This window comes from Marmota flaviventris, chromosome 11, assembly GCF_047511675.1.
Source record: "Marmota flaviventris isolate mMarFla1 chromosome 11, mMarFla1.hap1, whole genome shotgun sequence".
Classification (NCBI taxonomy): Eukaryota; Metazoa; Chordata; class Mammalia; order Rodentia; family Sciuridae; genus Marmota; species Marmota flaviventris.
In genome coordinates this window covers 28,730,431-28,852,326 of record NC_092508.1, presented here as the reverse complement: position 1 = coordinate 28,852,326, position 121,896 = coordinate 28,730,431, and the positions used below count along the sequence as shown (strand labels likewise).

Below are 121,896 nucleotides of genomic sequence, written 5' to 3'. Positions count from 1 at the left end.
AGGTTTAAGGTATAAGGGAAAGAAAGCACTGATGTAAAATTATCTTCATTTAAATTCAGATGGATAATTAAGAATGCTTCCGATTCAACATTCTAAACATGAAATCCAGGTATGACCTATCTGGTGCTCACTTTTCTATTTGAAGATGAACTCAGCAGTTGGTGAAAAGATCCACACGCTAACAGAATGGCAAACCACAAAACAGTTGTCCCCGTGAAAAAAATCAGTTACTCTGCGTTTGATATTTCTACCTGGGCTCATTCTCAACTGTTCAGGATGTGGATTCCTGAAGGTTTCTTCAGCATTTAACTAATTCTTTGTTGGATGAAGGGGCCGGGACTGTTTCTCCACACATAAATTGATCTTTGTCATAAATCACTTTTATAATGAGAGAGCAGCTAGGACACGTTGCCACGTCTTCCCCATTCTCCAAATCTTCCTTGGTGATGGAAAAGTTATCCCCACATGGACAGGGGTAGAAATACGTTTCGGAGTCCTCATCATGTTGGAAGTCCTCCATCTCCACCTCGTCGTGAAACACTGCTTTGGGTTCGTTGGGGCCGGCAGAGGGCAGATGCCCAAGCCGTCTGACAACGCCTCTGTTGGTCTAACTTCCCGAAAGCCGGCTGGGCGGTAATTGAGTCTTTACCTTCTGAAACAGCTCCACCTTGAGGAAGCCAGGAGGAATAGGGTTCAATCTTCCTCTGCAATCTCAACTTGGCCTGGTTTAGACATACAAATTCCACACCAGCCAGAAACTGGGCCACTGTCCTTATTGTGCATGATTGTTTGAGGCTGCCAGGGTTTTGTTCATGCTCTGATGGATCCTTACGCGTGAACATGTTAAGATCATAACTTCTGAGAGAGAAAGTGTAGCCTTGATACATTATACCTAAAAATATGTAGGTAGCCCCTTATGCAAATGCCAGGATAATTTTATGTATATATTTACATATGTGATGAACAATTTCAGAGGAAAATTTAAATAGCTAAAATTAACTTAAGAAAAAATAGAAAACCAATACCAAGGAAGATATCTCAAATGAACTAAAAATATAATGTTCTGAGCCCAGATAATTCCCTGTGTCAAGCCTTTTAGCTTTAAAATACACAGATTCTTAAGCTATGAAAATTGTTATGAAGCCAGCACAACACAATGCTGAAATAAAGCATTATAATTTCTCTCTAGTTCATAATATTTTCATAAAAATTGTGGGCCAATGTTATTTATAATATACGTAACAGATTCCTAAACAAAGAACCTAGAAACCATACATTAAAAGACCAACTAAAATACCGATCCAATTGAGTCAGATTTATTCTAGGGACAAAAGCAAGGATGCTTGACATTTGAGAATTGATAACATAATGTAATGTATTGATAGGTCCCCAAAGGGAAATCAAGTGATAATTTCAGTTGACATTGTAAAGGAATCTGAGAGTTATTTAAAAAAATTAATTGGTAATTTTTATTGGCAAGATTACCTATACTTTGGTACAACATGATGTCATAAGATAGTACACATTGTGGGGTGCTCAGTAGAACTAATTAATGTATGCATTATCTCACATCCTCATTTTTTGTGGTGAGAACAAAATCTACTCTTAGTGATGTTCAAAATATAACACATTGTTATCAGCTGATGATCACCATGTGATTTAAATCTATTATAAATAGGTTCCTTGAATTCATTCCTCTTATCTAGATGACATTGTGTATACTTTGACCAATATCTTCCCAACCACTCCCCCATCCCAGCCCCTGGTAACTACCCATTCTACTCTTTGCTTCTGAGTTTAACTTTTTCAATTCCACATATAAATGAGATCATGCAGAATTTTTCTTGCTGTGCTTGGCTTATTTTAGTTTACATAACATCCTTCATGTTCATCCATGTTCTTGCAAATGACAGGATTTCCTTCTTTTTGAGATCTAAAAGTATTCCATTGTGTATATGTATTATATTTGCTTTATACATTCATCCATTGATTAACATTTGATTCCTGTGTAGTATCTCTATCTACAGATATCTCTTCAAAAATGTATTTCATTTTCTTTGGAAATATACCCAGTAGTTGGAATGCTGTTCATATGCTAGTTTTATTTTTAAAAATTCAAGAAACCTCCATACTGTTTTTTAATTTACAGTCTCAGTGTGAAAAGGTTCCTTTTCATTAAGATTTGTTTTCTTTTTCTTTTTGATAGTAGCCATTCTAGCAGGTGTGATATAGTAATTCAGTGTGGTTTTAATTTGCATTCACCTAACAATTAATGATATTTAGCATTTTTTATAAATGTTTGTATGACCTCTTTAAAGAAATGTCTATTGAGGTCATTTGCCTATCTGTGTGTGTGTATGTTTGTGTGTGTGTGTGTGTATGTGTGTGTGTGTGTGACTGGAGATTTAACTCAGGAGTACTCTGCCCCTAAACTACACCCCCAGTCCTTCTAAATTTCTATTTTGAAACAGATTGCCCAGGTTGGTCTTGAATTTGCAATCCTTATAACCGTCTCTGGGATTACAGGCGTGTACCACCATGCCTAGCCCAACTGCCTATTTTTAAATCAGGTTGTTTGCTTGCTATTCAGTCATTTGAGCTCCAATGTATTTTGGAAATAAACTCCTTATCAGATGTATGGTTTACAAATAGTTTTCTCTCATTCTGTAGGTTGTCTCTGCCCTCTGCTGATTGTTTCCTCTGAGACTATTATAACCCTGTTTGTCTGTTTTTGCTTTTGTTGCCTTTGCTTTAGAAGTCATATAAAAAAAAGTCGTTGCCCAAACCAATGCCATGGAACTTTCCCCCTGTGTTTTCACCTAGTAGTTTTAGTTTCAGGACTTATATCTTTAATTCATTTTGAGTTGTTTTTTGTCTATGGTGAGAGACAGGGTCTAATCTCATTGCTGTGTATGTAGCTATCCAGTTGTCCCAATAGCGCAAACACTGCACTTTCCCTATGGCATGTTCTTGGCAGCTTGGTCAAAAGCCAATTGGCCATGAGTATGGAGATTTCCTTCTGGGCTCTCTCTTTTGTTCCATGGGTCTGTGTGTCTGGCTTTATGGCAGCATGTGCTGTTTCAATTCCTGTAGTGCTGTAGTGTATTTGAAAGTCAGGCAGTGAGCTACCTCTGCTTTTGTTTAAGATTGCTTTGGATATGCATAGTCTTTTATGGTTTAATACATATTTAGGATTATTTTTTCTATTTCTGCAAAAAATGTTATTAGAAGTTTGATTGAGATTATATTGAATCTATAGATCACTTGAGAGTAGTATGGATAGTTTAACAGTATTAATTCTTCCAATCCATGAACACTAAATCTTTCCATTTATTTGTATCTTTTTAATTTCTTTCATCAGTGTTTTGTATTTTCAGTGTACAAGTCTTTTATTTCCTTGGCAATAATGGCATTATTATTATCATCATCACTGTTTTCTCTGTTTTACTGAAGATTTATTTATTCTAAACTATACCAAATGTGTTTTGGGGGATTTACTAGGTGTATGACTTGTAAATAATCATAGTTTTATTTGTTTCCTGTTGTTTTATATCTTCTGTTTCTTATTTCATGGCATTGGTCATAGTTTGTGGAATAAAAACATTAAAAATATACCAATGATCCAGTTAGAGAATATAATTAAAAATTTAACTCACAGTAGGACAAATATTGTAAAATATTTAGTTAGAAAGATGTCAGAGGCCATGATTTCATGGCTGAGCTTCTAAACTATGTATCAAAATCATTAGTGACCTATATATTGCTAAATCCAAAGTATATTTCTCTGCCTTTCTCTTAGCTTTTTCTTACTAAACTTTTGGTTTGGCAACTTTAAAATACATAACAGTTGGAAGAACATGACAAAGAAGTCCTATATACTCTCCATCCAAATTCACAAACTGTTATTGTATAAATACACACATCCACATTCACACACAGACTTTTTTTTTCCTTAACCATTTGAGAGTAAGTTACAGACATTTTCTGCCTTTACCCTTAAATGCTTCTGAAGGACAAGCAGATTCCCTTATATAGCCACAGTATAATTTTTAAAATCAGGAAATTTAGCATTTAAACATTACTATTATCCAATGGATATTATTCAAATTTTGCAAATAATGTCTTTTATAGCATATTTTTTCCTGATCCATGATCCAATCCAGAATTACACATTTTCTTTAGCTTTTGTATTTCTTTAGTCCCCTATAATTTGTAACAATTTCTTAATCTTTCTTTGTTTATTATAACATTGACATTTTTTAATAGTATGGGTCGATTTATTTTGTAATGAATGTCTCAAATTGGGTTATATGCTGTTTCCCCATAATTATTTTCAATTTGTACATGGAACAGGGTATGGACACCCTACAGGATGTTTTATTCTTTTCAGTGCCTTATAATCAGAAGACATAGGCTCTCAGGTTATCTAATTACTGCATGATATTAGCTTTGTACACTTGGTTAAGGTGTTATCCTTTCAAGCAGTGTTTGTGGTTTTAGGTATGTCTCATGCCATTTTTTTTTCTTTTTGACATTTTCTTATTTTCTGACTCAACAAGATATTCCAGACTTACATACTTTTCCTGTTCTAGAACCAGTAATTTCTCTACCTACCCTCCTTTTTATGTGGGGAATGTTTGTTGAATCTCAAATCTGTGTGCTAAGTATGTTCATTGTTATGGGGATACCACTGTTTGCTAGGCCCTTTTATAAGTTCATTGTGATATCTTAAATTCCAATCCAATAATCCGAAACCAAGGGTTCTTGCTTTCCTTTTCCTATTTTGTTTTATCCTTCTTTAATATTGATTATCCTGGCTTCCAAAACTATTGATATATTTGTTTATTTGCATAGTATTTATCTTCTTTCCAACCTGAAGGCTATTTCTTCTGAGTTTCTTTCATTGGCTTCTCCCTCTAGATCAGGACTTTATATTACTAGAGTAGCTCCAGAATAAGTCTTTGGCTTCCTTCCTTCCCCTTTCCTTCCTATGTATGTTATACAGTATGTAGTTCTCTTAATTACCTTAAGCAACTAATTCACAAATTGATAATTCTAGACCTGGCCATTTGTCTAAACTGTACATTCATTGATAACCTGGCACCTCAATTTAGATGTTAAATTTGACATGCTACTGATGTTCTATATAATCTTCACATCTGTTCCCTTCATCCAAATTTCTGAAAGAGGCACCACCATTCACCCAGTTGTTCAAACCAAAACCAGGTAATCTTTTTTTCTCTTTTGTATTTAATCTCCTCACTACATTTATTCTGTCTTCAAATCCTATAAAGGCTTCTTATAAAATATTTCTCAAATTTTCTCCCTCTTTCTATCCCCATTGCCACCTCCCTGATCTGGGTACTCAGCATTCCTTGCTTGGGATACCACCAGTTTCCCTGTGCATGCTTTTATCTACTCTTACTTGCCTCTAATCTTCACAGGCACTTGCTCATAGCTTCAAAATCCAAATTACTAACCCAGGCTTAATAAAACTGTCCATGATCTGCCTCTTTCTCCAAACCCATCCTATATCTCTCTTGTGCTCATTCTGGTTAGCTTCTTTGCTGTTTTTAAAAACTTCATAATCTCCATGTCAAATGCTGCAGATAGGTCAAGAAAGCATGACAATTGTACTAGTCCATTTTCTATTAGTGTAACAAACCCCTTGAAGATGGGTTCTTTAAAAATAAAAGAGGTTTATTTAGCTCATCATTAAAAAAAAAAGTCCAAATAGCATGGTGCCAGCTCTAGCTAGGGCCTTCCTTGCTGCATCATATTAAGGCAGATGGCATCACAGTGTGACCCTGTGAAAGAGGGAGAGAGCACATGGCAAGACAGGAAGCCAGAATGGGAGGAGAGGCCAGACTTGCTCTTTTTATAACAACCCTCTTTAGAAAACTAACAGGCTCCCATGAGAACTATCTCAATCCCTTCTGGGGCAGCACCCCCAACTGACCTCCCACTAGGCTTCAATTCCTAACAGTCTCACCATCTCTTAACATTGCCACATTGGGGACCAATCTTGCAACACATGAAACCACATATAAATCAAAGGAAAGACTGAGAGCTTGTCTTATGATTTTGCAAACATGGAGGTAATTTTGTGTGTGGATGAAATTTGATTTGAGTGTGATGCTTGCATGTTGTTCTTGAGCATGATGGACTTGGATTTGTGACCTCTTTTCCAGAGATAGGAAGCACGCCTACAAGGAGGGAGGAGATTGTGCACACTCTGCAAAATCCTTGATTATGGCTCGTTTATATACAAGCCATGCTTTTTTGTACCAGTGAAATGAGAGATTTATGATTGGTGATTTCTGTGAGCTCATAATTTCTGCCCAGAAAAAAATTAGTCTGAGGGCAGAGCAGCTGCTCACTGTTGGGAGGGTTACCAGTTTGCTTCCAGAAGCTCAGCTGCAAGCTTGGGTAACCTTTCTCTGTCCTCTGCAGACTGAGTAAGCATTCATCTCTGGATCAGGATCATTCTGGAGTTAAGATGCTTACTTTAAAGCCAGCAGAGGGGCAAACAAAAGTTTCATACTTGTAACAGGAAGTAGAGGAGGGGAAAGTGATTTATCCTACTTCTGTCTCTTGGAGTCTTATAATATGTTTCATTTCCATGAAATAAAAAGAAAGAAGTAATGATTTGACCAATTGAGAAAAGACTGCTCCATAGTGTCAGACCTAAAAAGACTCCAGTGACATAGATTTTGGGACACTCTGTTTTAGTCAGCTTTTTCACTGCTGTAACCAAAGGACTTATTTTATTTGGGGACTCACATGCTTCAGAGGTCTCAGTCCAAAGATGGCTGACTCCATTCCTTAGGGCCTGAGGTGAGGCAGAACAACACACGAAGAGTGTGGTGGAGGAAGGCAGCTGGGAACATGGTGCTGGGAAGCAGAGAGACACTCCACTTGCCAGAGATAAAATATAAACCCCAAAGGCACGTCCCCAATGACCACTTCCTCCAGCCACATCTTAACCTGCTTTTCATTACCATTCAGTTAATCCCTATCTGGATTAATTCACTGATTGGATTAAGGCTCTCATAACCCAATCATTTCACCTCTAAACCTTAATGCACTGGCTCATGCATGAGCTTTTACGGGACACCTAATATATAAACCATAACAATCCAAGTAGGACAAATGATATGTGCAAAGGAAAGGAAGCAGCAAATCTGAATCTTATACAATTGAGCATGGACTACAGTGGATGGTATTAAAACCCTAAAAGAATTTACTGGTATGTTTAGAGAAGAATTCTGTGGTCAGAAAGTGAAATCCAGACTACAATATCTGGGGTGAAATTAAGGATAAAATGAGTTAGGGAGTGGTTGATTTAGGGGGTGACTGCCTACAGCCTAGGGCAGTGGTTGCCAAAGTATGATCCCCAGAACAGCAGCATCATTATCTATTGGCAACATGTTACAAATGCAAATTCTCAGGCCCCCCCCAAACCTGCTGAATTGCAAGCCCTAGGTATCATAAACTCAGCTATCTGTCTTAACAGTTGGTTCTGATTTATTCAGTCCTACTGGTCTAGGAGTGAAGTAGGTTGATGGCAGCAGATATCCTGGCTAGAATTGGGGAGAATATTAAAAATATGAGTTAATGCAGGTTTTTAACCTGGCTAAGCATAAAAAGTCATCTTTTAAAATTTTCTAAATATATTTATTGATTCCCCATAAAACAAATGATTGAAAAATGCTTTTCTATCAAGTTATATAGATGTTAGCTCAAACCATAGAATTATTCATTTCACAGAAATTCTAGAATTGATCCTGGATTAGTCAAAGGCTCTTTGAAGTCAGGCCCAGGTACTAGGCTTTTTTCTGTCTTTCTGCATTTCCACCTATGCCAGTGATAATTGTTCCCCACGGCCACAAAATGGCTGCCCAAAATACAAGCATTACATCTTGGCAGGAGTCATGGTTTCAGCATTAGGTGTCCCCTAAAAGCTCAAGTGTGAGATAATGATCAGAGTTTAAAGGTGAAATGATTGGGTTATCAGAGCTTTGATGTAAATCAGTGAATTAATTCCAATAGGGATTGATTGAGTGGTAACTGAGAACTGGTAGGGTGTGGCTGAAGGAGGGGGGTCCCTGGGGGCATGCCTTTGGGGCATATATTTTTCATATTTTGAAGTCTCTCTCTGCTTCCTGGTGGCCTGGTCTGAAGCCACTTCCTTCCACCATATTCTTCTGCCATGATGTTCTGCCTCACCTCAAGCCCCAAGGAATGGAGCCTGCTGCCAATGGACTAAGACCTCTGAATCCATGAGATTCCAAATAAACTTTTCTTCTTCTAAAATTGTTCACAGGAGTAAAAAATAAATAAATAAAACCTCTAACACTGTAGGATATCATTTTAAACAGGAAGGAAGGAAGCAGGGAGGACCCATATCTTGCATACAGATCTCCAAAAGACTTCTCTTTATGTGTCATTGTCCAAAACTGGATAACATGCCTAGACCAATCACTGTCAAAAAGGGACTAAATTAGATATATCAATATTTATTCCCTAGTATTAGGCTCATCCCAACAAAATCAGAGTTCTTTAGTTAAGATGATAGGGCAGGGATGTGGGAGGAGCAACTGATTCCTGCTACAGTAACAAGGATTTATATACACTTAACTCATTTTTCAGTGATAATTGTTTTACACACACCACCTTTCCCCAAATCATGCACTAATTTTTCTACCACAAATCCCTCTCTCATGCCTGTACCATGTCAATTTTAATAACAGAGAATTTTTAAAAATAATCTCACACTTAAGTTATTTCTAGTGGAGAAACCAGATGTTTCCCAAATTGTAACAGACTACTCTGAGAATCAGTGCAAGAGTCAAAAAAACTAAAATCTCCCTGAAAATTATTTTTGAGATGGCACTGTCATTATTTTTAAATAAATAACAAACATGAATACTCTTTTCCCAGGGTAATATTTTATATTAATTTGGGACAAGGGTGTTGTAGCAGATGTAGTGATTAAGGTCAAGTTGTTCCATTTGCATATGGGAGTCTTTCCTAGGACATGCTATATAATAGTTCATATTTATGCTAGAAAGTACAGAATGCTAAGGATTGGAATGAATGTGTCTCAAGAGGACAAAATTGCCTGTCTCTCTCTAGTTTGATATTCATCAATTGCAGAAAAAAAACATTATCTGATTGGCTCGAGCTTAACAACTATTGGAAAAATGTCTCTAAGTAGCAGGGCCACTGTGATGAGAGGTAATGTGTGTTCATGGTTATATTCTGGTTCAGTTTTTTCCACTTTGTCCTGAGTGTTCTGTAATTCACATAACTGGTTCAAAGAAAATGGAACAGGAAGCTTTTCTTTGGCTTCTTGGTCTGAATCACATTTTTTAACCTAGCTCACTTTTACCATGAAAAAGTTCTGCAGCTAAAGAGCAACTGTCATGTGCCCAGCTATGTGTAGAGAATTCATTCAATTATTGTTCTTTGAGGCCACACTACTTTGGCTAAGGAGTCCACAAAGAAAGGCAGGGGAAGTGCCAGTATATTAGAGCACAGACTGATGTCCTTAACACAGACATTGAAGTTTTCTTCACAATAACATCAAATAAAGTGCTAACCTTAAAGACAAGCAAAAATTAGTCATGGTTTTGAAATTATCCATTTCACTATATGCTGGTACAGAAACAATGTAGAGCCATGTGAACGTCTCCTGATTTTCAGAAAGCAATCTGGACCTTAAAAGCTGTTTGAAAGTATAGGAAAAGCACAGAAAACTTCAGTCTTTTATAATAAGAGTCTTGGACTTTCAAAAGTTTCTACCTGGCATTTGTTAGAAATTTTTAATAACAATTTTTTATTTCAAGCATGCAATTTTATGGTCAAAGTCTATTCTTTTCCTTCAAAATTCAGCTTATTAAGGCCATATCTGGTGTCAAAAATAAAAACCTATTCAATTGAAGCTAAAGACAAAAATACAATTTGTTGCAAAGACACTCATCTCAAGCAAATCCCAGAGAGCACAGCACATAGACAGGTCTGAAAGTACCAAACCTGACCAGCCCTGAAGATCTCATAGGCAGAATTTTGTGGTCTTTTTTAGTTCACTAATATTAATATCACTCAGACACAAACTTGCTCATTCATTTGTCTCAGTTCAAGTGTTTTTTAGAAAAGAAAGATCAAGTTAATAAATAAGTGGTCTCCTTGATTCTCTCCGGGAGGATATACAAGCAAAGATGCAATGATTGACAACCGTTTAAATGTTATTTAAAAAAATAATATTTAACACCAAACTATTTGAGAAAATGCAAATATAAACAAACATAGTAACGGATACAGGTACCACAAAATGATTGAACTCTTGACATTTTGTTCTATCAGTTTTATTTAATTGCCTAGAATAATATTATCTAAGACTGAAATAAATTCTTCAAAATTATTCTTTCTTAAATACTGACATTCACAGGTCTTTTTATATTTGTTGCGGTACCAAATAACTTCATTTTGGTCTAATTGAATCTGTTATAGTTCTGCAGTTTTGCCTTTGGAGTATGTACAAGAAAGAAAAACAAAAGATGTAACAATTTAAAAAATATATCAAGTAGGCTATGTTTTTTATTAGTTTTTCATTTTCTCCTCTCTTCATTCTATTTATTGGATTACTGTATTCAATCTGATTCAATGGCCAAGGGAGTCCATGTGTCAGGTAGATTCTATGGGGAAATAAAACCAGAAGATCATCATTAGATATTTTCATATATTTTTTTCAAAATATATTTTCATATATTTCAAAATGTATTCTGGCCTCTCTCCTGACCTTACGCCATTTCCATGTGCAGTCTCTTTTGGCTCCTTTGTTTCTCATTGTGAATTATGTATGCAGATATATTCTCAGCTCCATTTCATCTCTAGGTTCTGCTTCTCCTGAATAGACCAATTCTAATTCTCTGTGCTTAACTCCATTCCAAAGTCCATCAGAATGAAAGGTGCACTAGATTGTGTCCATCTTATTGAACATTTGCATAAGTGTGGAGACTTGGGTGAACATCCTGATTGGTCAACTACAAAGAAATCTGTCTGCCTTGTTTTCATAAAATATCAGGAGAACTCAGTAACTTACTTTGGAAACTGGACTTGCAGATATATCTGGTCTGTTTTCTTCCTTATTCAGTCATTCATTCTGAGGGAAGGATTAGGGCTCTTGCTGTTATAGCTTTGGTTATAAAAGAGGGAAGCTAGGTTCCAGAAGAGTGGGCAAGTCAGGCTGAGTGCCTGGGGATGTGGGAGCAGGAAGAATTTAAAAAGAATTGCATAACAAGAAAACTGGATTTTCTATTGCCCAGTTCTGTTTGTAGAATAAGAAAATACTAATGTTTTGTCTACCCACCGACCATTTATGGGTTCTTGATTCTGACTTTCAGAGACGGTTTGAGGAATCAAATCTAAAAACTCAACTGTAGTAAGTAAAGAATTAACAAAATAGGTTTTAGCATTTAAAGCACATTGAGTTTTGCAGTTATTCTCATTTTCACCTATATTGTTCTTTTCACTCAAGTTTCTCTCAGTGCCTTTCCCTGAGAGGAGTTGTATGTTGTTAGACCACTTTTTTTTTTTTTTTTTTTATGGAATCTCAATCTAAGACTATGGCTTGTATCCAGCCAAATAGCAGCTTTTAGCAACTTCCTGTGAAGCCATGGCCTCACAACAGAAATCACTGGGGAACATCTCAGTGTTTGCCAGCTTCTTTCTATTCAAAGAGGTAAAGAAGTAGTAAAAATGGAAGCAGACTAGATTATTATTATTATTTTGACATGTGATTTGTATAGGAAGATTCAGAAAATATGTGATCCTCTGCATACATATTTGCAAGTTATATATGTGATATAGACATTTATATGACAGAGAAAGGGGGTGGGCAATCACCAGATTTCCTTTCTTAGGAGAATTCTAACTTGGCTTTCTCAGTCTGTTCCTCTGACCCACTTTCCGAGAACGATCCTGTCTAGCCATATTGGCTATTTCAGCTTTGTAAAGAAGAATTAAGTAGAAAAAGGAAATGTGAGAAGGACAAGACACAAGGGGCCGGAGCTGAGGTTGGAGTATTTTGGGAGAGTCTGAAGTGAGTCTGAGATGGAAACAGTTTCAGTCTTAAACATAATTATTGACATTTTTATCCCCCCATTCAAAGTGTTTATGAAGTGTAAGAAAAGTAACAGAGAGCTTTTCAAAAATTGTTCTGGTTTTTTGGGCATGTTCTTCTGACCACCACATCTAAGACTGACTGATATGAGCCGTGAATATGAGCACCACAAAGATTGTCCACAGCCTCAGTGACTTACCGTCTGACAGCACTGCATCTTTTTCGTCATCTGGGGCTTGATCAGAAAATATGCTATCTTGATGGTCTGAAAGTAACATTAAAGAAAACACATTGGGTTTAGAATATAACCAACAGCCTATGAGATGTTCTAAGCCAGTGTTTTTCAAGGGTGGTAGACCAGGATCCACAGTCAAGAGTACATTTTATGTTATAGACCAGGACATACACTTTTATACATTAAAATGAAACAAAAATTATATAAAATAATATTATCTAATCTATACTTGTTTATTTTTTTCTTAAAAATCTTAGTTTGTTGGGGGCAAAAAGGACCTGGAATTTTTACTATTTTCTTATCAATTTTACAATATTTAGATGAAAAAAAATGCTAGTAATGAAATTGATTTCATTAGACACTAGTTTTTTTTTTTTTTTTTAAACAACCCAGTAAGGTTATGGAGGTTGTTTCCACAATATGGAAAGTATTATAGTAAGTGCCTCTTGATTTTCAACAAATAGCTCCCAAATCAACCTGAAATCTATGCTACTTTCTTTACTTTATCACTAATGAAGCTTTTGAGTCTTCATAAGAATATTACTTGGTACGAATTCTTAGTGCCTAGGATTTTAACTGGTAACTTAAATTCTATGTATTCTATGGAATTCACACTCTGAAATTTGGATTTTCTTCCTCTATCCTGGAAATCTGCCAGTCACCTTCCTTACAACAGAGCTTGTAGTTTCTCTCAGTTCCCTCTCAGTCCTTTCCTTGAGTGTTGCTTAATACCTATTGGGTCAACTAGAATGACAGTGCTGTTACTCAGATGCCCAGACGTAGCTCTAGCTAACGGGCCCTCTTGAGAGATCTCCTCGGGTTAGGACTGAGTTTACCAAGCTCATTTGGACAGTGATTTGGGATATGTAAAAATCCTCTATAGGGCCGATGATGCATCCAGAGTAGTTCTGTAAGCCATCTATCTCATGCTTTGTCCTGCCGCGTCCACCAGCCATACTGATAACCATACAGCTGAATAGTACATGGCCCCTCCTTATCTTACCGACTCCACTCATCCTTTTTACATTCTCTGCTTTAGCCCAGCTACCCTACTTCATATCTTCTGGAAACCATTTTATTTATTTATTTATTTATTTATTTTTACAGCTCTAGGTTGGAAGTTCTGGTTAAGTCTTGATTTCCTGAAATGCCTCCTTTGCCACATTCCTTTCCCCTGGTGGATACTTTTACAACCTCCTAAGAAGAAGGTTCTCTCTAAATCAAATGAATGATCCCTACTCATCTTTCCAGAGCAGGTCTCATGTCATCTCTTCTGGAAAAGCTTTCCTAATATTATATTAGGAGACCCTAGGTCCTTCCACTTCACCCTGGACCTCCTACCATTTGATAGGATCTAAATGCTTGTGTTATCACTCCACCCCAATTCCTATATTGAAACCTTAACCCCAATGTACTATACTAAAAGTGGGGCCTCTGAGAGGTGATTAAGTCATGAAGATAGTCCTCATGTATGGGATTATATCCTTATAAAACAGGCCCAAGGGAGCTTGTTTGTCCTTGTCTACCATGTGAGGACACAGTGAGAAGCACCATGTATGAACTCAGAAATGGAACCTAATCACACAACAAATGTGCCAATAAGGTTCTATTGTTACAAGCTATCCAGTTTGTTTATTTATTTGTTTATCTTTTGGTACTGGTGTTTGAACCCAGGGTCATTTAGCCACATCCCCAGGTCTTTTTATGTTTTATTTTGCGCCAGGGTCCTGCTGACTTGTTAAGGGCCTTACTAAGTTGCTGAGGCTGGCTTTGAACTCATGATTCTTCTGCTTCAGCCTCCTGAGACACTGGGATTACAGTCGTGTACCACTGCACCCAGCCAGCATATGGTATTTTGTTATAGCAGCCTGAACAAACTTAGACATCTCTCAGTGAGGTAATTTTCTCTTAGCTATTTCCTATGCTCCATGGTAAATACTTTTTAGGGCAGATGTTAACGTTTATTTTTATGTTCCTATCATATAGCACCCCTTCTCCCTCCCTCCCTCTTTCCCTTCCTTCTTTCCTTTCTTCCTCACTTTCTCCCTCCTTTCTTTCCTTCCTAAGGGCAAAATACATATAACAGGAAATCTGCCTTAAAATTTTAAGGACACAGTTAACTATGTGTACATTGTGTGCAGCAGATCTCTGGAAGCTTTTCAACTTACATAACTGAACTAGCACAGTTTCTGAATAAATAAATGCCAATTTGTTTATCTTTAGCCATCTTAAGTCCCAGGTAGATTTCAAGTTTCTTTCTCCATCTTACATAAAGGATCCTTCCTTTCCTTGTGAGGTTTTAGAGAGTTACTTATTATGTACTTTCTTTCACCCTATGGTGCCCCAACTTAGTATGTTTTCTAATTCACTGAGTGTCCTGCACCTCAGAGTCTCAAGGCTCCTTTCCTCTACAGGGTTTGTGTGGCCAGCTTCCCTATTGTGTCCCCCAGCAACCAGAAAATAGAAGATGCACCACAAATTTTGGGTTATTTCCTCCAAAGTTTTAAATAAATTTTAAATATGATCTTATTTTTTAGTATGTGATAAGGGTGACAAATGACTTAACTCCCTTTTTGTAGTTAATGGATGATCAAATTCCTTTCTTTAAAATTTAATGTTAACCTTTAGATTAAAAAAGGCACCTTTTCCCTTACGTGTACCTACCATTTTGTTCTTCCTGTTTGTCATCTGTGCTGGCTAAGGAGAGCCTTCTATCTCTTAGGGATAATTCAGTTTCTAAAAGTCAGAAAGGTAAGCATTAAATTAATTGAAGAGATTAAAAAAAAAGTCATACACGAATTATATCAGTGATAAGTTACTAAGCAAAGATCTCCAAACTGTGAGTGTGCAATGCTCTGATTACTTCAATGCTCTAAGTTTGGGATCCCTGCAAAGGTCCAAAGGTAACAGAGTCAAGGTCAATCAAATACTCCTGCATGCACGCCTGCGCACACCAACCCACCCACCCACCCACCCCTTGACCTTTGTTAATAAGAGCACAGCATATTATCAGGTCATTTTCTTTTTCAAGACTTTCTATAAGGCAAATATAGATGGGAAATGTAGGACCAGCTACAAGTCAATGGAGTCAAATTTAGGACAACAGTTTTATAGCCCTCTCTAATAAAAGGAATTTGAGTTCTGGTCTGCCAAATGCAGAAAGCCACCCAGAAAGCCTCTAAATTCTGGGAATAAGAGTTCTACACAACCCTCTGTGCCTGCACTTTCCACCTCTGCTCTGGGCTGCTTGGTTTGGACTGCTTCTTACTTGACCAACGGTCAGAATCGCTTCTGAATTCCCAAACCTTTCAGGAAATCCACGAGTTGTTTAACCAAAAGAAGCCAGAGTCCTCTGGGACTCCTCAGAGCCAACCCATCATCAAATCTTGATAATCACATCTAAAGATCTCTCCAATTGCTTTGCCTCAAGTCTTGGCTGTAAAGCTCTCTTCCTCATGTCACTGTGCCACCTCCTAACACCAGTCTTTTTGCAGACAGCCTTGCCTTATTCCAGCCCATTTTCCAAACGAATCCCCACATGAGCAATTCCAGGGGCTCATCCTTCTCTCAACTACCCCTCTCTCATGCTCCTCTGCCACCTGCTCATGATCATGTTATTCTCTACCCAGAAGCCTCCCACAGCTCTTGGGTCCACACCTTATGGCTCTCTCCGTACCACCTCTTTAGGTTTTAGCCACATAAGCTTTTTCGCAGTTTTTTTTCCAAACAAGCTGATCTTTGCTTTTCTGCTTCAAGTTCTTTCCTTTTATCCCCAAGCCTCTCACAGCACAGCACTCTGTACTTCTCATTCCTAAGATGTACCACAATGGAGTCATTTATACATGTGGCCCCTTAGTGGACTGTAGGTTCCAAGAGAGCAAGATCATGTCTACTGTATCTATTATGTATTTCTAGCTCCTAGCACTGACTTACAGTTGGTAATCCATAAGTGATAGTGGAAGAAAATGTTGGACTCCAAAAAACATTTGGCTAAAGCTCTTCATGTACATTAATTTATTTCTACATGCCTATTTCCACAGATAAGGTGGGATTTTCTCTAAAGTAAAGGAAGAAAAGAGAGATGACAGCACTTCTTATGAGTTTCTGATTAGAGAAAATATCAATGAAAAAAAATAAGCTTATTGAAATTTCCTGAGTTTAAATTAAGTTATCTAAAAGTAAATATGGTGGTGTGGTTTAACTTATGTTTCCAAAAAGGTATGTTGCCGTTCTAACCCCTGTGAATGTGACTTTATTTGAAAATAGGGTCTTAGAAGATATAATCAATCTAAGATGTGGACTTACTGGATTAGGGTGAGTCCTAAATGCAATGACTGGCGTCCTCATAAGGAAAGACAGACTTAGAAACAAACACACAAAAGGAAGACACACATACAAGGAAAGTCAGGGATTAGAGTGGTACAGCTACAAGCCAAGAACACCAAGTGTTGGATCAGAAGCTAGAAGAGGTAAGGAAAATTCTTCCTAGAGCCTTCAAAGGGAACATGGCTCTACTGATGGCTGAATTTAGGTGTTCCAGTCCTTTGACTGTAAGCAAATAAGTTCCTATTGTTTTAAGTCACACAGTTTGTGGTAGTTTGTTATAGTAGTTCTCAAAAACTAATTAATATATTATTCCCCAAAGTTATAAGGTCATGGCATTTTAAAGATATGATTTTCTTATCATTCTTCTGTTTTATTTCAAAAGATATACTGAACGTGGCAGTTTATTTTGTCAATAATTTGGTTTAAAAATAATAAAACATGGATTAGAGTCATCTATATTAACAGTAATTGTTGTAACAAGTATTTAATACTTTTTAATAGCAGTGCAACACAACACCACATTCAAGAGGTTACCTGAATGATATGGCTGAAAAGTCAGCATGTCTCCAAGTGCAACAAGTTTCTCCTGTTGACAAATTTTATAATCAGAGAATTAAATGACCATACTTACTTACTTATTATTTAAAGAGAAAAATGCTTTGATTTTTCATGTTAAATAAATGGTATTTTTAACATACCAGACGTTATATAATCAGATGAGTAGTGTTCTTCTGCAGATTTCTTCAAACTTTCATTGCCTCATTATTTTTAGGAATATGGTACAAACTGAACCCACAGAAAACCAATGTATGCTTTGCCCTGGGGGAATCAGTTTCAGCACTGTCAAAGTCAGTTTCCTTGAATGTACTCTGGCATTACCTGAATTAGATCACTTGTCATTCTGGTCATTATTTGTTGACTTATTTCAACATCTGGGAGATCTGTAAGAACCACCCATGTTCCATTCTCAAATTTCACAGGCATAGAAAAGACAATCCCTTCGGGAATACCAAACTGGCCTGTAGTGAGTAGATACAAAGAAAAGCAAAACAAAAGCATTCAGAAAAACAAACCCTATTAAGTGTTATAGAAAAGGACACACATAATAGACAACTTATAATGAGAATGGTGAACTAAATTTCTAGAAATTCCTCAAGGAGGACTGAAGCACTCACTTTCTAAGTATTGGCTGAGCACCTGTTTAAGTGCTGACAGTACTCCCATCTCTAGTTCGAGATCTCCTATCCCAAGGGTTAATGCACTCTTTCCTTTCTAAATCTTGCCTGGATTCTTTGTATCTGTTTCCTACAACTTTTCCATGGCTCCCTATAAAGCCCATGAGCAAAGTCATTTTTCCAATCTGGTCTTCCAGTCTTCTAGCCTACGATGGCCGTCTTATTGCCAGGGTAGAAGGACAGGGAAAGGAAAGAAGTGGGCAGGAAAGTTGGCTATTTCCTTGCAGTTTCCAGGACCTCATTTGAATGTGCTCTCTATAAAAAGATTGACATTCTTTATTACTAATTGAGCACCATTCAGATAAGATGACTACCTTTCTTTGATGCCTCAAATAAGAAAATGATTCCTGCCATTCTGGACACTGAAAATGTAGTCACTAGGATATCTTCTTCCCACTTTCATTTTTGAATGAAATTCCTAGAGATTAATTCAACTTTATTTCTATAAATAAAGCGTTTTAAGTACCCATTTTCCTACAAAGTCACATACAATGATTTAAAATCACACTGTGGCAATGTTCATGAATCTTAACCTCAATTGAATAAGATTCACTGAGTGTTTTCCATACAAAATGCTCCTATAGGAAGGTGTAGAAAGATGACCCAGACAAAGCCCCTGCCCTCAGAGTGCAGATTCTCAAGTAAAGGATACATATATAACTAAAAAGGCAGACTACAATATGCTCTCTGACAGATGAACGGAATACTACATGAGTATAGAGGAGAAGACAGATTAATTCTGACATGGGGAATTTGGAGAGATGTCTTCAAAATGCACTGAAGTCACTGGTACAAGGTGGAAGATGGTGATGATTCTGCTAATAACACAAGGAATGCAAGAGGTAGATCAGATTGGGAAGGAAGACAGTAAGTTCAGTTTGGTGTACGTTGGGTTGTGTTACATATGACAGCATAGTTACCTGCTAAACAGGTAGCCATATTTGGTAGGCTAGAACTCAGCAGAGGATCCCTGGCCCATAGCATTGAAGAAAATAAGCTTGCTAAGGGAGACAGGAAAACACAAAGGGAAGACATGCTTTAGGTAGAACTATAGAGGACAGAATATTAGCTATTCTCTTTCCTGTTTTGTAAAAATGACAGAAGATGGTTTTAGCTAGTGTTTATCTGCTAAATAGGTTTTAGTAGATTAAAACATTAAGGCTGTTGACATTTCTACTTAGTATTTGTGGACAGAGAGCAACCTTTTCACATTCTAGTGCTGCCTGGTCCTCTTGCACTCATTTGTATCCTACTCTGCATCTTTCTTCCCAGGGCTTCCCATAACCAGTGCTCTTGTCACTCTTGTCTTCCAGTTCAGCATCATTCAGACTTTGTGGCTTCCTGTAGTGAAGATGTCCATTATGAAGATGCCCTGTTTCTTCCTGTTCCCAGCCTAGAACTGACTTTGCTTTCCCTTTCTTGCCTTCATAAAAGTGAGTGTGTCTGGCTGTCCTTTACTGTAGATTTCCAAGGAAGATGCCAGGTAAATTCCTAATGTGTTTCCAGTGCAGTCATACAAAATATTGTCAAGTTTTTGAATGAATAACTGTACAATGAATTATGGTAACATAAAAGTTCACAGAGGTTATAGACCATTTTAAGACCTAGACAAGAGGTTTTTAAATATTACAAGAAATGAAAAACCCAGATTTACCTTCACTCAGTACTCCTAAAGACACAATCTCCCCAGGTGGTGAGCCATGGTACCAATATTTCAACGTAGTGGCTATACTGTGTGAAGCTAAAATGCGTCCGAATTGTTTTCCCGTGGAGGTCAAACTTTTAATGGTCATCACAAATTCTCTTTTTACCCACTCACTGTAAGGAGAAAAAGAAACGATTTTACAATGGAGAGAGGAATGCAAATTACAAAAGATATTCTCTGGTTCAATGAAACTAAGTACTAGGAATTATATACATACTCAAGACTGAAATATGACTTCATATGCCCTTTCTTCAACTGACTTCAGTCCCCATAAAAAGTTGATAGAAAAATAATCAAGCATAGCAGAAAGGAATCCCAAAATTTCAAACTAACACCATGATAATATGAATATGGAACACAGAAAAGTGGCCAAATACTGCAGGGAAAATTACTTTCATTACAAAGAATTTATTCTATGTAGATGTTATTTTGGAACCAGTGATATCCTTCATTTAAAATAAAACAATTTCATGAAGCACTGAATTATTCATCTTGAGATTTAGGGAATAATTATGTTTTTATGATCTGAATCTAAACTCAGGGAATAGCCTAGCTTGGCTAGAACGAGTGCTAAAAGGCTGCCCCTGCTAATGGGTTAGCACATGACACAGCTCCATGCAACACTGGCCCTGTGTAGGCAGCACACAAGAGAAATCTGGCTCCAGAAGGGCAAACCGGGGACACATCATTCCAAGACACAGACCAAGTTCCTAGGTTGTGAGGAGGGGAAAGTGAGGGGAAATGGAAAGGATATGAGACAACTGGGAAAGTGTTGTAGAGTTTAGAAAAATGCTTCAAAGGCACTCCTGCTGGTGTCTCCTCTTCTGCCTCATCACAATGCTGGTGTTTCTTGTGCTTTACCTGGATTAATCCATTTCATGTTCCTAGCATTCCTGTATGGGCTATCTCATGTTACTGTTTCCATTTTGCAGATGGAGAAACTAAGGCATAAAGAGATTAAGTGATTTCTCAAAAGCCACACAGCTGATAGGTGGCTGAGAGTTCCAACCCAAGCAGCTTGATCCTGGGATTATGTGCCTCACCACCTCTCAGTTCTGCCTCTATTGGGACACAATACCCAGCATGGCCTGGTTTGCTTATTATCTTTAATTCCTCTTTCTTAAAATGCCTCAAATAATTTAAACTTGGATATATATCTGTCTTTACACTAAATAAGATTACCTTTACATATATTTGTTTTAGAGATAAGTTTAATGACGTAAATAAACTACTTTAAGGATCATCTGACATAAAAATCATAATTTCAAAATCAAATAAATTAGGATTGGGAGGGGCTGGGGATGTGGCTCAAGCGGTAGCGCGCTCGCCTGGCATGCGTGCGGCCTGGGATCGATCCTCAGCACCACATACAAAGAAAGATGTTGGTCCGCCGAAAACTGAAAAATAAATATTGAAATTCTCTCTCTCGCTCTCGCTCTCTCTCTCTCTCTTTAAAAAAAATTAGGATTGGGAGCAACTTGATGATATTCTGTAGAATTTTCTATGTTTGCCTTAAAAGAAAGCATGAACAAATATGAGTAAAAATATGAGTTAATTTTGCACAAAGATTTATGGATGCTTCTAAAGAAAGTAACAACTATCATACATTTATTTAACATTGTTGGTATACATCACTTAAAAATATACTGTACCTATCAAAAATCACATCTAAAACAGGGCGAGAAAATTCAGGAGGTCCCCAAATGGCACTGTCATATTTGTAAACCCGTGTTTTCCTCAGATCAACATAGTTATTTCCACTGATATTACCCCAAATTATCACATCTTTGATGCCTGGGAATAAAAATAAAAATAATCATAATAAATAATATCACAACATTAATACAAATATATTAACATAACATTATATAATATTAATATAAAAAATTACCTGAATCCTACTTTTGTCTATTTTAGAATGCTCCATTGGCTGTAAAATAAACTGGAGGGGGCTGGGGTTGTGGCTCAGCAGTAGAGCACTCACCTAGCACATGTGAGGCCCTGGGTTCGATCCTTAACACCACATAAAAATAAATAAATAAAAAATAAAGATATTGTGTCCCAAAAAATAAATAAAAAATAAATAAACTGGAGAGTATATTGCAAAAGGTGTGGATCATCTCCCTAATTATCAGCACTTGGCAATCACTAATAATGCTCTGTGAAGGTGTGGTATATGATTAAAATCAAGGAATACTGAAAGTTCCCTGAAAGAAACTGCTACTGAAAATTATATCACTGGGGTTGGTCCTGGATCTCTAGCAAGAGACAGGCAGGGAAGAAGAAGGTGGGAATGGAACTCAAGTAGACTCCCATCAATGCCTATCTCATCCTCTGACATTCTCTTTTATACCGAAATGGCTCATGACGTTGGAATAGCTACTTCTCCCTTCACTGCCCTACTCCCAAGAGATCTTATAATATGCACTTGGGTCCATCCATTAGCTGTATGATGTAGGAGCTTGGGTAGGGTAGGTAGTCAGGCTTTGGAGTTCATGATCCACACAGGAAAATTATTCTCTAGCCCCAGGTAAGCATAAGGTAGATTTTCTTCTTAGAGATTAAAGAAGACTTTTAATCTCACTGGGTCTCATTTTTCTTATGGCTCTGAGTCTCTTTATAGCTCTAAAAACCCTAAATTATGATTCAGAAAATTAGTGAACATCTGCTGCTTTTTGTCTCTCTTCCTCCTTCTTTTTTTCTTTAACAGTATCCTGGGTTTTCTTTAAATAATTACCCTTTCTTCAGTCTCAGTCCATATGGTTTGGATGGGGCTGTTGTTATTTCTTAGATCCAGCAATAGACATGAGATCCAGATTCTACTCTCTTGGACACAGTGACTGATTCAGAGATAGGCATGTGGTCTGAACCTGGCCAATAAGTTTGTAGTCTTTTTGTACAAACCAGCAAGGAAGAAAGTCCTCTTTCTACTGGCTAGGTAAGTCATGAACTTGTGAGTTGAGGATGCCAGTGGCCATGTTGCTACACCTTAGAGCCTACCTTACAGTAAAACTAACTGAAGGATCAGCCAGAAAAAGAGACCAGCGATCCTGATGTCATCATTGGAGCCGCAGTGTTCAGCTATGCCTTAAAAAAAAAAAAAACAAAACTATCACTTCAGGCACTTTGAGTTGACTTTCTATCACTTGTAACACAGGAGTACCAATTAAGACTACACATGGTCCGAGAACGTGTGAACTGAACTTAGGGATACGCTGAACCTGGTTTTAAGGAAAGGTTTGCCACTCTCTTGGCAGCTGCAACGATCCCTGAATGATTTCCTTAGTGGTTTCCCTCTTTCACATCATTTTGCTTAAGTGTTTTTACTTTTACTGGGTTCTCCTTGTTGTTTCACTGACAATTCCACTTCAATTACTATTTCTCTAATGTTTCTCCTTCCTCTTCCTGGCTTTCCTCTATTTTTATTTCTTTCTGCTCATCACATGCTTATTTGCTTTAAGTAGAGCAGAACTTATAATTATGGCACCAGCAGACCCACAAGACAGCACCTTTCTAGTTGAAAGCCTAGGCTACCAGCCCCCAACACATATGCCTCATTTAAAATTTTCTATCACTGCCTCTTCTTGACATTTTTCATCAGTGTATTATGAATCTTTTGTGATAAATCAGTGTCTACATATATAACTATAAGGTCAATGACAGAGATAAAATGGTTAGGAAATGTTTCATTTCCTATTGAATAATTTTAGCATTAGTCTGGTTGAGTTTTATCATGGAGGTTAGATACTAAAGATATGTATACAAGAATACAAGGAGTTATACTTCCTGGGGTTTCACTGGGAATAAACAGATAAAGCAGCACAGACTCTAATATCAGGGGCTCATTCAAGTCTTCCATGGCCTGGTTTAGGCATTCCAGGTTCACACTTCCTTGTGTTTCATTCTTATAAAGTCTTGTGCCTCCTTCCATTCTCAGTGTTGCAACTGCTTCATCTCTGGGCACAAAGAACTAAAATATGTCAGATGTGTTGTTGCCTTGAAAATATAACCATCCATTTTGTGATCCAGTTTCATCTTCAGATGGTTCTGATGTCTACCAGTTCAAAGATAATAGGAGCACTGACCAGATATTATAAGCCTACTGATAAAGTTAAACATCCTTGCAAATGTTACCATGTGCCAGGTATTCTTGCACACAGGTACTTTAGAAATATTATCTCATTGGATCCTTACATCTATTCTGAGAGGGAGGTGCTGTTAACATCCTCATTTTACATATGAGGAAACTGAGGAACAGCATGTTTGCTCAAGGTCACATGGATGGGAAGTGGGGCAAAGCCATTTTAACATAGCTCTAAATTTTTTTAAGCATTGATTACCTCAATTGACCATTATTGAGGAAAAATTGAATATTAGGCTTCAAATTATTATTTGACTAGTATAGGCCTTATATCAAATATCTGTTCATTAATTTATTTTATTTTATTTATTTATATGAGGTGCTGAGAATTGAACCCAGTGCTTTACACATGATAGGCAAGCGTTCCATCACTGAGCTACAACCCCAGCCCATGTTCGTTAGTTTTTTATAATGAAGGACCAGGTCAATTGTAAAAGCTGGTTAAAAAAAAAAAAATGCCCAGTACAGTTGTCTCTGTTATCCAAGATTTTACTTTTCATGACTTCAGTTTCTCTCAATGAACTACAGTCTAAAAATACTAAATGGAAAATTCCAGAAATAATTCATGTTTTGGAGAACTTTTATTATAATATATTGTTATAATTATTCTATATTATCATTAGTTATTATTGTTAATTTTTTTACTGTTCCTATTTTGTAAATTACACCTCATCAAGTATGTACATATAGAAATAAACAACATATGTAGGGTCTAGTACTATATGTGGTTTCAGGCACTCACTGGGGGTCCTAGAATATATCCCCTAACTAAGGCAGACTACTGTAGTTGGACTACTGTAGTTAAATAAGTTGTTAGTATCTACTTTCTACTTTTATTCTAGCTATCCAAGGGGATGCACCTTCTTCCTAGCTGCTTGAAATCCTGTTGTTTCAAAGCACAAACACAAACATCAGCAGGAGTTCACTCACATGAAGCAGTTGTTTTCAATTTTCTGGCTACTGCCGCTTTGGCTTGGCCTTCCACCCCCAGAGCCACCGCGATAATGTTGTGAGCGATGCTTGGGGCATTCATCATAAGCAAGACCGTTTTAAGATTCACAAAGGTTTTTCCTCCCACAATAACCCTGACAGATTCGTGAGCATTTTTCTCAATCAGGTGCCCGTAGAGACGACACAGTGGCACCTTGCTTCTCAGGCACTCTTCTAGACCATACACCTCCTCCTCGGTGCTGTCGTCAAGGACGATGACCACATGGGCCTGGTGGAAGGCGTATTTCTCCGTAGTACAGCTAGAGACACTGCGGAGGACAGGCGACGCCAGGTCCTGGGTCTCCATCACCAGGCTTTTGAGTAGTTCTTCCGACTGCTCCTTGTCAAACAGAGTTAGGCTAATTTCCGTCTGCATCCCAAACACTTCACCACTCATCAGTATGGGAAGGAGGTTGTAGCAGGCAGGAGAGGTTGCACTGATAAAAATGCAGAGTTGAATTGTGAATGGTTAGATCCTTTGCCCTCTTAAGCATTTATTCTTAATAGATATTTCTGCATTTGCATTGTGGGATGATTTAATATTTTTTAAGCATTCTACAGCTTCACAGATATTTTGAAGGCTAAAAATTGGAAATAGAACAATAAAATTTTCATTAATAACCCCTTGCTCTGGGTATCTGAAAACAATCTCAAGTAAGACATGTACCTGTGTAGTATGTTTTTCAAATAAAACAGAATTCCCCATATGCAGAAAGCAAAATTTCAAAGAGATATATCACACAATTTCAATTACACGTTTACATTTCTTCTTAAAAGAAAAAGACCTAAGTTTCAGTTAGCCACAGCTTTTTAAAATTTTATACACTTATCTATAAAGTAATGACTTTTTTTTTTTTTTTTTTAGAAAGGACCATCTTTTCCAAATTTCCACAAAGACAAATCCTTATAAAAATGGCTAGGATCAACACAGGCTGTGTATGGTATCTTTTTAACTGTATTTTGCAAGTATCTGGGTCTTCTATTTCTGTGATAATCAACTGTAGGGAGTTTGGAATTGCATCTGAGAATTTCTGGTGTTCACAACGGGCTTGGGGAGGGGTGCAACAGGAGTTTCAACAGTATCTATATCATTTTGATGCTCTTTAGATGTGGCATTTATTAAAGCTGGGTTATAGGATCATAGATGTTTACTAAACAATTTTCAATTCTTTGAGTATTTATAATATTTCAAAAAAACATCATCTTTAAAGTAAGTGCACATGTTAGGTACACACATACTTCTTACTCTACAGAAGGATAATGTGAGAGTCAGACTGAGGGGTGGGGAAAGGAGAGGGGGAGAGGGAGAGAGCAAGAAAGACAGAGACAATACAGAGAGAGAGTACAGATGGATGGAACTGGAGAACATTATGCTAAGTGAGATTAGTCAGACTCAAAAAGTCAAGGGTTGTATGTTTGCTCTCGTATGTGGAAGCTTGAGAGGAAAAGGAAATAAAAGGGATCTCATGAACATAGAAGGGAGACCAGTAGACTAGAGGAAGGGGCTGGGGAGGGGGAAAGGAGGACACAAGAGAATTAAACAGACTAAAATGTGAATTGTGCATGTATGAATGTATCACAATGAATGCCATTATTATGCAAAGCTATAATGCACCAATAAAAATCAAATTAAATCAAATCAAAGAAAGAGAGACAGTGACAGCAAAGACTGGATGTGTCCCAGACTGGGAGCAATGGCAAGCAAACTTGAGAAGGAAAAAAAAGAAGAAGAAATAAAGTGAGGGGAGTGGGGATACAGAAGGGGAGCACAAGAGGAGGAACCAAGGAAACCTAGCAAGTGGCAATGGTTAGAGAGGACCAGTGCCAGAGACAGAAATCTGGCAAAGCAGTCATACTATACAGTTGAGTGAGTGTGTGTGCATGTGTGTGTATGCACGCATATGTGTGAAATCTAGAACTCATACATGGGGTTACAATGGAGGACACACACACATATCTAACCATAAATGTGCATGCATGCTCCCAACACACATCTCAAACTTGATATTCAGGTCTTCTTCCATCATGAAATTAATCCCATCTCATTGTTCTTTCTAAAAATAAAAGCCAATCTCCTAAATCCTAGTGTTTGACTATCTCACCTGGTGATCCAGACCTGCAAGGGGCTGATGAGATCTTTCTGGGTTTCCTTCTCCAGCTCTTTTTCTATATGTGCCTCCAGGTTCTCTTGAGCAATTACCATCATTAGCTCAGTCATCATGTTAGAGGTGACATCATAGTAAAGCTAAACATGGAGAATGAAAAAGTCTACCTCAGAAAATAGATCATCACCCAATAATGGTCATAATGGAAAATTTTTGTTCTAACTCAAAATAGACTAGAAAGAGAGAAGACAGAATATCCTGAAAATAAAACATTTAAAACATATAATAATGTAATACAATGATATATTTTTTGAACAGACAAGTTAATTTATGCACCTGAGCATGCTCCAGGAACTCATTATATCCTCCCAAAAGCAAACCCTTTCCTCCACGATCCAGCAGCTCTCTCCAGATAATGGGAGACTTTTTGTGATTCCACTTATTCTTTTCACACACACCTTTCAGCCATTCCTGTTGAATGACACTCCAAGAAAAATCATATATTAGATCTGCCCAAGAATTCAATTCAATACCAATTTGGATATCTTTAAACAGTAAAAAGTAAGTATAGAAAAATAATGATGATTTAAGTCACAAATTAATAAAAAAGAAAGAATAAATCTTCAAATTAATTAGTCAAATAAAATTACTGAAAGTTGGTCTTTTGGAAACCTGGAGTACAAATTTTTAATTTAAAGAGAGGCCAGATGTTCTAATTAGACTTATTTTTTAAAAGTGACTTATTTCCTCTGTATTCTTCTTATATATGACCTACTTCCAGTTTTAGGGACACATAAATTTTGATATTTATTTTCTGTGAACATTGTTTATATGGTTCAGACTGAATAAGCTAAAAGTCACTTGGGAGTATCTGCTAATATTTATCAGAAAAAGCTTAAATTACCATTTTCTGGTTTATGTATACTAGGCCTCCCAATGATAAGATCTGAGAAAGCTGGGCAGAGTGGTGCATACCTGTAATCCAGGGGCTTGGGAGGCTGAGGCAGGAGGATAGCAAGCTCAAAGCCAGCCTCAGCAACTTAGTGAGGCCCTAAGAAACTTAGGGAGATCCTGTCTTAAAGGGATAGGGATGTGGCTCAGTTGTTAAGTGCTCCTAGGTTCAATCCCAGTTCAAGAAAAACCCAAAAAACAAAGATCTGAGAAGGCAGAATAAAACATCTACTGTTAAAGAAATACTATAACTAACGCCAGGGGATGAAATAACAGTTGCAGTCTGCTCACAGAAGAGAGAAGTTATACAATAGCTCAATAGAATGGGCTGCCACTCAGTAAAGTCTACCTAGTTATTGTGCTGCTAAATGTTCAGCAACAAAGACCAATGCGCTTTCACGGCAAATTGATCACACTGAACTCCTATCACCCTAAAGAGAGTAATGATTTATTTAGAATTGCATTTACATGTATTCTGGGTAAATAACTCCCTTTTCTACTCTTAGATCTTTGACCAGTATGGATTAGAGCTTGCAAAATTACTTTGAATGAAAGGACTCAGTTTACAGCAGAGATGCAGTATTTAGCATGTAACCATGGGTTCCACAGCCCTTATCATATAACATATCACCCAGAATAACAGAGGGCAGGACAGGCCACCAAAGGTACAGGTGCTAGCTTAAAGACCGATACCTTGGAAGGATGGGGCATCTCTTTCAGGATGTTATACACATCATAAATCAATGTAATGTCTTGCCCTAATATGTAGAATACCTGAATCCAGGAACCAAGGAGTAGAATTAAGAGTGATCCTGCTTACCATCACCCCCAGGGACCCACTTGGGTAACCTGTGCTTCCATAGACTCTATTATTCTAGACTGTGTGAGATTCTAAATCCTAAAGGGAGACTGTTTTTATCAAGGGAAACAGGAAGAGTACCACTAAATTTAAGCTATAGCTTCCATTAGTCACATTGAGCTCCTGTGCCAAGCAGCAGGCAAGGAGAGGAGTTGCCATGCTTGAAGGAATAATTACCCTGCTGCTGATGAGCATACAGAGCAGCCATTCCCCAGCATAAGCAGTAAAAGAATATTTAGGATCTAGGTTCCACTGGGGTGTCTTTGTTACTTCCCTGCTTGATTTTGACAGTAAATGAAAAAGTGTACCAATTCTATCTTGAAAATGGACTAGGAATCAGATCCCTTAAGGACACAGATTAGGTCACCACACCTAATAAGTCTCCTACACCAGTAGAGGATGAAGGGAATATATATGGATAGCAGAGAAGAGAGGTGACAAGAGTCAGTTTGGCTCTGAAAACTATGTGCAGTTGAAAATATAGGTCATTTGACTAATATTACTCCTGAAAAGTTTCTCTGGGGAAAGACATCAACCAGAATCCTGGAGGACCGATTTATTAGATGGCAAAAATTATTACATGGATCATATGGGTCCAAAGGCATAATGGGTGTATAAAGAGGATGCCATTGAGTCCAGCTTCTATCTTCATAACCAAAGCACCCAAAGCTTCTTCTCAAAGTCTGCTTATGAGGCAACTCAGTCACAAATATGGGTATTTCAAATAAATAAGTCCTCCTCCTATTAAGAATCAGCTATATTAAGAGGCTGCTAAATACTATCCATTAAGCATTGGAAGAAAATGTACAGTTAACAAGTGTAATTTAAGCTAGCTGAATTCTTGGTTGGGCTAGTGATGGAAGAGCCAAACTTATTCTACTTATGGTTAGGTTTCATTTGTTCTACTAGGTATTATGGAAAAAGCAATGATGTTTTGAGACTGATAAGTAAGAGCTCGTTTTATAGTATTCAAACATCATTAGTACATGAACACTTATTATTGGAGGTCAATATGATACACTAGCTAATATTTAATCAAATTAAAATGTAATTTTATGCACATACAAGTTTAACAAATTAAGCACATGGGAGGTCCTGGGTTCAAGTCTTCTTAAAAAGACAAACAAGAAGAAGAAGAAGAAGAAAAAAAGGCATTTTACCTCCCAAACATCAGGATGTTGTGTAATTTTATATATCTGAAAATCAGGAAGATTCTTCTGTAAATAGTCTGCCAGAAGTTCTGTTTTTGCATAATATGGACAATCTGCTCTACCTAAGAGAGTTCAAATGTTTTCTTTTATCACACAGAAATTATCATGAAATTATGGAATTAACCATAGTTATAATTTTATAACAAAATTATAGTATAAACTGCTATGACATAAATTTCTGATTTTTATTATATTATATTAAGAGGCTGCTAAGTACTATCAATTAAGCAATGAACTAATCACCAGAAGCCACTCAAAGCCAAAGGGTGAGGAGTGGTAATGAGGGAGGGCACCTGTGGATTTCATGTGTGACCCACAGTTAGAGGGGAGGGAGAAACTGAGGGAAACAGAAGAGTGTGGGATAACTTCTATTTTCTGATTTGGATAGAGGATTGTGGCTTTACTAGAGATAAATTATGGATAAGAAGTTTAATTTCAGACACGTGTAATTGGAGATATCTGTAATGTATTTAAGTGGGCACAACCAGCAGTTTGATATGTAAATCTCAAGTTCATGTGCTATATAAGGGTTTCAGACACACATTTTGCAGTCATTAATGGGTTAAATCCACCATAGGAAATAGGTATGGGTTTAAGACAGAGCAGGAGGCACAGGTAACAGGTGCTGAAACTTCTTTGTAACATTCTCCCTTAATTAATTCCAGTCACTAGTTTGTCAACAGCATGGGAACTCCCAAGTTATCAAGCTCCATCTGTCCATTAGCCTCTCTGTCTAGTTCAAATACCTTGCCCATCATTCTAAGGCTCATGATTTGAATAATCTGGGTCTTCTGTCCCAGGAAATCAGCTTGGTAAAAGTCCTTCACCTTCAATGAACTCAATTACCTGCCTTCTCTGTGCCTGGGTCCCATTTGCTAGTCACCACTGGAGAAACATGGTGGAACCAAGGAGAGGGACAACATTATAAATTCATGGTCACCAGACTTTATTAGCCCTCAACTCTGCCTGGTGAGCTTTCTGCTTCCCTTACAAACACTCATTTCTGTTCTCCACAGTGACTATTCCAAATTATGTCCATTTCCTCCAAATCTCTTCCCCAACCCCACAGTTTCTCTGCACTATCAGAAGATAGGGGCTAGAGATAAGGCCCAGTAGTGGAGTGTGAGCACATGTGAGGCCTGGGTTCAGTCCCCAGAACTGCATCAGAACAAAGAAAAAATAAACAGAAGGAGGAGGAGGAAGGAGGAGAACACTGACAACATTGATGATGGTAATAGACACCTTGCTTTCTACTTTATAAAAACCAAACCAAACTAAACAAAATGGACTCAGTGGGGAAATCCCTCAGACTTCTGCCATCACACCTGCAAGCCAGTCTGCATTTGGACTCCTCCTTTCCTCCTTTCTCCTTTTCAATGAAAAAGGAATCCCTTCTCCTCTCTCTGTCTAATCCTACCACTTGAATCACTGCATCTTTTGCCCTCTAAGAAACCTTGCTGAACTGATTATCTTCCACAGATAGAATCTTATCTGTTTCTAATGCTCCCTTTACGACATACATACATATATTCAAGTTGTTTCTTGTGTGCTAAAAAATGCAACGTTCTATATGCCCTTCTATTAAAACTTCTTTTAAAAACACTGCATACTTGCCACCCTCAATTCTCCACTTTCATTTAGTTCTCATCCCACTGCCATCTAGCTTATCTGACAGTTCTCTCGGTTACTAGGGTCATCTGTGCCCTAGTATTTTTAAAATCCTTTTCTTGTTGTTGACCCTTAGGAGCCCTCACTACTGATACCCTCCTCCATTCTTTGAAAACACTAAATATAATGGGACATTCTGCAGGTTTTCCTTCTATCTCTCTGGCTGTTCTCTATACTTTGCAGGTCCTTATTCCCTTATTGACCCATTAAAAACATCAGTCTTCAAATGTCTTATCTTTGTACCCTACGTATTTTTCCTTGGTTTCATGTAGAAATCTGTATTTTCAGCTCAGACCTATCCCTATACCTACCTAGATGTCTATATATATCCTCCAGTATTCTCCCATCTCCTTCTAAATGTCTTATAGGTACTCAACATGTCTATGCTAGCTCCCTACCAAATGTGCTCCTTCTCCTATGTTCTTTTTATGTCCATCTCCCCAATTACTTAAGAATATTAAGACTATCTGGAGTATTAAGCCTATTCTTCTGCTCAATTTTTTCAAATGATTCCTAATAGACCCAGTTATCCAAACTATTGCTTGGGAATAATTTTTATTATTTCTTCTCCCTTACTTGATCTCCCCCAAACAATTAGACAATCAGTTGTATATTCTGCCTCCCTTATCTCTCTCCATTTCCATCTCTCACTTCTCTCCATTTCCATTGTCCACGGTGCTAGGGCAGGCTACCACCAATGTTTTCCTGATCTATAGTGCCAATCTCCTAATTTGTCTGTGGGCATTCAGTCTTTCTCTCTCACACCATGTCCATAATGGTCAAACAGGCAAAAGGCAAATAGGCATGTTCTCCCTTTCCAAAAATCTTCCAGTCACTTTGGATAAAATCTAAACTACTAAATGTGGCTCAGAAGAATCTACATTATCTATCTCAGGCCTCAGCTTGAGACAGTCACTTCCTTACTCTTTGCTCCAGTCCTACTAAACTTATTTCAATTTTATGCTAATTGTATATTCTCAAGTATCACCAAATTAGTTCTCCTCACTCCCTGATACCCATGTTTAAATTGCTCTGCTCCACCCTATCTCTTCTCTTCTAGGTGACTTTCATCTTTCAGCTGTTTAAAATTGCTCCCTATGGGAAGCCCTTACCTAAGATTCCTTGCCACCACTACTGAAGAACACTGCCTTGCAACTGTCATACACAAAACACTTTCTGTAAAATTTTCACTCTTTCAAACATATAGTCAATGCTCAAAAATATTATTTTAATGAAGCAAATGAAATAGATTTTAGGCAGATGGTAAATGTCAATTGTGTTCAATGTATCAAAGAAGTTGAATAAGACAAAGAATGAACAGCTTTAGTAAAAGTCATTGGTGACTTTGGTGGGGCAGTTTCCATAATGATACAGATTGAGTAAAGACAGACTGAGTGAAATGAAGGAATAAAAATAGAAGAGGAATCTACTCTTTTAAGAAACATGCTGAAGGCTCACCCGTGTAATTCCAGTTGACTTGGGAGGCTAAGGCAGGAAGATCATTAGTTAGAGAACATCCTCAGCAATTTATTGAGGCCCTAAGCAACTTAGTGAGAGCCTGTCTCTAAAAGGGCTTGGGGATGTAGCTCAGTGGTAAAGTGTCCCTGGGTTCAATCCACACTCTCAAAACGAACAAATTAAAAAAAGAAAGAAACTTGCTGAGAACAGGAGGAAACAGGTACAATATAAGCCCCCTCCATGGTTCTTTGCTGCCAGTCCACACTTCAGTCCCTCTCTCACCTTGCATTGCTGCCAAGATGGACTTCCTAAAATGCAAGCCTATTAGGATTCTCCTGTCTAAAAATTTTCATAACTTTTTTTGAACTCCCCATTCGTTTCAAGACACAGTTCAAACATGTTTGCTAGGTGTATAGGAAGTGCAAAACAATTGCCCTTACCTGTCTAAGTAAGATTGTCTCTTGCTTCTGTAGATCTAATCCCAAAGACCCACATTCAGGTCCCCCATTAGACCATGAGGCTCTACCCTCTGCTTTTATCTGGAATGGCCTCCCTATCCAAACCTTCACAACTCAGTTCCCCTAGTGAGTTCCTTGGGTCCCTATTACTACCACCCCCACCTCCAGATCTGGGGTGTATTCATCCAGAGGTAAGTGTACCACTCCCTCATTACATTAGTCACACCATATCAAAAGTACTTCATTATGTGCTTTTATCTCATGAGAACGAATACTCCCCGAAGAATGCCCCCCTCCCCCCCAAAAAAACCCCAACCAAAACCCAAACCAAAAACCTGTATTCCCTGTGTTCAGCTGTGCTTGGCAAACTGTCACAATCCAATAAACTCTTTGAAAAGCACAAGAAAGCCTGAGGTGGTCCGTAGAGGCTGGAGTTGTTAAAATACAAGCCAGTAAGATCAGTGTTCAATGAACTGAGGAAGTTGAATAAGACTAAGACGGACAGCTTTAGTAAAAGTCACTGGTAACTTCGGAGGGGACAGCTTCCATATGAGGCAAAAGTAGAAGTCAGATTGAGTGGAATTTAGGAACGAAGACAGAAGAGCAATCTACACTTGGGAGGAGAGTTGTTGGCACTTTGAGTCATCTGCGGGCGAGCGCGGGGATCACTCACCCGCAATCACGAATTTGGCCATGTTTAAAGAAACCTAGAGCCAGGGACCGCGGCGGCACGGTTTCTGGGCAACTCGCGCCGCCAAGAGTGGCGCAGGCGCAGTCTGAGGCTGCCGCATTGAACTCGGCCGCCCAGCCAGATAGTTGGGCGTTCAAAGTTGTGACTTGAATGGGTTACTTTCAGTGTACGATCATATATTATCTTTATAAGCTCGGAGGTTTCTTCCACTCCTAGTTTCCATCTCTGCCTTCAATAAAACTAGTCATTCTTTTTGGTAGCCTTTTTTTTTTCTCTCCAAAACATACCCTTCTGCAACCGCCAGGAACATATCCTTTTTGACCTGTAAGGGAATCCGTAAAATCTCGCGATCCGCACGCTTGTCGGCAAAGTTGTCATGGCGGCCTCCGGATAGTGGCACGGGTTCTGCTATAAGGTGACTGGAGGACGAGCACAGGTGGGGCCACTGGCAGTATAACACCCTAGACTTTTTGCCCTACGAAGAAAGGTCTGAGGAGTAGCCCCGGCAGTGTTTAAGGAGGTAGGTTAGTGCTGGGTGTCCCAGCTGCAGGAGGACATTGACACGGTTGTGGGGTCCGGTGAGTGACATCTTGCAAGCGTGGGGCACATCATTTTTGTTTCCTGCTTCCTGTCCCGAGCAAGTCCAACTTGTCCAAGTCAGTATTATTAACAGTCCATGTTCTGTCGTTGCTAAAGCATCATGTTGGAAAGTATCCATCAAAGTTAAACTTTTTATTTCCATTGAAGATATTTCAAAGGCAGTACTAACAAAAATTTCTTCCGCAGAGGAAGCTTTATGGAAGAACTTTTCATCTGAAATCTTTTTTCTTCTTCTTTTTTTTCTGTTTCTTTTCAAGCTAGTTTTTGCAAGAATTGTTTCTAAAGTGGTTGACCCTGAGTACTTTAAAACAATGCACACATTGTGGTAAAAATGGGGGACGCCTGTATTGGTGAACTAGTTTTACCTTTTAAATGTAAATCCGTTGGATTGGTAGGTTCCCACCTTAGCCTCTGTTAAATGTATTGTGTTTATTTAAATAAAAGATTGGTTTAATTTTTCTTTCTTCCTTTACTCTGTTCCTTACAGGAAAATGACAGCGTGTGTTCTCTTTCACTAATAGGAGTGAATTTTGTTTTATACTGGCAACTTTAAACCCATTTGAAAGTGTTTCAGTGGATAGCAAAATGAACAACAAAACAAGTTCCTTTCTATGGAACCTCCGACAACTCAGTACTTCAGTTCCAAAAAGCAGAGTGAGGCAGTATTCTTTGGGATTTCGCACACCAAAAAATGCTCATTCAAACCAGAAGCTAAGAAACCTTCTGTTAAATGACTTTCATGATAGAATGCAAACATCCATTAGATATCTCTTTCAGGGTCCATTCATTTTAAAATCAGGATATAGTGGCTTTCAAACAAAAGACCTAAGCAATGTCACTGTCTTTAAAGTTGACAGACTACTTTGTTCTAGAAGCTTATCCGTTGACTCAACACATTCTCTTGTCTCTGTTGGTACATCTGATAATGGATTGAAGAAAGTAAACTTCCATCATGAGGCCTCTGGTGAAGATATGTTTACCAAGGGAACAAAACCAACCCCTGTGACCTTTAGAAAACTGTCTGAGGAATGTAATTCTCTGTGTGATGTTTTAGATATATATTCCAAAGCACCTACATTTCCTAGTAGTAACTATTTGTCAGCAATGTGGACAATTGCCAAAAGGATGTCCGATGACCAGAAACACTTTGAAAAGCAGTTGATGTTTAATCACCCTGCGTTTAACCAGCTGTGTGAACAAACGATAAGAGAAGCCAAGATTATGCACTATGACCACCTACTGTTCAGTCTTCATGCTATAGTGAAGCTTGGAGTCCCTCAGAATACTCTTCTGGTACAGACGTTGCTGAGGTTTATCCAGGTAAAATTTAAGGGCGACTTAAATGTGTTTTTACTCAGTTTATCATATCTCAAAATAATGGGGAGGGAAATTGATGTGTAGCTACCAAAAGATCAATCATTTATTTTTGCATTTCTTTTTTAGAGACCTTAAGTTAGGTCATTTCTTTTGATGTGGAAATCTGTGAAAGTCTGCCCCCTTTACTTTCTCCAGTGTTGTGAATAGGTTAAAATGGGGAGAGATGCAAGATTTACAAAGAAAGGTTGATTAGTTGAAGGAAGGAGAGAAGGGAAGGGAACTGATGTTTATTGAGCATCTTTCCCTTTTACTTATATAATTTATTTAATCCTCTTAACCTTATGGGATCAATGTTATTTTGAGGATGAGGAACCAGTCCCAGTGATATTAAGGTGTTTTCTAACTGTTCTGAACACTTGGGAATACAATTGTAAACAGAATGCTGACTGTATAGAGCTCTCAGAGAAATAAAAGAAAAATATGTTTTATGAGAGGGTATAACATAAGTTTTCAATCTAGTTTGTCTTCATGATGGTAAGATGAGATGGATCAGTGTTTGAAGCAGGATATAAAATTTAAATACAGAATCGTCCCATGTAATCCTTAGTATAGCCCTTTAACATAGGTATTATTACTCTTATTAATGATTAGGAAACTGAAACTTAGGTTAATTATGTGGCCAAGACATGTACCTGTTACTGTCCGTATCTTTAGGTACAGATTGAGTATCCATTACTTGAAATGCTTGGAATTAGAAGTGCTTCCGATTTTGGAGTTTTCAGATTTTGAAGTATTTACGTAGACTTTACTACTTGAACTTTGACCATTTTAACCCAACATCTGAAATGCTCCAAAATCCAAAAATTTTAGTGCCAATGTTTAAGTTTCAGATATTTGGGTTAGGGATGCGGTACCTATACTTGGTAAGGTACTGATTGAATGAACACCTAATGCATGGTAGAATTGGGATTCAAGCCCAGTTAGAAATTATGCCTAAGCTGAGACCAAGGGATGACCAGCAGTTGAAGGGATGTCCTGTTGAAGTACAGAATGATGTGGCTATGTGTTTGAATGGATGGGAAGTAAGTTGTGCCCATTGTGGCCAAGCGGGATAGTAGGGGCAGCAAGTAGCTTGGTAGTAGAACATGAGGCTAGGAAGAAATAAGAGCAAAGTTGTAAAGAACCTTTTATGCCTGCTTCAGGGGTTTATATTTATCTTTTAGGCAATGGGAATTCATTGAAGGATTTTAAACCGAAGATTGACATGCTCAGATTTGTATTTCAGTCTCTGAATTAGTGGAAAATGCATTGGAAGGAAGGATGAAATTGGATAGGGGAACTTTTGGTTTCAAACAAGGGTGTCAGTATTCGGCTTGATGTCATTGACCAGATGTCAGGAATGATTAGCTCTTTAAAATAATCATTTAATCATTTGTAAACACCTCAGACTTCTAAACTGAAATTATAGTAATAAAATAATGTTTATTTTAAAGAAAGAAGTTCTTGAAGATAATTTGACACATATGTTATCTAGCTGTGGAATTTAAGAATTAGGTTCATAGGTGTATGAGAGTTTTTAACTTTAACGTTCTACATTACTGTGATTTCCTTATGTCTGCAATTAAGAACTAATTTTTATTTTGTGTGTATATATATATATTCATTTCAGCCACAGAATATCCATGCTTATTTGGTAGATTATACATTAGTTTCTTGTGTAGTTACTTAAAAGTGATTATAATAAATCACCCTACCTAGTCAGTGATCCTCTTACTGGTACTAGATCTTGGACAGGTATTCACATCAGCATTGCATTTACACTGGTGAAGTAGAAGCCATGGATATTTGGAGTCAGAATATCTGTGTGTATGATTATGTCTCACTGCCATCAATGACTTTGCCCTTCATTCACAGCCAGATAGACTTTCCTTTTAGAGCAGGTACTGATGGAGTACCACAGATTGTCTCAGGGTAACAAAATCTTTTTTTCCTTTCAGACTTATTCATTTTTATCATTATCTGGTTCTGACTCAATATATTATAACTGATTAGTGATGTAATTTTAGCAAAGAGTGTACCTCTTTTGTCTTGATTTCCTCAAATGTGATCATAATTAACCTTATGAGGTGTATAGGGTAGTTGTGATTAAATTGTGGAGTACCAGGTAAACTTTTTTCTTACTATTCGTTTTCCAAATTATGCTCACTGCCATTTCTGGAATCAAAATTAGTACCCTAAATAAAGAAACCTCAAGGAAGGATTCTTGGAGCCTGGGCTCCCTGAGACTCAGATAGCGGTAGTAAAATGTGGCAGGAGATTTACAACTGAAGTTAATAGGTTCAGGAAAGATACTCAGGAAAGGATAGAAAAATTATAAGAACACAGCCTCCTAAGGGTCTTTAGGAAGGAGAAAGTTGCTCTGTGTACTTCAGTAGGTCTTATATTACTGTATCATATTGCCTTCATGATAGTCTTGGGTGCTAAGAAGAGGTAAAAATAATGTTTGACAGAACTTATCATTTAATTAAATATAAAAATGTATGGATGCATAAAAGAACATGCATCTATTATTTGGTAAATTCACTTAAATATGATGTCTTCTTTCCCAGAGAAGTTGTTTATTATTGACTGACTATATTGACTCAGTTTTGTACTTAATCCTTTATAAAGACATCAGGTCAGTGGTTTTGCTTGACGGAGATAGTCTACTATGTGCTCATCATCTTTAGTGTTTTTTAATTATATTTCAATAGGAACGTATCAATGAGTGTGATGAGAGATGTCTTTCCATTTTGTCAACTATTTTAGAGGCAATGAAACCATGCAAGAATGTGCATGTTCTTCGAGCAGGATTGCGGTGAGAATTCTCTTATGCTTTCTTCATGTGGTTTTTCTCTTTTCTTCCTCTTACACTGGAAATTAAAAATTGAGATGAAAATGAGCAGGAGAATAGAGGGTGGGAAGGCACTGTTGGTAAAGTCTTTACTTCTTTATTGAACTTAAAATCCTGACTTTGTATGAAATAAAGTTAGAAATAATACCTGTTTTTTTTTTTTTAAGGGTTTACCATATAAAAAATTGTGGGCAACACTGAATTCTAAATTATTGTGTTTTAAAAGAAAGTAGAGTGCTTGCTTAGCAGTAAGTTCTATCTCCAGCACTACAAAAAGACTGAAAAAATGAAAAAACAGTACCAATATGGAATGGGGAAGATTGACATGTATATTCAATTCAGAATGGTTATTTCGGCACTGTGTAGGGGTTACATGACATTGACTCAGCTTGAAAGGGGATTTATAAAATCGATGCAACTGATCTAATGGCATAGATTATTGAGTATAATAGTTAATTTTATATCTTTGTTGGCTATTCCTAGGATATCCCAGTATAATCTCCTGATGTGATTTGCTCATTAATAAAGAGCGTAATAATGTGAGAGGAAGTGGGGCTAGACTGGTTCTAGATCTTTTACTAACTACTTACACTCTCATAGACAGATTCATGTCTATGGGCTTCATGTTTCTTGCCTGTGGGAAGGGAGAGCTCGACCAAATGAAATTTTAAGATTTCTGTTCTGGTTTGAAGATTCTAGGATTATAACTTTTATTGTGTTTAATTATAGGATACTAGTTGATCAGCAGGTTTGGAAAATAGAACGTGTCTTTACTTTACAAACTGTGATGAAATATATTGGAAAGGATACACCAGTTGCTCTTAAAAGGAAATTGGAGGTAAATAGCTGAATTTTCTCTAGAAGGGTAAGATTTGAGAAAAGTCTTATGATCTGCTATCACTTCCTAAAGTCAGTTTTTTAGGAAGACATGGCTGTGCGTTTGAGTTTGGCTTTGCTAAAGTGAATTAACATATTTACTTGTCTATTTGAATTATTTTTTCTAAACTTCATCCTTTTTATTTAAAAATAAAAGTGTATTTTTCTACAAATGATAAATTAAATATGAACTTATTATTATTATTTTTTTAGATGAAAGCCTTGAAAGAATTAGACAGATTTTCTGTTTTGAATAGCCAACGCATGTTTGAGGTATTAGCTGCTATGAATCACCGTTCTGTTATACTCCTGAATGAATGCAGTAAGATGGTCCTAGGTAAGAGGAATTTTTTTTTTTTTTTTTTATGATTTGTAGCATTTTACCCACTGTTTTATATGTGTTATGTTTTTAAAACTTTATGTTGGTATGAAGAAAATATGATGATATGGTTATATCTAAACTTTATTTTTGTTGTAGTGTTGTTTTTTGACAAAATACATTGCTGTTTTTTTTTTTTTTTCTGTTTTTTTCCTAAAGAAACAAAAGTATTGAGCATTGTGAATCTTATATCCAAAACTGGTAATTTTGGTTGTTTATTTAACTCATTCTTAAAGATAATATCCATGGATGTCCTTTTAAAATATTGATCAGCATATTGCAGTCCTGCAAAGACCTCCGATACCAGAATTTAGATCTCTTCAAGGGAATAGCAGATTATGTGGCTACAACTTTTGAAATCTGGAAATTAAAACAAGTGAGTATATTATCAGTTGAGAATAAACTTCAGAAAATTTTGAGAAGAATATTAGTTTATTTAGCATTTTAAGTATTTCTCTTTCTGCTTTTTTACCATTTAAGATATCAAAATATTTCAGTGCTAAATAGACTTCTGAAAAATAAGCTCTTTATTATTTCTGTCTAGCAGTTATTTGTTAATATACTGTTCAATCTTTTTTTTTTTTTGGTACCAGGGATTGAATCCGGGGGTGCTTTACTATATCCCTAGCTCTTTTTATAATTTTTTTAATTTGGAGACTGGGTCTCACTAAATTGTTTAGGTCCTTGCTAAGTTGCTGAGGCTGGCTGGCTTTGAACTCAGGATCCTCCTACCTCAGCCTCCTGAGCTGCTCCTGTTGAATCTTTTTTTTTTTTTTAATATTTTATTTTTTAATTGTAGATGTACACGATACCTTTATTTTATTTATTTATTTTTGTGTTGTGCTGAGGAGAAAACCTAGTGACTCATATGTGCAAGGCAAGTGCTCCACCACTTAGCTTCAACTCTACCCCTCCTGTTCAATCTTTTAATCTTATTTCTATGTGAAACAAAAATCTAAAAGTCCAAAGTTTTCTCTTCTATTTGGTTTTCAAAAGGTTGTATGGTACTTTAGTTAGATACTTGGCATTGTTTATACATCTTCCTTGTTAGATTTTGAAACATAGAGATGGGTACTATGACAGGTATGTAGTTTTTGAAGAATAAAATGTTATTACTTAGTGATGATGTCCATTGTTTCTTTCTGAGTAAAAGTTTCAATTTAAGTGTTTGATAACATACACATCTAAATAAATCAAACTAGCAGAAATTCCTTTTTCCAGTGAAGTAGGTGGTAACTATAGTGGACCACAAGGTTCAATTTACTTTGGAGAGTAAGATGAATATGGAATTTACTATGAAACTGATTTCAGAAAGAGAAGTAATTATTGTGATAAAGACCAAAAAAGAAATTGGAGGCAAACTGGAAATTTTATTTTAATAATATTGCTCCATTCTTTTAGAAATTACTATTAAATTTAGAAATTTTTTAGTTATCACATGTATTAGAAACTAGGAATTATTTAGGTTTGGAAGTGGGAGCAGTTCAAGATTGAGTTGGTCATTTTGAAAAGCTCTAGAAAAGGTGTATTTAAAAGTAATTTTCAGATCAGTAGTATGAAATACATGTTGGAAAGAATTTATTTTTAAATGGAATAAGAAGTAAAGAAATCATTGTATGCCCTAATTCTCAACTTATAAAAAGAGATTGCTTATTAACTTGATATCTCATTCAACAACTAATGAAACAGATTTTATGAGGAAAAGATAATTTTTCCTTTTTAGGGAGTATTCTGTGTGACAGCACATTTCTGTTTTTTTTTTTTTTTTGAGATTAAAAAATTACTAGTAGCATAATGTGCCTATTAATTAAGGAGTTTCTCCTCAATTCTTTTTAAGGTTCTTTTTCTCCTCCTTTTATTTGAAAACTTTGGATTTCGACATGTTGGATTGATGGACTTGTTTATGAAGAAAATAGTAGAGGATCCTTCATTCTTATGCTTGAGGAGCATTGTCTCTATTCTTCATGTATATTCTTCTCTCAATCATTTCTGTGATTCCCAGGACAGAGAGTATGTACTTTTCCTTTTTATCTCTTTTTTGTCATATTGCATACTTACAGAAAAGATTGCCAACCAAATGTTTAATCAGTTACTACAAGGGAACATATCTACAGCCATCATCCATGTCAAGAGATTAAACCTAGTATTTCTTACTCAGTTATGAAGTTAAACAGAATTTTGTTTTATTTTTGTTGTTCTTTATTTTGTTTGTTTCTTGGTTCTTTATATTTGTTCATTCAATATTGGAGTTTTCATTTTGAACTCTCAGTTTATCCCTTCAGCTCCTAAATTCATAGTTCATTTTTTTAAAGCTTGATTGAGAAATTGGGAATTTTTAATTATTATTATTAACCCCCTATCAGATATATTTTCTCCCTCTATAGATTGCCTTTTGATTCTGTTGATTGTTTCTTTTGCTATGCAGAAGACTTCCTTGTCTGTTTTTGCTTTTGTTGTTTGTACTTTTGGTATCATAGCCAGAGCATCATTGCCTATACCAGTGCCATAAAGCTTTTCCTGTCATGTTTCCTCCTACAAGTTTTAGAGTTTCAGATTTTAGGTTAAACTATTAATCCATTTTGAGTCAACTCTTGTGAATAGTGTAAGATAAAGGTCTAATTTTATTATTTTGAATGTGGATATCGGTTTTCCCATCACTTTTATTGAAGCGACTATGCTTTTTCCATTGTTCATTCTAGTCACCCTTGTCTGTTTTTATGCCAATACCACACTGTTTTTTAAAATTAATGTAGATTTGTAATATATTTTGAATCCAAAAAATGTTACGGTTCCAGCTTAGTTTTTCTTTACCAAAATTGCTTTGACAATTTTGTGACTCCCATATGAATTTTAAGGTTATATTTTTCTCCTTCCATAAAAAATGCTGTTGGAGTTTTGATGGAGATTGCATTGTATCTGTAGATCATGTTGAAATAGTATGGACGTTTTAAAAATATTGTCTTACAATCCATGAACATGAGATGTCTATTTATTTATGTTGTCTTTAATTCATTAAAGTTTTGTAGTTTTTAGTGCATAAGTCTTTAATTTGCCTGATTAGTCTTATTCCTAAATATTTTATTCTTTTTTTATGCTATTATAAATGGAATTGATATATATATATATGTGTGTATATATATATGTATATATATATGTATATATATATATATGTATATATATATATGTATATATATATATATACATATATGTATATGTATATATACACACACACACACACATACATATATATATATATATTTTTTTAGATAGTTCATTGTATGGGAATAAAGCAAATACTTCTTTTCTTAGGTGAATGCTTCCTTCTTTTCTTTTTTTTCCTATTTATTTATTTAACCTAATTGCTCCAAGTAGGCATTCTTGTCCTGTTTCTGATCTTAAGGAGAAGATTTTAGTTTTTCACCATTGAATATGATGTTAGCTATGGGCTTTTCATATATGACCTTTATTATGTTGAGATATATTCCTTCCATGCTTAATTTGCTGAGATCTTTTATCACAAAAGACTGTTCATTTTTTTTTCAAACTATTTTCTTTATTAAGATGATTGTATGATATTTATCCTTCATGCTGTTAATTTGGTGTATCACATTAATTGATTATGTATGTTGAACCAACCTTGCATACCTAGATAAATCTTGCTTGTAGTATACGAACTTGTAATGTGCTGTTGAATTTGGTTGGCTGGTATTTTGTTGAGGACTTTTGCATTTATGTTCATCAAAGATATTGACCTGTGATTTTTTTGTAGAGCTGTTTGTCTGGCTTTGGTGTGAGGGTAATGCTGATCTCATGAATTTAGAAATGTTCCCCCTTCTTCAAATGTTTGGATGAATTTAAGAAGGACTGGTATTAATTCTTCTCTCAATATTTGGTAGTATTCATCAGTGAAGCCATTCTAGTCCTGGCTTTTTCATTGTTTTCTTTTCTTTTTGTCGTGCTGAGAATTAGACCCAGGGCCTCACTCATGGTAGGCAAGTGCTCTGCCACTGAACTACACCCCAGTCCTGTTGAGGTTTTGATTACTAATTCAGTCTTCTTATTCCTTATTGGCCTGTTTAGACTTTTTATATATTTCTAGGAATTCATCTATTTCTTCTTGATTATCCAATTTGTTGTCATGTAATTTTTCGTAGTAATCTTTTATGATCTTATTATTTCTGTGACATTAGTTATAATATCTCTTTGTTCAAAACTGATTTTATTCATTTGAATCTTCTTTTCTTTTCTCCTGCTAGTCTCCTTAGGGGTTTGTCAATTTTGTTAACCTCTTCAAGAAACCAAGTGTTAGGTTTGCCACTTTTTTTCTATTCTTTATTTCTATTATAATCTTAATTCTGCTAATTGTAAACTTAGTTTGTTCTTTTTTTTAAGTTTTTTGAGGTATAAATTCAAATTGTTTGAGCTCTTTCTTTTCTTTAGTAGGCATTTATTGCTTCCTTTTTTATAGTACTTTTTCTGCATCCCATAATTTTTTTGTGTTCATGTTTTTGTTGAAATATTTTCTGATTTTCCTTTTGATTTCTTCTTTGACCCACTAGTTAGTTGTTCAAGAGTATATTGTATGATTTTCACATATTTGTGAATTTCTTTCTGTTACCAATTTATGATTTTTATCCCATTGTGGTTTAAAATGAGAACCTGATATGATTTCAGTTTTCATAAATTTCTTAAGACTTTTTTTGTGTGATATAACACTTGAACTGTCCTTAAGAATGTTCTGTGTGCACTTGAGAAAATGTACTCTGGTGCTATATGTTCTATATGTATTTGTTATGCTCATTTAATCTATAGCATTGTTCAAGTTCTTTATGTCCTTATTGCTTTTCTTTCTGGATGTTCTGTCCATTATTCAAAGTAAGGTTATTATGCTGCAGTCTATTACTCCTTTCAGATCTGTCAGTTTTTGCTTTATAGGTGGGTGCTCTGATGTTGAATCCATATATTTTATAATTGGTGTATTTTCATGATGAACTAACCCTTTTATCATTATATGATAACCTTCTTAGTCTATTATGAGAGGTTTTAACTGAAAATCTATTTTGTCTGATACAAATGTGGCTACCCCTGCTCTTATTTGTCTATTGTTGCATGGAATATATTTTTCCCGGTCTGTTTTCTGATTATTTGTGTTCTTAAATCTAAAATGAGTTTCTTGTTTGCTGCATATATTTGGGTTCTGGGGTTTTTTTTTATTTTTTATTTTTTTAGTCCATTTAGCTACTTTAGTCTTTTTATTGGGAAGTTTAATACATTTATATTTAATTAATTATTAAGAGAAGGACTTACTATTGTCATTTCATTATTTTCCAGTTTGTGATTCTTTTTCTTTTTTCCTTTCTTGCTGTCTTCCTTTATAATTGGATATGTGCTATTATTCTTTTTTTTTTCTTTTGTGTATTCTTGATAGGTATTTTATTTCTGGCTACTATAGGTCTTACATAAAACATCACTGTAGCAATGTATATAAGATGGTAGCTTTAATCACCTACAAAGACTGTACACTTTCCCCCCCACTGATGTTTCAATTTAGTAGGATTCTATTAATATATTTTTATAATTATAGTACTCTTAATACTTTTATTCTTTAACTTTTACACTAGAATTAAAAGTGGTTTACATACTATTCATTACAGTATTATAGTCTTCTATATTTTTATATATTTACCTTTGGTGAGTTTTCTACTTTCATATATATGTATATAGTTTTCCTTTTTGTGGTACTGAGGATTGAACTGAGGGGCACTTTACTACTGAGCTTTTATTCTGAGACCTTTTTTATTTTTTTATTTTGAGACAGGGTCTCACTAAGTTGCTCAGGTGGGCCTTGAACCTATTATTCTTTTGTCTCAGCCTCCTGAGTTGCTAGGATCACAGGCATGTACCCTGTAGTCCAGCAACTTTCATATACTTTTGTATTTCTATTTTGTGTCATTTCATTTCAACTAGAAAAATGCCCTTTAGCATTTATGTATGGCAAGCATAGTGGTGATATTTTCCCTCAGCTTTCATTTGTTGGAAAGTCTTTGTCTCTCCTTCATTTTTGAAGGGCTGTTATCCCAAGGATAGTTGGGATATTGTCCCAAGAATAGTTGGTTTTTGGTTGGCACTTTGAATATATTATCCCACTTCATTCGGCCTGCAGGGTTTTGCTGAGAAATCTCTGATAGTGCTATGGAGGTTCCCATATATATGTATATGGTGATACACTCTTCTCTTGCTTCTTTCAAAATTCTGTCTTTGCCTTTTGAGGTTTGTTTTTTTTTTTAATGTTGAAAAAAAAGGGTATATTTAGAATTAGACAGCTGGACTCTGTTTAGACGATCCCAATTTTTTGGCAATGTCCAAAGCATCATAATTAGGAGCCAGTCACACATATGCCTTCTTCTCTCCATCAGGCCTGATCAGGGTGTTAACCTTGGCCAGATCAATGTCAGAGCTTCTTTATAGCTTGTTTGATCTGGTGTTTGTTGGTCTTGACATCCACAATGAATACAGTGTGTTGTTGTCTTCTGTCTTCTTCATGGCTGGCTCTGTGGTCAAGGGGAACTTGATGATGGCATAGTGGTTAAGCTTGTTTCTTCTGGGGGCGCTCTTCGGAGGATGTTTTGGCTGCCTCCGGAGCCATATTGTCTTGGGTTGCCGGAAGGTAGGTGACTTCTGGATCATCTTCTTTTTATGGCTATGGACACCCTTCAACACTGCCTTCTCGGCCTTCAAAACTTTTGTTTTAGCTTCAGCTTTGGGAGGGGCAGGAGCTTCCTTCTTAGCTTTCAGCACCATCATGGTGGTACGCATGCCTATGACTTTTGATAATCTGATTACATTGTGTCTTGATATAGATTTCTTTGGGTTTGTCCAATGGAGGCATTTGGGCTTTTTGAGTGTGGACATCCATTATTCTCCCCAGGATTTGAGGGGTTTTGGGTACTGTTCCTTTAAATGAACTTCTGGCTCCTCCCTCTCTCTTCTGAAACTCTTTAAATACAAATGTGGTGTGCTTGATGATGTCCCATAAGTCCTTTAGACTTTCTTAATACTTTTTTATTCTCCCGCCCTTTTGATTAGAGAATTTCAAATGACCTGTGTTTGGATTAGCTGATGTTTTTCTTTGTGCTCAAATGTGCTTTCAGCTCTCTAGTGAATTTTTCAGTATAGGTGAAACCAGAGGTTTGATTCCCTGCAGCTGCTGGCAGGTGGGAACAGAGTTTCTCTGATTCTGCTGGTGGGTGGGGTCTGCATAAAGTTGCAGGCCTCTGCAGCTGAGTAGTGTTGCTGCTTTTAATGGTGGGTCATGCCGTCCAGTGTTGTAACAGAACCCAGCAGCTCACCATCAATTTCTAATTCTTTCTGGATTCTTGTCTCATGAATTCAGAGAATGAAATCCACAGACTAGGATAAGTGAGTGTAAGAGTAGGATATAGAAACAAAACTCTTACAATGCAAGAGAGGACCCAATAGCAGTTTTTCTCCCACAAGTGCTAGTCTAGGGGTTTTATATAGCACTGGGTAACTGCTATTGGTCTAAGCTTATGCTAATTAGAGTTTGAAAGAATGCTATTGGTTCAATACCAATACCATTGCTATTGGTTCAAATTTATGTTAATTAGGATTTGGAAACATTAACACTATTAGTCAATTCTTGAGTCCCGGTTTCCATTCAGGCCTGCCCCACTGCCATTTTCTTACCACAGGTTAGGAAGGTTGAGGTCATGGAATGGTCTATGCTAGCAGTTCGAGAGGTCATGGAATGGTCTATGCTAGCAGTTCGATGCTGTGCTGCGTGAAGTGGCCCTCTGTAGTAGGCATCATGTCATGCCCAGGCCTGACCTTCAAAGGGTGACAAGTCAGCCTACCTTGGCTTGCAGTACTTCAGGACTGCTTTACCTATATGGCAGTCCCCACACAGCTGCAGACTGTGCTTGCTTTGCTGCTATCCACCTGGACTGCCTCTTCACTGTTTTACCACTCTGCTGCCACTGCTCAGCAGGGTCCAGCAGACTGGCTGTGCGGCTTGGCAGCCAGGGAATCATGTCATTGGTGTTATGGTCTTCAGGTCTAGAATTCTCTTTGGCTTTATTTTTGTGGTTTATTATCTCTTTGTTGATATCCTCATATTGTTCATGTATCATTTTCCTGATTTTATTTACTTGTCTGTGTCCTCTTGAAATTTACTGAACTTCTCTAAGACAATTATCTTGTATGCTTTGTGAGTTAGCTAATGAATATCCATTTCTTTGGGGTTGATTACTGGAGATTTTTTGTGCTCCTCTGAATGTTGCCATGTTTCTGATTCTTTCTGTGCCTCATAGCTGTGCACCCATGTCTACACATTTCAAGAAACAACTGCATCTTCCTGTCTTTACAGACTGGCTTTGTCAAGGAAAGACCCTTACCAGTCCAGATACAGAATATGGAGCATCACCAACCTTTTCTCTGTACTCATAGATTCCTAATTAGAAATAGTTATTAGTTCCACTGTTTTTAGGAAGCCATGATCTCTTCCTTCCTCTAGTGTCTGCTGACCAGCAGGCTAGAACATTGGAGGTATACCTTATTCCTTTCCTGTCTCTTGTGGAGTAGCTTTGAGATGAGCCCTTTTCCTAATCTTGGAGAGTTGTGTTGCCTGCTGCAAACTACCAATCCCTTTTCCTTTCTTCTTAATTTCTCCTTGGCTTCTGAATTGTGCTTGTTGTATTGGCATGGAGATGCGAGGCAGATAGAAACTGACCCCTCAGCATACTGAAAGCTGTGAGGTTGAAGCCATGCTCCATTCCTCTCCCTTGCTCCCTGGAATGAAGCCCTGTCTTCTGCACCTTCTCTCAATCTTGTGGAGGTGTGCTGGGTGTAGAAAGTCACGTACCCTTTTTCCTTTGTTCTTAATTGCCTTAAGGCATCTGAACTGTCTGGTTCCATCAGTACCTCACATGAGACCAAACAGAAACCAGTCCCTTGGTCCATATGCTAAAAGTCCAGCACATTCAGTGCATGCACCATTCTTTGCTCCATGGGAGTAGTTGCAGGCCAAGATAATCTCTTATGCTGCTGAGCTGTGCCCACTGGCAGGAGGGGTGGCATGCAAAGAAATTGCTCTCCTTATCTGTGTCCATGCAGCAATTCTTGGTTTTGTGTGCATCTGAAATACTGCAACGTCTTAACTGGATTCTGGACTTCCATAAAGCCTCATAAGGGCTTTCTGATCTATATATTTTTGTTAAATCATTTTTTCTGTGGGGCAGTTAGGGCTGGACCTTTTTATTCTGCTATCTTGCTGACTCACTCCACTATAGTTTATTTGGTCTGTGCTACTGCATTGTCTTCTTTTTATTTTAACCACAAACATGTAACAATTTCTTAGGTTCTACAAGTTGTTCTATGCCTTTGCTTTTCTTCCTTTAGATCTTTCTTTCTCTCTGGAACAGTTAGGAGTCATTAAAAACTAGATATGTATATAAAATGTCATCTGTTAGAAGATTGATTAAAAGCATAGATAGCTTTCTTATGTTTGAATCCTAGCTCTGCTGTTCAGAAACTACTTGACTTTTGACAAGTTATTTATCTGTGCTTTGATTTATTCATTATTAAAATGGGCTTGAGTTACTTGTAGTTGCATTGGGTCATTTTGAAAATCCATGCCAGGTTCTTAATCCCTGGCACAAAGTAATCTTTATTTTTTCTCTTTCCACATTTTTCAATTGGTGCAGTATAATTGTGCATAATGGTGGGATTGGTTACATATTCATACATGTCCACAACATAAGAATATAATTTGGCCAATATCCAAAGTAATCTTTAGATTAAAAATTAAAGTAGAGTTTAGGTCACAGCTCTTGGAGGAACACACTACCGCAGTTCTGAAAGTCTTCATGGCAGTATTCACAGTCCATCCCTTTGCCATCATCTGGCTTGATTACAACTGTCTTCTATCATGTTGTTTTTTTCTTATTCAAATTTACCCACAAAATCCAGCCGGGTTTGGGACAGATATCTACCTGATGTGGGCAGATAATCAACAGAGTCATACTGAGCCACCTAAAAAGCAACTGGCCACCATGCTCTATAGCAAGTGGACAAATTCAGCTCAGACCACGTTTTGTGTGCTTTCCTAATTGTCTCCTTCAGAGCCCGGATGCTTGCCATGTCTCATACAGATCTCTTGGAGCCTTGACCACATAGTTATAGTTGTTTGTCAATTAATCTGCCTCTGCTTCTCAGTTGGCAAGTACTCTAGAGTCAGACCCCGGTTCCTGTTGTCTTGAACTTCACCCAGATTCATCCTTCATCTACTTCCCTGCTCCGTTTTCTTATGAGGCTGGCTCCTGGCGACCTCGTAGACATTTCAGATGAACGGTATCCAGCTAAGTGGTAATTAAAACTCCAGAAACAGTTCCACAAATTCTTTGGGATTAGAAAACAAGCACTGGCCATTTAGGGAGTTTCTTTAGCTGACTCTAGACAGCCCAAGAGATAACTTTGTCCAATAAAATTTTATATTGGAAATAGAGGGAGAATAATAGAGGTTTAAAAAAAGCCAGGAAACTCAATAAAACAGCAGGAACAGAATTAGTACAGGAAGCAAATTATAAATATTGCCCTTTTGTCTGTCTGCTCTGCCTTTATTTAACCTCATAGTTCTTAACTAGAAGTGGGGTTTTGCCTCCAAAGGAATATTGAACAGTGCTGGAGACATTTTTTGACATTTTGTTATCATGACTGGAGGAAGTCTCTAATGGGTAGAGGCCAGGGATGCTACTGACGTCTTGCTCTGCACAGGATAGACCACCTCTTACACCAAGGAGCCATCCAGTTAAGTGTCCATAGGGCTGAGATTGATCTCACCCTTAGTCTCCCATCTCAATATTTCTTCTCTGGAGAAAGGGGACAGCCAAAGTGTGGCTGATAGATCGAGGTTAGTCAGTCACCCTGAATGCTCATGAATGTGTAGTTGCCTGAGTTTTCTACTCTGAGGACATAAAAAAGAAGTTTGCATTTCCTTCTTAGTCTAGTTAGGAGGACACATCTTGTTTATCCAGAGGAAGGCAATAGGTGCCGGGTACCAAATGAATGCTTTATGAAGGAAAGAGAATAGATAGTGACAAGGGTGGCAAAGCTATGGAAGCAGCATAATGCTAAGCATTTGGAAAGACATTGACTAGAAGAGAGGAATTGGGTCAGACGGTGGTGCCAAATTTGGCTTAGCATAATGAATGCCCTTTTTGTGTACATTAATCATTTTATTGGAGGAAGGGATGTATTCGATCCAGAATATTTTCTCGGGTTTGAAACTCAAGAAAGAAAACATTTACCACTTATACCGTGTCGTTTTGATCCTTTGGATTCTTCTCTTTTGATCTGCATTTACCACCCTATGGATAATCCCAGATTTGCATCTCTGGTTGTTAGTGTACTCTGAGTTCCAAACCTATCTCTGGGGTTTGTATGTCTTCACTGTACATCTTGAAGTGTCTCAAGTTTCAGTAACTCTGGAAGTGAGCTCATAATTATTGACTCATCCTTGTCTACTAATGTGCTCCTCCTCTGTCTCTTCTTCTAGTTTATTTATTCATTTAGCCATTAAATGTTTACCAAGCACCTGGATAGTTAGGCAAAAAGATAAATAAGATAGTCATTCTCACCAGAGGATTCGGTGTAATAGATAAATTGGACATCTAAATTGGCAGTTAAATATAGCATGAAAAATAGAGTGATAGAGATGCATACAGGAAATGTGTACTCAGTGCTGCCAGGAAGAGATGGTGTCTGAGCTGGTCTTAAAAGCCAGATGTATAGGAGATTATAGGGGAAGAGAAGCAGGAAAGGACATGCTGAGTAGAAGGCACTGTGTTTGCAAGAACTGAAAGAAACAGCAGAACATGTGAGGAAGCAGCACACAGCTTGGGGCTGTGAAAGCATAGGGTACAGGTGAGGAAAGAGGGAGACAAGATGCAGAGGTAATCACCACCCAGTCTCCAGATTTCATCATCTGTGGCCCTACCCTGTCCTACCTGTCTTTGGATTGCACAATCCAAGTGAAATCAGCCATCAGTTTAATAATGATATCTCATTTTTTTCTATAAGATCTGTTTAATTTCTCTGTCTTGTTGTAACACCTATAGCTCTCCTAGCCTACCAGGCCTCCCTTCCTCCTGGACCCAATCAGCTGGGTCTGTGGGATCTCTCAGTTGATCTTAAACATTTGCCCTTCAGTTGCATTGTTAATTAGGCATATTTGCTCTTATTGTAAGAATCCCTACTCTGTGCTTTCCTCTCATTAGTTATTCACTGACACTGAAATAGCATACATTTTCAGGGCTCCATTCAATTGATCTTCCCTTTTCTCATCTTTGTACCTGTTCAAATTCTCCCAAATGCTACTCTACTTTTTTTTCCTTTGTACTATCACAGTACTTTCTATGTATTTTATTTTTTTCTTACATAATGATACAAATAAAAGATTCCCTGAGAGTCAGACTGACCTGGGCTCAAAGAATATCTGTGCCATTTATTAGTATTATCATTCTGGGTAAATAACCTCACCGAAGTTTGATCTTTCCTCTCTGAGTCGATGCTAAAATTCTTTGTTATACTGTATAATATTAGCTCTGAGTGGTAAACTTAGTTTACAGTTCTTTTAACCCAGAATATTTTCTCGGGTTTTAAACTCAAGAAAGAAAACTTGATAGCTAGGGAATTTTAATTGATTACAAAATTGCAGTGATGGTCCAGCCTTAAAGAAAATATAATATAATGATTAAAAGGCTGTGGATCTTGACAATTTAGGTTCTGATATTGTCTTTGCTACTTCTTGGCTGTTTGTTCATATACTGCTAGTTCCTCAACTTCTTTGAGCCTGTTTACTCATCTTTATTATGAGGGTAATAGTAATAATAGCCCATAGAGTTTTAATAGGAATTAAATGAAAGCGTGTAAAACACTTTTTGTGCAAGACAATAGCAACAGCAAGTTGATACATACTCTGTGAGAGAGCAGCCTGTCCCAAACTGTGTGTAAAAACTTATTTACAAGCCCGCTTTTTTCTCTTTACTTTGGATTTCTAAAGGATGCTGGTTCTATAGAGCTAATTAGGTTTTCCATAACCGTGTCTTCTATGTATATTTGAAATCTGGTTTTTCTTTGTTCCCCAAAAGGTTCCTGGAAATTATGGCTAGTGCTCTGACCGGCTGTCTTCATCACATCTCTTCTGAAAACCTTCTGAATGCAATATGTTCATTTTGTGTGATTAATTATTTCCCTTTGGCCCCTGTTAACCAGCTTCTCCAAAAGAATGTGATCAATGAGCTGCTGACATCAGGTAGGACGTTGTTGCAAATAGTGACTGAAAGAAGGCACTACCACTGTCTACCTTGTGATTCCAAATGGGGTTTCAGTCAGAGTTAAATGTGCAGAACAGATGTTTCTGAGGAAAGGACTGATAATGGTGAAGTTAAAGGTCAGTGCTCAAATCAGCAAACCCACTGAGCCTCCTGTAGTGACAGGGGCTGTGTATAGAAGAGAAGAAAAAGGATGGCATCATTGTGTTAGTCAGCTTTCCATCCCGTGACAAAAAGACTTAAGAAGATCAACTTATAAGGAGGAGATATTTATTTTGGTCCTGTTTGAGAGTTTTCAGTCCATGATTGCTGGGCTGTGTCCCTTTGGCCTGTGGCAGCATGGTACATCATGATGGGAACACATGATGGAGAAGGCTGCTTACCTCATGACAGCCAGGCAGGAGAGAGAGGGAGGGAGGAAGGGGCCAGAGTGCCAGTGACCTTCAAGGGCACCCGCAGTGCTCTAACTTCCTTCCACTAGACTCTGCCTCCTAGAGGTTCCACTGCCTTTCAGTAGCACCACAGGATGACCTCTAGTCCTTTAGCATGTAGGCCTTTGGGGACATTAAAGATCCAAGCTCAATCAGCATTACACTTTTTTGTTTACACTGTATGCTTTTATACAAAGGCTAAATGTTCCAATTGTTCTTTATGCCTAGATCAGAGGTGTTTGCATTTCCTAATCTGTACATGTCACATTTAAAGCCACTTAAGTCAATCCTTATAGCTGTAAACACTTGGTTACTTGTGACCTGTAATGAGGACACAGCCTGTTAGAATAAATAACTAAATAGCTGTCAAATTAGCGAATTTATTTATTAGAACCAAATTAATTGTTGGCTTTTAAATAAAGAAAATAAATATCTGGATAGACATACAAAACTTGATGATGTATCTGAGAATAAGTTAGTTGCAATCGTTTTAAAAACAATGTTATGAAAATCCCAAAATTGAGTTGTGAAGGGTCAATACCATGTGCTGATTTTTCAAATAGTATATTTAAGAAACAGCCTTAAAGCCAGGGGAACCTTCATTCTAGTCCCAACTTTGCCTTTAATTACACATGAGGCTTCTTTTAACATTCTTGGATATTGCCTCTATAAAATGAGGAATTTAGACTAAATCACTTCTAAAGATATTTTAAGGCCTAAAACATGGACAGGAACAGGGCACTGGTCCAGGCCATGGAAAGTAGGGCAACATTGATAGAGTTCTTATAATAAGAAAGCTGATTACAAATATAGATGCAGTGTAATTTTTAAAATGTGGCATTAATATTTTTCATAATGATGCATTTCCTTTCTTTCTTTCTTTCTTTCTTTCTTTCTTTCTTTCTTTCTTTCTTTCTTTCTTTCTAGGTGACATTGAGAGGAATGTTCATAAGCTTCACATTGTTGATACTTGTTTAAAACTGGATGACACTCCTTATCAGAAGGCCATAGACATTTCACTACCACAGAAGCCATCACCACCACCACGCCCAAATGCAGAGATTACAGAGGCACTAACTAGCCTTCTAGGTGGTGAAGGATACTTCTCCAAAGATGTGCAGTTGCCACATAATTATCATATTGGTATGAGAAGTTTCTTTATTTAATTTTATTTATTTTCTTTCAGAGGTTGGGGAGTTTACTGTAGCATGTCCAGTGCAGTGTAGTGTTGCCTTTGGGTCTGCCTTTGATTCTTGCTCTGTGTCTTACTTATCTGCAAAAGCACAATAATAATAGTACCCATCTCATAAGATTCTTGTGGCCAATAAAGGAAATTTTACAAAGTCTCCGGATTAGTGTTTGGCACATGGCTAGCTCTCAATATGTTTAGCTATCATTATCATTAATGATATTATTAGTGTTAGACACATTTTCAAACAGAAAATCACTTTGAGCAATGTTGAAACATTAATATCAAAATTTTTCTTTCAGATTTTGAAATCAGAATGGATACTAACAGGAGCCAAGTGCTTTCATTTTCTGACATTGATGTGACTTCTGCTACAAATATGCAAAGGTTGCTTACCAATACTCATTTGCTGGATTTTCTTTTTTTGGGGGGATGAGGGTATCAGGGATTGATCTAAGGGGCACTCCACTACTGAGTCACATCTTCAGCCTTATTTTGTATTTTATTTAGAGACAGGGTCTTACTGAGTTGCTTAGCCCCTCGCTTTTGCTGAGGTTGGCTTTGAACTCATGATCCTTCTGGCTCAGCTGCTGGGATTACAGGTGTGCACTACTGCGCCTGGCTCATTTGGTGGACTTTCTGAATTTAAATCTTAATTCCGAAAGACTTCATGTGAAATAGCATAATACCAAGACCTTACATTTGTATGGAGCCTGCGATGTATCATGGGACTTCTTAGCCTTAAATTTGTTGCTTAGGTGCAAATGTTTGCATTTTGTTGAATACAGTGGACTGGAGTTCAGTCACTTACCAAAATAGACATTTAAAAAAAATGTTCTGAAGCTAAAATAATTGAAACTATCACTGCAGTATAAACTTCTGAGAAGATAATAATAATGACTATAGATACTTGAAGCTTCTGCAAAAATCAAATACCTACTAAATATTTTGCTGTATCACCAAGACCTTTTCAAAAGTAGAGAAACCTTAACTTCTTAATTAAGCTGTGTTGTATACAAAGCAGAGCCCATCGAAGGTAATCATAAGTTGTTCCTTTGACTCACACATTATAAATAGAGTACCTTTGGGAAAATTATGATGCCATATCATGAGGGAATGCCTTGCCTGGTCAGCAGATGTATGTGATCATGGGATCATTGCACACACACACCCCTATTCAGTCAGCCTTTGTGGAAAATCTCTGTTAGGCCCCGTGGGGCACACAAAGATGAGTCAGATATGAATGTCAACCCTGTAGAATTTAAATATCCTGTTATTCTATTGGATAGGTACATAAATATTAAAGAGGAAGGTGCAAAATAAATCTTCAGGGATTCAAATTCTTATCTACCCATTCCTTTCCATTCACATGAAGTTCTGTAAGTTTTCCCTTTCTGAATTCATTTGGCTATTTCTGGACCATTTTTTCATGTGCTGTCTTCCCTGCCCTTGTTACCGTCTGCTCAAAAAAGGCTTTCTCTTGGTGTTAGTCAGTTTAGCATTGCTGTGATCAAAATACCTGACCAGAACAACTTAGAAAAGCAAACGTTTATTTCAGTTCATGATGTCAATGATTTGGTCCATGGTCTGCCAAATCATTATTCTGGATCTCCAAGGTGAGGCAGAAAATCATGGTGGAAGGAGGTGGTAGAGGAGATCTGCTCAAGACATGACAGATGGGAAGCAGAGAGAGAAAGGGGAAGGGGCTTCAGGGAAGATGAACCTTTGCAGGGCACTCCCTCAGTGACCCACCCTGCTAGTCATGCCTCTTCTACCTAAAGATTACCCAGTCAATTCATTCAAACTAGAATGGATTGGTTAATCTAATCATTTAAATCTGCATATTTCTATATTAACATAGGAACTTTGGGAGGTACCACATATCCAAACCATTAATACTCTCTAATCCTAGTCACAGGTCATTTTTTTGTTTTAGGTATATCATTGTTCTTACATAATAAAATAATATAGTTCTCAGCATGAAGTACTGAGAAGAGAAGAAGCAAACATTTCTTTAAAAATATGAAATTTCTCTTTTAGCAGCCAGGGCAGAGAAGACAATAGTCTTAATGTCTTTTTTTTTTCCTCTCCCATTTTTCCCCCTCCTAATGAACTCATTACTCATTTCCAAAATGCAAAGAACAATGAAAAAATTAAGTGACACCTTGCACATTTTTGTTACAATTACACATTTTACGTTTTTTAAAAAAGTCTTTCCTTTCTCTTAGGGATTTCTTTGTGTTTGTTCTCTAAGTTGTGGTTTTTAAGTATTGCTCTTTAGAGTATGTGAAGTATGTACAAGAAGAGCATTACCATTGGTGTTAACCTCCACCAGAGCTTCTACTGGATAATTGTATTCAGATCAGAGATTAGCACACAGGAAACCCTTAAAAAAGAGTGCTTTTATATCTGAAAAGTTTCTACTTCAAAAAAATAGCCATCCTTAAAGATGGCTGAGGGATAACTTTGTTATATATTAATGATAAGGTTTTAGTTTACAAAGTAATCTTTGTATTTTGTAGCAAGTAACGGAAAGAGGTGAAGGACTAAGGTTGTAGGGAATGGTAAGGACTGTGGTGAGTGAAGAGCTCCACTTAGAAACCCCCAAAGAGCATCAAGGCAGCAGGATTGTAAATGGTGGTCTCTATAACTGTTCTCATATTGTTTATTTTTGTTTTCAGAGTAGCTGTGCTGTGTGTTCCTAGATCTGTTTATTGTTTGGATTCAAACCACCCCAGAGGATTCTTTGCTGTGAAAATGCGTCATTTGAATGCACTGGGTTTTCATGTAATCTTGGTAAGCAAAAAAATGCATATGAAACACTCTTTAATTACTGTTATACATTCTAACAGCTACCAGGATTGGTGAAGTTGATTATTAGGACTCTATAGAGAAATTGTGAGCATTATTAGAATAAGTACTTTAGTTGCTTGTTTTATTTTTTAATATTTTTTTTTAGTTGTAGATGGACACAATAGCTTTATTCTATTTATTTATTTATTTATTTTTATGTGGTGTTGGGGATTGAACCCAGTGCTTCACACATGCTACGTGAGCACTCCACCACTGAGCCACAGCCACAGCCCACTGTTTTTTTTTTTTTTTTTTTAATAAGAACATTTCTAATACATTACTTGGCTTCTACTCAGCTGATTACTATCATTTTTTGATAAGAAAGTAATATCTTTTCTTATATAATTGAAGACACATGAAACCATTTTCAGTTTCTCAATTACCTTGAACAGGGAAGAAAAAATATTAAAGTTCTGCTTTCCCTGGCCAGTGAGGCTGTTGGAGAGTGCTTGTTTCCTGGATAGCTTGGGGATGATGGTTCCTCTTCTTCCCTCTCATGCTTCCCTTTGATCCCAAGCAACACAGCTTTTCTTTAACAGCCTCTGCAAACGTTTCTGTCTGTAGCAAGAATCTTGCAAATAAATTTATGATAATCTTGGAATCCATCTCAGTGCAACTCGTTTTGTCCTATACAAAATGTAAAGTGTAAACATTTGATCCTCCATTATCATACTTTAGTATCCAGGGGCAGATTGTCCAGATTACTGAGATTAAGATAGCCTCTTTCTTTTGATGTACTACTATTTAAGATTTTGTTTTTCATACTGGTGATATACATTCTAAGGAAGATTTCCCCCTAGAAAGTAATTTTTATACCATTTAGAGGGCCTTTAAAATTTTTATAATTTTTACTGTTATATCTTTACTCATTCTGAGCTTATCATCTCATTTGGCCTTTAAAGTATGAGTAATTGTAAGGTAACTGCTTTTAAAAAGCAGTTGACTTTAATATGTTTGATCCCTACATTAGTTTTTTTCCTCTGTGTATGTGTGTTATCTTTTCATAAACTGACTATTTTCTTCTTTCTCTGTTAAGGTCAACAAGTGGGAGTTGGAAAAACTAAAGATGGAAGATGCGGTCACATTTTTGAAGACTAAAATTTATTCAGTTGAAGCCCTTCCTTCTGCTGATGCAAATTTGCAAAGCACATATTAAAGTTAAAAAGTCAACCTTTTCATATTAGGACATATGCATTTATAAAAATAACTTTAATAAAGACTGAAATTTGGGGCTGGGGATGTGGCTCAAGCGGTAGCACGCTCACCTGGCATGCGTGCGGCCTGGGTTCGATCCTCAGCACCACATACAAACAAAGATGTTGTGTCCGCCGATATCTGGAAAATAAATATTAAAAATTCTCTCTCTCTCTCTCTCTCTCTCTCTCTTTAAAAAAAAAAAGACTGAAATTCAGTTATCAATGAAATTTATCTGACAGAAAATGTTGCTTCATTTCTTCAAGTTAATTTTAAGAATGACAGAAGTGTTGATTACTGGTACCTTAGAATATATTGAAAAAATTCCAGAAGGATCATTTTCCCAACACCCGTTCCCTCTACTATACAGATATTTGACAAATTCAAGAGCTGTAGGTTTCATTTTTTTCTCCCCAGCTTTAATATTTGAAAAAATTTGTTTCTTAGTTGGTCTTGATGGGTCATAGGCAAGTTGATGTGTCTTTGTGTTTGAAATCTGTGAATACGTACTTCTGCTATCACTGTTCTATGACATGGAGTTATACCTCCAAATCAAGTGTTGGCCAGATAGCAATTGGTCTTGGTACTCAAGTTGTAGAAGATGTTAACTAGTGAGGCAGCATGTTAAAAATGATAAGGATGGCATTTGCCTTTGCAACCAGTGCTGCAGGTGGAGAAACACAGATGAGATAGTACGTAGATGGCATATTTGCTAATACCTTGCCATTGTTTATGTTATTCCTTTCTCTTATTTTCTTCCTCTTTACCTCTCCCATCATTTTATGAGATCTTTTAAATTAAATATATAGCTGAAGTGTGTTGTGAATCAGACCTGAGTACTATTTTTTCAATTGTGTCTATTTAGTCTCTTGTTCAAATATTTGTTGCAGTTGAAATATTTTTTTCTGTACTTGTCTACCCAGTATTTGAGTTTTTGGGGATATGGTGGTGAATAGGCCGGGTCACTTGTGGAGCTTGCAGTATGGGTTTCATGTAAACTGGTATTATTCTACCAACAAATACAGAAGACTTGTAGTTCCTAGACATCTTACTAGGTACTGGGCACTGCTCAGTATTCATGTGTAGTTTCTCTGTTGTCTTAGCCTTTTAAGGTATATCGGCTCTCAGGATTCTCTCTGGGCTTTCATTTCTTCATCTCTAGAATGAGGATAAGTTATTTACCAAGGCTACACAGATAGTTGGTCAGGGCTAAGGTTTGAATGTGAGCTGACATGGACTTACAGGAAAAGTAGTTGAGGATTCCCCAGGCTGGCAGTAAAATAAAACTGCAGCAATAAGACAATAGCTGTTGGGTTTTATCAACTTAATGCAGCCTGCATTTAGGAAAGGTTAGACCTAAAAAGAAGCTCAGTGGTCATTTAGTGACCTCCTTCATTTTATAGATGAAGAAGTTAAGGCTCAAAGAATTTTATCTTTCAGAAGTTTCAGCTATGCCATTGATTTCTGCATCTTCCTATTTCAGGGCTATTCATCCCAAGTGGACTGGATTCTGGTTCCAAATTGGACATCGTCTAGTTTTAGCCAAGTGATTTAACCTTTATAAGTTTCAGAATGAGGTGAGAATATTCTGTTATTAGAGAAACTAGGGTTCATTCTTTAAATGTTAAGTGTGTATCAGTTTCTTCTAGAGGTTAATTATGACTCATATTCAGAGAATTGGACAAATTTATGAATACTTAAACTGCCATTTGGAGTAGTAATTTTCTTTGAGTTTGAACTGATTGACATAGCAGATGAGAAGACATTTCCCTTTGACTACATCACTAATGTTAGCATTTTTCCTTTTGTGGCAATGAAAGAACAATGGGCAGAGAGCTGTTCAACAAGAAACAGTTGCAGTCTACTAGTAAATATGTGCACATACAAACATCTGAGATATTTTTGCCTTTCAAATTAGTTTTTTGGTTTTCTTTTAAGAATTGCCGTGCTAATGAAGGTGTAATGATGTAAGCACTTGCATATGCTACTAGTGGAATGTAAACAACCTTTCTGGAATGTACTTTGTGGGTTTTTTTTCCTTCCATGTTTTTTAAAAATGGCTTTATTAAAGTATAATTGACATACAATAAACATATATTTAAGGTACACAATTTGATAAATTTTGATATACATACATATGCCTAGGAAACTATCACGACAATCAAGATAATTAACATATCCCTCATCTTTAAAAAGTCCCCTGGAAACCACAAGTCTGTGGCACACATGGAAAAAAGATAGTATTTCCATAGTACTAGCTGTAGAGCATTTGGGGTTCTATTTGGAAGTTGGTAGCAAAAAATATTTTCCTTATATAAGAAATGAATCAGTAAAATCCGAAGCATTAGAGAAGATATTAGATGTTTCATTGTGTGATTGAAATGATTACATGTAATTCTTTTTTTTTTTTTTTAAATAGGTGTTGCTGGGGTTTAAACCCAGGGTCTTGCACTTGATAGACAAATGCTCTACCACTGAGCGACATCCCCAACCCTTTATTTGGAGATAGGTTCTGGCTCAGTTGCCCAGGCTGGCCTTGAACTTGAGGTCCTCTGCCTCAGTCTCTTGGGTAGCTCTGATTACAGGCATGTACTAGCATACCTGGCTGTTGTACATGCAATTCTTTTTTTTTTTTAAATATTTTTTGCCAATAGATTTTTCACTTTATTTGTTTATTCATATGTGGTGCTTAGGATCAAACCCAGAGCCTCATATATGCTAGGCAAGTGCTCTACCACCGAGCCACAGGCCCAGTCCTGTACATGCAATTCTTGATCAAGACACTTTAATAAGTTCTTCAAATTCTTGATATTTAGCATTGACAAAGTATCTACAAAAGTAGCTAATGAAACAATTTATTATTAAAACCATACAAAAATTGAAAATTATGTTTATAACCTAACAAATCTTCCTATTCTGTCATTGACAGAATGTGTGGTATTGGTATCTTTTTTTGTGTGTGATAATACAAATGGATCTCAAATGCAATTGAAGTATTTCTAAAAAATGATGATATTCTAATTATGGAGTGGAGATATATATATATATATACACACACACACACACACACACACACACACACACATACATACAGAGAGAGAGAGTGAGTTAGAGTAGTCACCCTTGAATATCTCTTTAAGTACATAGAATTCTGTCCATAAGACAGATCTGGGGTATCTTTTGGAGCTGTACCTATGAGGAGCTGGCATTCCTCAAACCCCACCTGACTTCACTTTACTGACATTTCCCCTTGCGTACAATGGTCAATGGTTCTCTCAGCAGCAGACTACTCACATAGTTGTCCCAGTGATGGGACATACTGTTGGCTTCACATAATATCACAGCAGAGCAGCAAAGGCCAGATGCCCCTCATAGTTGTTAACCACAGGCACTGAGAGTGGGACTGTCAGATCCCATCATATTTGGGCTACCTTTTGGAAGCCCTAGGTGGGGAGATCACTGACCAACAGCGCTTTGGTCACCTAGCTCTTTGTGGCTACCCAGAAGACCGAGGAGTTAGATATCTCTTGACATACTTATGACCCTTGTGTGTACATGGGCATGTTCTGGCCACCCATAATCCCAGATAAAGCTGAAGTCTACATTTTTTGAGACTCCCAGCTTGAATTCCAATTGTGGCCTAGCTTTCTTCATGCAGATGGGCCCACCTGAAATTAAGAGGTTAAATGAGATGGAAATCATGCTTCTGTTGGTTCTGCCAGCAAACTGCCATGGAACATTTTATTTGTCTGGAGTATCAAAAGCAAAGGTTCCAGGGTGAGGTATGGCAGTATGTAGGATGTCCATTTTGCTGGTGGGGATTGTGGCTAAGGTAATGTGGCTCTGGAACCAGAGATGGGGCAGCATCTTCATGACTTCTCAGCTTCTGGGTTGTCAGCAGAGATAGCAGCTCTTTGGACAGCCAGTTCTGTGATGGTGTTTAGGGAGTCATTGCTGGAAGTCAGACTAAACTACACATTTCTTCAATTTTTCTAATCATGTAAGCAGAATGAGTCTTCTATGAATGGCCAGAAATTATCCTCCAAACATATTGTGCTAAATAGAGTAGTTTCTGTTATCAGCAACTGAATGCTGACTAATGATAATATCACAGATAATATGCTTATATAGGTTGTAGAATGAAAAAAATAAAAAAGGTTTCTTTAACATTTTCTGAATTTTGCTTTAAAGAATTTTGTTCAGGGTCAGAGAAACACATGCTGTTACTAAGAACCACTAGGAATAACACGTAAACTGCAGTTTGGTTTACATGTGACCTTGCCCTCAGCAGGTTGCTCCAGGCACAGAGAAAGCTCTCCTGGCAGGTGAGAGAGGAAACCTGCCTTGGTTTTCTGCTTGTTCTTCTTGCACTCAATTTTCACTTTTCTTCCCCATATTTTCACTGTATTTCTTGCCAGTTCCCTCTCAGCAATCTCCTTACACTAGGAAGCACATCATCATGAAAAGGGAAAAGGGATGGCATCAGTATTTTACCCAGTGGTCTCAGGAAATCCATGCCTTGATTTTGCTCAAAAAAATGTGGAACTGGAGAAAGATATGAAATTAAATTAGACAAAGAAATTGAAGTGCTTGGGTGTTACTTAAAGTCACCAGAAAATATTTCCCTATCTTACTAAAGACTAATCTTGAAGAATACCTAGTCTTGAAGAAAATCAATTCAATGAAACTGAGGGGCAATTCCCTCTTCATCAACTTGAGGTTCAAATAAGGTTACATCCCCTGCTGTTGCTCCTGCTGCTGTTGTGAGCTGTGGTTGAGGCTGGGGGTGCTCTGTGATCCAGTCCACAGGCCATGCCTCTGATAAGTCTGCTCTGTACCCAGTTGTCCCAGCACACAGATATATACAACTCACTGTGCTGCAGAGAGGAAGGTACTGCTCCCTCCGTTTATACCATGCTCCTTGGATTGAGCCAATTTTCAAAACTTTCCCCCAGGCCATGGGAGTTAAGGCAGAACAGGTTGTCTAGTCATAGTCTCCTTTTCGCTCTATAATATTTCTTGAGCTTTGCTGGGTAAAGACGTAGCTTGAAAGAAAAACAGGCAACCCAGGCAGTGCTGGTCACATTAATTGAGAATGTGAATGCAAAATTACTTGTGAATTTATTTGCTCATTTTTAAAATGAACTGTGAGCACTTGTAAGCCACAGTATCTCATTCACATAGTGCTGTTTGTCCTAGCCACACAAACCAACAAGATCCTTCTCAAATTTACCTGTGAGTTTTGTATCATTTTTTATTTAAAAATTAAATTGTGGTAAAGTAACATAATGAAATTTACCATCTTACCTATCTTTAAGTGTACAGTTCAGTTGCATTAAATATACTTACAGTATTGTGCAATAATCAGTATCATCTGTAGAATCTTAAATTTATAAAGTAGAAACTCTGTACTCCTTGTTTCCTTCTACCACTAGGCCCAGGCAACCATTGTTTACTTTCTATCTCTATAATTTTTTTTTTGTTTGCAATACTGGGATGGAACCCAGCACCTTGCTCATACCAGGCAAGTACCCTGCCCCAGCCCTGTCTAAATGTGAAGACTCTGGATACCTCATACAAGTGGAATTATACAGTATTTGTCCTTTTCTGCCTGGCTTATTTCACTTAGCATAATGTTCTTCCAGCTCATTCATGTTGTAGGATATGTCAGAATTTCCTTTCTTCTTAAGGCTAAAAAATATTTCATTATATGTATATATCACATTTTGTTTATGGATTCCTCTGTTGATGGGCACCTGAGTTGCTTCTACATTTTCTATCATTGTGTGTGTTTTTCTGGAAGTTTGTTTTTCTCCTTAGTGTCAAATTGTTGTAGTGTTTGGTTTCTCATTTCTGGAATATTTTCTTATCCCATAGATGATCATCTGATCATCAGTCTACCTGTATCTATCTATCATCTCCTCCTAAAGGTCTTTATTGGTTCAGTTTTTTAATGAAGTATAATATATATTACTGGTGTATATTTTATATATCCTAATACCCTTTCAGTGTGAATTTAATTTTTGAAAATGTAAAAAAGCTTCTCTGTAAGGCAAATTTGATGAGTAAGTGATTAAACTAAGTAACAATGGTGACTATTAAGTGCCTACTTGTGTCCTCATCACAACCCTGTTTGGCGGACATTAACAAACATTAATATTCATTTTATAGTAAAGCTGATACTCCAGGACTTTCAGTGTTTTTCCTAGGTGTGAATAATTAGAAAAAAGGCAGAGATGGACTGCTGTCCTTCTGACCCCAAAGTTTGTATCACTCCACCTGTACTTCTTAAGTGTTCCTGGTGATTTTAATCACTTGCCTACTTGACAAAAATATAAATTCCTGGCCTGTTTCAGACATATGGACTAAGACTCCACAGAGGATTGGCCTGGAAGTTTATACAGCTTGGTGTCATGTATCTCCACTATGTTTCTAAGGTACTGAGATTATGTGTGCAGCTCATGGACAGCTCTGAAGGCACTTTGCACAGCAGAGACTCAGCTATGTTATGAGCATTAGGTATTGGAATGACAGAATAGGCTTCAAAGTGACTTATTTGAAAGGCAATATTCGAATATTCTGATTCAGAGTCATTAAAATGAACCGCCACACTGCTATGTAGAGAGACAGCATTTTGCATTGGAAAGAGTGAGCCTTCCCCGGTTTAGGATCTTTGGAAAGTTTCAACCTCTCAGAGCCTTCATTTCTTCATCTCTAAAATGGGGATGCTAATTCCCAGTTTGAAGGACTATTGTATATATTAGAAATATTTATATATATATATGTCTTTTCATGGAGTAGATGCTTAATAATTGCTAGTTCTTATAACAATGAAGCAAATTCCCCATGGTGAATTGTATATGTGAACCACAAACCTTGAGAGTGATCGTTGTGTGATAAGCTGCTTGATCAAAGTTTCCAGCTGAAATGATCTGGAGCCAAATCTTGAAAACTACTTGCGGAGAAGCTTCTATTGCTTTCTCATGGGCAGAGGAAGTTGCAATATTTAAAAAGCAGTTTAAAATGGAAATAGCAAGAAAAGAATGACAACGTCCCCTAGGTGGTGCTGAATCATCATGAAACTACAAGTGGGACACTTGGTATTTTCAGGGGTGACTTTTTTCTGGTTTGAATTTCAAATGAGAGCAGGACAGCTCCCTGGGATATCTGGGGTGGGGGGGAATGACCAGGCAGAAAGAGTCTTTTTGGTAGGACTGAGTGCACAATATTCTTGCCTGAGAGGCCCCTTTGGGTCCTGGGTTTGCTTTAGTAGGCATCAGGAAGCAGGGTCAGGCCAACTTTTATTCATTTGCTGAGAGCTGTTGGAGCCATGACTGATTTTGACAGATCAAAAACCACTTGTAACACCGCTGTGGGGGGATAGTTTACCCTGGAATGTTAGTGCTAGCTCCTCTAGAGACTCAGTGTGGGATTGGAGATATGCAAGGACCTCCGAAAAATACAAAAAATGGCTAATAATCAGTTTTAACAAGAATAGCCCATTGTTGTATGTAACACTGTGCATTTCCCAGTTCTAGCCATCCTTTCCAACCTCAATTGCTGGGCAACTTATTTTTCCTTCGGCATCAGAAGCGATAGCATCTGGGAAGTGAGTCTGATGAATTCTGTCTGGCAACCAACATCTTTCTGACTGCCAGATCCTGGGGGAGGAAACTGAGATGCTCCGGAGTTGGTTTAGAGCCAGATATACCTGTCCTTGAGGTCTCAGTTATGGGAGAAGGAGGCTGGCCAAATGCAGAACTTCTGAGACTCCACTTCCTGAGTTCATTTCCATTTTGGCAAAATGTGACTGGTTTCTAAGGGGAAGAATTCACATGTATTAAAATGTCTCCGTTGCTGAAGTTGCTTTGTGTCCTCCACTAAAGCCTTTTGCCATCTATCCCCATCTCCTAACACATTTTCAAACGTGGTGTCTTTGGAGGGTAACCATAGCAACTAAGCTTATTCAAAAATGACTGAACCTGGGCAGTAAAGGAGGGAAGTAACCCCACTGTATTTTTTTTTAATTGGAAATCCACAGGATGGTACAGAATCCAACCATTGTATAGGCTGTCTATGTACTAGGCATGGTAGTACTTTAAGACATTTGATTCTTACCACCACCCCATAAAGTAGCAATCCTCATCCTCTTTAAGAGTTAAGGAAATTGTAGCATAGAGATTTTGATGACAGGTCCATAATTGTACAGCTAGTTAGAACTGCTGGGCCAGGAAATCAAAGTTATTTCTTCTATATGAACTACCTTCCAAGGAGAATTAGAGAGAATCTTCCTATGTCCTATTTGCACTTATTAAAAGTGAGGTCTAGAAACAGGCAACTGTTCAAGACAACAGCAGAGCTGCAGATCCTGTTCTGTCCTACTAACACCTTCCTGCTCTATGTAGTTTCAGAGCTCCCAAAAGTATCCTATCTACTACTCATATAGATGAAGAAATTAAGACACTAAGGTTAAATGACATTTTCCAGGGTTGTCAACTATTATTTAAAAGAATAAGACATACACACATCTCTAATTCCCTGCTCACCTCTTAGATGTGACTTTTTGAGAATATGTCATTTATCCACCCATCCATCTACCTATCCATCCATCCCTCCATCCATCTAATTATTCCTTAATTTCACAAGTATAAATGTATAAAGTATCATATAGTATATGTGGTTCACAAGATTTGCAAGATCAACTTAAATTCACCAGAGACAAATTTTATCATATAGATAATGAGATCATCTTTGGCTTGAGTATTGTGGAAATACTGTTTATGGGTATAAACTTTTATATGTGAGAATTATATATTCTAATGAATCTGAAACATCCATACTTTATGTAGCATAGATATGAAGTCATAAGTTTATCTCTGTAAATTGCCTAAGATGATGACAGAGAAGGGTGTTATGTTTAAAATTTTCATCTCAGTCAAAAGCTGAAATAGGCTCAAGAGAAAAATGATCTATAATCCTTGGCAGAGCCCAGTATATGGAGAGGGAGGATGAGGGGACATGATCCAGTCTTGAAGGGCATGTCTGGTGGTTTGGATTTTGCTCACTCACTCTGGTAGAGTCATAACTCATGCAATAACCCTCAGAAGCCAGGGCACAGAACCTTTTGAGCACTTCATGTGGGATCCTTCTAACATTGCTGTGGTGGAATGGAGGTGAGGTGGGAGAAGGTGGCTGGATTTAGGAACCTACTCTTGCTTGGAAAAGCCCAAAGGCAGAAAACTGCCTGGAGCCATGTCAGATGGCAGAAGAAAAATAGAGGTGGCTGTGAGAGGGCTTCAGCCTCCCAAGCTTTGCTGGGGAAAGGGGATGGCAAAGATGCATATTTCCTGTGGATTGTGTGGAAGCCACAGAAACTAGCAGGTTTGAATCATCCTGAAAGGCATCTGCCCTGGAGGACTCCATGCCAGAGCTTGCAAAAAAGAAGCTGAAGGGCTTTTCACAGGCAGCCTGAGAGTGAGTCTCCAGAGTTAGGACAGGCAGCACAATGGCGTGAGAGAGCTGCAGCCACGGAAAAGGGGGTGGGGTGGAGGGTGTCTCTTAAGAATCCTTTTGCCTGGAGGAGCCAGCATCTTACCCACAAAGGGCATCCCCCCAGAATACAAGGTCACCAGTTAATAGCATTCCCCCTTTTCCCTCCTCTCCATCCTGACCCTGGAGGAGCCAGAGGCAGCACAGTGACTGGAGCAGGAGGATGTGAAGGAAGAACAAAGAGGACTAACTGCAAAAGGAAGGAGAGGTTCCACAAAATGGGGGCCTCCTCCTCTGAGCTGCTCATTCTTGAGCTGTGGAAAGGAAAGGAACGATGGCAGTTCTGAGACTAGATCAATAGATGGGATTTTTAGAGAACCTGAAAATGAGGCTTTCTGATACCTAAATGTGACCGGGCATGCTCTGGCGTATGCTGGGGTCGTCCTTGCTGGGTGGGAAAGGAAGGCTGGGAAATCCAGAGTGAAAGGCAGAGGATGGAAGAATTCCAAGCTTTTTCCAGCCTAGCTACTGAGCTGGCCCCTTCATAAGCTGGTTTCCCCTAGTGAGAGGCTTCCAAGCACATGACACATTTTCAAACAAACCCATAGATTTCCTCTCCCACCCCAGAAGCTAGGCTCATTCTAGAGCTCACACCCTACCTTCATTTCCTTTTTATACCTGGTAGAAAAAAGAAGACCCCGTCCCCTTCTGCTTGGTTTTGCACTTTAGGATCATTACCAAGGAGAAAAAAACACTTTTTCCATTAACTGCAGGCAAGAGCCACAAAATCCTTCTGGGTGACTTTGTTGGGCCTTCAGGATGAGGTTGAAATCTGAAGGGAGTGAACATTACAATTAGAAAAAATTATCTCAGACAATAAAACATCCTGTAATACTGTTCCTAATAGCATCTAACATTACACGGTGTAGGGCCCAAACAAGATGTATTCATCTGCAATTATTTATGCTCACCAGGGAAAGAATTTTCCCTTTGTTTATTGTTTTAATCATGATTAACCAGCAGTGTAATGATAGGGTTATAATGATAACAACATGAAGAATGAGATGTTTGAGGTGCAAGTTGCAGGCACAATGCTAACCCTCAATTCTGGAAGTTTCTGGTAGAGCAGAGGCAGGGAGCTTATTCTTTAATGGTGTATGTGTGTAAGCATGTGTGTATGTGTGTGTTTGTGTGTGTGTGTATGTGTGTGTGTGTTCACGCGCGCATCTGTGTCTCCCAGGGGAAGGGACTGGGATAGGGAAAAAGTTTATCGTGAATAAGGGCAAGAGAGGAGTGACCCAGTTCTCCTGTTCCTCTCACAGCCTGCCTTGCATTCAAGGTCAGGAGTGCTTCTCCTTCCTTCTGGTCCTTCCACAGAATGAGCATTAATTATTACCAGAGCTACAGTGATCTTTTCTGCTTGTGAAAATCTACATGTGATTGCTTTGGAGAGGCAATATTTCTCTCTTAAAAATTCCAGAAAATTCTAGCTTTCCCAGGGTTGACTTTGAATCATCAGCAACATATTTCCCCACCTTCTTAACTCTAGAGCAGGGTTTGATTCCGCGGCTTATGACTTTCCCAAATATTCTGGGCCTTATACAACAAATAGAAAATATGTCCTATCACTCAATGGCACAAAGTTTTTTGTGTATCTTCATTTTTGGCAAATGTTCATCTTTTATATCTAGCTTTAGGTTAAACACTTTAGGCTACCTCAGCAAGCCTTGGTGAATGAAATTGATAAAACTGAGTGACATTATTTGATTAAATGTATGTACGTTAGTCAGTTTTTCAACATAGTGACAAAATACCTGACACAAACAACATAAAAGGAGGAAAGGTTTGTTTCGACTCATGGTTTCAGAAGTTTCAGTTCACAGTTGCTTGGCCCTGTTGTTTTGGGCCTGTTGCAACATAGTACAATCACAGCAGGGTTGCGTGGTGGATGAGTCCTGTTCATCTCACAGCAGCCAGTAAGCAAAGAGAGAAACAGGGACTGGGCCTCCAATAACCCCTTCAAGGCATGTCCCCAGTAACCTAACTTCCTTTCACTGGGCCTCACCTCTTAAAAAGTGCATCACCTCCCCAAAGCCCCACAGACTGGCAACCACGCCTTTAATACCCAGGCCTTTCGGGGATTCGTCCAAACATAGCAGTATAGGCATAAAGATATAATTTTCTCTTAAGACTCAAAAACTAACTCTAAGGCAGTTCCAAAAGAAAAATGCACAAAATATTTTGAACAATAACAGCATCATGGGAATGAGTGTTCGGTGAGTCTCCCAGGCAGGCTATTTGAAGCCCAAACCCACATATATAACACAAAATATAATAGCAATCACTCTCTTTTAAGCATTTTTCTCAAAGGTTAATTAAATAAAACAATCCAATTTTGAAGTAATTACTATCTTGCCCATTTTTCAGCAGAAGAAACCCAGACTTAGAGTTACCAAAGCCACATGACATTGAGCAAATTATTTAAACTTTTAAATTTGATTCTAGAGCTACATATTATGTATTAGAAAACTTTATAATAAACAGGAAGCAAGTCGTTTTCAAACATATGTCTTATTAATTTTTCTCTCATCTTTAAACCAAGACATGAAAGTACTAGTACATGTACATGGATAACTTTGGAAGAAATTTCATCATGGATAAGAAAGCCCTTCTTTTTCTTTTCTTTCTTTTTTTTTCCTTTGAAGTGTAAGAAGGAGAGAGAGAGAGAGAGAGAGAGAGAGAGAGAGAGAGAGAGAGGGAGAGGAAAAGCCACTGGGTTGAGGACCAGAATACCTGGGTTCCAGTCACAACTTCTATCATTTAAATTATTTGGGTCTTGCTTTGCTTGGCTGTATAAAAATGAAGTTGGGGGCTAGGGTTGTGGTCAGTGGTAGAGCATTTGCCTCACATGTGTGAGGTACTGGTTTGATCCTCAGCACCACATAAAAGTAAATAAATAAAGATATCATGTCCATCTACAACAACAACAAAAATTTTTTAAAAAATAAAGTTGGGATAGACCTCCTCTGAGACACTGAGGCTCTCCCTTCTTTACAAATGCTTTGCATAAGCCCAGATTTCTATTTCCAACCCCATTGCCCCCAAACATGATTTAAGCTCATAGAAGAATAGACTGTCATCCCAAAACTAAGAATATGCAGTGCTTCGTAAATCAAACTCAACATTAAATTGCACTGCAAACAGAAAGTTTCACACAGTTAGAATGTTGCTGTATAGAATTTAATGAGCTCCATATGCCTGACCTCTGGAAAGAAATGATTTTGGGAACTGTAGCTGAGGAAGAGTCTAAGGGCATCAGCATCTGGTATGAGTTACTCGGAGTGAATCGACCACATTTTTGTATTGTTGCCAAGCTTGGAAAGGTAGAAATACTCTGCAATCTGTGCGCTCACCTTCTGAGATAATGCTGACAGTTTTCCAAAATTTTCCTCACTCATCAGGAAGTTGTGGAGTTCAGTGGATTCTAACTTCCTTCCTGTAGCTCTCCCAGGGTTCTCATGCCCATGAGGCACTGAGCCTTGTGTCTGCTCTGGAGAGTGTGGGCTCTTCTGGGAGACATGTCAGTGACTTTTGATTGACATTTGTACTTGTTTTGGTGGACTCTGATACTCCTAAAGGGTCCTGCCTAAAACCCAGATTTGATAATGTCATTCTTTCCACTTATTTAAAAAATTCAGGATTCCTCACTGCTTATGCATGTTCTGTCAAGTAGGACCTGAACCCCCTTTTTGAGATTCCTGACTCCTGATCCTTGGTATCCTATGCTCTAGCTCTTCAGAAGTCTTCACTGATGTTCAGATCTCGTGCTGCAGTCTTTCCACATATTTTCTCCTTGGCAATCCCTGCCTGTTCTTCTCTCCAGGGATGCTCCTGTATCAGTGCAGATTGGGCAACGCTTCCTTGCCATGTCTCTCCTCACTTGTTCCTTTCCTAATTGTGGTTAGTTGCTGCCACCTCTGTGTTCTCAAACCCTTAAACACAGCCAGGGTTGCACATGCACTAGAGAGCTCTTCATGAATGAAAATGTGTCTGATTCTTCCTTTCACTTACCAGAGCAGAGGATCATTGCCTTTCAGTAAATATTGAATAAGGAGAAGGAAAGAATGAACACAGGGTCCTCAGAGGCCAAGAGGCTTGTCTTGTCTTTCCAAGGTTCTCCACCATATTCCTCAGCTATCCACTACCTTGGATACCATGATTTATGTTCATTGGAGGTTCACACCATACTTATATCCTTTCTGAAGGCTACAATTCAAGGGTAGGAAACAACTAACTTGTTCCTTTGACCACAGGAAGTTGCAATAAAACGGACCAGAAAAGAAGAAACCAGTAAGCTTGCTTGTTTTCACAAAATGCTGATGCTCCTTGTGTTTGCTGAGCACACGATGGACACTTGTCTTGGAAAAATGCTGTGAATGCACTTATTTTCTGTGTTGCTGTTTTGTAAACAAATAGGTCTCCCAAAGTGGAGACTCAATAATTTAGGTCTTCTTTTTGAAACAGGATTTAATCCTTATCTTTTTGTTTTTAAGCTATATTTCAATTTATTTCACAAACTTCCAAACACCCAATTCATAAATCAGCACATTTCTTCTTGATACTAGGTTCTGAAAACAAAGGGTGTTTATGTTTTGGAGATTCTTAACTATTGATTGTTTGAAATAAAATTTCAGAACAATAGATAGTAATATTTTAATAGGACATGGCATTCTTCAAACATATTGTCATGGGAGTCTTGTAACAGACTTGTAAAATGGACTGGGTAAAACTTAAAATCTGTGTTTCACAGATGAGGAGGCAGATGCCCACAGTGATTTAAAGTCACAGGACTAGAAAATGACAATGGTAAGATCTGAACCAATTGTGATTCTGGGGTAACTCTTGCTCTCAATTCCAAGTATTTATAAATGAAGAGGTACATACATGCATTCTATGCTGGCTACCTTTGCAAGTGTCTATACTCCCAAGACAAACAGTCTTTATTGGGTGCTATATACCTCTCTGGTTACCCAAGGAGTTGCTCTGGGTCATTTTCATGCTTGCTGTAGTCTTTGAGAGAAGATGGAATTGAGAATGGAAAACAAAGAAAACTGACCATTTACTTGAGTATCATTTTGATGCTGGATGCAAGTGAAATTACTTAGAGAGACAGATTGTGAGATTATGTGTTTTTTTTTTTTTTTTCTTTTCAACAGGACTATCCCTTTTCTCTAGTCTCAGATTCAAGAACTGATGATGGGGAAGAATCCAGTGATGTCATTCACTGACTACCTGGATCCTGTTCAGAAAAAGTGAGGGTGATCAAATGTGCTAAAAACTCAGTTAAAAACAATGGATGATATAAAATTCGGTAAATCAGGTGTTCCCTGTTTAGCCTGCTCTTGTTAGAATAATGGAATTTGAGGGTTTAAAACATAGCTTATTTCAAAGTGATGCATGAGTTCCCAAAAATCTTGTTTAACATATTGCTGGAATAATGCATATGAGATGGTTAAAAATGGAAGTAGAAAAAAATCCCCGACACCCTTAGAGGAATTTGCAATTCATAAAGTTACTGCCAATTTTGCATTATAGTTGCCATGGTAACCATGCTAGGCTTCTGCTCAAATGTTTCTCAGAAGGGTAAGAAATAGTATATAATAAGCTCTTCAAGTGTAATTTTTTTATTGTAGTTGAATTAGTGTGTAATTCTTATGTGAGCATTTTAGCATTCCATGAATGTGCACTCCAGTTTTGATTCTGATTTCTTATCTCTGTATATTTAACCAATGTTGCCTATTATCACTGCTTGGTAATTAATTGTAAAAATAATAACAGAAAGCATTATCAACAGTAATTAATTATAAAAGCAAAAACAAAAAAAAAAAGCATTTCAAACCTGACTAGTAAATTTCCCATACCAAAGCATTGCCTTGCTTATTGATTCAAAGCGCTTTCAGCCAAGCTTTTAGGCTGCATTTACAAGTCACCCCTTGCCCCTTCCATGTTTTTCCTCAAAAGAGCCACATACATTGAATAAATGAAGTATCAAACAGAGCCAGTTGGACCAATTAGACCAAAATAGTACTTTCATTTGGCCATTTAGATAGGGAGCTATTTTAAAATGGCACTGACTTTTTTTTTTTTTTTTTTTTTTTTGCTTTATTCAGCTTCTCGGGAGTCAGTCTAGCAGCTGAGGTGGTGAGGTGGAGCAGTGCATATCTAAACAGATCGTGGAGCAAAGGTTGTATAGTGTTCGATAGCACATGTGTTCATTTTTTAGTAGAAAAGAGAAATAGACTTTGGAGTCCAACAGACTGGGATTTACCAGCTCTGTATTTTACTGGGGCCTTGGACAAGACTCTACCATTAGATTGTTTTCAATTGTTACAACAACATAGCCAAAGCTGGCTACTTCAGAAAGAGAAGACTTTTATTTAGCTCACAGTTTTGAAGGGTGAAAATCTAAACAGCATGACACCAGCTCTGGAGAGTGTAGCCCTGGCTGCATCCCATCAATACAGGTGGCATCTGGCATCGTGGTGGAAGTGCTTGTGAGCAGAGATCTCACGTGGTGAGACAGGAAGCCAGAAAGCAGGGAGGTGGCATGCTTGCTCTAACTAACCAGAATCCCACAGGAACTACGTTAATCCCTCCAAGGTCAGAGACCCCAGGGACCTAATCACCGTCCCCACCTCTTACAGGTTCCACCCACCTTCCAACACTGCCCCACTGAAGATCAACCTTGGAACACATTCAAACCACATCCAAACCACAGCACCACTTTACATCCGGGCCGAGTGTCTTCATTTGTAGAAACCCAAGCAGAATACAGCATACACTAGTATGGCAGTATGTAAAAAAGTGGATGTGTAACCGATGTGATTCTGCAATCTGTATTTGGGGTAAAAATGGGAGTTCATAACCCACTTGAATCAAATGTATGAAATATGATATGTCAAGAGCTTTGTAATGTTTTGAACAACTAATAATAAAAAAGAAAAAAGAAACCCAACAGCATGGCTTAGTTGGAGTGCTTGTGAGAATTAGAACTGGGTAGGAAACACTTATCCCAAAGTTGAGCATAGTATATTAGTTTCCTATTGTTGATATAACAAATTACCACAAATTAAGTAGATCAAAACATACGTATTCATTACCTTAAAGTGTGAAAGTCAGAAGTCCAAAATGGGTATAAATGGGCTACAGTTAAGGTGTGGGTAAGGCTGTCTTCCTTTCCCGGATCTCTAAAAGGATCATTTTTTTTTTTTTCCTTTTCCAGCCACTGGAGTGTGACTGCATTCCTTGATTTCCTCCACCTTCAAAGCCAGCAGTAGCCAGTTAAGTCTTTTTTTACATTGCATCTCTTTGACATTGACTTTTTTTTACCCCTTCTTTTACTTTTAAGGCTGCTTGTGATTAGACTGTATGCTCTGTGATAATTTAGGATAATTTTCCATTGTAGGATCAGTTAACCAACAAACAACCTTAATTCTACCTGCCAACTCACGTGTCTTTTGTCTCTCTATCTAAACTTTAGAACAAGGTTATTAACATCTACAAAATAACTTGCTGTTTTTTTTTTTAATTGGGCCATACTATGTCTATAGATCAAAAGTTAGAAAAAAATTGACATCTTGACAATATTGTCTTCCTATACCTGAATATAGAACATCTCATCATTTTTCAGTTCTTCTTTGATATCTTTATCAAAAATTTGCAATTTTCACATAAAGATGTACAAATTTTGTTAGGTTTATGCCTAAGTATTTCACTTTGCTAATGTAGATAGCAACATATATTTTTAATTTCAAATATCATTTGTTCATTATCGGTACATAGCTGTTGACTCACATTTTTTGTGTGTGTTCTGCAACCTTGCTATAATTACTTATTAGCTCCAATAATTGTGTTGATTCTTTCAGATTTTCTACATAGATCATGTCATCTGTCAAGACAGCTTTATTTCTTCCTTTTCCTCTGTATGCCTGTTATTTGTTTTTCTTGTCTTAGTGCATCATTTAAGACTAATATATGAAGTTGAAAGGCGGTGGTGAGAGGACATTTCTCTGCTTTATTCCTTATTGTAGCAGAAAAGCTTTGAGCTTACTAACAACCTGATTTCATTTGCTACCTTAGTTCCCCTTTGCAATGCAGAATACCGTATTCATGGTTTCTGAGGATTAGGATACCTTTAGCATGAGACAGGAGGTCATTCTTCTGCCACCATACACAGCGAGCACAAATAAATAGTAACTATGTAATTTTCTATAGTTACTATTATTATTTATAGTATTAGTAATGTTGTACTTGCCCCACCTACAAGGGACTCCAGCAGGAGTTGATAGAAGCAATGAGAGCTATCAAAATACCAAGCTGTCTTATGCCTCTGTTGGCCAGGTTTGAGTTCTTTGTTGCCTCTCTGTGGTCTGACGGTCATCCTTTAGTATATATAGGCATCTCTACAGTTGGAACCCATGTCTGGAAAGCCACCACTAGGATGCAGTTTCATTTCCCAAATAGAGGATCAAATGAGTGAGCCTGGAGGTGACAATGGGAGGTGATGGTAGTATCTTTACACTACAGTGTAATGCCTTTGCCTGTTGGCTCTGTAAGAAAATAAGGCAGTGAGGGGCTTGCCTGCTTTCTATCTCTACTGCAAACAGAATGAAAGAGAATAATCTTAGGGCATGGGCTCGAATAGTAAGAAGAAAAACATTCTGACCAGTATTCCATTCTGGAACACTGTGTTTGAGGGGGACCCTGGGAGCTATTCTCCAGAGGTCTCATCTGCTTGGGATGATTTAGGTGTGGCTCTGGATAATGTCAGACAGATGGCTAAAAGGCCACCCAATGCCTTTCTTTCCCTATGAGTCAGTGAATTTCCTTTTTCTTTCTCTGTCTTTCTCCCTTATTTTATCCTAAGTGGGATGTTCATCTTTGCTCTTGTAGTTCTCTCCAGGCAGAGGAGCAACTGAAAACATCTGTTTTTTACTGTACTTCATGCCCTGGAATTCAGATGTTCCCCGGTTTCCCTCAGTTTGTTATACTTTGGGGGAGCAACTTCCTAATGTCACTATCACACTTTCTTATTATTCTGCAAGAAGGCTTTGTTTTTATTTCTCTTCTTTCACATTTCCATGTGCTTACTCTAGTTGCTTTTTTCCTTCTCTGAGTCTGTTTTGATCTCTGTTCTTATAATTTGGACTGACTTCTACTATTTTCATTTTTCTGGACTAGTTATTTCCCCTTTAATTTAGTCAATATATTTTATCAAATGAATTTAATGGTGATTCTTCTATATGAACAAGCATCCACTCCTCCAAGTTAATTTTTTCCATCTTGATTTGCATAAGAATGTGCTTGAATTGCTAGTCTATACATTAGCAGATTAGTCAATAGACCTGAAGAACTGGGGTGATTGCCTTTTCTTAAGAAATCCATGCATAATGAATAAATACAAGACATTCATGTATTTCCGTTTCCCCTACAAATTTCTTCTTTAGGTACTTTACATTTATTTCTCTGTTGCTAATGTACGTATTTCTTACTAGTGTAGGGAGAAGGGACTGTGAAAGAAGGAATTTACAATTTTGTGGATTTCTGTTTTACTCAAATTGGCCCTCATTGGAGATACAAACTATCGTTTCTGTTGCATATATAGAAATTAGTGTATTTACTGGTAGCAAGATTAATGGGAAAGAGGAAGGATATATAAACTGTAAATTTTTTTCCCTTTTATCTGAGAGCAGAAATAGAATCTTGGACTTTGAATGTGTAAATACATATATATATATATATATATGTGTGTGTGTGTGTGTGTGTGTGTGTGTGTGAATATAAATATTTATATATAATATGTAAATATAAATATATATTTTAATGTATATATATAATGTATAAAATATAAATATATATTTTAATGTAAATATATATATTAGTTCTGTCTAAAAGATTGATATCAGGGACTTTGATTTGGTCAACATCTATCCTTTTTTTTTTCCAGTTCTTTGGGTAATTCAGATTTTTTCCAGTATTTTTGTGATATATACAACTTGAATTAATTGAAATCCCACTTTGTATCTTAATGCACTTGAGTACCTCTACATCTTTAGTTCCCAGACATAAGCTGTTAGTTCTAGAGGAATGGTCTGTGTCAGTCATCATTTTGGTTGACTATAAGACAAGGAAGTTTTCAGTGTGGCAGAGTTGCTGGCTCTGGTACCAGACTGGCCTAGCTTCTAGTCCTGGTTCCTCCATTTAGTAACTATTTGGGCAAGTTTCTTTATCAGGTGACCATAATTATCATCCAGATCAAAACACTTTTGAGAGTAAAAGATGATGTTAACTATTATGCCAGGATGATAGTGCCTTGGTCAAGCCAGGAGTCATGATTACCATACAATTATCAGAAGATATTTCCTTTATAAAATGTGTAGGAAAAATATAGAGATATGAAAAATACCCATCCATCTTATGAGATGTAGTGAGGCTTAAGTGAGATAATAAATGAAGAACACTTAGCAAAGAGCCTGAGTCAATGAACGTAAGAACACTTTTACACTGTTGGTGGGATTGTAGATTAGTATAACCACTATGAAAATCAATATGTAGTTTGCTCAAATGACTAGGAATACCACTCCTTGTATTTATTCTGAAGAATTAAAGTCACCATACTAAAATAATAACATGCATACTCATGTTTACAGCAGCAATTCACAATAGCTAAACTAGGGAACCAGCCTAGGTATCCTTTGAAGAATAAATGAATAAAGAAAATGTGGTATATATATATATATATATACACAACTGAGTTCATAGCCACAAGGAAAAATGAAATTATGTCATTTGCAGGAAAATGGATGGAACTTGAGACTATATGTTAAGTGGCTATATGTTTTAACACATGCCACAAATTCAGAAGGCCAAAGGTAATATGTTTTCTCTTATGTTTGGAAACTAGAGAGGAAAAAGGAAAATAAATATGGTGGGGGAGGGAATCTAAAGAAAGTCTAAGGGATATGGGTAGTGTAGAGGAAAGGGGCTGGGGAATGATATTGACCGAATTACATTTTTATTTTGTGTGCATGTACAAATATGTAACCAAAATCCCACCATATGTACAACTATAATGTACTAATAAGAAATATGGGAAAAAAGTCAATACATGTTAGTCTTTATTAGGAATATATAGCCAACATTTCATGTCCCTCAGGGCAATTGGAATGTTTCATAGTATTAATAATTAACATCTACCACTTGATTACCATTCAGAGCTCACCAAAAGACTTTGGATTTATTTTTTGGAACATGGATGTTGTTTTTCCACCATTTCCTTGCAGTGAAATATAGAAGTCTCACCATTCCAACCTCTCCATCTTTTTTTTATTAAATCTCTTTTACTAGAATGCTACCTGTTCCTGGGTTTAGAGAAAAGGAATGCAGAGAAGGCTTCACCAGTTTTGAGTTTCAGTTTATAATTTTCTGTTGCAATGTAATCAACAATGGAGGATTTTCTTCTCCACTAAAGTTTCCTGCATAGAGATTTGTCTAAAAACTCCAAAAAATTTTGCATGTCCTTATCAGAGATTAACTATGAATCAGGGGGCTTTTAATGTTGCTGCTCTTGCAATAAAGAGTTTACATTTGAGATCAAAGATACATCTCTGATGCCCTCACTTTATTTAGTGGGGACATAAGAATTGGAGATTAGAATGTCCTTAATACAAATGTGATTCAAAACTCAGCTTAATTATACAGGAAGATTGGTGATAACTAAAAAAGGGGGGACACCATGGAAAGTAATTAATATTAATCAAAGAAAGATTCTGAAGAATTCATCCTCGGAGCTACTTGATGAACTCAATAAAGTCATGCTTCTTTCTATTCTGTAAGATATTGCATTAGACCTTGCAGAAATCTGTGGGCCAATGTTTTCTTGCTGGCATCATCAAGATGATAGTTGAATTATTAATGACTTGTCTCTGCTAAGAGCTCCATAAACTAGCTTCCTTAATTCCTCCATTGTTCTGTTCATTCATTGATCCGTGCATCTGTTCAACAGATACATATTAAGCCTACTATTATGTATTGGGGCAAAAGATTTAAGCAAGTAACACAGTCTTTATCCTGTGGTAAATTCATGATAATAGCACCATTTCTCCGTCTCTCCAAGTTCTTTGCTACATAACTTTATAGGACTCTTCATTTTGACTCTGGCCTCAGTCAGGAGACTTGCTTAGGTCAAGGTTTTTGTTGGTAAGCATGAGGTAAAGGCTTGATGGCACTTGGGAATCTGCTTTCATTCTTACCCTCTTCATCATAAGAATATCTGTTCTAATTTGTTGTGTGTTTAGAGAATCTTGGAACAGAGATGACTAGGTCCAGTTATTTGAGCAAAGAACATGCTATATTGGCTGAAAACCAACTGACCCCTGTACATCAAAACATTCCCCATACATGTAAGTTTGTCTGAGATGAGAACCACCAAGCTAAGATCTTCAGAATTGCCTAATCAACCACCCCAAAGGCACGAGTAAGAATTGCTTATTGTTGAATGCCACTGGAGTGCTGTGGTTGGTTAGAAGTCAGCACTATTGTGGGAACAGTTAATTATACAGCTCCAAAGACTTTTGTCCTCATATCTTTTCTCCTTGACAACCACACTCCCAGTTTTCCGAAGACATGTTACATATCTGCCAGTTTGATGTTTTAACACATGCCACAGTTATTTCTTCGGAAGAATGCAATGGCTGTTTTGAGTTATTTGTCTCTTGTGGGTTCTGAAAAGATTTAGATTGAAATTGCAAAAATCTTATGAGTGCCTGTGGAAGAGGATCTTTTTACTTATTTGCCATTTATTTGGTACTTGGGTGCTGGCTCTGTTGTAGTGCTGGGCAGTAGGGAATGGCAGCAAAGACTAATGGTGGAGAACTTATATTATCCTGGAGGACACTTTAAATGCGCAGACAAACCACCCAACAAAAACCAGTACAATGCAGACAGTACTAATATAGAGAAATTAACAAGCTTTTTTTTTTAATCTAGAGATTCCTGTTAATGGAAACAGTTTAAAGAAATGTTAAAATATCATTTTTTTTCATTCAATAAATACATGTTAGACACCTAGCATAGACAACACAGTGAACTATATGCTTGGGCTTATAAAAATAAGTCTTTAATGGATTTATAATCTGGAAGACATCAGTATACAAAAGTAATATTGAGCAGAAGAAATGAAGTACTACAGCAGATGTTCAAAGTATAATTTAAGCTGGGAGCAAGGAATAATGAATTCTTATTAGGAAAATCTTGGAATGACTTGAAAATGCAATGGATGATAAGCTGGATTTTGATTTAGGAAAGAGAAAGCTGAGGGGAGATTCAGAGGAAGAACATCTAGAATTAACAAGAGCCTGAGGCCTACATTCTCCCTTGGCAGTGCAACTCATTGGTGTGACTCTGTTCAGTTCACTGGAGTAACTAAAATGTTCTCACATCAGAAATGATTAGAATGATTTTCAAAGATTTATACAGACCCTTCTAGTGCTTAAGTTCAAGATAGTGGTCAATCATTCCCTTTAAGCACAGGCCAACCTGGGATCAGCTATTGAGTGACACTATAGAAATTCTATTTTTGGAGTGATAGAATCATTAGTTCAGGTTGATGGTAGGGTGGGGTGGACTTTGTAGAGAATTTCTACCACAGAGTAGAGACAGCATTAGGTAGACCTGGGTTTGAATGTTGTTGCTGTCACCAGTGATGTGATTTTGCATATGTCACTGAACTTCACTCTGCCTCTGTTTTCTGATCCTCAAAATGGGGAAAAATAATTCTATGTTATCAGCTAAAGAGCAAAAACGGTGGTACACTCAATGTTACCCCTTAATAGCTCAGTGTGGATAATACCTGAGTGAATGAGTGAGATCTTTGTATGAGAGCATCCCTTACTGTGCATGAGAGATGCATTCCCAAAAGATCACATGTAATTTGAATTTTTAGTACCTTATTCATATTTGAAGTGTGCTGTTTTAAAAGTCCCTCCTGTGACCCTCATTGCTAAATAAGTTACTATTTCCCAGATTACATGAAATTTGCATTTATGAAACAAGGTAACTATTTTATTAAAGAATGGATTATAAAGCTAGGTTGAGTGTGGGACAAATTGCTAGTTGCCTGCCCAGGATTCACTATCCCCTTACTAAAGAGTAAGATGTTATGCGAGACATCAGTGCACTCAAGTAAATGACTGGGTGAAAGTGCTTTTTGCATTTAGGAGTGATTAATGTGCTCTAAACTGAAGACAATAGGTGGGGCATCAGGAAGAGTCTCCTTTTATCCCTTTTACTCTTTTAACCTTTCCTTGTTTGTATTGAAGATCTAGAGACCCAGAGAAATTTTGTGGCTTTGTGAATTGAAGTCACATGCTAAAGACACTTTCCTGATGACCGTATGCAGCAGTATCAACCTTGGACTGCCTATCCATAGACTCTTTTTTGTGAGAGAGCAATAAACTATTTTGTTTAAGCTTCTGTTAGTTCTGTGAGTTTTCTGATACTAGCACCTTATTGCAGTTCCTAACTAAGCCCCTAGCATATTAGTGACGTCATCAAGTCCAAGGTGGGAGGTGGATGAATCAGAATTGGACATTAGAGAAATAATCATGCCTGAGCACAGCCTTCCCCCCTGCCAATCATTTGTGCAAAATACCACAAACTAGTTAATACTGACAATGGTGTTGTTTGTTAGTAAAGTTTATCAAACATTTGGTTAGATTCTGGGGACCCTAAGGAAGGTTACCTTGTCTAATCTGGAAGGTCTAAGAAGTCTTCATTGGAAAGCCATGCATACTATGAAAATAAAAGAAAGAATCAGATAGCAGGCAGTGGGGAGGAGAGGGAAAAGGGCATTAGAGGAAAAAGGAATTGTGTTTGCCAAGGCACAGAGGTAAAGTTAATTTGATCTAGTTGGGGAAGCTGCCAAGTTCTGATATAAGTGGAAAATAGTGTCAGAGGTAAGCATAGGGTGTGAACGGAGCAGCAAACGAGGTCAGAAAACAAGGCAAGGTAGGGGATCATGTAGACTTTAAAGAAAGCCACATTTAGGCAATTCACTTCCTTTCATTTTTGAAAGACCGTTGGATAGCAAGGAGGAAAAAGAAGAGGGTGCATCCAAACTGGTTTTTCAAGGAAACAGGTACAGATGATGATCACTACCATAAGGCTTTGGTATTGGAAATATGGAGTATACAGACTCAAGAGATAATACAAGTTAGAACTCATAGAATTTGTAATTGATTCGCTGAGTATCAAGGAAGATGCCCAGTGTCTGTCTTGGGCTTCAAGGGAGAAGAAGAAGCAAGTATTAATAATTAGATCAGTGTTTGTGCAAATTGGAAACTCTCATAGGTGACGTGACTTATACTGCTTCTTGTAAGATTTTTTTTTTTTTTTTTTGGTGGGGAGTAAAGGGGATTGAAACCAGTTCTTTGTGCATGGTAGGCAAGTGCTTCACCACTGAGTGACATTCCCAGTCCTTTCTTATAAGATTTTTAAATGACTGTTTCCTATTTAAAAATTAGCTTGATAGCAACTGACTTAGTGAAAATTAAATTTTATTGATAAGAACAGTGAGCCATCTGGCTGTTCTCTGACTGGTTGGTATCTATTTCTCTGGGTATAATAAAGATGTAACCTCTGCCACAGGAAGCTATTACCTGATATTATTTATTTCCTGATAAAAAGAAACAAATCATGGCTGGACATCTGTGGAAAATGAGTTTCTAATAAAGCCAAGGTAGTTAATGTCTAAATGGGAGTTTCTTCTGTGATGACAAATGTCTACTCCGTTGAAATAGTTTCCATAAAACTCAGTAAGTAAGAGGGTAGAGATACTGTATAATTGTCAATGAGGCGATAAAAGAATGTTTGTTATTAGGTTTATAACCAGAAACAAACACTAATTCTTATGAAAATAAAAATGTTTTAATGAACCAGGTCAGCAATTTAGGAGCTTCTGTTTCAGAAAAAATATATTTTTTACATATATTTAGTATAGTGGATAATAGGAAAAAAAATGAGAAGGATGTCACTGAGAAAAGTAACAGACAGCTACCATGTGGGGAGTACAGTGCTAATAGTTCAAAGAACAAATGTTAGTAAATTGCTGACCATTCAGTATGCACAAGGGTTATTTTTAAAACTCATTGTGAGTTTTGCTTATAAAATCTTTCATTAGATGATTGCTACCTATATTTGGGACTGCTAAAATGTGGCACCAAGAGTTGAAGTGTATCTTTATTTTTAATTTTTTATTAGTTCTTTTTAGTTATACATAATATTAGGATTTATTTCAACATAATTATCAAGCAAAGAATAGAATTTGTTCTAACTTAGCCCCCTTTTCTTCCCCTCCTCTCTCCCCCTGTTTCCTTTCCTGATCTTTCTGCTACTTACTTATACATATATACTTTTTAAATTAATGTCTTGTGGATCTAGATGATAGTGAGATTCACTGTGGTGTATTCATATATGTACATAGGAAAGTTAGGTCAGATTCATTCCGCTGTATTTCCTTCTTCCATCCCTCCTCCCTTCTGTTCATTCCCCTTTGTCTACTCCTGTGACTTTTCTTCTATTTTTTTTATCCCCCACCCACTTATTTTGGATTACCTTCCACATATCAGAGAAAACATTCAAACTTTGACTTTTGGGGAGTAGCTTATTTCACTTAGCATGATACTCTCCAGTTCCATGCATTTACCAATAAACATTATAAAGTCGTTCTCTTTATGGCTGAGTAATACTCCTTTGTGTATATATACCATATTTTCTTTATTCATTCATATGTTGAAGAACATCTAGATTGGCTCCAAAGCTTAACTACTGTGAATTGAGCTCCTATAAACATTGATGAGGCTATATCACTGTAGTATAATGATTTTGAATCTTTTGTATACATACCAAGGAGTGGGATAGCTGGGTCATATGGTGGTTCCATTCCTAGTTTTTTGAGAAATTTCCATACTGCTTTCCAGAGTGGTTTCACTAAATTGCAGTCCAACCAACAAGATATGGGTGTACCTTTCCTCCTACATTCTCAGAAACATTTATCGTTACTTGTATTCTTGATAATTGCCATTCTGACTAGAGTGAGATGAAATCTCAGAGTAGTTTTAATTTGCGTTTCTCTAATTGGAGGGATGTTCAACACTTTTTTTATATATTTTGTTGACCATTTGTATTTCTTATTTTGAGAAGTGTCTGTTTAGTTCCTTTGATCATTTATTGAGTGGGTTATTTCGTTTTTGGTGTTAAGTATTTTGAGTTCATTGTATAGCCTGGATATCAATGCTGGGTATACAATAATTTTCTCCATTCTGCAAGCTCTTTCTTCACACTCTTTATTATTTCCTTTGCTATGAAGAAGCTTTTTAACTTGATGCCATCTCATTTACTGATTTTTAAATTTTATTTCTTTCAATTTAGGAGTCTTTTTAAGGAAGTCAGTTTCTGAGCTGACATGTTGGAGTGTTGGGCCTATATTTTCTTCTAGCAGTCGCAGGGTTTGTGGTCTAATTCCTAGATCTTTGATCCACTTTGAGTTGAATTTTGTGCAGGGTGAGAGATAGAGTTAAATTTAATTCTGCTTTATATTGATTTCTAGATTTCCCAGCACCACTTGTTAAAAATGCTGTCTTCTCCAATGTGTGTTTTGTGTGACTTTATCTAGTATGAGATAATTGTATTTATGTGGATTAGTCTCTGTGTCTTCTATTTTATTCCATTTGTCTTCATGCATGTTTTGGTGCCAATACCATGCTGTTTTTTTTGTTACTATAGTCCTGTAGGTCTAGTATTGTGATGTCTCATGCTTTGCTTTTCTTGCTGAAGATTGCTTTGGCTATTCTGCGTCTCTTATTTTTCCAAATGAATTGCCTAACTGCTTTCTCTAGTTCTGTGAAGAACATCATTGGAATTTTGATGGGAATTGCATTGAATCTGTATAGCACTTTTGGAAATATGGCCATTTTGACAATATTAATTTTGCCTATCTGAGAACATGAGCAGTTTTTCCAGTTTCTAAGATCTTCTTCAAAATTTTCTTTCGTGTTCTATAGTTTTCATTATAGTGGTCCTCCACCTCTTTTTTTTAAGATTGATTCCCACATATTAAATTTTTTTGAGGCTATTATGAATGGGATAGTTTTTCTAATTTCTTTTTTAACAGGTTCATTATTGAATAGAGGAATGTGATTAATTTATAAGTGTTTATCATGTATCTTGCTACTTTGTTGAATTCATTTTTGAGCTCTAGAAGTCTTATGGTGGAGTTTTTCAGGTCATCTAAATATAGGATTATGTCATTAGCCAACAGAGAGAATCTGAGTTGCTCTTTTCCTATTCTTAAGTTTCCGTCTCTTGCCTGATTGCTTTGACTAGAGTGGTAAAAGTGGGCATCCTGTCTTGTTCTTGTTTTTAGAGGAAATGATTTCAGGTTTTCTCTATTCAGAATAATGTAGGCCTTGGGTTTGTCATATATATCCTTTACAATGTTGAGTATGTTCCTTCTATCCCTAGTTTTTCTAGTGTTTTAAACATGGGTGGATGCTGTATTTTGTCAAATGCTTTTTCTGTACCTATTGAGATAATCATGTGATTCTTGTCCTTAAGTCTATTTATGTGGTGAATTGCATTTATTAATTTCTATATGCTGAATCAAACTTGTATCCCTGGTATGAAACCCACTTGATCTTGGTGCATTCTTTTTAATGTTTTTTTTTTTTTTTTGGGGGGGGAGGGGGTGGTACGTAGGTTGACAATATTTTATTAAGAATTTTTGCATCTATATTCATCAGTGATGTTGGTCTCAAGTTTTCTTTCTTTGATGTGTCTTTGTCTGGTTTTGATATCAGATTGATATTGGCTTTATAGAATGAGTTTGGCAGTGTTCCTTACTTTTCTATTTCATGGAATAATTTGAGGAGGATTGGTATTACTTCTTCTTTGAAGGTCTGGTAGAACTTGGCTGAGAATCCATCTGGTCTTGGTCTTTTCTTTGTTGGAAGACTTTGGTTAGCTGCTTCAATTTCACTACTTGAAATTGATATGTTGAAGTGTTCTACATCCTCTTGGTTCAATTTGGGTAGGTCATGTGTCTCTAGGAATTTGCCCATGCCTTCAAGATTTTCTAGCTTAGTATACATTTTCAAAATAGTTCCTGATGATCCTCTGGATTTTAGTAGTGTCTGTGTTTATATTTTCTTTTTCATCTAGACTTTTGTTAATTTGAGTTTTTCCCTCTTTTGGTTAGTTTGGCTAAGGGTTTATCAATTTTTTTATCCTTTCAAAAAATCAACTCTTTGTTTTGTTGATCTTTTGTATTTTTTGAATCACAATTTCATTGGTTTCAGCTCTGATTTTAATTATTTCCTGTCTTTTACTGATTTTGGTATTGGTTTGTTCTTTTTCTGGGGTCTTGAGCTGTAATGTTAGAGTATTTATTTGGTATCTTTCTATTCTTTTAATATATGAGCTCAATAATATGAACTTTCTTCTTAAAATTGCTTTCATATTGTCCCAGATATTTTGGTATTTTTAATAATTATTATAATTTATTTCAAAGATTTTAAAAATTTCTCCCCTGATTTTTTTGTTATCCATTCATCATTCAAAGTATATTATTTATCTTCATGTGTTAGAGTGCTTTCTATTTTTTATTTTATCATTGATTTCTAATTTCATTTCATTATGATCCAATAGAATGCAAAATATTATCTCTATTTTTTTGCATCTTCAAAGATTTACTTTGTGACTTAAAATATGGTCTATTTTAGAAAATGTATTATGTGCTGCTTAGAAGAAAGTAAATTTAGTCATTCATGGATGAAATATTCTATAGATACCTGTTATTGTATTTTTTAGTTCTGTAGAATCTGTATTTAGTTTAGGTTGAGATGATCTATCCAGTGGTGAGATAGGAGTATTAAAGTCACCCAGTATTATTGTATTGTGGTCTATTTGATTTTTAATATTGAGAAGGGTTTCTTTGATGTATGTAGATGATGCTCCATTTTGGGGGGGCATAAATATTTATGATCATTGTACCTTGTTGCTCTATGATGCTATTAAGCAGTATGAAGTGACCTTCTTTGTATCTTCTGATTAATTTTGGCTTTCAGTCCACTTTATCGGAAATGAAAATAGCTACCTTGGCTTGTTTATGAGTCCCATGTGAATGTTTGTTTTTTTCCCCATCCTTTTACCTTCAGACTGTGGATTTCTTTGCCTGGGAGGTGAGTCTCTTGCAGACCAGCACATTGTTGGGTCTTGTTTTTAAATATAATCTGCCAACCTATGTCTTTTGATTGAAGAGTTTAAACCATTTGCATTCAATGTTATTATTGAAAGATGATTTTTATTTCTTGCCATTTTTATTTATTTCTAATGTTTAAATCAGACTTGATTCTCTGTTAATTGACCATTCTTCTGGTATAATTCCTTCCTATGTTGGTTTTCATTTTATTTTTCACTTTTTGTTCATGAAATATTTTATTGAGTATGTTTTGTGGTGCATTCCTTCTACTTAAGAGTTCTTTTAGCTTCTGCTTATCATGGAAGATTTTTATTTCATCTCAATTCTGAAGCTTAATTTTGCTGGGTATAGTATTCTTGGTTGGCATTCATTTTCTTTTAGACTTGGTATATATTATTCCAAACACTCTTGGCTTTCATGTCTTGATTAAGAAATTAGTTAAAATCTGGATTGATTTACCTCTAAATGGGATCAGTCATTTTCTCTTGCTTTTAAAATGCTATTCTTATCCTTTATGTCTGACATTTTCATTACAATGTGTCTTGAAGTGGATCTATTGTGATTTTTTATATTTGAAGTCCTATATACTTTTTGTATTTGAATTTCCATTTAATTCTTAAAGTTTGAAAATTTTTCTAGTATTATTCATTGAAAAGTCTGTGTATCACTTTATTTTGTGTTTCAGAGCCTTCATCTATCCAATTAATTTTAATTTTGTCTTTTTAATATTATCCCAGATTTCTTGAATACTCTTCTCATGGTTAGTTATGGTAATCTATTCTTCATTGTCAACTTAATTTTCAAGATTATGTATTTTGTATTTGAGGCCTGAAAATCAAGCTTCAAAGTGGTCTAATCTATTGGTGATGCTTTCCATCAAATTTTTAATTGGGTTTATTGAGTCTTTCATTTCCAAGATTTCTGTTTGGTTCTTTTTCAGAATGTCTATCTCTTTATTGAAGTGATTTTTTTTTTACTTTCTATATTTTCTCTCTGATTTCACTCCTTATATCTTCTTTTAGCTTATAGAATATTTTAACTATGAACTTTCTAAATTTCTTCTCTGACATTTCCTTCACTGTGGTGCCAATGAAATCAGTTGTTGAAGCATTATGTGCTGTTTGGGGTGAATTGTTCTTTTGTTTTTTCAAGTTGTATGTCTACCCATCTCTTTGTATAGGTCTCACCTCTTCTTTTGAGTGAAGGACTGCTTTGTGATCCTCTTTTTCTTAAGAGCCCTGGGTTAGGTGAATATCCAGATAATAGTATTTTAAGTCAGTGTGTGACCTCTGCTGATCCCAGTAGCAGTATCACTTTAAGAGATGCCACTGAACCTTGTTTACTATGACAATTCAGAGCCAAGCCTCATTCTGTTCAACCTTATGAGAAATAAAAATTTGTTTCTATTGTTCTCCACAGTTCTTCAAATTAGATATATACTTGTAATAAAGTTCTGAAATAGGTAAAAAAAATAGTTGTTAAATTTAGTAAACTTACTATAATCTTAAGTGAGGACTAAAAGTGGGGAGGAAGAAAGACTAGGGGGAAATAAGAGGAAAAAAGAGAGCCAGAAAGAGATAGATAGATAGATAGAAGATATAAATTAATAATTTACCCCAAGGTAGAAAGGAGAAATAAGTGAATGGTGGGTATATGAGGTAGTAGCCAATAATGCAAGAGGATGAGTAGAAGTAAGAGGAACAAGTATAAACTAGAGCTAGGAAAACAATATAGGAAGGTTGATTCCAATTAATTATTTAAACCAAAGATAAAATAAATTCAAATAGGCTGAAGGTACAATGTTGGCTATTGTGTTAACAATTACAGTTCAAGTTAAGGAGGTATTTATATGATCAAACTTGAAATTAGAGTTATTTATAGTAAAACATGTCAGGGTGAAGAAAATTCTTGTTGAATCTTGGTTCAGATTTTATTTGGGTTTGGACATTTAGCAGATGTCCATCAGTCTTTGGCTGTGGGCCTCTCCCAACTTTCAGGGACACAGTTGCTCTGAACCTCCTACTAGCAGCTTCTGGTTTGTCAGCCCAGGGTATGCAGCTGACTGCTCAGAGGGTGCAGTGTTGCAGTGTGGCTGTTTCTATCATGTGAAGGATTTCAGGATGCTGGCTCTGGACTATCCCTGTGATTGCTGGGGGTCACATATACCTATTCCCCTCTACAGGATACTTTTTTAAGTGGTGAAGTTCCTGGTGGCTGTCTGGGAGTGCAGGAACTCTGGTTGTGGGTTTTCTGTGGTACAGAAGTATTCCTCCAGCCAATGCCACTCCTAGGGGTACTATAGTGAAAGGACTCAGGTAGTTTACCTGGATTCTTGTTTCCACTGCCCCAGGTTGTGAATGGTGGATGTTGATTCCCTCTATTTGGTAAGTCTGATGCAAGGTCTCACAAGTATCCAAAGAATGCCCTTTCACTCACCAGTTGTGATCAGTGGTCAGGCTGGGTGCCAGTTAAGGCTGGCAGCAGCCACTTCCTGCTGTGTGGGCTCTGGTAATTTTCTGCCTTAACTGATGTCCCTCTGGCTATCTTTGTATGTGCCTTCTGCTTAAGTTTCCTGGGGGGTATTCAGGGAACTTATCCAAGCAGGCTTCTGCCCATGGCTGCCACCATCTGGGAATGGGGTCTCTACATCACTGGGTATTCAGTCAGCTTTCCTCTTGGACAGGCCTGCAATCCTGAGGACCCTCCCTAGGCTTCCTATGGTGCCCACTTCCCCACAGTGTCTGTGGTTGGGCCCTGGTGAATCCACTCTACTCTGTTTGAGTGTAAAGCTGATTCATTGCTATCTCTAAGTTAAGTAGTGGACACTGTGCAGAACTTTCCACCTTTGCCTGGGGCACAGAGGCTGAGCAGAGTTAGGTGCACTTCTCAGCATAGGTGCCCACCAGTCCAGTCAGTTCCCCTTGTTCCAAGAGAGGGGGAGGGAGGGGGGCGTTTCAGTGATTTTGTGATAGTAGTGGTCCTTCTAGAAGTTCTTTGGCCAGATGCTTAAGAGGTCCCACTGCAGGGGACTTCCTCTGGTTTAATTTGCCACTATCTGGGCATGGGAAGATGCCATGCTGATTTAAGGGGGTGACTAATTGGCTGAGGGGGGCCCACAAGATGGCTGAGGACCCCAGCTCAGTTTTCTTTTCAAAAATTTGGTTTAAGCTGTTTGTTCTGTTTTAAGGACCCAGCTGTTACTGTTATGTTTTAATTTTTTCCTGTCTTTCCAACTGTTTTTAAGTGAGTGAGTTTAAGAGATTTTTCTACTCCCCCCACCCCCAACCTTTCTCTTTCTGCTTTTCATGCCCTGGTTTGGGTTTGGAGTTAGGGGACTCCTAGTTTGTTTTCTACTCCAGTAGCCTATCTTCTCAAATATTAAGTTTGAGAACATTTCTTTTGTCATCCACCTCTTCATTCTGATTTTCCTTTTCGCCCTCCTTTCTGTGTTGTGAGGAGATCAGGATTTGCTGCCTAGCACTTCCCACCAACTTCACCAGGCACCCTGATTCCAAAGTGCATCTTTACTTTAACTGACTGGCTCTTTTTCTCCCTTGAATACCTTGGTGAGTTATAAGTAACTGTTACTATGACATTGAATGTAACAGAAATTCACAAGACCAGTATGCTGCGCATGAGTATGTCACACCATACTGTCATCTCTGTCTCAGTGCTTTCTGTAGACTCAGGTTGGGGAGAGAGTGTAAACAGGAAAGCAAAGAGCTGTGGCTATTTTCAGGGTGCTGTGATGTGAGTGTTAGAGGTCACTGAGCTCCAGTTGGAATGTGGGTATCTTTAACTGGCTGTGGGAGATACCCGCAGGGGTTCCTCATCAGGGGACCTGTTACCTAGAAGCAATTATCTGTTTGCCAAGGTCAGACTCAGCTGCTATAACAAAGAGACCCAGAAATTCAAAGGCTCAAATAAGCTGGACATTTTCTCATCTTTTACGTATCAGTCCAGAGGTGGGATGGATAGATTGTTCTAAACCCATGCTCATTTTGGGCTCCAGGTTCCATCCAACTTCTTGTTTTGTTTTTCCTTAAATTGTTGTATACAGATGCATAGGCAAAGTCAGGTGGTAAGTGTCCCAACCTCTTTCTAGCCTGAGGGAAAAGGAAAAGAGGGAATTGGGGGCAATCTGCTTCCTTTTAAAAAACAGAACCAAGAAATTGCTCATCCCATTGTCCAGAGTGTCATTGCATGCCCACGTCTTCCTACAGGGGAGCCTAGAGTCTCTAGTTGGATTGCTGAGTTGCCGCAGTCTGGCTGGGCACAAATCACTAGCCACTGAAGCAGGAACAAACTTTATTTTTGAACTGCAGGAAAACACTTCACACAGCTCCCGGGGAATCCTCCCGAGCCACGCGGCTTGTCGAACCCCCAGCCAGAAATTTCTCTCCCGGAAATCCCTCCTCCTGCACTTCCCCAACCAATGGGAACTCTCGGGGAATCCCCGGAAATCCCCATGAGAACTCCAAAATAGTGTGAGAACTCAAAAGTTTCGGCAGAGGCGGATAGTAATGCCTCACCTGTCAATCAATACTGTTGGCAAAATGCCAGGGGCCATACAGACTCGGCTGTGGCTCTCAGCACTGAGTCCCCACCTGAGACAGTTTCCTATTAGTAAAAGGAAGATGAGAAAGATGATGATGTTGGGAGGTATTTAGCAGTCGCGGCCACACAGTTCTTTGGATCTGCTTTAGCGACTGCTTTCTTTCTTTGGGGTGGGTTTCATTTTATGATGTTTGGGGAGGAGTCCTTCTGTCTTACTGATGATGCCCAGATGGTGACTTACCGAGATGTTTATTACTGAGAGAGTCATTGGAAAGTACATATTTTAAATGTCATGTTTAAACTGATACAATTAGAATATTTCACACATTTCAGTTATTCATACATGAACATACTTCAATCCATTTTTTCTATTTGTGGCTTTTATTTTTTAAATTTTGTACTTTATAACAATTTAACAAACTCAACATAGTGATAATTACATTGTTCACTGTTTTCAGCTCCCACCCTAATTCATATTTGAAGGAGGTCTCAGTGCATATTGATTATTCCAGAACCCTGTACCTGGATGTGGTAAATAGGATCTACTACCAAGAAACAGAAAAATGACAACCCTTGAAATTCAATGTTGATTGCATTTAGAATCTCTTTCATGGTACATTCTAACCCATCTTTTCTGTATTATCCTCTTTTTTATATGGTGCCCATCTATTCACTGCTTAAAGATGCTATGGTACTGCCATGTTTTTATTTATTTTAAATTTTATTCATTTTAATTAGTTATATATGAACAGCAGGATGCAATTCAATTCATATTACAAATATAGAGCACAATTTTTCATGTCTTTGGTTGAACACAAAGTAGAGTCACACCATTTGTGTTTTCATACAACTACTTAGGGTAATGATGTCTGTCTTATTCCACCATCTTTCCTACCCCCATTACCCTGCTTCCCCTCCCTTCACTTTACCCTATCTAAAGTTTGTCTATTCCTCCATGCTCCCCCCCATCCCCATTATGAATCAGCATCCTTATATCAGAGAAGACATTTGGCATTTGGTTTTTGGGGATTGGCTAACTTCACTTAGCATTATATTCTCCAACTCCATCCATTTACCTGCAAATGCCACGATTTTATTCTCTTTTAAAGCTGAATAATATTCCATTGTGTATATATGCCACATTTTCTTCATCCATTCATTCTACTGAAAGGTATCTAGGTTGGATCCACAATTTACCTTTGTGAATTGTGCTGTTATAAATATTGATGTGGTCGAGTCCCTGTAGCATGCTGTTTTTAAGTCCTTTGGGTACAAACCAAGGAGTGGGATAGCTGGGTCAAATTTCCACTCCCGGTTTTCCTAGGAATCTCCATACTGCTTTCTGGATTGGTTTCACCAATTTGCAGTCAAGTTTCTGACAGGAGTAAACATCAAGGATGAATAAACAACATGGATCAGCAGAGAAACTTGTTTGGACTTGTTTGGACTTGTTTGGACTTTGCAGTAACTCAGTGACTTTTTAGTGCTGGTCACAAGATGACCAGAGAGTGTGTCTATGTTAGATAAGTGGATGATATAACCTTTTTGAGTGTGGATGATGTAACCTTCTAAGTTGTGGTCATAGGATAATAAAGTAGTCAGGCAGTATGCTTATGTTAGATAAGTTAGGTGTGAACAACTTGTAAAGTATATAAGCGCGGGGGAAACTCCATGTAATTGCTCACAACTAACTCTCGTCGCCTGAGAGTAAGATCGTGCAGTTGTGTGCCAGCCACCTCGTGTATTGCTTTGTGTGGTGTGCGAATAAACCAGCATTTCAAAAGGCAATCGAGTTCGTGCTTGGTGTTCGCGTACGTCGCGGTCCGGGGTCCAGTGCAGATATCCGGAAGGGAACTCCTGGTAACCAGACAAGGCTGAGAAGCTGCTCGTGACAGTTGGCGTAGTCGGCAGGATACGGAAGAAGAGCTCCGGAGCAGGTAAATATAACCCACATGGCAATGCACAATTTCTTCTACTGAAAACCTAGAATGACCGTGATCGTCCGGCGTCTAGGTTGAAGGTGGAATGAAAGGGGAGTGCCCCCACCAAAATCCTTAGGAGGACGGTGGTCCCTGTGCATGGGGTGGCTTAAGGAAAGGATAGAAAATTGGGCACTATATAGCTGGCATCAGGGAATAAGTCAGATACCTTATAAGATAGAAACAAACGGGTTTATTGCTTGGAAAATTCATGTAGCTAAACTGAGGATCCTCTTAAAAATAGCAACATGGGCTTCAAGGAAGTAATAAAAGGATTTAGGCAGAAATGTAGAATAGGAGAACTAAAGCTCGAGCAAAAGGAATTAAAATCTCAATCGCCATGGCGAGGTATTGAAAGAATTGTTCAGGCAAAGATGCCTGAGTTCCAGAAAGGAACCACAGTTGAGGTAACATTAAGTAATCCTCAGACCGTCCAGCCCATAATGGAGCGGGCTGACAAGAAAGAAATCCCGGGAATATTATGTAAAATTATAGATGATATAGATGATGACAGGCTAAGAGGCAAAAGGTTAGTAAAAGAAGCCCTTAAAAATGGAAGTAATAACCCATTTTTGAAAGACATATTGGACCAACTGGAAGCTCCTGATAAGGCCAGCATGCCAGTTTCAGTAATTAAAACATCCACACCCGGACGGGGACGCCCAGATGGGTTGGAACAAGTTATTGAAACTAGGGACTTAACTAGACCTGAAATGGTTCAGTTAAGGCAAGATTTTTCACAGAAAGGTCAGACCGACGGAGACTTTTTGTTTACAATTCATAGTAAGGGAGGCGAGTCTATAAGACTCGCAGGCAAGGAGATGCAGGTGGTTAATATCCAGATAGACAATCCGAGTGTTGCGGACACTTTAGCAAAGAATATACAAGAGGACCCTGACAGGGTACGCACACTTTGGGATTGGATTGCAATAGCCTGGGCAGAGGCCATCCCACATATAGATTGGGGTGTCTTTGAAGGCCAAGTACAGTGGAAGAATCCCAGTGAAGGGATTAAGATAGTAAAGAAGTTAGCTATTTTTAGCAAAATTTATAATCAGTTTCAAGGATCCCCTTTAAGTGCTCACTTAACAGCCGCGCTTAGGAGAATAATTATAAAAGGAGCACCAGAACAGCATAGAATGATGTTGGCAACCATGCTAGCTGGAGCCAACACCCTATGGGATGTAGTTGAGTTCTTAAAGCAACATCGAGAATTACAACAAGAGCACAAAATGTCATTTCAAGCTGCAATGTCATTTCAAGCTAAAGCCCGAAACCCAGTCTGCTTTCCAACAAATGGCAACGGAAATATTAAATGCTACCAGACAAATGGGAACAGTCAATGTTTCCAGACAAAAAACTTCCGTTTGGGAGGCCCGCCTGGCCAGCGGAGCCTCCCAAGAAACAGAAATATGTTGGGAAATGGCAAAGACTGGAGAAAGGTGCGACCAGGACAAGCCTGGACACAAGGAAATGTTGCTGTAAACAACAGGCAGATAGGAAGCAGAATGAAGCCACAAAGGCCGGTGCCGCGAGGAAATCAGGTGCAGGGCCAGAGAGGAAGGTTTGGTTTAACAATGCCAAGGTTTGGAACATCCAGATGGCAAAACGGCCGGACACCCGGCCGTTCATACAATTAAAATTTATAGTTGATAATCAAGAATATACAGACTCCTTCCTGATAGATACGGGAAGCGAGGTAACAATAGTCAGAGATGATTTTGTAAATAATAAACCAGCTAAGGAAAAAGTTATAGTACAAGGAGTATCTGGACATAGGGCAGAAATGAGAAAAGAATGGGTAACATTTAAAATATATGATTTGGATTATACAATACAAGTGTTGGTAGGCAAAGTTCCACATGGAGTATTAGGAATTCAGGAAATCAGGTTATTATATGGTGAATGGTTACCTTTGAAGAGATTAAAGTGTTTTGAAACAAAAATTTTAAGTCAAGTAAAGATTGATCCAGTAAAATTGCCCCATACTCCACCAGTGTTTACTAAACAATATCCTATTAAAGGAGGACACGAAGAGATTAGCGCCACAATAAAGGAAATGTTGGAAAAAGATATAATAGAAAAGGCATCATCATTTAAATATAACAGTCCAGTATGGCCTGTTATGAAACCTAATGGCAAGTGGAGATTGACGGTAGACTATAGGAATATAAATAAAGTAACCCCTTCTATGCCAGGTACTCTTCCAGATGTAGAGTCTATTTATGCTCAAATTAGGAATTTTTCACCTACTTGTTTTTGTGCTATAGATTTGAGTGATATGTTTTTCGCTATCCCATTAGATATTAAGAGTAGAGAATTGACTACATTCACTTGGGAATCAGTACAATATAGGTTTAAGAGGTTACCACAAGGATATAAAAATAGCCCAATTATAGCACATGTAACTTTACAAGAAACGTTAAAGGATTTTCAAGATAAAGGAACTACTAAGTTATGGTCATATGTAGATGATATATTAATTGCTGGGAAAGATATGACCGAGTTAAATAAGGTAAAGGACGAGGTAGTTACATTATTGAAATCAAAAGGATGGTCCATCAATCCTGATAAAATTCAAGGTCCAGCCACGTCAGTTAAGTATCTGGGGGTGGTGTGGACTACAGAAGGACCTAAGGTTCCGGATGCGGTGATAGATAAGATTGTAGCTTTACAGTCACCAAAAACCAAGACAGAGGCTCAGCAGGTGATGGGCATTTTGGGATATTGGAGATTACATATTCCATATTTGCAAATGATTCTGGCTCCAATACACAGGGTATGCAGGAAAGCTGCGGACTTTGTATGGGGACCGGAACAGAAAAAGTCACTAGAATTAGCTAAGGAATATGTTAAGACATATACCCAATTGTATGTACCTCAACCTGGTGAAGAAATTATAATTGATATAATATATGCCAATGACTTTGGAAATTGGGGCATATATACTAAAAGTAATAGTCAGACTAAACCAGTTGGGTTTTACTCCAAAAGATTTCCTTTTTCCGAAAACAAGTACTCTTTCTTTGAGAAAACAGTGTGGACAGCTTATACGGCGGTACAGAGCCTAGGTTTTGTTTTAACTAATAGAATAGTTACATTAAGAACTCAGATACCAATTTTGGATTGGGTACGAACTAAGGAGGAAGACTTTAGAGGTTTACCTATGGAACAAAAAGTGTTGAAATGGAAATGGTATTTGTTAACTATAATTAATGATGCAACAGTGTCAGGGAATAATAAGACATTAAGGTTATCAGAATTAGTTTTTGCTCAGCCTATGGTAGAAGTACCGGTAGAGATTAAACAACCAAAGACACAACCTATTGGAAAATGGGGGGCAGTTGCTTCTCATAAAAATGCATGGTTCACAGATGGATCAAGTAAAGTAGTAGGAAATGTCACTAAATGGAAAGCTGTGGCATATCGACCAAGTGATAAAAAGATCTTAGTTAAGGAAGGCTCGGATGCCTCAGCACAGTTAGCAGAACTCTGTGCAGTAAAATTGGCCGTTGAACAATCTATCCATGAAAAGAAAAAGTATATACACGTTTTTTCGGACTCATGGGCAGTTTGTAATGGTATTGCCATATGGTCTGCAAAGTGGAAGGAATCTGATTATAAAATTAATGGAAAAGATGTATGGGGAATACATATTTGGAAATTTCTTGCGGAGGCACCTATACATGTAAAGATAGCGCACGTTGATGCTCACACAGGACGTACAGATGAAATATCCAAATTTAATAATGTGGCAGACAAATTGAGTAAATTTGACTCCGAAGGGCTAAAATTGGTGAATAAGGCCCCTTGGAAAATATCAGATAGAACAGATACAAAGATTCGGTTGAAACGTGACCCAAATTGGCATATAAAACTTCCTGAATTGAATGCTGATATTTCGGATGATGAGATCCGACAATTGCATAAGGAATTAGGACATATTGGAACACATGGAATGTTCCAGTGGTTTCAAGGAAGAAATATAAAAGTCACCTGGGGAGCATGCAAGCGTGCGATATCTGGATGTGAATTATGCGCATCCTCGGTACAACGTTTCCGGAGGGATCCACCCCATAATAGGCCGTCACCAAGAGGATTTAATGAAAAGGTACAAATTGATTATATTGGTCCTTTGCAGAATGGAAAATATGTGTGTACTATGGTAGATTGTAGTACCGGATTGGGACATGCATGTGCAAGTAGACATGCAGATCAAAGCTCTACTATGAAAACTATTTGGAGCTGGTGTGCAGCATATGGATGTCCTTGGAATGTGACTTCTGATCAGGGTTCTCATTTTACTGGTAGAAATGTTCAGAAATTAGCTGACGTTTTAGGAATTAATTGGGATTTTCATTTGGCCTATAACCCACAAGCAGCAGGAAATATTGAAAGGTTCAATGGATTATTAAAGACTAAATTGTGGCAAATAGGACAAGATGTGCCATTTGACAAGGCAATACTGATTGCAGTTTTTGAACTTAATTCTAGGCAAAGACTGCACAGGAGATCACCCTTTGAGGAAACATTCCAAAAGGACATCGATGTGCAGGCAGACGGGGACCCAAACCCAGATAATATAAGACCATATAAGGTGTGGATACGTAACAGAAAAGATAACTCTGTGATTAAAGGTGAGATTGTATCACACGGACAAGGAAATACCCTATGGGTATCAACTGGAAAAGGGGACCTCAGATTAGTAAAAAGCCAAGATGTTGTCACTAGGTAAACGTTTGTGTGTTTTGTTTAACATATGCTTTGTTATCCTGATTGTATATTCTTGCTTGCTTTTGGGTGGATATTTTCATTGTAACGAGTGGCAGACAGCTCTTTTGAATGGTTCTACTTGTTTTAATCATAAATTGTTGGTACGAGATTTGCTACCCTGTTATGTACTTAATTATACACTATGTTTCTGGTAATGGCACCTAGGACTTTGTTACTTTTGCTATTTTTGCTACTTTTGATAGCCCTGCAGTTCTATTCAGTAATGGGAAATCAAACTACAACTCCCACTACTTTTACTACTACAACTCCATATTATTTTGGTATCAGGAACATTAACCTGACCAAGTATTCTTACAAAGATTGGATCTTCAATTATATTAATTTCACTCATTCACTTCAAGAGTGTAATAATTCTTGTGCAGTAATACCACAATATTGGAGAAGTAACAAATTCCTACAAAATTTTACTGCTATTAGATACCTGTTTTATCATAATTATGCATTTTGCCACCATTATAACAAACACTCCGCACCTAAGGAGTGTGACCATTTTTGGGACATCAATACAGTTGGGGTATATAGCCCAATGTTTAGATCTAGTGCGGATGGAGGATATTCTAATAAATATGAAACTAACCCCCTCCGATGTCATCTGGTACCTGGGATCATGGATATGTGGTCTTATAAGCCACATTTTGTGTATTATTATAGGAAACTTGGAGGCAAACCTTTAGTTAAGAGCTATAATGCTACAGCAGCAGTGCTTAATAATCCAAACCTTACTGTATATACTTTTGAGGAGTCTACAGAGGAGGATGACTTTACATGTATAAAAGCAGCAGAAAAGGATGTTGCATCACTGCCTTTTCAGGTTTGGGTGTCCAACAAACAGAATGATTATAATTTATTCGATTATGAATATGAAGAATATGACTATTCTTCATATGATGATGGAGAAGAAGGAGGTTCTGGTGAATTTACAACTACAACCCCACGAACAACTACGTTGGGGATAAATTTGTTGCCATATAATGATTCTAAGGAAATGTTGGATGAGTGGAAAAGATTGCCTAGACATTTACAAGGAGCTAGACCATTGCCTAGATGGCCGCAAGCTTTAGTTGAACCCTACGGGACATGGTGTCCAAAAGAGTTACAGCAGTATCTAGATTCCATGAACACTAAACAAAGGAATATGTCTATATATATTGAAGATGTGCAAAGCAGAACTCATTTGAATTATACCCATTATGTTTCTTGTGTAGCGGATTTTCCTAATTTACCTATATATGGAAAGTTCGAGATCCTACAGAATCCTGATAGATCCTTAGAAATACGGAACCAATCTTATCTTACTATAGATAATTGGTGGAAGGTCAATACCTTAGGTACCGCCACCTGGCGATCACCTGTTGTGTTGACCGACCCTTTACCACAGCCATTTACCCATAACTTGGTTAAACCAGTGGCCACGCCTCCTAAAATAAAGGACAAAATCGGGTATGTTTGTATCCGCAGCATTTTTGGAGATATGCTTAACCGAACACAGGGACAAGCATTTATTGGTAGAGTTTGCTTCCCTGTTGATTCAACCTTCCTTAAGTGGTGCCAATATAGATATTATTATAAAATTGGTAATTATTCATCTGTAACTTATAAGATTCACACACAGGCCTGTAGGCTGGGCCCGGCTTACAGGACGACTGGGGTATTACATCCTGAATTTGGAATGTTTAATCACTCTGGATGGCTATTATTTGAAAACAAAACAAGGAGGTATGTCTTTAAAAATGCCAATAATGAATGGGACCTCTCAGAGATTGTGGATAGCCCGAAATTGGGACAGAGAGTGCATAGTCCAGGGTTACATGATTATAAATTCACCGTGGACAAATACATTGTTAACCAGACAGTATGGAAAAACTACACACAATATTATAATATATTTAATTGGACATGGTGTTATAATTTTAGCAGACAAAATTGTGTACAGAATCCTCTTCATGCTGTATATTTGAATGCCTCTCATATGCATCTTGAGGTGAATAATACGTGGCATAAGTTTGATAATCAGTCCTGGCAATCTGTATTGGTTGTCACACCTAAGGATATTTTGGAAAAACACTTGTATAATGTTACATTTCTGCAGGTAGATTATACTTATAATGGATCCAAAGGAGAATCTTCAAAGTGGCCTTATTATAAATGCCAAGACTGTACCTTTAAGTTTTATGATAATTTCTTTGGGACTTTGATTCCCGTGTTTAATTTGAGTGATGACAAAATCAGAGTGAATGTCCATAATATGTCAATCCCGATGGGAGTTGATTCTAATTATGTGGACACTAAAAATGTTAGTTTAGCTATGGAAAGATCTATTTGCAGATGGTTTCCACATTCATGGCAATATGTGATTGGTATTCATAGGTCTATTATGCATAATGATTCCACGTACTATGATATTCCTCTTGATGTAAATATAACTGGAAATGTTTCCAAACATTATGAAGGTGGTAACGCTGTATTAGACAATCAACAGAAACAAACGAGGGATTATACTTTACATCCAACAGTATATTCTCTTGCATTTGTACCACCAGATTTGGATGAAGTTACTTTAGTGAATTACAAAACAGAAACTTACCTGGTAAATGCTGATGACTATTGGTCATTGAAGACCGGGTGCCCTAGAGCACAGCTCTGGGATACTATAATTAGATACCATGTGGATGTAGCAGATAGAAGAACTCTGAAATGGTGGTTGACACAAGGAATGGATTTCTCTACTTGGTCTAGTAAAATGTATCCAGGAAAATTACCTTATTACTGGTATATGTTATTGCCAGGAAGTGAGAATGAATGGAATCTTTATGATATTGTAACACATGATGTTTTACATAATAATACTGATGTGTTTGATGCACATGCAGGTAATCATATTATATATAGTACAAAGATGGATATGCAGAAATGCTACATGGAACCGACCTCTTTGAATCCTTGTTTAATCGATAGAGGAGGATTTGATGAAACCAAGGGATGGGTTACTGCCCATTTCCCAAGAGCGGTCCTCTTCCCACGCAAGGAAAAGGACGGTAATTTTATGAAGACTTTAGAGGCTCCAGGATTTTTACCTTTATTACATCAGCCAGTTAGATTTTTGATACAACCACAAGTACAGCCAATTGTGTTACGATTGTCTGTTAGTGATTTGTTGAAAGGTGAAACTGTATGTCCTTCTTTTGAGTCTACTGTGTTGCCAGATTTGTTTTATTCAGTTCAAAGAAATGCAGCAGGACGAAGACCTTTGCAGTTCGCAGCGATTGGCGCTTTCCTGGCCGGAGCAGCTTTGGGGGCAGCGATCGCTGGAGCAATGACGGAGGAACTTCGAGTGGAAATTTCAGCTCTTCGAGGACTTCAGAATAAACAGAACTTTGTTATCTCACAATTATCTAAAAATCTGCACTCCGCATCTTTACTTATGGAAAGACTTTCTGCAGAACAGGAACTTTTGAAACATCATGTTGATTCACTAAGTAAGGTGATTGAGACTATGGATGCATCATGGAATGTACGTATGAAACAATTGGAGGCAACTCAAGAGTGTGAACATCTGCAAGCAATGATCACCGCGGGATTAGAAGAAATAAGACTGTTATTTAGAACTGGTATAGGCATGGAAACTGCATCAGCTATAACCATATTAGATCCTACAAAGGATTCTTGGTGTGAAACTGGTGTTTGTATGATTAATTTATGGCAAATGTCGACATCTAAGGTTGTAATAGGATATCCAACTAAGGCTATACCGAAGAAAATTGGTAAAGATTGGATAATACCATTTGATAAGTTTTATTGGTTAAAATGGAACAATATGTCATATTATGTACCTAGTGAAGCCACTTATGCTATAGGTAAAACAACTATTATAGCATATGATCTTTTCTCAGATGAACCTAGGACTTCTGATATAACTATATCTATGCCTCAGGCTACTTTGTTCGATCTTGGGAATTTTAATATGTTGTCTTGTTATCCTGAACCTTACATGGTTCGACGATGGCAAAACATCTCTTATAGTGATTCTTTAAGTTTGAATGCTGGTTGTCATGTACATACTAATGTCATGATGATGGAACATATGAATCTAACTGTTAAGAAACATCTATTTAGGTCTAAGAGTTTTACTGCTACGCAAAACTTACGAGTCCTGACTCAGGTGGTTTATATGTCTAATCATACTTTTGGGTTACATTCTTTTGTACCCCAACCACCTCTGTCAGAAGAATATAAAAAGATGATGAAAGCAACAGAGGCAGCCAAATCCGTTTATGCTTCATTAGGAAAGGAAATTGAGACAGTACATAATCAAACTACTGAACTTCTCCAAAGATTTTCAGGTGAAACTCATAAAGTTAAAATGTTAGTTGATTCTGGATATTTGATTCCGCGTGACTTTCAGTATACTTATGATTGTAGTTTTGTAGGTTTCTTTAGAAAATTAGTTCATGCAGATGTGAGTTGTATTATGAGATGGAATCCTTTCCATTGGATTAAGGAAGGATTGCTATATGTATGTTGTTTTGTATTATTAGTATTATGCATTAAGGTTTGTTTAAAGATTAATAAGTCTGCAGGAAAGAAAACTTACATTAAAATGGATAAACTTCAACATTACAGAGACCATGAAGCGAAAGGCACTAAGAAAATTAAATCCAAGAAGGAGAAGGACGGCAAGATCGAGGAATTATTCTGAACAGTTGCACTATGCAAATTGTCATCTTTGCATCGAATTTCATGTAAATACATGGTTTTTATATAGTGCATATACACTGTTTGGGCAGGAACGTTTTTCTCTTTTATGTAGACTAGTAACCTTACGCAGTGGACCATGGTGTCCGCTGGATAATAATTTGGAGGGTATTGTACCTTCTTTATGTGTATTCTTAAATCATGTTTGGAACTGTATTCCTAATATTAATTCGCACTGTAATGTTTATTGTAGGTATGATGTACACTCGTGTGTTAAGGGTTTATTTGGATTGTTCACGGAAGTAATGAAGTCTGATCATGATTTGTTGACACAGCAATCTAATGCATTTGCTTTTTACATTAATGGGATTATTTCCCTTAGCTATGATAGATCATTGTTGTTTGGTGATGAGGTATTATGTAGGAGTTTTGCGCAATGCAGACGGAGGAAGACGTATAACCCTAGATCTTTGTTTGATATATGCTTAAGGAATATCTGTAAGCCTTATTTTGTTAAATTGTGGACTTATGTCGATTGTCACCAAAACTTACCCAGACTTGGTTAACGTTATAGAATTTCTTGAGGAACTATGTCTGTGGACCAGATAATCATCAGACGGATATTAGGACGCAAATTGAGGAACGACCTGTTGTTCCGGAAGGATCGCATGACTCCAATTCCGATGTTCTTGGAAAAAGATGTTGATTATCCATTTATGATAATTCACAATATGGTGATAGATTTATCGTTAGTGAAGGATTTGAATTTTGATGTTTATTCACGACTGACACATCCTTTTGTGCCACATGTGAAAGCTCCCTTTTGCTGTGAGATTCGTGCTATGCTTCATCCTTTTCTACACTCCTGTGTGGTCGGTGGCTGCATGGATGCCGTGGATTGCATCTTCCAATCTGAAGAAGATTGGTTTGGAGGGCCGCGACAGCCCATACGTTTCCCCGAGGACGGGCAACTTCCGAATGGACGACCTAAGACAGGGGACCGTACTTGTCGCTTTGATACATCGGCACCATCAGTACCATCGGCGCCTCCGTATCAAGGGGGTGGAATGACAGGAGTAAACATCAAGGATGAATAAACAACATGGATCAGCAGAGAAACTTGTTTGGACTTGTTTGGACTTGTTTGGACTTTGCAGTAACTCAGTGACTTTTTAGTGCTGGTCACAAGATGACCAGAGAGTGTGTCTATGTTAGATAAGTGGATGATATAACCTTTTTGAGTGTGGATGATGTAACCTTCTAAGTTGTGGTCATAGGATAATAAAGTAGTCAGGCAGTATGCTTATGTTAGATAAGTTAGGTGTGAACAACTTGTAAAGTATATAAGCGCGGGGGAAACTCCATGTAATTGCTCACAACTAACTCTCGTCGCCTGAGAGTAAGATCGTGCAGTTGTGTGCCAGCCACCTCGTGTATTGCTTTGTGTGGTGTGCGAATAAACCAGCATTTCAAAAGGCAATCGAGTTCGTGCTTGGTGTTCGCGTACGTCGCGGTCCGGGGTCCAGTGCAGATATCCGGAAGGGAACTCCTGGTAACCAGACAAGGCTGAGAAGCTGCTCGTGACAGTTTCCTACACTTCTCTCATTAGCTCCATACCCATATCTCCAGATACTTTCTAGACCTCTACATCGGCACATCCTAAACTCATCACATGCAGTATTCAACTCATTACCATTTCCTTGACATCTTTCTCTTCCCCAAATTTTCCCTAGTTTAGTCAAAGGCATCACCACCCTTGTAATAGGAAAGCCAGAGGGAGGCAGAGCCCAGCTGCCCTGCGCCACTGTGGCCCGAAGTTCCAGGACAGAGCCACCCCACACATGCACTGAGAGCCACCCTATGCTGGGATTCCTTATTCACCAAAGCATGGCTCCACAGCCCAACATTAGGAAATATACAAGCTTGAGGCTGCTTGGGATATCTCCGCTTATATCAAGAGACAACAGTAAGGACCTGGTAATATGTCACCAAGGTCCCTGTGGCCTGGGTGCACCAGAGGTTTCTTTACTAAGGATGCTAACAGTTATCCTCTTGCTAAGGTAACAAGGAGTCTTGCATAGGGTTGCCTATCTCTTGTTTCTCCTACTAACAGCCAACTTCCTATGATTATCCTCTCACTAGTCATATAATCTAATACCTCCATATTCTCACATCCTACCTCATAAACATTTCAGCCAACTTTCCAGTCCTCCATTCCACCATCAGAAATTGTAAACCATTATGCAAACTTATTGATTATATGGTTGAAGATAATCAAACTCATCATTTCTGCTTAGAGTAACAAAACTGTAAATGTAAAAATAGAAGCTAACTGATATATGATTGCACATTGGGTACATTGAGTGCTATAATATTGATTTCTCCCTTAAAAGAAAGGTATTGGTAATGGGTAGGCACACGATAAGACAATAGGGCAGAAGCTGTAATACCTCAGACCTATACTGCAAGAGAGGAAGACACATATACATCATGAAAAAACAAGGGAGGAAAGTGCCCTAAACACACCAAGACACTACAACAATAGAATTCATAGATAGTGAAGTAGGTGAAATGTTAGAGAAGGAGTTCAAAATATACATAACTAAAATGATTTGGGAATTAAAGTATGACCTAAGTGAGCAGATCAAGGCAAAAATCGATCACTCCAACAAAGAGATAAGAGAATAAATTCAGGCGACCATCGATCACACCAACAAAGAGATAAGAGAGAAAATACAGGTTGCAAGAGATTACTTCAAGAAAGAGAGAGAGAGATATTGAAAAAAAAATAATCAGAAATCCTTGAAATAAAAAAAAAACAGTAAGCCAATTAAAAACTCAATAGATAGTATCACCAACAGACTAGATCCCTTGGAAGACAAAACCTCATACAATGAAGACAACATATACAATCTTGAAATTAAGCTGACCTCACAGTGAAGATGGTAAGAAACCACTAACAGGACATCCAAGAATTATAGGATACCATCAAAAGATCAAATTTAAGATTTATTGGGATAGGGGAAGGTTCAGAGATTCAAACCAAAGTAATGCACAATCTCTTCAATGAAATAATATCAGAAAATTTCCCAAGCATGAAGAATGAATTGGAAAATCAAATACAAGAGGTCTATAGGACATCAAATGTACAAAATTACAACAGATTACACCAAGATACATTATAATGAAAATGCCTAGCATACAGAAAAAGAAAAGAATTTTAAAGCCCATAAGAAAGAAAAATCAGATTACCTACAAGGAAAGATCATTTCAGATCTCAGTAGATTTTTCAACCCAGATTCTCAAAGCTAGGTGATCCTGGAACAACATATACAAAGCTCTAAAAGATAATGGATGCCAACCTAGAATCTTATATCCAGCAAAATTAAGCTTCAAATTTGATGATAAAATAAAAACCTTTCATGATAAATAAAAGCTAAAAGAATTTACAGCAAGAAAGCCTGCACTACAGAACATTCTTGGAAAAATATTCCAAAAGGTTGAAATAAAACACAACAATGAAAATCTGCAGAGGGAAGAACTACAATAAAAGAAAAGCCAACCAAAGGAGAAACCAAGTCAAGCTAAATACCAAAAATAAACCAAAATGATCAGTAATACAAATCATATCTCAATAATAACCCTAAATGTTAATGGCTCAAACTCACCAATCAAAAGACATAGGCTGGTAGATTGGATTTTTTAAAAAGACCCAACAATATGCTGCCTTCAAGAGACTGATCTTATAGGAAAAGACACCCACAGACTGAAAGTGAAAGGTTGGGATAAAATATATCATTCACATAGCCTATATAAGCAAGTAGAGGTTTCCATCCTCATATCAAATAAAGTAGACTTCAAGCCAAAGTGAATCAAAAGGGATAAAGATGGACATTTCATACTGCTTAACAGAACTATACATCAGTAAGACATAACAGTTTTAAATATATATGCCCCAAACAATGGAGCATCTACATTCATCAATCAAACTCTTCTCAAGTTCAAGAGTTAAATAGATCACAATGCAATAATTCTGGGTGACTTTTAACACACCTCTTTCACTAATAGATAGCTCTACCAAATAAAAGCCAAACAAAGAAACTGTAGAACTCATAATACAATCAATAATTTAGATTCAACTGACATATGTAGAGTATACTATTCATCAACAAGCAAATACACTTTCTTCTCAGCAGCACATGGATCCTTCTCTAAAATAGACCATATGTTATGCCACAAGGCAAATATTAGTAAATATAGAAAAGCAGAGATACTATCTTGTATTCTATCAGACCACAATGGAATGAAATTAGAAATCAATGATAAAATAAAAAATAAAAGTTACTCCAACACCTGGAAACTAAATAATATGCTATTAAATGAACAATGGGTTGCAAAAGATATCAAGAAGGAGATTAAAAAATTCTTAGAAGTAAATGAGAACATTAATACAACAGATCAAAATCTCTGAGACACTATTAAGGCAGTGCTGAAAGGAAAGTTCTATGCATGGAGTTCATTTCTTAAAAGAAGAAAAAGTCAACAAATAAATGACCTAACATTACATCTCAAAGCCCTAGAAAGACAAGAACAAATCGATCTCAAAAGCAGTAGGACACAGAAAATAATTAAAATCAGAGCTGAAATCAATGAAATTGAAAAAAAAGAAACACTTGAAAAAATTGACAAAACAAAAAGTTGGTTCTTTGAAAAAATAAATAAAATTGATAAACTATTAGCCATACTAATGAAGAAAAAGAGAGAGCATACTCAAATTACTAACATCTATGATGAAAAAGGAAATATTATAATGGATACTCCAGAAATATAGAAAATAATTAGAAATTACTTTGAAAATGAATTTTGAGGTGAAAGACCTCTACAATGACACTAAAGTAGAAAATATCAAAGACATCAACACATTTCTAGAGGCAATATGCCTAAAGTAAATTAGGATGATATACACAATTTAAATAGATTAATTTCAAGCAAGAAAATAGAAGATGCCCTCAGAGGTCAACCAACCAAGAAATGCCCAGGACTGGATGGATACACAACTGAGTTCTACAAGATCTTTAAAGAAGAACTAACACCAATACTTCTCAAACTACTTCATGAAATAGAAAAAGAGGGGACACTTCTGAACACATTCTATGAGACCAATATCAAGACCTGATTCCAAAACAGGACAGAGACACAGCAAAGAAAGAAAACTTCAGACCAATATCTCTAAAAAATATAGATGCAAAAATTCTCAATAAAATTCTGGCAAATCGAATACAAAAACATATCAAAAAGATAATGCACCACAATCAAGTAGGGTTCATCCCAGGAATGCAAGGTTGGTTCAACATACAGAAATCAATAAATGTAATTCATCACATCAATAGACTTAAAGATAAAAATCCTATGATCATCTCAATAGATGCTTAGAAAGCATCTGATAAAATACAGCATTCCCTTCATGTTCAAAATGCTTGAAAAACTAGGGATAACAGGAACAAACCTCAACATTGTAAAGGCTAGTTATTCCAAGCCCCAGGCTAACATCATTCTAAATGAAGAAAAACTGAAAGCATTCCCTCTAAAAACTGGAACAAGACAGGGATGCCCTCTGTCACCACTTCTATTTAATATAGTTCTTGAAACTCTAGTGAGAGCAAACAGACAGAGAAAAGAAACTAAAGGGATACAGATAGGAAAAGAAGAACTCAAATTATCACTATTGCAGACAATATTATCCTATACTCAGAATACCCAAAACATTCCACCAGAAATCTCCTAGAACTAATAAATGAATTCAGCAAAGTAGCTGGATATAAAATCAACACCCATAAATCAAAGGCTTTTCTATACATCAGTGACAAATCTGCTGAAAGTGAAACTAGGAAAACCACCCCATTTACAATAGCCTCAAAAAAATAAAATACTTGGGAATAAATTTAATGAAAGAGGTGAAAGACCTCTATAATGAAAACTACAACACCCTGAAGAAAGAAATTAAAGAAGACCTTAGAAGCTGAAAATATGTACCTTGTTCTTGGATAGGCAAAATTAATATTCTCAATATGACCATACTACCAAAAGCACTATACAGATTCAATGCAATCCCAATCAAAATCTCAATGGCATCCCTTATAGAAATAGAAAAAAGCAATCATGAAATTCATCTGGAAAAATAAGAGATCCAGAATAGCCAAAGCAATCCTTAGCAAGATGAATAAAGCCGGTGGTATTACTATTCCAGACCTAAAACTATACTCCAGAGCAATAGTAACTAAAACAGTATGGTATTGGCACCAAAATAGACCTGTAGACCAATGGTACAGAATAGAGGACACAGAGTCTAACCCACATAACTTCAGTTATCTCATATTAGTCAAAGTCACCAAAAATGCACATTGAAGAAAAGATAGCCTTTTCAACAAATGGTTCTGGGAAAACTGGAAATCCACATGTAATAAAATGAAATTAAGCCTCTCTCTCTCACCATGCACAAAACTCGACTCAAAGTGAACCAAGGACCTAGGAATTAAACCAGAGACCTTGCACCTAATGGAAGAAAAAGTAGGCTCAGATCTCCATCATGTTGGATTAGGCCCCAACTTTCTTAATAAAACTCCTGTAGTGCAAGAATTAAAACCAAGAATCAATAAATGGGATGAATTCAAACTAAAAAGCTTCTTCTCAGCAAAAGAAACTATCAGTGAGGTGAATAGAGAGCCTACAGAATGGGAGCAAATCTTTACAAGCATGTCAGATAGAGCACTAATATCTAGGATATACTAGCACTCAAAAACTTTAACACCAAAAAAACAAATAACCCAATCAATAAATGGGCCAAGGAACTGAACAGACACTTCTTGGAAGAGGATATACAATCAATCAACAAACATATGGAAAAATGTTCAACATCTCTAGCAATTAGCATAATGCAAATCAAAACTGCTCTAAGATTTCATCTCACTCCAGTCAGAATGGCAACTATAAAGAATACAAACAACAGTAAGTGTTGGCCAGGATGTGGGGAAAAGGTACACTCATACATTGCTGGTGGGACTGCAAAAATGGTGCAGCCAATATGGAAAGCAGTATGGAGATTCCTTGGAAAACTGGGAATGGAACCACCATTTGACCCAGCTATTCCACTCCTAGGTTTATACCCAAAGGACTTTAAAACAGCATACTACAGGGACACAACCATATCAATGTTTGTAGGAGCACAATTCACAATAGTTAAATTATGGAACAAAACTACATGCCCTTCAGTAGATGAATGGATAGGGAAACTTTGGTATATATACACAATGGAACATTTCTCAGCATTAAAAGAGGATAAAATCATGGCATTTGCAGGTAAATGGATGGAATTAGAGAAGATAATGCTAAGTGAAGCAAGCCAATCCCCAAAAAACAAAGGCCAAATGTTTTCTTTGATATGAGGGTGCAGCTGCATAATGGCAATTGGTGGGGGAGCATGGGAGAATGGAGGAACTTTAGATAGGGCAAAGGGGAGGGAGGGGAAAGGAGGGGCAAGGGGATAGGAATGATGGTGGAATGAGTTAGACATTCATTACCCTAAATACATGTATAAGACACAAATAGTGTAAAAATACTTTGTGTACAACCAGTGTCTTGAAAAAATGTGCTCTATATGTATAATATGAAATGAACTCACCATGTATAACAAATCAGAATAAATAAAAAAAAGTTTTCTGTTAAGCCAGAAACTAGGACATCAACCCTACCTGTTAACTCTTCATCACCTTGATATTATTGCTTAAAACTTCCTCTCAGAATCCTGCTGCACATTAGCACCTCCCTAGGCTAGCCATCAAGGTCTCCTGCCTGTATTCCTTCAACAGACTCTGAACTGGTCTTCCTTATTTCCAGTCCATCTCCCCTCCCAATCTAAATCACAATGCAACCAGACTGTCCTTTCTGAATGTAAATTTTGTCCTTTTCTCCCCTGCTTAAAATTTTAATAAGACACTTTGCTTTTTTTCTCCTCCATGAAGTTCAACTTTTGTCTGAATTATCTCTCCTGCCTTATCTTTAACCATCAAGCCCTACCCCCCCACACACTAGGTCACCTCCAAGCTGGCCTTCTTTTAGTTTCTTAATCACATTATATTATCCTGATCTCAACATAATACTTTCTCTATTGAAATTCTCTTTCTTTCCTTCTTTGCCTGGCTGATGTTCATTCACTCATTCATTTCAAAAATATTTTGTTAACATACTGCAGTATCAGTAAGACACTATTTAGGTACGAAGGATATAGTGGTGATTAAAATTTAAAAAGGTCCCTGTTCGCCTACACCAGGAATGGTGCTGTTGTGATAAAGGATTTGTGTCATTTGTCATGGAGGGCATCCAACTAGGGCTTATTTGTGGATTCAAGGAAAAATTTTCACTACACCCTTCCCTAGGGAGAGATATTAAATGGCTCACCAAATCAAAGGAAAAGCTGAGTGACCAGCTTTGGAGAAACAACACCCAAGAGAGTGCTAGGATCAAGCCCTTATCAGCCGCTGGATATGAATCCAAGTCAGGAATCTTCGATTAACGGCTTGGGGTCAAACATTGTTACTCAGCTCCCACTAGCTTCCTAAAATGCAGATATGATGGAGAATGTGCTCCCTGATTAAGATTCAAGTTACTTTAGTCAAGGGTACAAACTGAATTTGGTATTTCAGCTATGCAAGCTGAATAATAGATCCTAGAGATCTATTGCACAGCATTATGTGTATATTAACAATATTGTATTTTCAAAAATTCACTGAGGATATATTTTATAAGTGTTCTTATTACAAAAGAAGAAAAGATTCAAATTCCTGGAGAGAGATTCAGACTGAACTACTTGTTGTCTGGTATCTACGTGGACAATTTGGATACTGTCTAGCAGCCAGAGATTCTATAACTTTTAGCAGTGGTCCAGATAGGAGATGGTGACAATTTAGATCATGGAAGCAATAGAGATGGAGGAAAGTGGATGGATTCAAGAAAAGCTGACGGACAGACACTGGCAGGATTTATAGAATAAACTGGTTGTCAAGGTGGAGGGAAAAATGAAAAAGAGTCATAGTTGATGCCTTGATTTTGGGGTCAAGTGACTCATGGAAGGTGGTGCCATTTGCTAAGAGTGAACGACTGGGAGAGGAGATGGATTCAGGTGGTGGGGCTTGAGGGTAAAGAGGGTAAAGAGGCAAGTTTGAGATGTTCAGTCATTCACTGATAGAAATCTGAATTTGAGTAGAGCAGTCAGATCTAAAGATAAATAGAGCACTCCTCAGTTGCTAATCTCTCTCTAAAGCAGATGTCTCTAAAGGACCAGAGGGCACTGGAAGACAGGCGGCTAGGCTGAGTGACAAGCTTAGTTCAGGAGCAAGCCCAAGAATGCAGCAGTGTCTTTATAAATCCTCTAGGAGACACAAAAATGTTAGCAACCCTAGTCAAAGACTGATAGACAAAACACCATTAAATTAATAGAGGCAAAGAGCACATACTCTGGAGATGAAGACAAATGTATTTTAGTTTGATTTTGTTTTCTCATTTTTCCTTAGGGGGCTAAAGGGCCCAGGAGTTCCACAAGTGGAAATACTATTAATCATGAACATTTATCTTCCAAAGAGGAAAAAATGAAGTTCCATATCTACAAGATGTATTTCTAAATTTCTGATATGTTTGGAAACCGTAGCTTTATTCTTCCAATTACCAGAAGAAGAGAAAAAGCTTGTAACTGGGGACATAACGTCAGACTCTCTTGGCACTTTCATTTAGGACACTTATCCAGCCTGACGAAAACATTATTAGGTTTCCAGAGAAACTTGGTTCCAGAGAAAGCTTTTCACTTACCCTCTCATGACATGGAATCTTAATATAAAACACACAGGGCTACCTGGTAGGAAAAGGATAGAATCAAATGAGAATCTGGGGAGCTATGATTATAATAAACATCTCTCCAGGGACAATTTGAGAGGATATCTAAGCATATCCCTTAGCCCTCTTTCCAACCCTCCCCTTTCCCACTGGCTTCCTGTGTCCACATGGTGAGTCCTCTGAGTTCGAAGACCCAATACCAGCTAGGAAGACCTGGAAGTGTCTACAGACAATCACTGGAACTAGAACCTTCAGCTAGGTCAACAGGGCTCTCAGATCAATCATGGCCAAGTTCATCTGCCTACTCCTTCTCACCTTTTCACCTTACTATGCATCTTACAATTGTAGCTGACCAGTATTTAAAAACATGTTCAGTATTGAGTTCTCACTATAAGAACGCTAAGAACAGCTCATGATAATCTGTATTCCAAATAATTCAAGTTCTGCATGTCCACCCCTGCCTCCATTTCACAAACACAATCCTTTCTCTTTTCCTTTCCTTTCCCTTCCTCCTTCTCCTTCGTCACTTAATCGATTCTCCACTTGTTCCCCATAATAAGAACAAAATGGACTTGAGGTTGCCTACGGAAATATGTGAAATATAAAATATAACAAGAAATAGATGAGGAAATTGAGGTGAAAGGGAAATTGGATCACAAAATGAGAGACAGCCAGGGGTGAGGTTAACATTTGGCAGAAGACGTGATCAAGTTCCATTTGCAAGCCAGAAGTTGGCCACAAATCCTGTTTTGAGCTTCTCAAGAAAGAAGGAAATGGGATTAGTTGCCAATAGCCCAAAATATACTAGTTGCTTAGGAGAACAAGTTCTTCACATTTTATTTACCTGATACCAAGCTTTTGACCTTTTATTGCTTCTCCATTCTGTAATAAGTCGAAATGGGATGATGGAGCAAGATATAAATCATAGGCTGATTTAAGTCTGAGATTTTGATGTAGCAGTAGTTTCTACGTCAAATTGCCCGCCAGAATCATATGCAGGGGCTTTAAAAAGTTCACAACCCTGAGATCCATCCAAGATTTGGTGATTTTGTGGGTATGGAGTGAATGGGAGGAATAGGCTTTTCTTCTCTTCCCTAGGTGTTTCTTCCCTAGCAAGTCAACAGCATATATTTAGAAACTGTTGATGTAAAATATGGTGAGAGGAGGAGGAGTGTTAGTGTTGTAGGTTCCCCACGAAACAGAGATTTGCATGCAGAAAGTTTACTGGGGTGCATCTCTTGAAAATGAAGGAAAAAGAATATGGCAGAGGAAGTCAGGCTGGGTGTGAAGTGATTACAAAAAAGACCTTGGTCAATTCCAAGGAGAGCTTTGGATCTAGAATAGCTCTGCATATTTTTGTCTGAATTAAGGTAAGGGAAATGGACCATTATACTTCTTGATTGACCAAACACTAGATATTGGCTACTCCCAGGAGGGAAGCATAATCTTGGGTGGAGTTGCTTTCTTTGGTGGAGGACAATCTCCTAGAGAGGGACTCAGTCGTTCGTTTGCTGTCAGTTGCTGAAGCTCTTAGCAGCTTGGGGAATGAGTGCTGCAGGACGGAGAAAAAGGATCTGGATGGCACAACCCTGTCCATGTTCACATCAGTCTACCCCTAATTCATTCAGATCTACTTGGTTCATATATGTCCTGGGAATTCCTCATATGAAATTCTAGTGGCCTTCTTTTCCTGGGAGGACTTTAAAGTGGGAAGTTTAATGGGGTGAGCTACATCCCCTGGTGCTGTCTGTCATCTCTACAGATGGCCTATTATTTTAAGCATCTCTATAGTTTCTAAGGATTGGCTCTTCATAGCAACTACTCTTTGCTGCTCATTGCAATAATTGTACCCACCTTACTTCTGATAGCTGACTGTCACCCCTTCCTACCTTTATTATTTGGGAATCCTGTGATCCACATTGCTAACAAAAATGAGCTCAGTTCTGTAATAACTTCTCCCACTGTCAGGCATGATCTACAGAGATTTGTTCACCCTGAGCTGCCCAGTACTGTTGCCGGCCCCCCTGCACTATTACCTTACTTGTTCCTTTGTTTAACAGAAAGCTTTCCATGCCCACTTGTGGATCAGCATCATCAAGTGGGATTTTCAACTTTATCTGATATACCCACAATTGCCTGCTTTTCTAATGCTTTTGATATTTCCTTCCAGCTTATGTTATAATGTTACTACTTTACTTAGTGTGGACCATTGCTTTCTCTAGCCTCCTAAGGAACCTCTTACTAAGATATTATCACTGTCTAATTGGTTCTTGCTGAGCATTAAATTCTACATTACTCTCATTTCTAAAATTCTCCATAGCCACCTTTATGTTCCATGTAGCTCCTTAATCCTTAGAATTCAGTCCCATGTCTATTAGCCTGGCCCCTGTCAGTACCTGTTGTCTAGATCCTATAGATCCTTTGGTCTTTCATTGTGAGTGGAGTCCATATGGCCTTTCAAGGGCAGCAGAGTCCCTTTGCCTTGCTCAAGGGGCATTAGCTTGTAACAGAGAAGAGTGGGTCACTCCTGCAGCGGACTCAGGGAACCTAAGACTACTCAAAATTGTTGAGTGCATTAACTAGACATTCCCATTTTGTGCCTCAAGATCCCATTGCTTCCTAATCAGGGACATAACCTTGGCATAGTGGACTTGCCAGGGATGTTGAATCATTGGGAGTTTTGCTTCTTTTATTTGTATAAATCATGATCATTATTTTCAATTTTGTTTATCTCGTAGTGGCAGGAAATGAAAGTCCCATGATATCCTGGAAAGTAGGCTTCAACTTTCACACTTATGTTTAGTTGGTGATCAAGTACCAATATTATCACTATTTCTTCTCTATTCTCAAATATCTTATACATCAAACCTGCTAATTCACTAGTATGTTGTCCTTTTTATCATCAGTGAAAAGTTTTCCTCATTCTGGGATTTATCTTCCATCAATAATAATAAAGCCCATTATTGCTTACTGGATCCAGCTCCAAAATCATCTGTCTTTTCCTCTGAAGCATTTTTTTTTTATCATTCCCAGTGCATCAACTGTCACAGACCAGGTTCTCTGGGGATAGTATCTCTGGATCAACCCTTAAGGAAAGAGAAAGAAGCAAGAGTACACAGAAAAATAAATTGTGTTGTGAAGCATTCACAATCAAGCCCTCAGCCAATGGCATTGTTTATTCTGGAACTGTGGTCGCTCTGTATCTTCATCCCAAATTGTGGCAGAGGGACCAGTCTTTACAGTCCTGACCAGTTGTTGGAAATGGGTTGTTCTCAGGAAGGTGCTGTGAAGTTACGTTAGTCAGTTCTTTTTAGCAGAGAACAATCTCTGCAGCAGGAATCAATTATGAGCTGTCAGGCACCAATATTCCCAGGAGCTGGGGAATGAGTGACTCAGTACTGAAGGGTGGAGGCATTGAAAGGGCCCAGTGCAGTGTCCATTTCAGAAAGAGAAGCAAGTGGGGCTTTCAACTTTAAGCCACTTAGACGAAACATAAAGCCTGATGTGTTTGTAGCTATATGGACAAATACAATATCATAGAACTGTCTGAGATTAAAACTTGGAATACTAATATAAATTTGGAGAGAAGAAATCATCAGGTGACACCCCAGTTATATAAATGCAAAATTCCTCCTGGTGGTGGTCACCTCTTTAAAATTCTTCTCTTTTCTCAGTCTAAGAGAGCCTGAGGTTATTAATTTCAATCTCCCCAGGTCTCTATTCTGCAAGCACAATGATTTATCTTCTTAGAGAGTGCAAGTATCAACAGATGGGCTACCTGTCTTCCAGGTAGGTGGATTGTAAGGCTATTCCCAGCTTGATCAATTGTATATTGCTCCACTGATTTAATGAGTGCTGATTTGAGCATGCAGGAGGGAAAGAAGAAGAGAAAACAGTACTACATTAACTACAGTTGTCTTTTGGTATCTGTGGGGGATTCGTTCCAGGACCTCCTGTGGATACACAATCTGAGAATACTCAAATCCCTTATACAGAGTGGTATAATATTTGCATATAACGTATGTATATTCTCCCACATACTTTAAATTGTCTCTAGATTACTCATAATATCAAATACAATGTGAACACTATGTAAGTAGTTGTTATACCCTTTGTTTAGGGAATAATGACAAGAAAATAAAGTATGTCATGTTCAATACAGATGCAATTTTTTAAAAAATATATTTTCAGTCCAAAATTGTTTGAATCCATGGATGTGAAACCCACAGATATGGAAGGCTGGCTGCATAACATATCGGTTATAGGATGCACCTTCACTTCAGAAATGTTAAAATGAGAACAATTATCTGCCTCAAATAAGGGGACAGTGCAGTATGAGACAGAAGTGGATACTCTAACATATGGATACTATTAGAGTAGTAGACACTGTAATAGAAATACATAATTTTTTAAGGCCAGGGAGCCAGGGAACATACCAGAAATAACAAGAGAATCTTCATGGGGGAGGTACAATTTGAATAGAGCCTTGAAATGGAAACAAAGGGACAAACTTAATACATGTTGGTGATTCTATAGTTACTGACCTTTAAAGCATCTATTCAGAGTGGTCTAATCCAGTAGATAAAAATCACACTTTACTGTTTCATTCTCTATTTTAGCTGAGTCTCATAGTACATTAAGTTTGTGGGTATCTAATTATCCTTCCACTTACATTATGCTATTGTTTAACTATTTAAGCAATATCTGCATATATATCTATGGTGTCAGGGGACCTTACCTCAGAGGAAGCCTATTAAAATACCAGTAAAGCAAATGGTGTTTGCATTTGCTTCGTTACTTGTTAACATTTGCCACTTGAATGTTGTCTCCTAGTAACGGCAAAACAATACACTTGTAGTTAGTATGGCAGAGTTACCTCAATTTTACAGCAAAGCAATGGAGATAAAGTAATTTCTACTTACCGACACATTACATCTGTGAATGGTAGACCAAGATAAGGAAGAAATAGAGTTACATGATGAAATCACAATATTTTGGCAAACCCCAAAGCATTTTTGAATTAATGTGCTTTTTCCCCCCCTTCTGCTTACATATTTAACATGAGCTCATTGTAAAAAAAAGTTAGAAAACTCAGACAAGTGAAAATTGGGATGAATTAGTCACCCATAGTTTTTGGTAAGGTAGGAACAGCAATATGGCAATTTAAAATGGGAATAATGCCACCATGAAGTGATTTTTGAATCTTACGGAAAGCCAAGTTTCAAATTCCATGTTCTCTCTCTCTCTCTCTCTCTCTCTCTCTCTCTCTCTCTCTCTCACACACACACACACACACACAATGCATTTTATAGCTTAAATCTTCTAGAAAATAATATTTCCTCTCTTTCTCTCTCCTCTTCCTCCTTATGTCTTGCTTTTTAAAAAACTGTTTTTAACCCTCACAAATATGAAAATCTACTTTTGCAAAGAGTGGAATAAGGAGCCAGAAAGGCTGCTATGCTAGCATATGTGAGTCAGCTTTGAACATAACAAAAATTCAAGATGATTTCAAAGCTGGTGTTACCGTGATATCCTGAGAACTATTGCCCTTCCTGAGAAGAAATGCCAGATATTGGCTGTGACACTTTAAAATTGTTTTAGAGTGGTGCTCTCAGGTGTCATAGTTATGATGATGTATAATGTAAAATAAGATTTGTTGATTTAGAAAAACCACATCACATATAAAAACAATCATTTGTAACCGTTTGGTCAGGCTATCTTTAAAGGGATTTGATCACATCTACTAAATCTCTCTAAAGTGAAATCTCCCTTGTGCTACTGGTGGGTCTGCTCTGTAAATCTTATTGGAAAGAGTTAAGATACAGATGATCAGTGAGCAGAAATGGTACTTTGAGCAGCCTATCTATGCAGTGAATATTGATGGTGTGACACAGAACAAGAGCCGTGTCTCAAAAGTGAACTGCATTTTGAAGGCAGATGGTCAGCTGAATATATGTCATTCAACATAACTTGGTCTAAACTAATTATCTAATGTAAAAAACAGATGTCCAGAGAGCCTCGTAAACAGCAGTGATATATGGGTGACTTTACAGTGCAGCCAAAATGATGGCAGCTATTAAAATGCCATTGGCATCCAAAAATAGAAAAGAAAGTATGTTAAATAATATATTATAATTATTTTTTTCCTTAGGAATTCAGAGCACCTTATTAGCAGTAACATGACCCATGCATATCATTAACCATAAAATAAGGCTATTTGTAAGATTGGTTACTCTTTATAAGCCATCAGGTGTCTTTATTTAAATTATTACTTCTGTAGATTAAATTATATCCTTGACTTGGAAACATTACTGAACCTCTGAATGGTTCCAATGCCCAGGCAGGAGCTGTTCTTACAAACACCACAGTGTTTGCTTTGTCCTTATAAGGAAATTTTCTTAGTGAGAAAACTAAGATATGGTGGAAGAAAAAGAAAGTCAGATTTCTTAACTCCCAATTCCATTTGGGAAATCCATCTCTGAGAGTCTATGAATATGGTTTCTGTGCATTAGTTCTAATTTGGGAGCTCTAACTTGATCAAAAGGAGTTTATACATTTCAATAAATCAGATCTTCTAGTGCTTTCTGTGTCCTTTCATGTCCCTTGATTATTAAGAATTATTTTTATCCCACAGAAAAGTATAGGGAAAAGTATAACAAGCACAGTTATCAAATACTAGGGTTCAAAAAATGCAAATATTTTTGCTTCAGATCTTTGGGGTGTGTGTGTGTGTGTGTGTGTGTGTGTGTGTGTGTGTGTGTCTGGTAGGAAGAACAAAATGCTGTGGGAAAAGCTGGGAAGGACTTCTCCAAGCCCATTTCCTTCCCTCCTCAAGGGCAAGCCCTGTCCTGAAGTTGATGAATACCCTCCCTTTCCATATCTGACTTTGTGCATGCATATGAATAAACAATATATACAAGTCTACATAAATGGCATCATTACTATCCA

The 121,896-nt window shown here is 37.4% G+C and overlaps 3 protein-coding genes, 1 long non-coding RNA gene and 1 pseudogene across 6 annotated transcripts; 1 reads left to right on the top strand and 4 right to left on the bottom strand.

The window, feature by feature from the left end:
- Window positions 1-237: 237 nt before the first annotated feature.
- Window positions 238-842, bottom strand: LOC114097879 (diphthamide biosynthesis protein 3-like). Its single transcript, XM_027941941.2, has 2 exons — window positions 650-842; window positions 238-543 (listed from the first exon to the last, which is right to left on the bottom strand). The coding sequence occupies exons 1-2, from the start codon at window positions 840-842 to the stop codon at window positions 299-301; spliced, it is 438 nt and encodes a 145-aa protein (XP_027797742.1). The 3' UTR covers window positions 238-298.
- Window positions 843-10,622: 9,780 nt separating this feature from the next.
- Window positions 10,623-34,187, bottom strand: Mdh1b (malate dehydrogenase 1B). The gene is made up of 12 exons (XM_071619360.1): window positions 34,143-34,187; window positions 29,835-29,947; window positions 27,201-27,335; window positions 26,862-27,004; window positions 24,700-25,196; window positions 21,281-21,422; window positions 19,578-19,741; window positions 17,568-17,707; window positions 17,223-17,274; window positions 15,027-15,098; window positions 12,327-12,392; window positions 10,623-10,700 (listed from the first exon to the last, which is right to left on the bottom strand). Exons 1-12 carry the CDS (start codon window positions 34,162-34,164, stop codon window positions 10,690-10,692), a joined length of 1,557 nt encoding a protein of 518 aa, XP_071475461.1. The 5' UTR covers window positions 34,165-34,187; the 3' UTR covers window positions 10,623-10,689.
- A 326-nt stretch (window positions 34,188-34,513) lies between these two features.
- Window positions 34,514-59,419, top strand: Fastkd2 (FAST kinase domains 2). Of its 3 annotated transcripts, none has more exons than XM_071618865.1 (12): window positions 34,514-34,596; window positions 35,248-36,080; window positions 38,831-38,934; window positions 39,700-39,808; window positions 40,060-40,183; window positions 40,462-40,601; window positions 42,063-42,235; window positions 53,392-53,555; window positions 54,933-55,148; window positions 55,497-55,581; window positions 57,876-57,990; window positions 59,084-59,419. In XM_071618865.1, the coding sequence occupies exons 2-12, from the start codon at window positions 35,346-35,348 to the stop codon at window positions 59,201-59,203; spliced, it is 2,085 nt and encodes a 694-aa protein (XP_071474966.1). In that variant the 5' UTR covers window positions 34,514-34,596; window positions 35,248-35,345; the 3' UTR covers window positions 59,204-59,419. The 3 variants fall into 3 exon arrangements, with proteins under 3 accessions (XP_071474966.1, XP_027797585.2, XP_071474967.1); XM_027941784.2 differs by having other exon boundaries at window positions 34,530-34,680; XM_071618866.1 differs by having other exon boundaries at window positions 34,553-34,575.
- Window positions 46,541-47,026, bottom strand: LOC114097842 (large ribosomal subunit protein uL23 pseudogene; annotated as a pseudogene).
- Window positions 59,420-103,434: 44,015 nt separating the features above from the next.
- On the bottom strand, window positions 103,435-105,709 carry LOC139707635 (uncharacterized). The gene is made up of 2 exons (XR_011709072.1): window positions 105,619-105,709; window positions 103,435-103,729 (listed from the first exon to the last, which is right to left on the bottom strand). It is a non-coding gene; the product is annotated as an uncharacterized lncRNA (long non-coding RNA).
- Window positions 105,710-121,896: the final 16,187 nt, after the last annotated feature.

Coding starts and splice junctions, on each gene's coding strand:
- LOC114097879 (XM_027941941.2), bottom strand. CDS start 842: ATGTTCACGCGTAAGGATCCATCAGAGCATGAACAAAACCCTGGCAGC. Junction 544..649: donor AGGTGGAGCTGTTTCAGAAG/GTAAAGACTCAA, acceptor ACGAACCCAAAG/CAGTGTTTCACGACGAGGTG.
- Mdh1b (XM_071619360.1), bottom strand. CDS start 34,164: ATGGCCAAATTCGTGATTGCGG. Junction 25,197..26,861: donor TTGCAGGTCTGGATCACCAG/GTGAGATAGTCA, acceptor CATTTTTATCAG/TGCAACCTCTCCTGCCTGCT. Junction 17,275..17,567: donor TGACAAGTGATCTAATTCAG/GTAATGCCAGAG, acceptor ATTTGTCAACAG/GAGAAACTTGTTGCACTTGG.
- Fastkd2 (XM_071618865.1), top strand. CDS start 35,346: ATGAACAACAAAACAAGTTCCTTTCTATGGAACCTCCGACAACTCAGT. Junction 40,184..40,461: donor ATGCAGTAAGATGGTCCTAG/GTAAGAGGAATT, acceptor TCATTCTTAAAG/ATAATATCCATGGATGTCCT. Junction 53,556..54,932: donor CAATGAGCTGCTGACATCAG/GTAGGACGTTGT, acceptor CTTTCTTTCTAG/GTGACATTGAGAGGAATGTT.